General features: G+C 38.3%; 6 protein-coding genes across 11 annotated transcripts in view; 3 read left to right on the top strand and 3 right to left on the bottom strand.

Annotated features, from left to right (window-relative positions):
- Yod1 (Yod1 deubiquitinase) overlaps positions 1 to 1,087 on the top strand; it is a 3,690-nt gene extending 2,603 nt beyond the window's left edge. Inside the window, exon 2 of the mRNA XM_067789170.1 lies at positions 610 to 1,087. Coding sequence (XP_067645271.1) covers positions 610 to 822 — 213 coding nt within the window. The 3' untranslated portion in view covers positions 823 to 1,087. The remainder of the gene's footprint in view (positions 1 to 609) is intronic.
- Positions 1,088 to 1,226: 139 nt separating this feature from the next.
- LOC137254391 (protein Asterix) lies at positions 1,227 to 9,056 on the bottom strand. The gene is made up of 4 exons (XM_067792022.1): positions 8,934 to 9,056; positions 5,719 to 5,842; positions 1,477 to 1,592; positions 1,227 to 1,414 (listed from the first exon to the last, which is right to left on the bottom strand). Exons 1-4 carry the CDS (start codon positions 9,054 to 9,056, stop codon positions 1,319 to 1,321), a joined length of 459 nt encoding a protein of 152 aa, XP_067648123.1. The 3' UTR covers positions 1,227 to 1,318.
- Positions 9,057 to 11,066: 2,010 nt separating this feature from the next.
- Positions 11,067 to 44,669, bottom strand: LOC137252982 (female-specific protein transformer-like). 4 transcript variants are annotated; one of them, XM_067789173.1, is made up of 5 exons: positions 44,523 to 44,633; positions 41,833 to 42,489; positions 41,172 to 41,320; positions 29,090 to 29,761; positions 11,067 to 11,641 (listed from the first exon to the last, which is right to left on the bottom strand). In XM_067789173.1, exons 2-5 carry the CDS (start codon positions 41,840 to 41,842, stop codon positions 11,405 to 11,407), a joined length of 1,068 nt encoding a protein of 355 aa, XP_067645274.1. In that variant the 5' UTR covers positions 41,843 to 42,489; positions 44,523 to 44,633; the 3' UTR covers positions 11,067 to 11,404. The 4 variants fall into 4 exon arrangements, 3 of the variants coding, with proteins under 3 accessions (XP_067645274.1, XP_067645273.1, XP_067645275.1); XR_010953689.1 differs by lacking the exons at positions 11,067 to 11,641; positions 41,833 to 42,489 and adding exons at positions 19,463 to 20,944; positions 20,998 to 21,471 and having other exon boundaries at positions 44,523 to 44,669; XM_067789172.1 differs by lacking the exon at positions 41,833 to 42,489 and having other exon boundaries at positions 44,523 to 44,669.
- Positions 44,670 to 47,246: 2,577 nt separating this feature from the next.
- l(3)73Ah (lethal (3) 73Ah) lies at positions 47,247 to 100,602 on the top strand. Of its 3 annotated transcripts, XR_010953690.1 has the most exons (5): positions 47,247 to 47,801; positions 47,879 to 48,031; positions 50,324 to 50,604; positions 74,999 to 91,880; positions 92,237 to 93,120. XR_010953690.1 is itself a non-coding variant. In XM_067789180.1 (4 exons), the coding sequence occupies exons 1-4, from the start codon at positions 47,696 to 47,698 to the stop codon at positions 100,496 to 100,498; spliced, it is 639 nt and encodes a 212-aa protein (XP_067645281.1). In that variant the 5' UTR covers positions 47,247 to 47,695; the 3' UTR covers positions 100,499 to 100,602. The 3 variants fall into 3 exon arrangements, 2 of the variants coding, with proteins under 2 accessions (XP_067645281.1, XP_067645280.1); XM_067789180.1 differs by lacking the exons at positions 74,999 to 91,880; positions 92,237 to 93,120 and adding an exon at positions 100,400 to 100,602; XM_067789179.1 differs by having other exon boundaries at positions 74,999 to 93,120.
- Positions 100,603 to 130,925: 30,323 nt separating this feature from the next.
- LOC137252984 (pentatricopeptide repeat-containing protein 1, mitochondrial) lies at positions 130,926 to 133,321 on the top strand. Its single transcript, XM_067789177.1, has 4 exons — positions 130,926 to 131,902; positions 131,967 to 132,692; positions 132,754 to 132,928; positions 133,007 to 133,321. The coding sequence occupies exons 1-4, from the start codon at positions 130,989 to 130,991 to the stop codon at positions 133,301 to 133,303; spliced, it is 2,112 nt and encodes a 703-aa protein (XP_067645278.1). The 5' UTR covers positions 130,926 to 130,988; the 3' UTR covers positions 133,304 to 133,321.
- Positions 133,322 to 133,643: 322 nt separating this feature from the next.
- On the bottom strand, positions 133,644 to 134,476 carry Tcs5 (TP53 regulating kinase). The gene has a single exon (XM_067789178.1). The coding sequence runs from the start codon at positions 134,379 to 134,381 to the stop codon at positions 133,698 to 133,700; it is 684 nt and encodes a 227-aa protein (XP_067645279.1). The 5' UTR covers positions 134,382 to 134,476; the 3' UTR covers positions 133,644 to 133,697.
- Positions 134,477 to 144,179: the final 9,703 nt, after the last annotated feature.

The raw sequence follows: 144,179 nt of genomic DNA on the forward strand, positions 1-144,179 counted from the left end.
CCCAGGTACTGCCAGCGAGCGATTTGAGGATTTTGTTACGGCTCTGAATTCTCGGAACAATTGCGGCTGCGTGCTCACCAAAATGTCGATCCTGATCAAACGTCACACCCAAGATTTTAGGGTGTAGGACAGTCGGTAGCGTTTCATGTGGTCATACCAAATCGTTCTCGTGATGGTCGGACTACTACCTTAATGGTGCTTATTACCGGAACGAACAGAATCTGCATCCGGCAAAGAACCATCAACATCGATAACACTCCAGTTCTCCACTAGAATGGTGGTGGAGCCATATGTGTAATACTTCTGTTGTTGTTGTAGCGATAAGGACACTCCCCGAAGGCCTTGCGGAGTGTTATCGAGTTGATGGTCCTTTGCCGGATGCAGATCCGGTACGTTCCGGTACCAAGCCCGACCATCTCAGGGACGATTTGTATTGACCGCATGCGAACTTCTAGGCCATAAGATATTAACAATTTTGAAAAAATGGGCCTGTCTTTTGCCTCTTGTGTCTAATCATAATGAAATGTGAAAGATCACCAGTTTTCAAATGAAATTATGATAGAAAATTTGCTTAAGCCTAATCTCATGAATTTTGTATTAAATTTTCAGGGCGGTGCACCAGCTACTATATTTCCTGTAGAAGAAATGGATGTATACCATCAAGCGGAACAATTGGCAAACGAAGCTAAATCGTCAAGACAATTTACAAATGTCGATAAATTCTCTTTAAGATGCCTACAATGTGATGTTATGTTGGTTGGACAAGTGCAGGCGCAGGAACATGCTAAATCAACTGGGCATGCTAACTTTGGTGAAATTTAATACGTATTTATTTTTAGTTCAATATATTTCTTTGCTTTTTTCGTGTTCGTCTACTACATATTCACTTCCTAAAATATAAACAGAAAGCGGGTAATCAATTAACCTCACGCAATGGTGGTTGAAGGATACTAAAATTTGAGTTGTATATGTAAATCACACACCGTTGAAGCAGACTAATTATTTAGGAAAGTTTCAAATAAGAAAATTATATGTAATTTGTTGAACAGGTTTAAATTTGCGAAATATAAAAAATGATCTACTAATAGCATAGCATAGAAGAGTATGTAGTGTAAAGTGCTTCATATTGCAATTTAAAACGAGAATTTTTTGTGTAGCTTTCAGAAATAGCTTGAAATTAATTAGTATGTAATTTTTTGCAATTGAAAATAAGTAATGCTCACAAGTATGTACGTACAACATGTATTTCTGCTTAATTTAACAAAGAAAAAACGATTATTTCATTGAAGCAAAAACAAATGGGTTATTTTCTTGCTCGTTACGCTGACGGAGCCCATGGAGGCGTCATAGGTGCTGGGTTTTGTAAATATGACATAACCACTGCGCTTACGGATAGCATAAATGAGGAGAGTACCTGTATGATTAAAATATATTTTTTTATTTTCTTATTCAGTAAGATATTTTTAAATATATAACCTGTTTTGCGTCATCACTGACACGAGAGCTAGCAAAGCTGATACAAGAGCAATATAGCGCGAACCATGCACACCATTTCAGCTTCATCATAAGTCCACACATTGAAAAAATCATACCTTGATGAAAAACGTGGTACCACAATTTAATGGAAGATTAGTTCTATAAAATACAGTGAAATACATATGATTTTCTTTCTTTGACGGAAGTCTTGCCAATTCCATCTCAACAAATTCGCAGATTTTATGGTGGTGTTCTATCTTCACTTTTGTTTAACTTTTACATATCGAAACTCCCTTACCAACTTTTCCATTTTTATCACCCCGCGAAATTTGACATTGTCCCCGCCCGAATCTCCAGCGACCTTATTTACAACGTACAAAGCAAATAGACATCCACCTCTATGCCATTACGCTGCCGACTGTCAGTCTAAACTTCGGCGAGCGTGCAGCCGCAACTTGGGGCAAGGATAAAGAAAAGCTCAAAGCCATGTTTAAGGAAATTGGGCGGCTGCTTTTGTTCTACGCGTCCCAAATATGGGCGCCGAGCCTATTAGAAACACACTGAAGGAAGAAATGCAGGTCTGTTGTTGTTATTGTAGCGATAAGGTTTCCTCCGAAGGCTTTGGGGAGTGTTATCGATGTGATGGTCCTTTGCCGGATACAGATCCGGTACGCTGCGGTAACACGGCACCATTAAGGTACTAGCCTGACCATCTCGGGAACGATTTGTATGGCCACATTAAACCTTCAGGCCATCCTTCCCTCCCCACCCTCAAGTTCCATGAGGAGCTTGGGGTTGCCAACGGATAGGTGAGGTTGATAATTGCGTTTGGAGAAGCTATATATTGCGCTGGCAACTTGAAAAGGTTGCGCTACACAACCCCTTGAAACTGGTATTTTAGTCGCTTCTCACTACAGGCATACCTACCGCGGGTATATTCTAATCCCCTGCCCCCTGGGCCTATTAAAACACATCGCTCAGAACTTCCACGGAATTTTTTATGTTTCCAGAACATCATCTACACAGTGAGGCGCGTATACTTCCCATAAGAAGTAAAACGAAATACCGAACAAACAGTGGCTGCTGAATACCCAGAAACCTAAGCTTCCCCACAGAAATCTCATTGAAGAGGCACCGCTTTGAAAGAACTTTAAAACTCATCTCCGTAAGCACATAGAAGAAATCCGGCACTTAAGAATTCAGTCGTATGAGAAAATGAGCATGAAAAGGCCGTCAGAGTTATCCATAAAGAGGCGCCGGACTAACTTACCAGGGATGGTCCGGTGAATCCTATTCTTAAACACAAATACCCGAAACTCGCAGTGGAGAAAAGCAACCTCCCCAGGGAGACAGGCGTACACCGGCTCAACTTCGATCTGGATTCCGTAATTGGTTAAACTCTTACTTATCAAGTATTAACCTCGATAGACATCGATGGAATTGGCGGCCATTATTGTGCAGTCATCGGCGTAGGAAACGATAGTAACTCCTTCTGGTGGCGAAGGTACCTTTGATATGTAGAAGTTAAACAAAAGTGGGGATAGGACACCACCCTGTGGCAACCCTTGTCCCCAGAACACCATCTACATAATGAGGCGAGAATACTCCCCATCAGGGAGAGAAATGAGATGCTAACCAAACAGTTCCTGTTGAATACCCAGAAACCTGGGCATCCCAACAGACATCTGATTGATGAGCCAACACCACCCAGGGGCTTAAGGAGTTGTTGTTGTTGTTGTTGGCTTAAGGAGTAAAATACGGCACCTGAGAACTCCGCCGTATGAAGCCAAAAAACAAGCAGGTCCTCAGCGAACTCCAAAAACAGGCGTCGGACCTTTATGCCAGGAATTGATCGGTGAATCCAGTACTCAAAGAACAGTACCCAAAACTTGCGGAAGAGGAACGCATACTACCCAGGGAAACGCGAGTCACTCTAGCTCAACTTCGATCTGGCTACTGTAACAGGTTAAACTCTTACCTATCCAGAATCAACCCCGACATACAAAATGTATGCCCCGCTTGCAATGTGTCCCCACATGACACCAACCATCTCTTTAATTGTAATGTGGAACCAACGCCTCTAACACCTCTCTCATTATGGTCCACCTCTGTTGAAACTGCAAGATTCCTTGGACTACCGTTAGAGGACATTGATGACAATTTGTGATTGGCCGCACCTATTGGATGGGGCGAAGCATTGCTACAACAACAACAACAAGTTCAAGTGGTTGTTCTTTTTGTAGCGATGACACGCCTAAAGGTTTTCCAGATTTTATTCGCAGGCTTGTGTCAACAAGCTCAGAATTCCTGTCATAGTGCTCCATACATTTATGTTATAATATCGAGTAATACACATAAGGCTTTGCACTCAAAATTGTTGTTGTTGTTGTAGCGATAAGGTTACTCCCCGAAGGCTTTGGGGAGTGTTATCGATGTGATGGTCCTTTGCCGGATACAGATCCGGTACGCTGTAGTAACACAGCACCATTAAGGTACTAGCCTGACTATCTCGGGAACGATTTGTATGGCCACATTAAACCTTCAGGCCATCCCTCCCATGTTCCATGAGGAGCTTGGGGTCGCCAGAGCCTCGGCTGTTAATGAAACAAGATTCGCCACGGATAGGTGAGGTTGGCAATTGGGTTTGGAGAAGCTATATATTGCGCTGGCAACCTGAAAAGGTTGCGCTACACAACTCCTTGAAACAGGTATTTTAGTCGCCTCTCACGACATGCATACCTACCGCGGGTCTTTTCTAACCCCCTGACCCCATGGGCCTGTTAAAACATAGCGCTCAGAACTTCCACGGGATTTTTTATGTTTCCAGAACATCATCTACACAGTGAGGCGCGTATACTTCCCATAAGAAGTGAAGTGAAATGCTGAACAAACAGTTTCTGCTGAATACCCAGAAACCTAAGCTGTGTGGTCGCACTTATTGGAAGCACTGCTACAATATACCACCGCATTTGCCGATCACTAACCCATAGAAAAAAAACGATAAGGGAACATACAATTAATTTATTTGGTCAACCAACCAGAGAGACAGATATAGATCGCTACAACACAAACAGATATATATAGTATATAAGACAGTTTTGTTAATCTAGTCTGTAAGATTATTGTAAATCATACACTGAATAAAGAAATATGAAATATATCATACTGCATATTTATACGAGATATTGTTACATTGGTTCCCAAGATAGTCGGACTAATACCTTAAAACTGCTGGCCTTCGGAACGTACTGGATGTATATCCGACATGTCAAGGTCGATAGCGCTTACCAAACCTTCAGGGAATTAAACGGCTGAATTTAGAAAAAATAAACCGGGCGGTGTTATATTCCTAATTTTGTTCACCCCACTAACAGACATGTTTTTGCTTGAGGAGTCTTCGGGGTATTATTCCTCGATGGAATTGAAGTTCATGTGGTTCTTCTTTTTGTAGCGATGACACGTCCAAAGGTTTTCCAGATTTTATTCACAGGCTTGTTTCAACAAGCTCAGAATTACTGTCATAGTCTCCATACATTTATGTAATAATATGGAGTATTACACATATCGCTTCGTATTTTCGAATAGGTGCCGCACTCACAAATTGTCATATAGATTTCCTCGTAACGGGAGTCGTAGAAAGCAGCAGTTTCAATAGAACTGGACTAGAGACATGTGTGATAGAGTGGTTGTTTTCATATTACAATTAAAAAGAATGTTGGTGTCAGTGGGAATACTCTGCAGACAGGACATACATTGCGTATGTCCGCGGGCGTCCGAGACATTTAACGTCTTTGAAAATTCCAAAGAATTAAATAAAAAACATTTTGAACCAATTTTCCTTAAAAACCGAAAATTAAGCCAAAGAGCGGGTATTTACATTTTGCAGCCAGTGTTTCCCACGCTTTAAAGAAACCTTATTTAGAGACTTAACTTGGTTGTTGTTGTAGCGACAACGACACTCCCCGAATGTTTTTGGGATACTATCGATATATATGATCTTTTACCAGATATATATCCGGTACGTTCGGGTAACAAGGACCATTAAGGTAGTAGACCGCCCATCTCGGGAACAATTTAACATGACCACATTTAACCTCTAGGCGTGTAGGTGAAGTTGACAATTGGGTTGCGGAAGTTATGGACTGGGCATATATCCCACTTTTCTTTGTATATCAATGTGCTTCAAGGATTCTAGTGTTGACTTCCTGCGACAAGTGTTCTTTACAACTAACAATGTCTTACCCAAAATATTCATATAATCCGGCATGAGATCTTCGCTGGAGCCACCAGCCTGGCCTTGGTTCTGGGGAGGTTTATAGCGATTCACCTTTTCCTTACGACGGGGATCGACAAAACTCATTTTTATTTATGAAGGATTTTTGTAAATATGAGACACAAATTTGTATATGACAAGTGATAACAGTGGTGAATTCAGTACCAGACAAGGCGAATTCAATAGAGGTGGTGTTATCCCAACAGCTGATTGCTTCTTCTTGATAATTTTCCATACAAAGCAAGGCGAATTCAGTATAGGTGGTGTTATCCCATCAGCTGATTGCTTCTTCTTGATAATTTTCCATACAAAGCCTTGTACAAGGCGAATCCATACCAGGCGAATTCAACCAATTCGCCGTGCAGAAGAATGTCAACCCAAAAGAAAAATTTCATCGATTTCGATTAACTGACAGGTAAGTCTATTAAGAGGTCGACTGGTAATACGTTACCAAAAAAATCGAGAGAGGTGTCAAAAGACCCTTTTTTACCTCGATAACAATAATCCGGAGTCGGAAAAGAAAAATTTTGTCTCTGTCCGGATGTATTTGCAGTTGAAGTTGGCGACTTTCATGTGGTTGTTGTAATGTTGTTGTGCACTGAAAAAAATTTTGCGACAGAGGGATTTTGTATGCATTTAATTTTGATCCCACCCCATTGGTGCACTGGCCAGGGTAATTTTTTATAAGCGGGGCCGAAGGCCGCCAACGCAGAAAGTGTTCTGCGCAAAAATACTATGGATCCCACCCCCAGTTTCGGTGGTACCCGCGCGTCATATTTCGGTTTTTCGTTAATAACTTTTGAACGAGTTAAAATTTTTATTTTCCGCCTTCGGATTATTGTTGTCCAGGTCAATACGCGTCTTTTGACGCGTATTAGCAGTCGACCCCTCAACTAGACTTTTACCAACTGACATATTATTGTACAAGGCTTTGTATGGAAAATTATCAAGAAGAAGCAATCAGCTGTTGGGATAACACCACCTCTACTGAATTCGCCTTGGCCTTGTACAACAATCAAGGCAAATTCAGAAGAGGTGGTTTTATCCCAACAGCTGATTGCTTCTTCTTGATAATTTTCCATACAAAGCCTTGTACAACAATATGTCAGTTAATCGAAATCAATGAAAATTTTCTTTTGACTTGACATTCTTCTGCACGGCGAATTGGTTTAATTCGCTTTGCCACCACCTGGAATGGATTCGCCTTGGTACGAGATGTTGAATTCACAATGCTTGCCCAGGCAACACTCTCATCCAAGGCGAATCTATACCAGGTGGTGGCAAAGCGAATTCAACCAATTCGTCGTGCAGAAGAATGTCAAGTCAAAAAATGTTCATTGATTTCGATTAACTGACATATTGTTGTACTATGGAAAATTATCAAGAAGAAGCAATCAGCTGTTGGATTAAATCGCTGTTCGATTACTCTAGTTCCGCCATGGATAAATCCCTCGCGCCAGCTGAAGCGAGTGGCAGAACAAAAAATGTGCCAACTAAAACGAAAAACGGGTCAAAAATTTAGTTTGACCCACAACTGTAGAAATGTGTTCAAAAATTATGGGAAAAAGATAAAAAAAAAACGTGTTTTAGTGTAAATATTGTAACGAATTCTGGGGATTCCTGATTATTTTGCAGCTTCTGCTAACGTTCGAATCGCTAAACTGTTGAATAAATAACTCCAATGTTCAGTATTGCAAACTGGTATTTTTTTAGATTACTTTGGGGTACTTCACAATTATAATTCACTTCGCAACCTTTAGCGTGTTTAAATCAAACTGTTTAGTTATTACTCAGCTTGCGCTGCTTTTATACTCTCTGTTGCCTCGTGCGCATATTTCTCCAAAAGTCTAGACGTTTCACTTTCTAGAACTGTTGTATCTCCTGCTTGGTAACAAAGATTTTTGAAGAATAAAGATGTTGCATGTGCGAACTTCAGTGGAAAGCAGCGGAACTTCACAAAATTCTACTGTATAACAGTACCAAATTTCCCTCCAAGAAACATTCCGAATTGTTGTTCCCGTCGTACCTGTGTTTCATCTTACTACTCATTAACCTGGCTCGTTGCTTCACACTCTGTTGTTTGGCCATTGGACTACTTCGAAGGGGTTGAGCTTCACGGATTGGTTTTTCATAATCAGTATCATTCTGACGATTCGCAACAGTATTGTGCCCTCGTTTGAAGCCACCCTTACATTCTTTCCTTCGGTTTAGCACATCTATTTAAGTTTGTCAATGCCAGTGTTTTTCCTGCAGGTACCTTTGGTTCTGATCTGTTTGCCCCATTCGTTTCATCAATCTTTGTCCGATCTACTGCCTTCGACTTTTGTGGTCCTTGCCGAATCTTCTCCGCCAACACCCGCTTACTGCTGAACCCTTCTCAAAGCTGAAGTTAAGTGGTTCTTCCTTGTTCTTATATCGCATAATCCTACTCTGCATATCGATTTGGATGCCATGGTCAACTAAGAAGTCCACTCCCAATCTGACTTCATCAACGATCTCTGCCAGAACGAAATTGTGTAGAACCATGACCTTCCCAATTAAGACTTCACATACCACTTCTCCCTGGTCTTGGTTATACTCGCCAGTTACCGTACGCAATCTTGCTCCAGGTAATGGCCTTTCTCTCCTGTTGACCAAATTAGACCGGATTATGGAACGAGATGCGCCCGTATCTACAGTCAAACACGCTCCTTGCCATCCACATTTCCTCTGACGATAAGACTGCTCGATTTTCTTCCGATTTGTAATACAGATATCACAGGACATTCAATAGCTGGGGACATTCAACATCTGGCTCGCTCTTGCTCATCTCCTCCAGCTTTGTATTTAAGACCACCCATGCTGTTGGAACCACTAGGATCAAGACCGCAATGACATGTAATGTGACCTGGCTTACCGAATTTGAATCATTTGATTACTCTGTCACTCCGCTTTTGCGATCCTTTCAGTGCCTCGAATATTGTGTCCACCCAGTTTGGCCTTTCTACCTCCACACGACGTGCTTTAAAAGCTGGCTTACACAGTATCATACACATGTTTAGCAGGCGAGGCTCTGGCGACCCCAAGTTCCTCATGCCACTAGGGAGTGGGGGAGGGATGGCCTAGAAGGTTTAATGTGGTCATATTAATCGTTCCCGAGATGGTCGGGCTAGTAAATTTATGGTGCTTTGTTATCGGAACGTACCGAAGCTGTATCCGACAAAGGAGCATTTACATCGATAAAACCTTCGGTGAGTGTCTTTGTCGTTAATACAACAACAACAGGATAAATTAAAACAAGGGACATCAGTCTGCTACTCGTTGCCATTATAAATAAATAAATGTAAGGCGCGATAACCTCCGAAGTTATTTTAAGCCGAGCTTCTCTTCCGATTTGCGTCGTGCTCCTATAATTTTTCCTGCGAATTCGCCGGACGGTACCTACTTATTTTATGCCGACTCCGAACGGCATCTGCAAGACAGATGAGTTTTCACTGAGATGCTTTTCATGGCAGAAATACACTCGGAGAGCTTGCCAAACATTGCCGAGGGGTGACCCCGCTTAGAACATTTTTCTTCTAATTGAAAAACCTTATTTCTAAGATTTTGATGTTACTTTTCCCCGGGCGTGAACCCAGGATCGGCGGTGTGGTAGGCGGAGCACGCTGTCATTACACCTCGTTGCCATTAGCTCGATGTTTTCATTGAGGTAATCGCTGTTTTTTTTTTTTGGCGAGATGTGCTCAAATGTCTTAAATACATTTTCGTGGTGTATTTGTGTATATTTTAACGATTGTATTTAATTAATTAGTTTATTCTCTTTCCAAAAATCACAATTGAAAAAGGTGACACCACATGAGTAAATGGGAGGCAATTAAAAAAAACTCCCTTATAGAAAACATTCGACATTGCCACTGGTAGCAAACTGGTAGCTCTCATTTTAATTTATGCTCTTTGCTTATAATGGTTTATCTGCATCCCTCTTCAGCTCTTTAACATAGGTCCTTTTTTGTGTGTCTGTCGACCAAACAAGGACCACATAGAAAATGATCGGTCAGACAATCGTCGAAAAGACCTACGATAGGCCCCACTAGAGCGATTCGATTTTTAATCGATTTAATCGATCTTTTTTTAAGAAATGAAGAATAGATTTTCTTTTTAGAATAGATCGATGTTTTTATCCTTCGAAGTTTTGAGCAACTGTGCCTATTTCATATTTATTGATAAAAACCTGCAGAAAATAGATTTGTTGTATTTTTTTTATAAATTTAGCTTTTTATTTACAGACCAAATAAGATAGTATTTAAATTTTCAAAAAGCTCGACTTTTTTAACCATGAACTATGACTATACGCCATTATGATGGCGGCTATGAGTAAAAGGAGAAATATGAAGAAATTTAACATAACCAACAATTGGCGTTTAGCCGCCTAGAAGATTTTGGCATTGCAGTAGCGCAAGTCACCCTAGCTATCCCAGCTTTAACATAACTGACACCAATTACAGGCACCAAGGGAGATCGAGTCTTCTTGGCGGAGGTCTTCCGCTACGTCTGTTTCCAAATACGAATGCCGATAGGAACACCTGCTGTGCCGTAACATTTTCATGAAATCCCATAACAACACCTATCGGCTGGTTCGACGGATATGACCATAATTCATCGACATAACTTTTCTCTTGAAGAGGGCCATTCCATCGACTCTCGATACCGCAGCTATGATCAGAGATTAATAGAGGGTTATAGCCTAAAGTTGTTTTCCTTGTGATTTCTAAGCTAACATTGCGGAGAATGCAGAACTAACTGAAGAAATGTCTGCGCACAAAATTGGAATATGTGGAAAAAACACAGAAATCATGATATTTAGGTATCGAATACACTATCAATCCCACTCCGATGGGAGGAACAAGTGAATAACCCTGTGGTACTCCTTGGTGTTGCCAAAGAATCTCAGTCAACGAAACGAGAAAGAAACTGGCTACATTTTTTAGCGGCACAACCTTGGTAAACAATTGAGCAGCAATCAACTATTTTCAGCTCGATTTAATCGATTAAATCGTTTTTTTTTTTTGCGGATCGAATCGAAAAAATCGATTATCCAAAAAATTGAATCGAATCCAGCTCTAGGCCTCACGGTCATCCCGATACTCTCTTGCAAACAGACGTGGATTCTTAATCCCTTTCTCCTCCGCATGGACTTTCAACTATAATTTACTGTTTAGTATGATTCCTGCATCAAGAGTAGGATCAAAAGTGATTGAAAACCTTTTGAAAAATGAATTTGCATTTAGTTAATAAACCCGTTTCAAGTCTTATTAAAAATAATTTGAAACTAAATCTATACTTTAAGCGGTTTTTATTTATATATAAGATTACACTGTGCTACACGAAAATTATTTAAGGGTTGTCATACAGAAATATTGTTTTATAATGGCCTACATAATAAGCATAGATATTTTCGTGTTCTTTAGGCCATCATAAAACAGAATTTTCATTTTTAGCATTGTGATATTTTAGAATGTCTATATTTATAATCTTTATATGTACTTAGCATTTATGACTGAAGTTTAATACAATTTCTAAGCCAATTCAATCAGCCTTACTTTAGGATTGATGTCCTACTTAAACTTATCACTGGAGTATAAATACATTTTTTTACCCAATTTTCTTAACCTTACTTCAAGTATTCCTTCCTCGAAAGTTTTGATGCCATAGACGAGTTGGTCCATAGTTGGGACGAAATCTTAAACCACGTCCACCATAATGAATTGACGGGTGAGGTAATCCATATAATGGATATGGAGGCCGAATGGGTGGGACAACAGTTCCTGGTAAAATGGGATAGGCTGCACGAGCACCATGTCTAGGTGGGTGGATCAAATGAGGATTCCATTGCATTGCCGCTGGCCATGTTGGCTGTATAATAGAGTATAAAACAAAAGAAAAATTACTTTTATTAAACAATTTTAACATGACAAACTTAAGTACCTATATATAGTCTAGACATAGATCCATAATACATAGCTACTACGGGATTGATTTGCAGTTAGTTTAGGTTAGAGTAGGGCGAAGGAGTAACTACTTTGGAGAGCGAACATCTTCGAGTTAAAGAGTGCGTGGTTTGTAACGCCTTATAGCATGGCTCCACATCTAGCATTAACTGTTGAGATTTATTAAATTTCATATTTTAACCTACAATATCTCCACTTGGGATTTATTTGAGATTTTATTTTTTCATATTTAAAAAATTAGGGCGATTCCCTTTTATCTTATAATTTTAAACGAGCAATTCTTGTATATTTGTATAGCTGAACGATTTTGGGAACCGCTCAACCGATTTAAATGAAATTTGGCACAGAGATAATGTATCACCTTCTAAAACTTTCTACCTAGGTGTTGCCACTCAGAATGTTTCACAAGGTTGCCACCTATTCGAAATAAAAAAAATGCATGAGATATGCCGATATGGGTATTAAACGAAAGGTATTTCACTCCGCATTACAATAGGAACATTTTTGAGTAGGGTTGCCATTTTGGGTTGCCACCTATTCGAAATTTAAAAAAATTGCATGAGATATGCCGATATGGGTATCAAACGAAAGGTATTTCACTCCGCATTACAATAGGATATTTTTGAGCAGGGTTGCCATTTAGGGTTGGGGTAGTTAGACGAAATAGTACTCCACTTACTCATATTCTATTATAGCTTTAAAAGAGGACATTAAAGTTAAAAATCTGCGTAAAAACATCTTACACATGATTCGACTTAATTTTCTTAATTTCACACACGCTAATAAAATTGAAATGCAATATCAAGGCACCATGGCAAATTCTACCAAAATATATTTGAATGCATATTTTTGGCAAATATGAAATGAATAATTGCAATTTCTCACAGTTACTATTAGAAAGACACCTCACCATAGCAAAAAGATATCTGACCATGGTAATTTGCTACGACATCTAACCATTTAACTACTTACCAACAGATGGCGCTTAGGGAAGTAAGTCGACATTTAATTAAGCTAATTGAACTAATTGAAAACTTTCCAATTACATTACAAGGAATGGAAAAAGTACTTTCGAATTTCCCATTCCATTCGTCAAAGGAATTGCGAAAGTAATTGAAAAATACAAGTTAGTTTGTGTATAGGAACTTACTCCGGTTGATGTGGGTGACTTTTCGGGTTACACTTTTCATTATTTCATCAGATTTTTCTTGTGAGTGGTAACTGAAAGCATTTGGAAACACCAATGAATATAAAATCATTATCCTCTTAAAGTTCAGAGCTAAGTAAGGGCATCTCCTTTCCTTCCTCCGCTATCAAAGGGTGGTGGCTATAGGAAAGCAGTACACTTTTTAATTTTCTTTGATACATTCCGCTGGCACAACGTAAACACCATTAGTTATTTAAAATGCGTTTTCTTTTGTTGTTACATATTTCACAAATGCAATATAGAAAACAGGATTCCGGCACAGATGTAAAATGTATTCCAATAAAAAACAATTTGTGTTGATGAAATTGTAAATTTTTCGCATGAATTTCCTGGCTTTATATGGGAAAATGGTTTGGAAGTATGCTTCTAATATCCCTCACTAAGGTAGGCACCTTGTCGTTTGTGTGAGGGCTTAGCCGTACACCATAGCGCCCGACTATGAGGCGCAGCGGTTTAGGACTGGCATCTACGCCTTTTCGCCTCATAGGACGGCGGCGGAATGTCGGTGACCAAGAACTGCCAACCCCCTAATTCACGGCGTTATTCGGACCGTGTCTGTTGGACAATTTGCAGCCTGGGGATAAATTCGAACGAAGCCTTCCCGATACCGGACCACTCGGGAAGTATTGATGGCATTACCACAGTAAGGGGCGCTGCTGCGGAGGACGGTTCTTTCCCCGTACATAATACTGAACCGCTGAGCCCGCCCTGTCGGGCAGGTGGTCATACGACGAAGATGAACGACTCATTATCTAATTCTAATAAGGACGGTGATATTGGGAGGACTGAGTCACAAGCCAAAAACGACAAAAACGCATCAAGCGTTGAACTCCGTGTTGGAAAAGCATACAACTGAAAACGGAGTAGAGGAGTGGAGAAGGGTACTGGGCAGAGGAAGTAAGAGCCCTGTCGCATTACCGATCAGCACTAAGAATTGTCCAACGCCTGGGAGCAGTGATCGACCAACCAGAAGCAGAGATCGAGCGCTTGCAATGGGCTCATGAGGCGGTAGAAGTAGGTCGAAGGCATTTCAAAAGGTTTGAAGAGGCAACGTTCGGCGGAAGGCGGAAAGTTTGCTTTCAAGAGTCTGAAAGGACCTAGTCCCAGAGCCGCGAGGCAGGGCAGCCACATAGACAAGATAAGTAGGCCTAAAACTGTAGGACAGGTGGTCCCAATAGCGAGATAGCAACTATCTCGAAAGCTACAAGTCAGAGGAAGGACATCAAAAGTGGCGAAGTGCCAACTAGGGAAGTAGGAGATAAGCCAAAGGGAGAAAAAGCTAAGATTCCGGCTTTTCTCGAGAAGATGAATGATGTGGCAAGGTAGTCACTGAATTTGGCGCTGGTTGATGGTAGGAATCCTTTCGGACAGATGACTACTGAAAGGTGGAGATCTGTAGAAAGGGAACTTATTATTTAATGCTTAAGATGATACGGGAACAACCACGTAAGGCCCTGGTGTGAAGATGATAGCGTCCGCGAGCTTGCTGTGGCTGGAGGAAGTGGTTCCAAACCTCCAAAGCCAATGCACGATCGCGAAGTTCGAGGTGGTGGATAAAGAGCAAATCCCCGCGGTACCAAAAGTTAAACGATGGATACCATGCATGATGAAGTCGAAGGATACACTGCCACTTCTGCAGAATCAGAATCCGAATATACCGACACATGATTGGACATTGGGATCTATACATTGATTTCCATTGTGCTGCAATATCACCAGGCTCAGTGCTTTAATTCGAGCTCACCTGATATATGTTTAAAAATTTATTAAAAGATGCTGTAAAGTCCTTATCTAACCCAAAAAAAACACAATGCTAACACAGGCCGAAAGCATCTCAGATCCAGAAACCAGAATCAAAATTTCTCTATCAGCTCTGGTTTTCGAGATATCCTAACCTAAAAGTGTCTAACCCCTAGAAACCACCCCTACCACACCACAAAATTTCAAAATTCGATATCTCAGCGAAAAAATATTTGAGCAAACTCAACGCCATTTGAAAGAAGAAGGCTTCTATTTAAAGATGCTATCCTTTAATTTTGGTGAAAGAAAACATCTGCAAAACTACATAACCTCAATTATGGACAAAACGGTGTTTTTTGCACTTTTAGGATTTGGATTCAGCGCATCATAAACCTTCGAAAATATATAGTCCGGTATCTGGGTCTGAATGTTGGTTAAATTTTGTCGGCCTGTGTAATTTATCCATCGCCTTGGGCGATACAACTCTGGTGACTCGAAGACATGCGTGAGCGGGTTTTGCCGGCAATTTTTAATGCCCGGAATTTTTAATTCTCCGGATGAGGAAAACATAAACACAAACACGACGTGTGACCCGTTACCATCACCCCACAGAGGTTGAAGAAGCCATGAAAAAAGCCAAACCTTCTAAATCAATAGGTCCAAATGGAGTAGTCATGCCAATGCTAAAACTCTTGGCGCTGAGGGAGAATGCTACCTGACGCACGTTTTCAAGCCTGGGAAACCGGCTAACGAAGGTGAGTTATAACGATCGGTATCACTCCGTTCGCGAGTAGCGAAGACATTGGAAATCTTCCTGCTCCACCAGTTTTGTGCGAATCTTCGCCTAGCCACTCATCAGTATGGCTTCTGCAAAATACAAAGCACTACCAGCACTGTCAAAAGCTTTTGACACAGTCAACCACGGTACTATACTCCAAGATATAGAACTTCGAATGCTTTAAACAACGCTATATTTTAATTGTCGTTAAATTGGCTCACCGACTCCAGATCAGATTAATTGCAACTTTTCATTCTTAAAATTTTATATTTTCTCATTACTAAATTATCTTTTCTCATTATCAATTCATATTTCTCATTACCAACTTATTTTTTCTCAATATGAAGTACCGTTTCTCATTATCAACTTATATTTTCTCAATATGAAGTTATATTTCTCATTATAAAATTACATTTTTCATTATGAATTTTTATTTTCTCAATGTAAACTCTATTTCTCATTGTCAATTTATATTTTCTCAATACCAAAGACTCTCTAAATCTAAGATGGTACATTGTAGAGTTCTAAAGCTTTGTGGAAATTGTGGGACGGCTGTACGAGGAATTCACCATACCTTTTGCTATGCTGTCCGCCTCAACATAGCTGACTTTTTAAGGCTGTATAACTCTGTAATTTATTTTACCTTTGGAAAAATTACCTATTTGAAAATAAGCTGGCTGAAAAATATTGGCATAACAGCTTAAGTTAAATCAACAAATGAAAATCTCAGACAAGCGATTTGTAAAAAAAAGATAAGTTGTCAATTTGTTACTTTCTCGATATAGGGTGTGTTCGAGCTGCAGCAGTGTTACTTTTATGACAGCGGATAACGTTCTTCAGCAACATTTGAGCAGATGTGGCAATTTCGCCCGTTCGTTGAACGAAATATTGGCAATCTATTGATCATCTCTAGGAAACTAGCGACATTCCATCAACTAAGCAGCACTTTAGCAATACTACTGTTATTATTTGGCTGCTCAAACACATCCATATTAATTGTGCATTAAATCTAAAATATAAAACTCAAAAATGACTGCTTGTTATGTCCGCAACATTTATTTAGTTCAAAGTCACAGCCAATAATGGCCAAAGCCATAATAATTTACACGGGTCATCAATTCTTTCTCTGATTCAAAAGCTGAACTACCAGCGCTACCGTCATCAGCTCAGTATCATCATTGCCAGTAGCGCCAATAAGACCAAACTCGTGCCTGACACACAAAAGTCGTTTCACTCAATAGCGCAAGTGAAATGTACTACGCACTCACTACTAAGTAGCGTCAAAAATTCACTTGGATTCATTGCGTCAATGAGCTACCATTGAGCTGGCACCGCATTGGCGCTGGCGCCATGCAATTTACATCACTAAAATTGCGCGAATGCCCAGGCTTATGACTTTTTTAATCCAGATGGTGAAAACGAAGCAGGAGCAAAACGTATGGTGTATTCCTGGTGCAGCCGTCCCACTTTGTGGAGAATGAACGACTCGAGATTTAGAACTCTACAATGTACCATCTTATATTTAGAGAGTCTTTGCTAATGTGCAAGTTTTCTGTGAATCATTATTTGCTGAAACTGTGCAAATGTATGTTCTGCACATGCGCGGGCTTTATTAGTGTTAGAGAATTGTAGTAGCGTGTGTAAAATATGTATTAAAGGGGTTCCAATGGGTCACTATCCCCTTTACCCAACTTTTGCATACTAATTGTTATAAAATCTCAGTTTAGTCGATTAAACAATGAAAACGCCAACAAATACAATACAAGGCTCGATGTCTTTATTATTTAAGCATGGGCTGCAGCCATACAAAGTACATTATTTACATAAATAGTACAAAAAAAAAAACTAGGCGAAGAATTCATATTTTTGAAATAAAATTCAAATATACATGTACGAAAATACACATATACATACATCCCAACAAGCATTTCTTTAAACGCTTTAAAAAATAATTTAAAATGAATTTGCTTGAACACACGATATATAAACGTTTTAAAAACTTTACTTATTTTGAGTTTTTTAATGAAATAAATTTTTGATGAAGTAAACAAAATATGAGTACTGGGCTGGCTGCTATTGGTGTTGAAATAATATCAATTTTGTAAATTTTACTTATACTAGCTGAAAATCTTACGACCGGTAACTACATTTGTTTTCAATTTATGCCATTTGTTGCGCCTACGCATATTTTGTAACTGTTAATTCTGTGCATGAGAAATTCGTAGTTGTCAGTTGGCACTATTTGCTTTTTTTGTCGCTTTTTGGTCACTAAGGGCTCATTTACATACGTATATCTGCGCACTCAGCACAAATCGGTAATGCTAATCTGCGGAGTTCTTAAAACAATCAAAAATTTCATCATACTAATGGAAAACAAAAGCTTACTTTTTCATTTGGAGAACGAAATAGCCTAATGTACAATATTGATAGAAGCAAGACGGCTTGTTGAAATATACATATATTTAAGCCCCCTTTTTAAAAACATTTAACGACAGCCTTGAGATTTTGTCTCCTTCTCTCGTATATCTGTACTGTAATATTTGACAGGCTGCACAGTTCAGTAGTAGTGATATAGAAGTATTACATATATGTATCTATTAAAAAAAGCGCATCAAAATCCGTTGCGTATTTTTAAAGGTTTAAGCATTCAAAGGGACAGAAAAAGCGACTTTGATTTATACTATGTAGTGATGTACATCCATACATACCTATAAACCTACGCCCGAAGTTAAATAACGCAGCGAATGCTATATATGTACGTATGTATGTGTCGCATCATGCCTCACTCAAAAGCAATTAGCGCGCACATTTCACAGCGAACAACCACACAAACACATTTTTTGGTAAAAATGTTACTTTTGTTTAAACAATTTGGCTGATATAAGAAAGGAATCAACTATTTTTTTTTATGCAGATCGAAGGTAAATATTTCAAAGTTTTACTGCAAAGTAGAATTTTTGAAATCCATCTATCCGTTTATGAATTATAGCTGTGTAAACAAAAATTTTATGATTTTTTGCTACATTTTGGCAATTTGCCACGCCCCTATAATATATATCTTCAAATTATATTAACTGTACCATCTCACGTAGCTAAGCTTTCAAATGCAAGAAACCGTTTTAAAATCGGAGTATTCTGTGTGAAGTTATGTGCATACATGGCATTTAGCGACTTTATTTTATAAGATTTATATATATATAGATTACATTAGTACTCTACCACAATACTGTTTATTTCAAGTCGAAAAGTATACAAATAAGCAACTGAAGAGCACTTAGTAAATTTGATGTAGCCATCCAGGAATTGGGCAAGGATTTTTTAAGAAGGCTTAAATGGATTCAACTAAATTCAACTCGGCTTTGTGGGTAGACAATTGCTTTGCTGAATGAAAGCAGGCAATTCCAGCTGATTTGTGTTATCGCGCAGTCTTCTTCTTATGATCCTCTGTTGGGGTTGCTGTGGTGTGGAACCAATTCATTAATAATTTCAGTCCATACCAAATGAAGTGCAATACTGTGCATTGTTTATATTTTATTTCTCAATGTTAAACAAATTCCTAACAGCAGTTAAACTTTTCAATTTCTTAAACAAAAATAGAAATGCGCAACAAAATTTCAATTGGCAAAACAGCTGACTTCGAAATTCTTATTCCCCAATTATTATTCTCCCTAGGTGGAAAGAATTGCAGGAAACAAAGTTTCGAGGAAATATTTAGAATTTGGCTGATTCAGTTATTTCAAGTTAACATATATTTTATTGCCATTTCCTGGAATACAGCAACGTCAAAATAAGGCGTTATATTCAATCGAATTATGGAATATGTAAGGTTACATATATTTTATTAGCAATTTTCAGCATATCGAAAAACCAAAATATATGTATAAAGATTTTGACTAGCGTTTTCTTTAATATTGCAAATTCATTTGAAAAAGTTAAAGGCGATAACGATTTAATTACAGCGCCTTTATTTTATAAGATTTATATATATATAGATTACATTAGTACTCTACCACAATACTGTTTATTTCAAGTCGAAAAGTATACAAATAAGCAACTGAAGAGCACTTAGTAAATTTGATGTAGCCATCCAGGAATTGGGCAAGGATTTTTTAAGAAGGCTTAAATGGATTCAACTAAATTCAACTCGGCTTTGTGGGTAGACAATTGCTTTGCTGAATGAAAGCAGGCAATTCCAGCTGATTTGTGTTATCGCGCAGTCTTCTTCTTATGATCCTCTGTTGGGGTTGCTGTGGTGTGGAACCAATTCATTAATAATTTCAGTCCATACCAAATGAAGTGCAATACTGTGCATTGTTTATATTTTATTTCTCAATGTTAAACAAATTCCTAACAGCAGTTAAACTTTTCAATTTCTTAAACAAAAATAGAAATGCGCAACAAAATTTCAATTGGCAAAACAGCTGACTTCGAAATTCTTATTCCCCAATTATTATTCTCCCTAGGTGGAAAGAATTGCAGGAAACAAAGTTTCGAGGAAATATTTAGAATTTGGCTGATTCAGTTATTTCAAGTTAACATATATTTTATTGCCATTTCCTGGAATACAGCAACGTCAAAATAAGGCGTTATATTCAATCGAATTATGGAATATGTAAGGTTACATATATTTTATTAGCAATTTTCAGCATATCGAAAAACCAAAATATATGTATAAAGATTTTGACTAGCGTTTTCTTTAATATTGCAAATTCATTTGAAAAAGTTAAAGGCGATAACGATTTAATTACAGCGCACTCTCGATAACGTGAACGCTCTAAAGCGTGAACACCCCAAAACGTGAACAGGCATTTTTGTGCATTGACTACTCTAAAACGTGAACAAACCCAAAAAGCTCTATAACATGAACAATAAACGTTACAATTATTTGAATGTAGTTTACATTGATCTCAAGTAATTCTGATATTGGGGAATCCCCTAATTATAAAATAGGCATTTTATGATTGCATGTAAGGAGTAAAATATTTCAGTCGCGGTTTTGGTATTGCCATAGATGAATGGATTTGCAACTCTTTGTTTCGAGAGAGCGCTGTCAAAATGCACATTTTTTATAACATTTATCAATGATGCCACTCCAAACAAAAATGAAAAGATCTGAAAATGGGGATTTTTGACATACATTTCGGCGATTATAGTTTCAATCATTTAATAAAATGATAGTCGTAAAATATTTATTTCCTTAAAGTTATTTTACAATAATACGACTAGTTAGAGTTAAATATAAACAAATCTGAGTAAAACTAACGTTTCGATTAAATTAATTAGTCAGATACTATAACTGCATTTAACTCGCAGTGAAAAACATATATTCTTTTGAAATTTCAGTAAATCGGACCTATGATATAATAGTTAACATTATTTAATGGATAGGGCTTATCCTACATGTCTGGCGTTCCAGGTTCTGTGATCAAAATGGACTGGTTGCATCGGGAGTTCATATTTACAAAACCTGTTTTTAGTGATAACTTTTGAATGGGAAATAATATTTACCCTCCGCCTTCGAACTAATAATACTTACACTAAAACAAGTATTTTTATCCTTTTTCCCATAATTTTTGAACGCTATTCTACAGTTGTAGGTCAAACTAAAGTTTACCAAAATTTGTGGCACGTTTTTCGTTTTGGCTGGCACATTTTTTGTTCTGGCACCCGCTTCAGCTGGCGCGAGGGATTTATATGATTGTTGCCAGCAACAACTAGAAGATGAATCCCTCGTGAGAGCGAAAATATGAGAGCGTAAACAAAAGATCCGTATCAATCTAATCTATGGTATTGCAAAGAGTGTTTCGTCTTATGTTTTCTGGTGAAAATGAGTTCTAAAAAACTCGTGTGCTTGACATTAAAACAAAAGGCTGAAATTCTCGGCTTTTTAAAAAAGGCTCATCTGTGACGATTTTAGCAAAGAAATATAATGTTGCTAAATCAACAATTTGTAACATTAAAGCGAAAAAGCAAGTGATTTTAAAATGCGTAAACAACACGTATTGTGGACCTGGAAAAACAGAAGATACAAAAAAAGATTACTGATTTTTTAAATAAACCCATCGTATGACTTAATTTTCAATTAATATGTAACGAAAACAAGAATAAAATGTGAATTTAAATGTGAAAAAATATATTTACTTAAGTCTTTTTGGGCATTCCAAAACGTGAACACTTTTGTTAACGTGAACTGCCTTGGTTTGAATTAGTTCACGTTATCACTGATGACCTGATACGAAACTTTTATTCTCTCTCAATTCGTTTCCAGGAATGGGGCTCGAAATCAGCTGTCTGTTCATTCAATTGTAAACAAAAGTTCATTCGTTGTAAACAAAAGTTCATTCGTTTCCAAGAATGGGGTCTGAAGTCAGATGGCTATAGAGTTGCCTAAAATACGCAAAAAAATTCTCCAAGAAATCCGTTCGGTTTCATTATTTTCAAATAAATCAGCAAGTAAGCTGATAAAAACTTATTAAAATTTATAAAAAAGGTAAAGTTTTGTAGAAATATTTTGTGGTAGATAAGTGAAAAAATATGAAATAATATATTTCAATTGCGTTGCTTTGCTTTGTTGCTCTGGCACCGCCATAAGATAACAATAGGTGGCTAGACCCTTTTTTCACTTTGATGCGACCAAAACGTTTATGTACATACATATGTATATCCACATACAATAAAAAACGCCAAAAATGTATAAGAAAGTACGAAATTATATCACTTGGTGAAGTATCTGCGTTGTCGTCCGCAAAAGGCTATTAATTAAACATGTTGCGTTAACCTATACGTATACCTACAATTTATCTCAGCTGTCAAAAATGGAATGTCGCAACGCTCCTCAAAAACATGGCCTTTATGCATCCATTTAAATCAATATGAAGACTAAGAAGCTGACTTTTATATCATTCGAAAGTTGCTACCAAAACGCTTTTCGTGTGCAGATGAAAGGTGATGTCACAGATAAATTTTCCACGGGTGAAAAAGAGTTATTTTTTCTTCGGATTTGTAATCCTGACAAAAATTCGAGTTTTTTGATATCCCATTTGACAATCTTGAGTAAATTTTCGGTGAAAATCATAAATTAAACCTTTACCATGTAAAATACCCCAAAGTTACTATGAAATGCCCAAATTTGATTTTGAGCATAATGGCATCTATGGCCAATGTTATAAAAAATGCACATTTTCACGCGCTCTCAGAGAGCGAGAAGTTTCATATCAGGTCATCAGTGCACGTTATCGAGCGTGCGCTGGAATTACATGCTCACCATTGCACACAAATCGAGATTCTAGATCGTAGTACTTTTTCTTTGTACATAATAGCCTCAAAATAAATAAACATTTCAAAATGTTAAGAAAAATTAAATGTTTTTACTGCCACCTGATTACTTTTTGTATTTTGGCTTATTTATATTATTTGATATTCCGAAATGAGTCAGGAAAAATGTTCTATATGACTCCGATATGGTGGAAATTATGAGCCGTGTGCCGAGAGTTTTCATATAACGTGGCAAATATTCATTATTTGAAATGAAAATTGTTATTAAAAAATCAATAGAGCATGTTAAAAACTTTAATCTTTATAATTTATTTAATAATTTGGGAAACATTTAAACAACGTGACATTAGGACGGACAAGGCGACAACTGTTTCGATTATACCTTGTAAATATCTTCAAAGCCTTTTCTCCCGGGAGTGGGATTTGAACCCGCACTCTTACGATGGTTGAAGTGATACAAACGCATTCAGCCACGTCATGCCTTAGTTGTTGTAAACTTTATCCGAATTGCCTTCCTTGCATATTTTATTCTTTTTGCACAGTATATACTTTGTATGTAATCATGTGTTAAAGTTATGCTTTTTGTTGGCGGTTTCAATGAAACTGGTATTTTTGCTTTTGTTCTATTTATAGAACTCCAAAGAATTAACCAATGTTGTATATTTGTATGAATTTGAGCTTTATAGGTCTACACCAGAGATCTGCTTTGAGTACTAATAAAATTAGTGCACTTAGTCATGAGCCAAAAAATTGTGTCAAAATGTGAGTGAGTGATTAGCACATAAAATAGAAAATACATACGAGTGCCCCGTAACACATATGTCTCATACATATATGACATTGTTGAATATAAACTGATGTCATAGTCGCTTTAACTCAGTAGCACGTTGATTTCGTGTATAATACCCTGTATACTTCGTTTATCATCGGTTTTACTTTGGCGCTGTATTCAGTTTAGTTTCGTGTACATCGTTGTGTTGCTAGCGTCAGAAGACTGATATGACTTTATTCATTTTATTGCACTGTTAGTATTTCTTATTGCAATGAGTGTTTTCGTATAACACAGTTGACTTTCTTGCTCAATAAGGCAATTGAGCACTGAACTGCTTTGTGGCTTATGAGCGGTTACTCATTTTACGAAGCATGACTATGTAAATGTGTGTTAGTGGATATAAGCGCTTGATATTCTTTGTTTGCATACGCACTAATACTAATTTTTTGGTTAGTCCACTAATAACCTTAAAAGATGAATAACTGCAGCTCACTGGTCTACACACAGTGGGTCAGAGTCAAGAGTCAGTTTTGATGTGTTAGTGAAAGTATTGTAACGAATTTACTTGCAAATCCTCTTATTTGCCCTTTTGCTAAGTTCGTATCACTAAATTGTTGAATAAATAACTCCAATATTGAATAATGGAAAAATGGCCTTTATTAAAGTACTTCACAATAACACTTATACTTTGCAATTAGCTGGCTTAATAACCAAACTGATAGCTTAAATGAAACTGACTTTCAAAATAATACTGCTATTGCTCGCTAGATATCGTCTTAATCGAAACTGATTGACAACTCAAATCAAACTGAATTCCAGCGCCTCTACAATTGCCGCCTTTTATACTCTTTGATTTCAACCTTCGCATCTTCTAGGCGCTTCCAGAATCTACTAGTCCAGTAGCTCTCAAACTTCTCAGCTGTAACTACAATTGCACAATTTTATAGTTTTTCTCATTGCATACTTATAGGAGTATCTCAGATATATGCATGTGTTTGTGCATTGACTCTCCGCTGCTCGTATACGTACATGGTACATATGTGTAGACGCAATTATTGTTTCGCTTATGTAGATACATAATGATTGATCTATGGATGTGAATTCACGTCACTGCTTAGCATCGGCTTAAGAGATGGCAGCACTCCTTAATTTTGCTAATATTCGTAACACTGCCCTCCACCTAAGTCTGATCGTCCCGATCAGACAAATCTCTCGATCTAAACGCTGCTAGCATTGCCAAATGTACCACTCTTCTATTTCGTGATTTCCCAATTGCTTGTATGCGGTAGACGACATCACTCATCGTCTTCACAACTCTGTACGGGCCTTCCCAACTGCACCGATATTTGGATGGAACACCTTTCCGCCGGTGAGGGTTGTATAGCAGTACCAGATCTCCCTCCCGGAAATCTTCCAAATTATTTTCCTTGTCGTACCTGTATTTCATCTTACTACTCATTATCCTGGATCGTTCCCTCGCACTCTGTTGCTTGACCAATGAAGAACTACTTCGCAGAGCTTGATCTTGACGGATTGACTTTGCATCATCAGTATCGTCTTAACGTTTCACAACAGTAGTACGCGCTGGCTTGAAACCACCCTTGCATTCTTTCTGGAAAATTCTTTCAGTCGTTTTAGTGCGTCCATTAGGGTTTGTCAATGCCAGTGTTTTTCTCGCAGGTACTTTTGATTTCGCTTTATTTGGCCCATTCGATCCATCAACCTTTGCTCGATCTACTTTCCTTGACTTTCGTGGTCTCTGTCGAATCTCCTCCACCAGCACTCTTTTACTGCTGAACCCTTTTTCCAAACTGAAGTTAAGTGGCACATCTTGGTTCTCATAATGCATCACCCTTCTCTGCATATCGATCTTGATGTAATGGTCAACCAAGAAATCTACTCCCAATATAACTTCATCAACAATCTCCGCCACAACGAATTTGTGTAAAACCATGACCTTCCCAATTAAGACTGCACAGATCACTTCTCCCCGGACTTGGTTATACTCGCCAGTGACCGTACGCAACCTCGCTCCAGGTAACGGTTTTACTCTCCTGTTGACCAAGTCAGATCGGATCAAGGAATGAGATGCGCCCGTATCTACAGTCAGTACACGCTCCTTGCCATCCACATTGCCTCTGACGGTAAGACTGCTTGATTTCCTTCCAATTTGCGACACAGATATCACAGGACATTCAATAGCCGGGGCAAGTTTTCGTTCTTTACATCCGACACGCTCTTGCTCATTTCCTCCAGCTTTGCGTTTACGGCCACCCCCATTGTTGGAACTATTAGGACCAATATCGCAATGACGTGCAATGTGACCGGACTTCCCGCATTTGAAGCATTTCATAACTTTTTCACTCCGCTTTTGAGATCCTTTCAGCGCCTCCAATATTGCGTCTACCCACTCTGGCCTTTCTACTTCCACACGGCGTGCTTTGAAAACTGGCTCACACAGAAGCGACGCTGTTTCCTGAATCAGAGCTTGTGACACCGTTTCTGCGAATGTGGGTTTTGGGTTTGCATATGTCGCTCGCTTCATTTCTACGTCCCGTATGCCGTTTATAAAACTCTGGATTTTTACCCTCTCGGTGTACTCCACGGGTGCGTCCGCATTTGCCAAATGAGCCAACCTTTCAACATCCGAAGCAAACTCTTGCAATGTCTATTTGCTTTTTGGTAGCGTTTTTGCAACTCAATTTGGAATATCTGTTTTCTATGCTCGCTCCCATAACGTCGTTCTACAGCAGCCATCAATGCTTCATAACTGTTCCGTTCGTACTCTGGAATCGTCTGTAAGATTTCCGCTGCAGGCCCTTTCAATGCCACGAACAGTGCAGCAACTTCATCTTCCGCATTCCAGTTGTTCACTGCTGCGGTTTTTTCAAACTGTAGCTTGAAGACCTGGAAAGGAACAGAACCGTCAAAGGATGGTGTTTTTACCTTTGGATTACTCGCTGAAACTGCTGGGCGATTTAGTTACAACTCCTGTATACGATCTTTCAAAGCATCCATTTCGGCCTCCATTTTATCTTGTCGTTCACTAAAAGCCTCCAGCTGCGATGAGACTTTTGTTTCCTGTGCCTCCAGCTTCGTTGAGATACGCTCTTCCTGGGCTTCGAGTTGTAATATTATGCGTGCCTCTTACTCTTTTAATTGTTCTGCAATTTGTGACGCCATGTGTGTTTTCTGTTCATCCAATTGTGCTTCAATCTTAGCTGTTATACGGTTCTCCTGCGATTCCAGCTGAGATGATATTTGCGACGACATTTCGGATATACGTGTCTCCTGTGCTTCCAATTGTGATGACATATTGGTAGATATTTGTGATGACATTTCGGACATACGTGTCTCCTGTGCTTCCAATTGTGATGACATATTGGTAGATATTTGTGATGACATTTCGGACATTTGTGCCGATATTGCAGCCAATATCATGTTCAGGTCTGTGTTCGCCATTGTCTGCGGTGTTTCATTTTTCTCTTCAATTTTTGTTGTTGTCTCGTCCCCATCAGGATAAAAGACATACTCGTCCACACCAATTCCTTCTGCTTCCATTGCCTCTCGTAGCCGTGCCTGAAGTTCGAGTTTAACGCCGCTTGTATTCAATCCACGGCTCTCCAACTCCTTCTTTAGTTGCTGGATCTTCAATTCACTGAACTTTGCCATATGCTTGTTGTCCTCTGGAATTTATTCAACAATTCCTCTTCTGACACCTATTGTAACGAATTTACTTGCAAATCCTCTTATTTGCCCTTTTGCTAAGTTCGTATCACTAAATTGTTGAATAAATAGCTCCAATATTGAATAATGGAAAAACGGCCTTTATTAAAGTACTTCACAATAACACTTATACTTTGCAATTAGCTGGCTTAATAACCAAACTGATAGCTTAAATGAAACTGACTTTCAAAATAATACTGCTATTGCTCGCTAGATATCGTCTTAATCAAAACTGATTGACAACTCAAATCAAACTGAATTCCAGCGCCTCTACAATTGCCGCCTTTTATACTCTTTGATTTCAACCTTCGCATCTTCTAGGCGCTTCCAGAGTCTACTAGTCCAGTAGCTCTCAAACTTCACAGCTGTAACTACAATTGCACAATTTTATAGTTTTTCTCATTGCATACTTATAGGAGTATCTCAGATATGTGCATGTGTTTGTGCATTGACTCTCCGCTGCTCGTATGCGTACATGGTACATATGTGTTGATGCAATTATTGTTTCGTTTATGTAGATACATAATGATTGATCTATGGATGTGGATTCACGTCACTGCTTAGCATCGGCTTAGAGATGGCAGCACTCCTTAGTTTTGCTAATATTCGTAACAGTATTATAGTATTAGTCACACAGATATTATTCTGGCTGACTCGTAGAAATCAAAAAAATTTGATTTTGACGGCGAGTCAACACATACACAGCTGACTCGCAAGTCAGACTCACCTTGTGTGTGTCATCCTATTACTATTTTTTAGTATTCTTCCATAACTTCTTCCAGAGATATTCGATAAGAAAAATTGTATTTGTATAGGAGGCGCCACGCTTCCTCTAACCGTATCTCTTATATTTCTGGTGGTAATAAAGGTTAGCCTCATATAACACCTAACCGAATTTTAATGATCTAGCGTAAATAAACAACGCTCTGTAATTCTGAATGGGGGTCTGAGCGGGAGAACGAAAAGCATCGTCACATAATTTATCAGTCTAAGTGAAAAGTTGACGACCACGCCAACTTGCAAAAAGTTTTGTTGATGTCTTATTTTAACAAAAAATTCAAATATTTTAGATGTCTTATTTTAACAAAAAATTCAAATATTTTTACGGTATATATAACATTATACTAATATTTCACTAAGGTAATACCAGATATGAGAAATAAAAAACGAAATTTGGAAGAATCATTGTTTTTATAGGCGAAACCGGTTGGAAGCCTCACCCAATTGACCGAAAATTGATATATCTTCATATCGCCTGAAGGTTTTATGTGGCCATATAAATCGTTCCCGAGATGGTCGGGCTAGCACCTTAATGGTGCTGTGTTACCGGAGCGTACCGGATCTGTATCCGGCAAAGGACCATCACATCGATAACACTCCCCAAAGCCTTCGGGGAGAAACCTTATCGATACAACAACAACAACATATCTTCACAAAGTTTGCTACATGAGCTTATCCGAACTCAAAATATAGTAAAAATTGTCGAAATCAGATTATAACTAGGCCCACTTTTTCGGTAGCGAAAACTTCGAAAAATTGGAACTTGGCGAATAGATTAACTTAACGGGGCAAAATAGAATTTATTAAAATTTTATGAAATTGGTGTAGCACCGCCCACATTCAGAAAAAACTTTAAACGTTTTGCAAATCGTACATATAACGCCGTTGGATACAATTTTGAATTTGGCAGAAATGTGGTTATTGATTTTATATATAGATCTGAGCAAAATTGGTTCACGAGCACGCCCTCTTTTTAGAAAGTGTAACTACATTGCCAGGAGGAATATGGTAGTGAAAATACGAAAAAAACTAATTTACATTCACACATGCAATATTTTCAAAAAATCTTACTCACATATGAATAATTGAATAAATCCGTAGGAACCGGCACTGGAATCGTTATAATCTGCGTTTGCGTCAAATTCTCTCGTAAAAAATCGACATTTGAAGCTTGGTCATGCTCGCCATGTCGATACTTACGTCGCTCGCTGTGACAGATCTCTGAAGTACGAGGTCGGGTTATGCGTTCAATTGAAGGAGTGCGTGATCGTGAGCTTGAATGGCAACTGCGACGTCGATATCTACTTCGTTCTTGGTCTTCTGATTTGTGTCGATATTTTGAATCATATCTTCTACTTGAATAGTCATCTTCTGATGTGGAACAATATCGATGCCTGCGATGCCCCTTTGGAGAAGAATGACGTGTACGCGAAATTGATCGACTACGACGTGATCTTGACGACGATGACGACGGTTTGTCAGATACAATGCCGTATTTACGGCGAAGTCGATCTCGTTCTCTTACTTCGTCTATGAAGTATGGAATTTTTTCAGGTGTTCTACGACGACACGTGGTTGATGGTGATAATGACCTACGGGTAAGTATATGTTTCTTATCCAAACTATGACTACCACTGGTAGATCTATACGTTTCATTTCGCCGGGAGGAGCAATTGTCACCACTCATTGAACTTTTTGTGTTAACGCAGCAATTTTTCTGTAAAGGATCCGGGCTGCTACTTGATTTCTATAAATTATATAAAAGTATATATATATGAAAGGCCCGGCAATAAAAATGGATTTAATTAAAGATTGAATAAAAGAAAAACTTAAAAACATGGCTGTAAAACCCAAGGGCAATAAAAGTTTATATGCTTTTATTTTATTCAATCTTAAAATAAATTTGGGCCCGTATCGTGTCTTCCGTGATCGTTTCGTAATTTTGCTTATTTGTGTCGTATTATACGTGAACGAATAAATACTATCGTAATTTGATGTTGTGACATCAGTGAACATACTCAAAAAGTTGTCAAAGTCTTAAAAATTTATTCGATAGTAAGAAAGAAATGATACAAAATATTGTGGACATTTCACTACTTTTAAACCATTTCTTCAGCATTGTAAAACATTACCTATCAGGTAATCTCAATTAAATTAAAGTGAATGCGAGGTAGATTGGAAACAAGGTCTTTCCAACTGAGCAAAAAAGCATCTGGCCATGGACCAGAAGCGATGGTCTATGCACAAATTGGAGACTATGCGTAAATTAGAGACTAGATCCTCCCAACAACATTCGCGGAGTCTCCTTATCTCTAGAAGAAGAAGCGTAAATTGGAAGCTATATTTCTCCAACTGGATATTAATGCAAGGCTTTAATAATAATAATATATTTAATAGATAAATACCCTCCAAAGCCCGCCCAACCGACACGAGGCACAGTGGAAAGAAATTAAAAGTTGACACTAAGGACTTTAAATGTACATTTTCGTATTGTGTGATATTTTTCCATAATTTATTGTTATATAATATTTTTTCGTAAAACCTAATTTAAACAAGTAAGGAAGGCTAAGTTCGGGTGTAACCGAACATTACATACTCAGCTGCCAAATTACAGTTTACAAAACTTTTAAATTACCTTCTTTTAAAAGTGAGAGGTGCCACACCTATTGTCCAAAATTTTACTAATTTTCTATTCTGCGTCATAAGGTCAACCCACCTACCAAGTTTCATCGCTTTGTCCGTCTTTGATAATGAATTATCGCACTTTTCGGTTTTTCAAAATTTTCGATATCGAAAAAGTGGGCGTGGTTGCCACACCCATTTTCAAAAATTTTAGTGTTCAAATTTAATGTTATAATTCAATTTATAAAGTAAAATTCTATTGACAGAAAGCTCTTTTTCGCTAAGATATAGCTTATTATTTTCGTCTACGACCCTTTTAAAAATCTTTTATATAAAAGTGGGTGTGGTCTTTAACCGATCTCGTCCATTTTTTCTAGAAATATTTCTTGCTATAGGGAAAATTTGTGTACCCAATTTTATGAGGATCCGTTAATTTTCCTTCGAGTTATGGCTCCCGAAACATAGTCATAAAAGGGGCGGTCCCACGCCCATTTTTATTTTTTTTATTTTAAGCTTTTCCTATTAATTGTTATAAATCCACTTGGGAAATAAAATACCATTGATGTAAAGCTCTTTTTTGCAAAGATATAGCTCATTTTATTCATCTACGACCCTTTTAAACATCTTAAAAGTGGACGTGGTCCTTAACCGATTTCGTTAATTTTTCTTCAAAGCATTCCTTATAGGAAAGGCAACCTCTCGGCCGAATTGTGTTACGATAGGTTTAACGATTTTTGTTTTATGATTAATAATATTTGTAAAATTGATTTAATCACAAGTGGGCGGTGCCACGCCCATTTTAAAAAATTCTTCAAATTTTTATCAAGAGTCTCGATATTAGTCCACATGCCACAATTTCAACATTCTAGGTGTATTATTTACTAAATAATTAGGTTTTTTGTATTTTTCAAAATAATCTATATATAAAAAGTGGGCGTGGTTATCATCCGATTTCGCTCATTTTCAATACCAATCTATTCTGGGTCCAGATAAGCTCGTGTACCAAATTTGGTGAAGATATCTCAATATTTACTCAAGTTATCGTGTTAACGGACAGACGGACGGACGGACAGGGCTCAATCAAATTTTTTTCGATACTGATGATTTTGATATATGGAAGTCTATATCTATCTCGATACCTTTATACCTGTACAACCAACCGTTATCCAATTAAAGTAAGTATACTCTGTGTGGAAAGCACATACCTTACGAGCATATGTGTACATCTAGGTATTTTTCCAATTTCCAGCAGTTTTGGCTACACTAAAATAATTTTTACTATTTCTCAATAAAAATGTGTATCAAGGTCTAACCCAGAAGCTTTCTTGAAAACTCGACGAATCTTAGAGGTTATGCAGAGTTAATAGTTGGCCATGAAATCAAAGTGACGCTTGGATTTACTTGCTATAAAAAAGGTTACAGAGAGTTGATAGTAGGTCATGAAACAAAAGTTGAGAAAATTATTGAAGTTTTTGGGCATTAAGTTTTTGGAAGTGGAAGCAAAACTAAGCAGTGCGCGTCAAACTAACTTAAATTGCAATAAAGGATCCTAATCTTGCGACATATATTTTTTTGCTATAAACGATATTTTTAACAAATCAAGTAATAGATTGTTGCTCAAATTCAGAGAATCAAATCAATCATTAGTCATTAGCTATCTACGACTCGCTGTTTTCGAAATGGATTGTGATTTAGTGACAAATTCTGATTTATTTCAAAAATTGAAAGAATGTGGCAATACTACCCAGCCAGCATTTTTTGAAAATTTTGATAAAAAAATATTCAAATATCATACCCCAAGATGATTAAAAACGTTCAAATTTAAAAGCATTTTCTGTTCGAAAATTAACGTATCGTCGGGAGAAAAATGTACCATAAATGTGATTATTCTTGAATAATCATTTATGATTCATATTTCGAAACACTTTTTATTCATCTTTTTATCATACTTGATATTACTGGAAGATTGTACTTTACTTCTTTTGGAATAACATTTGATTACTTTTCACAGTCATTTTTTGATCACATTTAAGAACCATTTTCAGTCATATTATATGATGGTTTGGAATCATTTGTGAATAAGATTGTGATTCATTTTTCCATCATATTTAATACATAACTAAATACTATATAAAGATCATATTTCATCAGGGGGTTAAAGCATCTGGAAGCTCGGAAGTAAGCTTTTTGAACCGCAGGTAGTAATTAACTTGACCGTTGTACACACACACGACTAGAACATCCAACATCATTTATCATCATTATCTTAGATCATGGTAACGATGTCACTTTAAAAATCACGATTTTACTATGTCTCATATCATTCTTTAAAAATATAACTCGATGTTTTCGACAATCATAGCTCATGGAGGATGTTGAAGCCGGGTCCAGGCGTGTCGATCAAGCTTAACTTACCAGCGGTTAAACAGCTTACAACTTCCGTACATCGGTTCCATCCAGTATGTCTTCTGGGAAGCCGCATCTAGAGAAATGCTAGAAGACATCATAGGTTAGCAGCAGCACTTATATTACTTTTAGTCTTGAATATGTGTTGTATATTTGTAATTTTTTTGGATTTTATGATTGAAAAATTGTGAGCTAATGAAGAAAAATCAAATTTTCAATGAGAAGTATAGTTTTAACAAGTAAAAAGTTCATCATTTATTCAAGAAAGGTAGTCTGCAAATATTAAGAAAGTTGATTGAAAAATGATTTTAAATTTTTGATCACCGAAGTTAAAGAAATTAAATTCAAAAATGATTCCAAATTGTGATTGAAAAATTGTTCTCAGTTATTGATCATCAAAAGCAAACAAGTTTTATTATTCTCTATGTTCATTTTTATAAAATCTTAAAATTTATTCATCAAAGTTATTCGAAAATTATTTCAAAAAGGGATCAAAAATTATTTTCAGTTTGTGATCATTAAAATTAATCTTATTTTATTATTTATTTTGTTCAACTGTATGAAAACTCAGTATTTATTGGCAAGGAGTAGTCAAATTGTATTGATATGAAGGAAAGTTCAAAAATTTATCATTTAAATGCTGTGTGGGTAAAGACTATATATTTTTATAAAATTTTATTTAATCCATAATTTTGATACATCTTAACGGTAAAAATTTGAACAGTTTTTGCTCAAAATACTGCTTCAATCTGCATAGAAGGTGGAAACAATCAGGATCCAAAGATAAAGTGTTTAAACATACAAACAGTGAATGGTTACAGAAGCAAGTAGCTTGGCCAGATTATATAAAAAAAAGCTACTGATGAATCCAGTTTACCCAGCACATCTACTAAGCTGTTGACTATAAAAAAATCTATAGGAAACTCCACCAATATAGCTCCTCGAAAACCTTTCAAAGAATTGGGTAACAAACAAAAGAAGAAACGAATTGAAGTGCTCTCCAACAGTTATTCAAATGATGAAATATCATATGCAAATGCCGCGCAGTTAAAATCAGCAGGAAATAAGAGTGTCTTCGAAATAACTGAATATTTAATTAAAAATCCTCAAGATGTAGATAAAGTAAAAAATTTACTTTTAAAAACAAGTCTCATTTTCATCGGATATAGCTTTGGGCTTAACTTTATCACTGAAGTTGTCTAAATGGCAACACAACATTTTAAGGAAACGTATGCATGAAAAGGCTGAGGATATACTTCCTTCATATTATAAAATCCAAGGAGAAAAGCAGGAATGTTATGTGCCTAAAAACATTAACAGATGGTTAAAAAACAACAAAAAAAAAAATATAAATTTTTGTTTTTAAATTCTACCCAAAATTAAAGTGATTCGCAATACTAAAATAAAAAAAAAATAAAAAACACGCGAACCTCTTCGAACCATGAAACCGAATACATTGCATAGTATATGTGACCCGGTCTATGAAAAGATGGCTTATGACTCAAAAAAGAAATTCCGAGAAACAGCTGTTAAAGATAAACAATGCATTTCTTCAGTTTCTTAGTAGTAGCAGTAGTTTTTTTTAGTCATAAGCCACCTTTTCATAGACCGGGTCACATGTAACCCTAACTGTATAAATAAATTAATCAATTTTTGAGGAAATGTGAGGAAAATGAGTTAACGGTAGAATGTGATTTTTCCCATACATAAAATTTTTTCATTTGCTATACCTTTTTTGTTTAAGATTTTATGAAAAAATACTCATATATAAAAACGTCATGTAATGAGACTTAAACTCGATCCCCGTCAAAGTTTTTGTGTTATTAACTAATATTTTTTTCATTTCCCCAAGTCCATTGAAAGCCAAATCCGGCCACTGTGCCAGGGGCGCATCCGCATGACGCACGGATTTTTTTGTTGCCGAGTTGTTGATAGGCGGAGGTTTGTTAAGCGTCGAGATTTAAAACTGCTCAGCTACAGAATAAAAATCATCAGCTAAGTATTATACACAACATTTGGAAATAATACATATATCTACTACTTATATTGTTAAATAAAATAACATTTTACATAAAGATTTATTTTTTTTTAATTTTTTTATTTCGTTACGAGTTGAGATAGGATGAGACAGTTTTCTTTACAGTAAAAAGTTAATGGCGGCCTCCGTGGTGTGATGGTAACGTGCTCCGCCTATCACACCGTATGCCCTGGGTTCAACTCCCGGGCAAAGCAACATCAAAATTTTAGAAATAAGATTTTTCAATTAGAAGAAAATTTTTCTAAGCGGGGTCGCCCCTCGGCAGTGTCTGGCAAGCGCTCCGATTGTATTTCTGCCATGAAAAGCTCTCAGTGAAAACTCATCTGCCTTGCAGATGCCGTTCGGAGTCGGCATAAAACATGTAGGTCCCGTCCGGCCAATTTGTAGGGAAAAATCAAGAGGAGCACGACGCAAATTGGAAGAGAAGCTCGGCCTTAGATCTCTTCGGAGGTTATCGCGCCTTACATTTATTTATTTATAAAAAGTTAATGCGTTATATCAAATGAGTTCGAATGAGAATTAAAATCATGACACAAACACTGAAAAGGTTCATTTAATTCGAAATTAGTTCTGCACTGCCTCAAAAGAAGAGGTTTGTAATGTTTTAACGCTCGTGATGGGACATTGAAGTTTACTTCATTCGAAAGAAAGAGGCTAGCAATCAGTACATTCAGTAGTTTAGCCATGAATAATACGCCTAGCATTTCTGAACGACTTGCGAGAGTTGGAAGATGATAAGCTTTAAGCGGCTAGTATAAGGTCGAAGATTTTACGCGGAGTCCCAATGAAAATGCCTTAAAGAAAAAAGTAAAAATTGCTTCTGTATTGACTGTAGTCTATCTGCATGAACTTGATATCGCGGATCACAGACTATTGATCCGTATTCTAGTATCGGTCTAACTAATGAGGTAGTTACATAAGAGTCACTAAATTCTTTAGACCGTCGTTTCACGAATGATAGCACACCTCTAGCCTTATTGACAGTAGCCATAAAATTAAGGTTGAAACTAAGTTTAGCATCCATCATGACTCTCAAGTTAACAAAATAATTTACTGATACAAGACAAAAATTAATAATTATGTAAGCCAAGAATGGAATTATGGTGACCACACTGAAAGAAAAAGACTGGTTAAATCAACCGAAATACGGGTCAATTCAACCGAAATTTCTGTCAATTTTTATCCATCGCAACAAGATGTTGAATCAACTGCGCACAAATCGTTAATGCGTAATTGACCGTTTTAGTAGTCAAATGAACAAAAAAAAGTTGTTGCGACAGCTTTGTATGAAAGTAACTATGTTGCCATATAAATAAATGTAAGGCGCAATAACCTCCGAAGAGATTTGCGTCGTCCTCCTTTTTAATTTTTCTTACAAATTGGTGGGACGCGACCTACTTGTTTAATGCCGACTCCGAACGGCATCTGTAAGGCATATGAGTTTTCACTGAGAGCATTTCATGGCAGAAATACACTCGGAGTACTTGCCGAACACTGCCGAGGGGCGACTCCGCTTAGACATTTTTTCTTCTAATTGAAAAAGCTTGTTTTTAAATTTTGATGTTGCTTTTCCCGGAGTGTGAACCCAGGGTCTTCGGTGTGGATTCAACTCAATACAAAATAATAAACTCTTTGATGTGAATGGTTTATTATCATAAGGAAATTATTTGGTGTTTTTCAACAGTTTATAATACGCTACGTGAATTAAACAAAAACTTAAAAATTACACAGTCAAAATAATAGCACTTCAGTTCAATCTCAACAAAAATTAGTGGTCTTTCTTAAAATAAATCAAAAAAATTCACTTTGATATCTGGTATATAAACTAATTATATGGTTTCAATACTTTGTCGCGTGCCCTTTGTTTGCTATTACCGCGGCACAACGCCTTCACATGGAATCTACTAAATGCTGGCATCTTTCAACTTTGGTGGAACTCCAAATTTTCTGCACAGCCTCTCAGAGCCCTTCAATGCTTGTTGGTTTTATTGTAGATACACACTTCTTTATGTCCGTCCACAGATTTTCGATAGGGTTCAAATCTGGGGACTGTGCAGTCCACTCCATTACATTGATAGAGTTATCGTTGAACCATTTTTTTGCCATTTTGCTGGTGTGTTTGGGGTCATTGTCTTGCTGGAAAACCCACACTAGTGGCATTTCGTAGGAAGCATACGGCAGCATAATTTCATCAAGGATTTTTACATAAACCGATGAATCCATAATGGTTTTGATCCAATATATGGGACCCACACCTTGATACGAGAAGCAACCCCAGACCATAACACTACGAGCTCCATGTTTGATAGTTTTTGCTGTAAATTGTGGCTTGTATTCGCTGTTAGGTGCTTTAGCAAAAGATATCCGTTTAGCAGCATGATTAGAGGAAAGGAGCGGCACTTTTCGAGGACTACATGCAATGAGGCTGTTATCTCGAAGTCTACGGCGAATAGTTTCCACGCTCGCCGGCACATCCAATGTTTTTTTGAGCTTGTTGTTGTTGTTGTTGTAGCGATAAGGTTGCTCCCCGAAGGCTTTGGGGAGTGTTATCGATGTGATGGTCCTTTGCCGGATACAGATTCGGTACGCTCCGGTACCATAGCACCATTAAGGTGCTAGCCCGACCATCTCGGGAACGATTTATGAGTCCAAATTAAACCTTCAGGCCATTCCCTCCCTCCCCACCCCCAAATTCCATGAGCTTTGGGTCGCCAGAGCCTCGTCTGTTAGTGAAACAGGATTCGCCGCGGATAGGTGAGGTTGACAATTGGGTTTGGAGAAGCTATATATTGCGCTGGCAACCTAAAGGGTTGCGCTACACAGCCCTTGAATCTGGTATTTTAGTCGCCTCTTACGACAGGCACACCTACCGCGGCTAAATTCTGATCCCCTGACCCGCTGGGGTTTTTTTTTTGAGCTCTGTAGCTGTCATAAAGGGATTTGCTTTAGTCGTCCGTATTAACCCTTTTACTATTAAGGCTGACAAAACTCGCTTTCTACCACGGGATTCAACTTTTTGCTCATATCTTAGGTCATTTATTATCATTTTATTGGAACAGCCTTAGCAATTCCCTTATTTGGGAATACGATTTACCTTCGGACACAAATTTTTTTATTAGTTCACGTTTTCAGGGGAACAATGCTTTCCGCGACCCATAACTGTAAAATTTTTATAAAATTATTACACGATTTTATAAAAAGTACATAAAAGATTTTTTATTACCTTCCGTTTTCACTTTTTTCACAAAACGAAATGATAAGTGTTGACAAAAGATCTTTTACAACTGATTAACAGTTACAAAATTTGACAAAAAATGCGCACACCCTGAAAAAGCATACAAAATGTAACTGTAATGTACACTCAAAAAAATAATATAGTAAATAGGTGAAATTTTTACATCTTTCGATTCAGAATATTGCAACTGGTGCTATTATATTGACCGGAACTGTACATATGAATATATAAATGAAAATAGTAGTCAAAAATCTTCTCAATTCTTTCAGTTGCAGCTCAGCTCATTCTCAATCTCTTCTCTCGCATATAGTTGCCACACTTGATTATTTCGAAAGAATCAAATCGCAGGAAGGTATTTCACCACTGGAGTAACTTTACATGTAATTCGGCAAGTTTAATTTTCGTAACACTTTCAAGTTGAAACGATTCCAAAACAACTCAAACTTTTATTTTGTCGGAAACATCCACATTAAAAAGGATGTTTTTTATTATCTTATTAGATTCGTTCGCGTGAGTGAAAATTCATAAAAACTTGAACAAAATGTTACTAACTTTGGAAAAATACTGTTCGTGCAAGCAAAACTTTTGCAACAAGAGGGCGCAATTTTGCATTTCGCTTGGACGAGATAAATAGTGTCCCGGTATCTCATAATTTTTTGCACAGTAAATTCAAAAAAGGGTTTTTCGTTTTGTATTGATAACTGAAAAACTAGTTTTTTATTGTTTTCCTATTTTGTGTGTTTTTTCGATTTGATGGTTTTCTTATTTTGGTGTTTTTTTTTAACAAGTGGCACCATCGTCAAAGTGCAAAGTAGAGAGCGCAGTGAGCGTAAAATTAAATTATTAAATTTGCTCATGTATTGACAGTTGATCGCCGTTGAAATTACCTGTAAGATCAGTTGTGTTAACAGAAAAATCAGTTAGATTGATTAGGAATCTGTCAGTTTTACAAAATTTTAAGAGCGACAATTTCTCTTCTGTTGAAATGACTAAACTAATTTGTTCGGTCGAATTAACCATAATTCGATCAATTTCACCGAATCTCCGTTAAGTCAAGAACAACAGAACCGATTTTTTGATTTTACTAGCACCATTTCTTTCAGTGCATGAAAAAAGAACATTGACTAAAGTGGGTATTGGAAAGTCGGTATTTTTAACCATACAGTGCAGCAATTCGGATTCGGATCTACTTCGATTGTCACTAATAGAAGGGGAATGGGGCGCGTATTGGAGTCTAGGTCAATCATACTGTACATGAGTTATGTATCTCTTTAAAACTGAATGAATGATTTTAATTACATATTTGCTAAAAGTTCGTATTGTGATTTCTGAGCAAGCAAAAAAAAAATTTTAGTCGTAACGTATATAAATATTGTAAATTTTTTAGTCTTTATATATATATTGTACAAAATAAATAAATAGGATAAGTGCTTTTCTTGATATTGGAAAATTGTCGTTTCAAATACTTTGCCCGGATTTCGTATTCCGTGAACTGAACTCTTGTCTCTTAAAAGTGCCTTTTTAGCAAGCAAATCGTAAATGTCACAAATTTCTATTCGATCGCAAAGAGACGTTCGAATGCGCTTGAAATTTGCTTCTTTTTGAATAAAACAAGGTTTTATGGATAGTTGCGATAGCTTAAGCTTTTTTTTAGTTTAATTTAAAACAAAAAGGTCTTCACCTGTAAAAAAAAGTCATTGCACTTGACTCAATGGTCGAAATAAACTCTCTCATGTTAACGTTTTTTGAGATTGGCAGAAATTTTTTTAATTTTATATGCTTTTTTTCGGCGGCCGCCGTGGTGTGATGGTAACATGCTCCGCCTACCATACCAAAGAACCTGGGTTCAAGCCCCGGGCAAAGCAATATCAAAGTTTTAGAAAAAAAATGTTTCAATTAGAGAAAAAATTTTCTAACGGGGTCGCCCCTAGGCAGTGTTTGGTAAGCTCTCAGTGAAAACTCATCTGTCTTGCAGATGCCGTTCGGAGTTGGCATAAAAACAAGTACAGCTTGCAAAACTTTTAAATTACCTTCTTTTATAAGCGGGAGGTGCCACATCCATTGTACAAAATTTTACCAATTTTCTATTCTGTGTCATAAGGTCAACCCACATACCAAGTTTCATCGCTTTATCCGTCTTTGGTAATGAATTATCGCACTTTTTCGGTTTTTCGAAATTTTCGATATCGTAAAAGTGGGCGTGGTTATAGTCCGATTTCGTTAATTTTAAATAGCGATCTGAGATGAGTGCCCAGGAACTTACATACCAAATTCCATTAAGATACCTAAAAAATTTACTCCAGTTATCGTATTCAAGGACAGGCGGACGGACGGACATGGCTAAATGAATTTCTCGTTTCGCCCATTTTGGTTCATAGAAATCTATATCTATCTCGATTAATCTATGCCGTTACGGCGTACCGTAATGCGAACAAAATTAATATACTCTGTGAGCTCTGCTGATCTGAGTATAATTAAAAGGAACACGACGCACATTGGAAGAGAAGCTCGACCCAAAATCTCTTCGGAGGTTATCGCGCCTTACATTTATTTAATTTAAATTTTTTCTTAGAATAAATGATTTTGTGTTTTACAAATATAGAAGGTGACATTTAATTGTCAAATTATCTATTACAATCCCGCATAACTCTATCACAAACTGTTAGAAGTTGAGATACGATATGCGTACAATTAGTCACGTAATTTATTTTCATACGAATGTCGTTACGATCACGGAAAATTTTATAAATTTTGTTTATTAAATTTTTACTATACGTTTATAAAAATGTTTATGCATGACTTGGTTTCAAAACAAAACTGTATTTGAATATATGTGCAAACGTTAGTAGTACATACTTTTAAGATGGCGTGTTCTTTATTCTTTGAACTTCTTTTACGTTCGCTTTCATGCTGGTTTTCCGTATCCCTATTAGAACCATTATTAATCACGCTTTTGGAGTTCACAGCAACGTCATCGGCCGGCAAAGATGAATTTCTGCTTTCTCCTGTGGACAGTACGCTTATTGTATTTTTGTATTAGTCTCATATGTATTTAGATGTCATATAAATTTGGACACTCATTAAAGTTATGATAGGAGCTACTCATGCAATGTACTTAAACTTTATTACTGTATAAATTGTTGCTGTTAACTTGCTCTTGTATTTGAAACTGGTAGAAGCGTATTTACTCAGAATTTGTTTTTAATTTTTAATATCTTACATATAAACTAATTTTCGCCGAAGAACTGCTTTCTGAATTAACGATAAAGTCACACTCTTTAGAAAGCAGAAATGAGACAAAAGCCTGTCTAGTACGCCGATAATAATGTTCAAGTTCATTATCATTTAAAACAATTACGGAAGGCTAAGTTCGGGTGCAATCGAACATTACATACTCGGCTGCCAAATTACAGCTTGCAAGCCTTTTAAATTACCTTCTTTTAAAAGTGGGCGGTGACACGCCCATTGACCAAAATTTTACTAATTTTCTATTCTGTCATAATGTCAACCCACCTACCAAGTTTCATAGCTTTATCCGTCTTTGGTAATGAATTATCGCACTTTTTCGGTTTTTCGAAATTTTGGATATCGCAAAAGTGGACGTTGTTATAGTTCGTTCATTTTAAATAGCGATCTGAGATAAGTGCCCAGGAACTTACATACCAAATTTAATTAAGATACCTCAATATTTACTCAAGTTATCGTGTTCACGGACAGAGGGACGGACGGACATGGCTAAATGAATTTCTTTTTTCGCACAGATTATTTTGATATATAGAAATCTATATCTATCTCGATTAGTCTATGCCGTTACGGGGTACCATTATGCGAACAAAATTAATATACTCTGTGAGCTCTGCTCAGCTGAGTATAAAAATTAAGAGACCGAAGCGGTTTTATAAACTAACAACTACTTTTTAATATTGCAAGTTCAGTTATTGTTGTTTGTAGTCCGAATATTTCTTAGTGTGATTTTGGTTGATTGTAGATATCCATAGGCTTTAATATTCCAGGTATTGCGAGTTCAGTTATTGTTTGTTGTTGTCCGAATATTTTGGTTGATTGTAGATATACGTAGGCTTCACCATTCCAAGTATTGCGAGTTTAGTGTTTGCTAATTTTAGTCTGAATATTTCCTTTAATTGTATGTTGATTGTAGATTCTTTTTACACTACTATAAAGATGCTTTAAGTGTATGGTAAATATTTTTGAATTGATATAGAGAAAAATCTTTAGGTACATGCACTTCAAAACTAATATAAAATTTATCATTAATTAAAATCGTAGAAGAGAGAGGTTTGGTTGGTTGAACTGGCCGGTCCATGAGGACCTCACATAGACAGAATGAGTCCATAGTGTACCAGAAGATTGTTTTAACAACCGAACTGAAAAATCCTATCAAAAACCAGGACCTATGTTATAAAATAACTCCGTCCTCTTGGCAAATACTATAAGCTTCCTAGGACTTAAGCCAATTGGTTTGGTAGGTTGAACTGGCCGGTCCATGAGGACCTCACATAGACTGAATGAGTCCATAGTGTTGCCAGAAGTTTGTTTTAACAACCAAACTGAAAAATTCTATCAAAAACCAGGACCTATGTTATAAAATAACTCCTTCCTCTTGGCAAATACTATAAGCTTCCTAGGACTTAAGCCAATTGCTGCTTCTAGATCTGACAGTTGTATCACTCCTAATAGCTGGAGTCTTAGCCTGGCAAGCGCAGGGCACGAGCGCAGTACGTACTCGATCGTTGCCTCCTCCAACCCGCTTTTCCTGCATCTGCTATCACTGACCAAGCCTAATTTAAAGGCATGTGTCGCTAGAAGGCAGTGTCCAGTCAGAATACCCGTCATGAGTCGTAAAGTCCTCTCTTTTTAATGATAGAAGCAAAGTTTTTAGTCTAACGTTCTAAGACCAACACATAATTTCGACACTTTACAGCCCCGAGCTTGAACCCAAGCCTTTCCCGCTTAGTCGATTGTGTGCACCTCTCGTCTTCGCTTCATCTCGCCAAGTCTAATTGGGGCGTCTACGGAGCAAGCTTCCAGGGATGCGCCCTTTTTAGCTAGTTATCCGCTTTTTCATTCCCATCTATTTCCATATGGCCTGGGACAAAATATAGATGTATGCTTCTCCCTGTCCCGATTCTCTTCAGAAACTGCTTACACTCTAACACGCATTTAGATGCTGTGCTTTGCGAGATTATTCCCTTAATTGCTGCTTGACTGTCAAGATAAAAGTTAACACGGTTGCTGCTTAAGCTATTCTCTTTCTTCGTTATAGTACTATGACCGTATGTTCGGCGCTCAAGCTGCCCCGAAGCACCGAGCATGGTTGCAGTTGTTCACGCTATGTTTTTTGCTACCAGGTCCACAGGTGGAATGTGCAGCCGTCGTGGTTGTTTTTAGGGCTCCCGTAATGCTGAGCATTGATAGTCTGCTTACCCCCTCTAATTTTTTGAGGTATGTTGTTTTCCACCCAACAAGAACTCCATAGTATAGAATAGGCCTTATAATTGCTGTAAAACTCAATGAGAAAGAGAGGGTGATAGGCCCAACAACGTACACCCCAGCATTTTATTACATGCATAAGGCACCGTTGAGGGTGAAGCAGCCTCTCCTCCACGTTGAGCTTCCATGACAGCTTAATGTCTAGGATAATTCCTAGATATTGCGTATGCCGGGCGTCTGAGACAATTTAGGTCTTTGAAAATTCCAATGAATTAAATAAAAAACATTTTGAGTCAGTTTTCCTGTTCCTTAAAAAACCAAAAATTCAGCTAAAGAACGGGTATTTACTTTTTGCAGCCTTTGTTTCCGACGCTTTAAAGAAACCTTATTTAGCTACTTAATTGGTTGTTGTTGTACCGATACCGACACTCTTCGAAGGTTTTTGGGATGCTATCAATATATATGGTCTTTTACCACATATATATCCGGTACGTTCCGGTAACAATCACCATTAATGTAGTAGACCGACCATCTCGGGGAAGATTTAACATGACCACATTTAACCTCTAGGTCATCTGCCCCACCCCTTAGTCCAATCAGCATGGGCGTAGGTGAGGTTGAAAATTGGGTTGCAGAAGTTATGGATTGCGCTTATCAGCCCCTTGAATCCCACTTTATTTTATATATCAATGTGCTTCAAGGATTCTAGCGTTGCCTTCCTGCGACAAGTGTTCTTTAAAACTATAAATGTCTTACCCAAAATATTCTTATAATCCGGCATGAGATCTTCGTTGGAACCACCAGCCTGGCCTTGGTTCTGGGGAGGTTTATAGCGGATCACCTTTTCCTTACGACGGGAATCGACAAAACTCATATTTATTTATGAAGGATTGTTGTAAATATGAGACACAATTTGTATATGACAAGTGATAACCAAGGTGATTTCAGTACCAGATGTTTTTATCGCAACAGCTGATTGTTTCTTGGTTATTTTCATTGTGAATTCATGCAAGTGAAAAATCTTTCTATTCCTCCATTGCCATACCTACCTGTCAAATAATCCCTGAAAGGGAAATCGGCTGTCGCGAATGGCAAGAAAATGGAAGAAAGGTTTGATTGTTGCTCGCTGTTAAGAAATTAAAGTGCCATGATTTTCACATTTGTGTTTCAAACCAACTTTTTTTCAAATGTATCCACAGAAATTGGGACTACAAATTAATATTAATTTTTAAAATGTTAATAGATAAAATATGAGCAGCCAGTGAAGCAAACATTTTAAAATATGTAAATAACGCAATATACCAGTCGTCTTAAAAATTAAATTAAATAATTAAAAAAAAATGTTAAGTCAAACGGTTTTATTGAAAACAATACTTACATGAAGTAATAATAATACTAAATGCTAGAAAATAATTCGGTAGGTCCTACGTACTAGTCGTCACACTCCTCATCAATCTAGGGCATTGATCAGACAATTAAATAAAAGCGTTGAACGCGTAAAATTTCTATTGATAGTCATAAGTAAGACCAACTGAACCTTAATCAGGTTATGCTACGCCTCACATTTTTAGAAATTTCACGCGCCCAACGCTTTTATTTAATTGTCTGATCAACGCCCTAGATTGATGAGGAGTGTGATGACTAGTATTTAGGACCTACCTAATTATTTTCTAGCTTTTAGTATTATTATTACTTCATTTAAGTATTGTTTTCAATAAAACCGTTTCACTTAACACATTTTTTAATTATTTTATTTTCAAGTTTTTAGTCTTTATTTAATTGCCTATTATTTCTCATTCCATTTAGTTCATTTAGTGACTCATTATTACAAGGACTCTTTCCTGACAATTTGTTACAACCTAAGTCCTCAATACATAATCCTTCCAAAGACTTTACTCGACTCTGCGCACGTATGCTTGTCCCTCCTCCAACTCCAAAATATTTTGATGTCACTTCTACCGGACTGTATGTAATATTTGTTCCAAATATGAGTCAAATCGGACATCATAGGTCGCTTTCTATTGACGTATGTATTATGTGTTCCAAATATGGACCAAATCGGACCACAAATACGATTTTTTTGAATATCTCGATGTTTGTGCGACCTAGCGGCGATTTTTTCACAGACCGTTTTCTATTCATGTATGTAGTATGTGTTTCAAATATGAGCCAAATTGGACCACAAATACGATTTTTTGAATACTTCGATCCTTGCGCCAGCTAGCGGCGATTTTTTTCATATGCCGCTTTCTATTCATGTATGTATTATGTATTCCAAATATGAGCCAAATCGAACCACAAATACGATTTTTTTGAATATCTCGATGTTTGCGCGACCTAGCGGCGATTTTTTCACAGGCCGTTTTCTATTCATGTATGTATTATGTGTTCCAAATATGAGACAAATTGCACCACAAATACGATTTTTTTAATACCTCGATCCTTGCGCCAGCTAGCGGCGATTTTTTCATATGTCGCTTTCAATTCATGTATGTATTATATATTCCAAATATGAGCCAAATCGAACCACAAATACGATTTTTTTGAATATCTCGATCTTTGCGCTATCCAGCGGCGATTTCTTATAGGTCGCTTTCTATTCTTGTATGTATTATGTGTTCCAAATATGTGCCAAATCGAAACACAAATACGATTTTTGTGTATATCTCGATCCTTTCGCTTTCTATTCTTGCATGTATTATGTGTTCCAAATATGAGCCACCACAAATACGATTTTTGTGAATATCTCGATCCTTGCGCCACCCAGCGGCGAATTTTTTCTTATTATTGCATTGTAGTCGGGTTCTGACCTATGTTCCAAGTTTCATGCTTGTATCTTATCGGCAAGATACTGAACTTTCAATTACAAAATTCGTGCCCGCAGTCCAACCCCTCCCCCCCCCCCCCCGTCAAGTGATGCTAAATAAAACCGTTTAAAAAGAACACTATTGAGCATATGATTTGAGTAATTGAACAGGGATTTAACAGGTGATCCAGGCTGTTTACTATTGTGAACGTTTTTTTAAAACATTCGCAACTTGTTCTGAGTTGACAATCATGAGAGGGTTGCATACAAGCATTGTGAATTCATACAAGGGGCGAGTGTTTAAAAAAAAAACGTTCATAATAGTAAACAGCACTTATCACCAAAGGTAACAGGGGACCGGCGGAGGTAAGCTGTCTAATACATTTCCAATATCATTTGGCACTTCAAATTCCAGCGTAGTAGGATTTTTTCAGTAGTACTTCGACTTACAACAACAAGATAAAGAAAACTTTGATTTATGTTTTTAAGGATTTCATCATGCTCTCACCTCAAGGTGACGCCTTGTATTGCATTGATGCGGTTAATGGAGTGATGGATGTGGTGAAAGGTGATATGAATAGCGCAATTTTAGTAGATCTGGCAGCGATTTCGTTTTATTGGCAACACTCAAACTAAACCATCAAAATTGACAATCAGTGCTGCCAATGCTTAAACGTTTCTTCAATACAGCAATAAAAAAATAAAAACCCGTCTTCGTGTCAATTTTTAAGTTTTCGACTAATTATTTATTTCTTTATTTTTAAAAATAACATAATCAGTGTTTATTTATTTAAAAGTATTCGTTACTCTTAACATTTGTATCATAATATTTATGGTAACCAAAATGCAAGCGAATTGATGTAATATCTAATCCAATTCTTGTATAATCATCGGGCATACTGAAGTGGGTTGCAGCTGTGGAACTGATTAAGAAGACCAATGCTTGATATATGTAATTAAAATATTAGGGACATGCATATATGTAAATTTTATATCTACTCCAAATGTTGAGATAGAATATATGAAGCTCATTTCATTGTACAAGATTAGGGCAAAAGTACAATGTTTACAAGGCTCCCTGCAGTGTGTATACATACTGGAAAAAGGAATAAACTAATAAACCATGGAACGTCGTGTTAAACTCAAGACTATAAATCCGCACATTACGTGCAAAATATGCGGGGGTTACTTCATTGACGCCACAACTGTGACGGAGTGTCTGCATACATGTAAGTATTGCAATAAATACATGCGTAACCTATATACAATTGTCAATTACCATAATTTTAATATAAATAAATTTTAGTCTGTAAAAGCTGCTTGGTAAAACATTTGGAAGAAAAGAAGACCTGTCCCACATGTGACAATGTCATTCATCAGTCGCATCCGCTACAGTATATTAGCTTTGATCGAACTATGCAGGACATCGTTTATAAGCTAGTACCCAATTTACAGGAAGGTACGTAATATATCCATAATAAAAGCATTTTAAGAATATTTTACACAATTTTTTTAATTAACTAGGTAATTACTTAGTTGAAAATTCATGGTAGTTTTTCTGTAGACTTAATTTTTCCACTATACCAAAGGTCTCAGGCTAAGTTTACATTAAAATACTTAAAAAATAATTTTGCAAACTGTGGACAACATCCGCTGTGATTTGGAAAGTCCTCCAACATCACCTTCCTAGAAATATGCAAAAAGCATAAAGCCATCAAGAAAACTTCACAAATGTATACACTTCGCATGGAATACAGCAATATTTTTGAATGTTTGAGTAGGAGTATTTTCCCTGCTTTGTTCAAATTAGCTAAAGCCTTTCTTTTTGTAAATAACCTAACCACACCAAAGGCAACCATTTCGACTTAACTTCTTGGAGACATGTTACCATATAAATATCCCCACTGGAAACAACTCTACGTAGAAGGTTTGTTAACTGGGGGTCGTCAGCGAGTAATCGCTCAAAGGCATGCCTGTCGTAAGAGGCCTTTAAAATCCACAGGACCGATGGTTGGGGGACCAAAAAAACCGTACCCGTTGCAGTGTTTGTTGTAGCAGAAACTGCTAGTACCAGTTGGCAGTACCTGGGGAAAAGATAAAGAAACGCTCATGACCACATACAAAGCAATTAGCCAGCCGATTACGTGCTACGCGTCACCCATATGGTCGCCAAGCCTAAAAACTACCCACTGGAAGAAACTACAGGCCTGCCAAAATACTGCTCTCAGAATCGCCACGGGCTGTCTTCTTATGTCCCCAGAACACCATCTGCATAATGAGGCGAGAATACTCCCCATCAGGGAGAGAAATGAGATGCTGACCAAACAGTTTCTGTTGAATACCCAGAAACCTGGGCATCCCAACAGACATCTGATTGACGAACCAGCACCGCCTAGGGGCCTAAGGAGTCATCTCCGTAAGCATTTTGAGGAAATACGGCACCTGAGAACCCAGCCGTATGAAGCGAAAAAACACAAGCAGGTCCTTGGTGAACTCCATAGACAGGCGTCGGACCTTTATGTCGGGAATTGCCCGGTGAATCCAGTACTTGAAGAAAAATATCCAGAACTCGCGGAAGAGGAACGCATACTCCCCAGGGAAACGCGTGTCACTCTTGCTCAACTTCGTTCTGGATACTGTAACAGGTTAAACTCTTACCTATCCAGAATCAACCCTGACATACAAAATGTATGCCCCGCTTGCAATGTGTCCCCACATGACACCAACCATCTCTTCAATTGTAATGTGGAACCAACGCCTCTAACACCCCTTTCCTTATGGTCCACCCCTGTTGAAACGGCAAGTTTCCTTGGACTCCCGTTAGAGCATATTGATGACAATTTGTGATCGGTCGCGGCTATTAGGTAGGGCGAGCATTGCTACAACAACAACAACACAACACTTCTTCGAGTTTACAGACTATGTGAGTGTTGTTGAAGGTCTGTGTCTGTATATCCGGAGTAATATTCTGTGTTATGTGTTTTGAAAGTCATGCTAGTTGCGTCGGATATAACTGTTGTTGTTGTGCTTCGCCTCATCCAATAGGTGCGACCGATCGCAAATTGTCATCAATGTCCTCTAAGGGGAGTCCAAGGAAACTTGCAGTTTCAACAGGGGCGGACCATGGTGAGAGGGGTGTAATGGTAATCAATTAGCAATTGCTTTTTTTCGGAAAACAAAATACACTTGGATTGTATAAGTTCTCTGCTATCACTTAAATCTTTGTGTAAATTATAAATAAAAAATGATGCCTGAGATGTTTTTACCTTGTAGCTTATGACCAATTGCCTGGTAGCAGCAATGTTTTTTTGTATTTTGTTCTTCTACCTTCAACAAATAGTTCGAGGACTTTGATAAGGATATGTACTTTGAAGGAAGATTGCTAACCAAATGGGTGGCTAACAGTTTCTTTCTCCTGCTCCCGGACGATATCGAATCCAGCTCCTTACCAAGTGATTGCACCTAATGCTTAGTAGAGCGTCCTTTATTATATTTGCTAATGAAACAATCTTATATACATACTGCTGATACTGAAAGAAGTTTCAAGGTGTATTGATTAACCTCATCGAAATCGTTCCATAGGTAGAGTGTCTAAACAAATTTGCATAAATTTTGGAGTTCAGTTTAATCGGTTGTAAACTTTTGAAGTTTATCATTGGAACATATTTGAACTGCTACGAATTTTCAAATATAAAATCATTTTACAAATTTTTACTTCCAACTACCTAATTATTTTTATTTTATATTTCAGATGAAATGCGACGAGAACGTGATTTTTACAAAAGTCGAAATATCCCCTGCCCTAAAGATATGCCACAGAATCACGAAGATGATGAAAAAATGTTAGAGGCACATGCGGAATCCGATTTCCATCGTCTCGACGAGCAGGTGAATGTGAGCCTAGAATGTATGAGCAATAACTTTAAAAATCTACAGCGCCGCTTTATTCGCTGTAGCTCTCAAGCTACCATCACACATTTAAAGAAATTGGTTGCGAAAAAAATTCTGAATGGTATTGACAAATACAGAGAGGTATGTATTTTAACTTCACACGAAAATGAAACTACTTTATGGTTTAAAAAAACTCCGTTTAAATGCAAGTCTCCTTTACCAACTGCTTATTATCAAAGTTTTAAACAGAGAACAGTAAGTTGATTCAAAACTATCATATTGCACTAAAGAGTATCATGTTACAACAGCCAGTAGTATTGTTGTGACTTTTCAAATAAAAGGTAGAATTTTCACCATAGAACTCGTATGAAAGGAATAAAATGTGAAATTGTTCTATCACTTGCACTAGAAAATTACGATTTGGTAACTTAAAAATCAAAAATTAGTACTTTTTATGTTTATTTGGGAAACTATATATATATTCCGAAAATAATTTTTATCTTGATCCAAATATATTAAAAGTCCAAAATTAATAGTTTTGCAAGGAATCTTATTATAAAAGGAATAACAGTTTTCGCCCCTTCTTTTATACACAAGGCCATGTTTGTAATGGCAAAAAGGAATCGAGATAGGTATAGAGTAAACAAGTAAGGAAGGTTAAGTTCGGGTGTAACCGAACATTACATACTCAGTTGAGAGCTATGGTGACAACATAAGGGAAAATAACCATGTAGGAAAATGAACCGAGGGAAACCCTGGAATGTGTTTGTATGACATGTGTATCAAATGAAAGGCATTAAAGAGTATTTTATGAGGGAGTGGGCCATAGTTCTATAGGTGGACGCCATTTAGGGATATAGCCATAAAGGTGGATCAGGGTTGACTCTAGAATGCGTTTGTACGATATGGGTATCAAATGAAAGGTATTAATGAGTATTTTAAAAGGGCGTGGACCTAAGTACTATAGATGGACGCCTTTTCGAGATATCGCCGTAAAGATGGACCAGGGGTGACTCTAGAATGCGTTTGTACGATATGGGTATCAAATGAAAGGTGTTAATGAGCATTTTAAAAGGGAGTAATCCTTAGTTCCATAGGTGGACGCCGTTTCGAGATATCGCCATAAAGGTGGACCAGCGGTGACCCTAGAATTTGTTTGCACAATATGGGCATCAAACAAAATGTGTTAATGAGTATTTTAAAAGGGAGTGGGGCTTAGTTCCATAGGTGGACGCCGTTTCGAGATATCGCCATAAAGGTGGACCAGGGGTGACCCTAGAATTTGTTTGCACAATATGGGCATCAAACAAAATGTGTTAATGAGTATTTTAAAAGGGAGTGGGGCTTAGTTCCATAGGTGGACGCCGTTTCGAGATATCGCCATAAAGGTGGACCAGGGGTGACCCTAGAATTTGTTTGCACAATATGGGCATCAAACAAAATGTGTTAATGAGTATTTTAAAAGGGAGTGGGGCTTAGTTCCATAGGTGGACGCCGTTTCGAGATATCGCCATAAAGGTGGACCAGGGGTGACCCTAGAATTTGTTTGCACAATATGGGCATCAAACAAAATGTGTTAATGAGTATTTTAAAAGGGCGTGGGGCTTAGTTCTATAGGTGGACCCCTTTTCTAGATATCGCCATAAAGGTGGGCCAGGGGTGACTCTAGAATTCGTTTGTGCAATATGGGTATCAAACGAAAGGAGTTAATGAGTATTTTAAGAGGGAGTGTGCCTTAGTTCTATAGGTGGACGCATTTTCGAGGTATCGCAATAAAGGTGGACCAGGGGTGACTCTAGACTTTGTTTGTACGATATGGGTATCAAATGAAAGGTGTTAATGAGTATTTTTAAAAGGAAGTGGGCCTTCGTTCTATAGGTGTTCGCCTTTTCGAAATATCGCCATAAAGGTGGACCAGGGGTGACTCTAGAATGAGTTTGTACGATATGGGTATCAAATTAAAGGTATTAATGTGAGTTTTAAAAGGGAGTGGTGGTAGTTGTATATGTGAAGGCGTTTTCCAGATATCGACCAAAATGTGGACCAGGGTGAACCAGAACATCATCTGTTGGATACCGCTAATTTATTGATATATGTAATACCTGCCAAGATTTTAAGGGTTTTTTATTTCGCCCTGCAGAACTTTTTCATTTTCTTCTACTTAATATGGTAGGTGTCACAACCATTTTATAAAGTTTTTTCTAAAGTTATATTTCGCGTCAATAAAACAATCCAATTACCTTACCATATTTCATCCCTATTTTCGTATTTGGTATAGAATTATGGCATTTTTTTTCATTATTCGTAATTTTCGATATGGAAAAAGTGGGCGTGGTCATAGTCGGATTTCGTTCATTTTTCATACCAAGATAAAGTGAGTTCAGATAAGTACGTGAACTGAGTTTAGTAAAGATATATCGATTTTTGCTCAAGTTATCGTGTTAACGGCCATGCGGAAGGACAGACGGACGACTGTGTATAAAAACTGGGCGTGGCATCAACCGATTTCGCCCATTTTCACAGAAAACAACTAACGCCATAAAATCTATGCCCCTACCAAATTTCAAAATGATTGGTTAATTTTTGTTCAACTTATGGCGTTAAAAGTATCCTAGACAAATTAAATGAAAAAGGGCGGAGCCACGCCCATTTTTAAATTGTCTTTTATTTTTGTATTTTGTTGCACCATATCATTACTGGAGTTGAATCTTGACATAATTTACTTATATACTGTAAAGATATTAAATTTTTTGTTAAAATTTTACTTTTAAAAAATTTTTTTTTAAAAGTGGGCGTGGTCCTTCTCCGATTTTGCTAATTTTTAATTAGAGTACATATAGTAATAAGAGTAACGTTCCTGCCAAATTTCATCATGATATCTTCAACGACTGCCAAATTACAGCTTGCAAAAGTTTTAAATTACCTTCTTTTAAAAGTGGGCGGTGCCACGCCCATTGTCCAAAATTTTACTAATTTTCTATTTTGCGTCATAAGTTCAACTCATCTACCAAGTTTCGTCGCTTTATCGGTATTTTGTAATGAATTATCGCACTTTTTCGGTTTTTCGAAATTTTCGATATCAAAAAAGTGGGCGTGGTTATAGTCCGATATCGTTCATTTTAAATAGCGATCTGAGATGAGTGCTCAGGAACCTACATACCAAATTTGATCAAGATACCTCAAAATTTACTCAAGTTATCGTGTTAACGGACGGACGGACGGACATGGATCAATCAAATTTTTTTTCGATCCTGATTATTTTGATATATGGAAGTCTATATCTATCTCGATTCCTTTATATATGTACAACCAACCGTTATCCAATCAAACTTAATATACTCTGTGAGCTCTGCTCAACTGAGTATAAAAATTTACAGGATCGCAACATACTTTATTAGGCCTTATTCGTCCGTTCGTAAACACGATAAACTGAGAAAAATTTTAGATATCTTTACGAAATTTGGTACACTGGCTTATGTGGACCCAGGAAAGAGTTGTATTGAACATCGTTAGAGGAAATTGATGACATATTGTGAGTGGTTACACCTATTGGATTGTGCCCTTACTATAGCGCCCGAATACGGGTTTGAGCGGTTTAGGGCCTGCATCTACGCTGTTTCTCTACATAGGACGGCGGCGGGATGTCGGTGACCAAGAACTGCCAACATCCTAATACAGGGTGTTATGCGGACCGGGCCTATTGGATGATTTGCAGCCAGTCTGTATATAAAAGGAGCCTTCCCGATACCGGTCCGTGTCAGGAAGTAATGATGGCCTTACCACAGCAAGGAGCGCTGTTGTGGCGCGGTTTTTATCCCCATTTTTTGACATTAGAACGCTAAGCCCGTTTGTCAGGCAGGTATTTACGACCAAGATGATTCAAGGGGTTGTGTAGCGCAATATATAGCTTCTCCAACCCAATTGTCAACCTCACCTTCGAGTGGCGAATCCCGTTTCACTAACAGACGACGATCTGGCGACCACAAGCTCTTCATTGAACTTGGGGGTGGGGAGGCAGGGATGGCCTGAAGGTTTAATTTGGCCATATAAATTGTTCCCAAGATGAAATAAAAAACTTCTAAATAAAGTAAAGATAAGAAGGAAAAGGCATCCTTTCATTGCCATTTCAATATACAGCTTCTCCAACCCAATTCTCAACCTCACCTACCCGCAGCGAATCCTGTTTCTTTAACAGCCGTGGCTCTGGCGACCCCAAGTTCCTCATGGATCTAGGGTGGAAGGGCGGTAGGACCTAGAAGGTTGCAAGTGGTCATACCAAATGGTTTCCGTTACCTTAATGATGCTTGTTAACAGAACGTACGGGATCTGCATCCGGAAAAGGACCATCAATACCGATAACACTCCCCTAGGCCTTCGAGGATTATCCTTATCGCTACAACAACAACATGACTCGGACGCGGATAGCGATGATATTATGCAGTCAGTGCGCTAAGTAAATGAGCGGTCTACCAGCCCGGACAAAGTACTAACGTTAGAAGGGGAACGTTAGGGAGTATAAGAAAACCCCCTCACAAGACCGGGAGGCATTATGAATTATGCAGCGCTTGGGTTCAGTGGATATCCCAACCAACGACTAGAGCGATCGCTTGGAATGGGCCATAGAGACAGTGAAAGCATGTCGAACACAGTTCCCTGACAAAAACTTTGTTTGCGCCAATCCTCAATTTTGCAACCTCATCGAAGAGGAATAACCTCAGGAATAACAACAACAACAGGAATAACCTCGAGAGGCAAGAGGCAGTGATCGGCTGAACCTTAGAAGCCTGGTTTTAAGAAGCAGAAGGGTGAGGGCAAAGTTCGGTCCCTGTCCCAGAAACAGGAGGCGAACTAGCCGGAATGACGGGAACTCTATCTCAGGATATGCAAAGCGGATAAAAGAGAGGCACTGTGTTTAAGCGACTTAAACTATGACTTTTTTTTCTTTCGTTTGTTTCATTAGCCATTGAGTGTGCTTGTAATTCTCAACTTGTTAGTGAAATATTCTAAAGATATAGTTTTCGTTTTTAATTTAAAATTGAGGTCCTTCGACCAGAAGATGGGGTGCCAATACCTCAGAGCCCAGTGCTCGCCTCCATATCACATTTTTTAAGGGTTCTTCAAATAGAAGATAAGGTGGCTCATTAGAGCGAAACCTCAGAGCCCCCAGTGCTCGCCCCCAATGAATAAATACAGGAGGTTCTTCGAGCAGAAGATGGGGTGCCAATACCTCAGAGCCCAGTGCTCGCCTCCATATCACATTTTTTAAGGGTTCTTCAAATAGAAGATGAGGTGGCTCATTAGAGCGAAACCTCAGAGCCCCCAGTGCTCGCCCCCAATGAATAAATACAGGAGGTTCTTCGAGTAGAAGATGGGGTGCCAATACCTCAGAGCCCAGTGCTCGCCTCCATATCACATTTTTTAAGGGTTCTTCAAATAGAAGATGAGGTGGCTCATTAGAGCGAAACCTCAGAGCCCCCAGTGCTCGCCCCCAATGAATAAATACATGGTGTAACAGGTACATAGTGACCTCTCTCTAAATAAATTTAAAAATAACAAACAAATACATTAAAATAAAGATATCATAAATAAGGTGTACCGATGCTTTGCATCATCCCGTATTTTAAATACACCATAAACAAAGTAAAATAACATACAGTCCATTAAAATAGTAATTTATAAAATAAAAAAAAGGACAATAAATTTAAAAAAATGCTTGCAGTGGGCTTTGAACCCGCAACCCCAAGCGTGTGAGTCGGGTACGTCATCCACTGTGCCACGACTCATACGCATACAATCGCATCAAATTACTCCCTTATAACTCATACTAAACTGCTCGCCCTCAACTGCCCCACGCTTAGCTATGTTCCTTCGAGCCGGATGACCGGCTCCTATGGAATTACAACTAGACGACTAAGCCGTCTAGGGGGAAGCATGTTTAAGCGACTTAAACTATGACTTTTTTTCTTTCGTTTGTTTCATTAGCCATTGAGTGTGCTTGTAATTCTCAACTTGTTAGTGAAATATTCTAAAGATATAGTTTTAGTTTTTAATTTAAAATTGAGGTTCTTCGAGCAGAAGATGGGGTGCCAATACCTCAGAGCCCAGTGCTCGCCTCCATATCACATTTTTTAAGGGTTATTCAAATAGAAGATGAGGTGGCTCATTAGAGCGAAACCTCAGAGCCCCCAGTGCTCGCCCCCAATGAATAAATACAGGAGGTTCTTCGAGCAGAAGACGGGGTGCCAATACCTCAGAGCCCAGTGCTCGCCTCCATATCACATTTTTTAAGGGTTCTTCAAATAGAAGATGAGGTGGCTCATTAGAGCGAAACCTCAGAGCCCCCAGTGCTCGCCCCCAATGAATAAATACAGGAGGTTCTTCGAGTAGAAGATGGGGTGCCAATACCTCTGAGCCAGTGCTCGCATCCATATCACATTTTTTAAGGGTACTTCAAATAGAAGATGAGGTGGCTCATTAGAGCGAAACCTCAGAGCCCCCAGTGCTCGCCCCCCAATGAATAAATAGAAAGGGGTTTTTCAAAACAAAACAAGGTGGCTCATCCCGCAGCCAATACCTTGGAGCCCCCAGTGCTCGCCCCCAATGAATAAATACAAGGTGTAACAGGTACATAGTGACCTCTCTCTAAATAAATTTAAAAATAAACAAATACATTAAAATAAAGATATCATAAATAAGGTGTACCGATGCTTTGCATCATCCCGTATTTTAAATACACCATAAACAAAGTAAAATAACATACAGTCCATTAAAATAGTAATTTATAAAATAAAAAAAAGGATAATAAATTTAAAAAAATGCTTGCAGTGGGCTTTGAACCCGCAACCCCAAACGTGTGAGTCGGGTACGTCATCCACTGTGCCACGACTCATACGCATACAATCACATCAAATTACTCCGTTATAACTCATACTAAACTGCTCGCCCTCAACTGCCCCACGCTTAGCTATGTTCCTTCGAGCCGGATGACCGGCTCCTATGGAATTACAACTAGACGACTAAGCCGTCTAGGGGGGGAGCATGTTTAAGCGACTTAAACTATGACTTTTTTTCTTTCGTTTGTTTCATTAGCCATTGAGTGTGCTTGTAATTCTCAACTTGTTAGTGAAATATTCTAAAGATATAGTTTTAGTTTTTAATTTAAAATTGAGGTTCTTCGAGCAGAAGATGGGGTGCCAATACCTCAGAGCCCAGTACTCGCCTCCATATCACATTTTTTAAGGGTTATTCAAATAGAAGATGAGGTGGCTCATTAGAGCGAAACCTCAGAGCCCCCAGTGCTCGCCCCCAATGAATAAATACAGGAGGTTCTTCGAGCAGAAGATGGGGTGCCAATACCTCAGAGCCCAGTGCTCGCCTCATATCACATTTTTTAAGGGTTCTTCAAATAGAAGATGAGGTGGCTCATTAGAGCGAAACCTCAGAGCCCCCAGTGCTCGCCCCCAATGAATAAATACAGGAGGTTCTTCGAGTAGAAGATGGGGTGCCAATACCTCAGAGCCAGTGCTCGCCTCCATATCACATTTTTTAAGGGTACTTCAAATAGAAGATGAGGTGGCTCATTAGAGCGAAACCTCAGAGCCCCCAGTGCTCGCCCCCAATGGATAAATACAAAGGGGTTTTTCAAAGCAAAGCAAGGTGGCTCATCCCGCAGCCAATACCTTGGAGCCCCCAGTGCTCGCCCCCAATGAATAAATACAAGGTGTAACAGGTACATAGTGACCTCTCTCTAAATAAATTTAAAAATAAACAAATACATTAAAATAAAGATATCATAAATAAGGTGTACCGATGCTTTGCATCATCCCGTATTTTAAATACACCATAAACAAAGTAAAATAACATACAGTCCATTAAAATAGTAATTTATAAAATAAAAAAAGGACAATAAATTAAAAAAAATGCTTGCAGTGGGCTTTGGACCCGCAACCCCAAACGTGTGAGTCGGGTACGTCATCCACTGTGCCACGACTCATACGCATACAAGCACATCAAATTACTCCCTTATAACTCATACTAAACTGCTCGCCCTCAACTGCCCCACGCTTATCTACACTGCAAAGCCATGAAGAGGAAATGAGAAATAAAGACGTAAATGCTAATAAGCTAATAGAGGTATCGACCAGACTCCAGCTTACTCGGAGATACTAGAGAGAGCTAACCCTGAGACTCCGGTTTTCACCGAAAGGAAGATGAAGGAAATTGCGAAGCAGTCTCTGACTGTGGCGCTACTAGATTGCAGAAACCCCAAGGGGCAGATGTCAACCGAAAGGTGGAGACCCGTAGAAAAGGTACAGACCAAAATGACCACCATAGAACGGTACTCGTTGCGCTAGACCTATCAAAAGCTTTTGATACGGTCAACCATGGCACGCTACTGCAAGACCTGGAAGGATCTACCCTTCCCCCATCTCTTAAAATGTGGACCGCAAATTACATATCTGGGTGGTCGGCAGGCACAGGGCGCAGGAAGCAGTTATATGCGCCTTAAAAAGTGGAGTCCTGAGGACGATAACATCAAACGTTAAAAGCTGGGGAGGTGGAAAAGGAAAGGTGGAATAGGAACTCGGGTGGCAGAGGTGTACAAACAGATCAATGGTGATGAGAATCTTGAAAATGACCACAATATGTTAAAAGGACCTCGACGACCTGGAATTTGTAGGATAAGACAAACGTATAGGCGTAGACGCAGAGGTGTTGGAAGTGGGCTAACAGCTCAATGATGCAGCGAGTCTAACAAAGACCCTTCGAGCAGGGGATGGAGAAACGGACATCCAGGCCCTGGAAACAGCCGAAAAAATGCATTGCGTGAGTGCAGTGGCGGAGAATTCGGAGATACAAAACGCTCAATGGCGCTGCGAGTCTTACAGATAAATCTCCCTCACAGTAAAGTGACTCCTGAGGAGGATTCATTTGATGTGGCGCTGATACAGGAGCCATGGCGCTCGCTGGTTCAGCGTTTATTACGCACAGACGGAAAGCAGGTTTAGAGTTGCAGTCGTGGTTAGACGTAGCGGTGGCCGCAATAGAGGAGGAAAAAGAACCGTTCCTTATCCTGGTGGACCAAGAAGGGTGCAGAGGACAGCTTTTCATAGGCGTGGAAGCGAATGCGCATCAGTGCGTATGGGGTGTGGTCGATATTGATAGAGGTGAGTCACTTTTTTGTTATACACTACATAGTAGTCTACAGGTGGCCAACAGGGTTAGCGTTTCTACATGTTGGGCAAATGTCAAACAATGTGCTTGATATCACAATGAGCTCTGGGCATGATATAACGGGGTATGAATGCAAGATCCTTGACAGGCCACCCTTCTTAGACCATACATATATCAGCTTCAGCATCTCACTAAAGGTAGAGAAACCCTGGGGCCACGGACTGAGGCAGCCCAAGGAGGTTACCACTATAGAGAAGTTGGAGGAATGTAATGTAGAAGTTTTAGTGGAAATTATATTAAAACACGTCTTACTAAGTTGAATAATTTGCCAAGAAGAAAAATTTATTTAAGAAGAATAGACAAAGTGCACATAAAAGAAAAAGGGTTGCCAAGTGTGTAAATTGTATCTCTCACTCACAAAGTTATATTACAACACCCTCACTAGAGATTCAATTAATTTTTCTTTTCAATTAACAATTTCAAAATTCATTAATAAAGTTAACAATTCGATATTACATTAAGCATATGTATGTAAGTGATTCAAATAGTAATGTATGATAAATTAAGTTTTGCCTAAACCATATTGTTTAGTAAATTTAGATAATTTTGAAGAGTTTATTGGCTTAGTCATTATGTCAGCAATCATTTCATTTGTACTTATATAATTTAGTTTAATTATTCCATCAGCGAGCTTTTCACAAATAAAATAATTCTTGACGCCAATGTGTTTGGTGCGAGCATGATAGTTGTTGTTTGTAGCTAATTTAATTGCTCCTTGATTGTCGTAGTAAAGTTGCATTGAAGTTGCTGCAGTCTCAAAAAGTTCGTTTTCAAAGCGTTTCAGCCAAAGTGCTTCTTGTATTGCAGCTACCATTGACATAAACTCTGCATCTGTCGATGACAATGCCACAGTGGGTTGCTTACGTGTGGCCCACGAAATTGCACCACTTTGCAAGACAAACACGTAACCGGTGGTGGAACGGCGTTCATCTTGGTCGCCTGCCCAATCCGTATCACAAAATCCCACCATTTGATCATTATACATCTTCTTGTATGTTAATTTAAAATCTAAATTACCTTTCAAATAGCGAAGAACTCTTTTCACGGCGGTCCAATGAGCTTTGCCGTAATTTGAATTAAAACGACTTAATGCACTCACGGCGTAACTAATATCCGGGCGACTAATTTGTGTAGCATATATTAGGCAGCCTATGGCTTCTTGATATGGAATCGAAGACATTTCTTGTCGCTCTTCATTTGACTTTGGACTCATATCCTTTGATAAATGCTGATTTGGGTCCATCGGCGAGCCCACAGGAGTACATTCACTCATGTTAAATCGCTGTAACACATCCAGTATATACTGTTTCTGATCTATGGAGACCGATCCATCATTGTTGCGCGTGACATTCATGCCAAGTACCGATGTGGCGGGTCCCAACTCCTTCATTTTGAATTGGGTAGATAAATCATCTTTAAGTTTCTTAATTATTACAATATTGCTTCCAAAAATCAAAATATCATCAACGTATACAGCCAGTATCAGGATATTTTGTGCTGAGTTCTTGAAATAAATGCATTGATCAAAGTTTGACCTTTTAAACCCAAGTTTACTTATCAAGACCGAATTCAGCTTCATGTTCCACATCCGACTGGACTGCTTTAGTCCATATAGGGATTTGCGAAGTCGACATACCCTAGTAGTTTGATCTTGAAAGCATTGTGGTTGGCGCATGTAGATTTCCTCATCTAATTCGCCCTGTAGGAAAGCTGATACTGCATCCATCTGATGCACAATCAGGTCACATTTAACGGCGGTAGCCAAAAGAAAGCGGATCGAAGAATATCGCGCGACTGGAGAGTACGTCTCATCGTAGTCGATGCCTTAAACTTGCGAGTGGCCTTTCACGACTAGACGTGCCTTGTATCGGTTAACTACACCATCCGAATTCTTTTTGATTTTAAAAACCCACTTAAACTCCATAGGCTTTCTTCCAGGTGGAAGATCTGTTAGCTCCCAAATACCGTTTTGTATCAAAGCATTATATTCGCTTACCATATCATCTTTCCATTCTTTACTATCTGCGCCATTCAGCGCCTCCCGAACGGTCAATGGCTCGTTACCGCAACCTGCTGTTGCTAATAGCACTAGTTGCGTTCCTGCATCGTTCGCCACCTTGCTTTCAACATCAGATATTTGAATAGTGGATATCTCACCTGGTGATTGATGTTGAGGATTCGCCACCTCACTGCTATCGTCATCACCCTCACTGAATCCGAGAAAATCAGATTGATCACCAGATATATTATACTCAGGATAGTTCAATACTTCTTGTCGCGAAATGTCTTCACTTGCATTTCGCCCCTCTGATTTGTTCTGGGATTCGTATCCCTTAAGGCGAGATAAGCCCTCACTTAATCCAATAGATTCATCTTCATCAGAATAGTCCGTGTCTTCGTCATCATCGATGATTTCGATCCGTTCAGCATTTTTATTTCGTGTTACTGGTTTCTGTGCATATCGATCATCGGTATAACTATTTACATTTGATGTTGGATCTTCAAAAAATATAACGTTACGACTTACCACAGTCTTCTTTGTATATCTGTTATACAATTTGTAAGCTTTTGCTGTGTCACAGTAGCCCAACAAAATGCAATTTTGTGACTTTGAATCTAGCTTGCGCCGCTTTTCTTTTGGTATATGTACCATGGCCTTACATCCACAGACCCTAACACACGACAAGTTCTGTTTTTGTTTTGTCCAAATTTCTTCTGGAGTGGTACATTTCATATCTCTACAGGGAATTCGATTGATTAAATACGCTGCAGTGGCTGCTGTCTCTGACCAAAATTGTTCATTTAAATTCGCATCGAATAACATACAGCGTACTTTTTCTATTAACGTTCTATTTATACGCTCGGCGACACCGTTTTGCTCAGGCGTATAAGGCGACGTACGCAGATATATAATTCCATGCTTTTTGATAAATGTTTCAAACCTCCCATTACAGAATTATCTGCCATTGTCAGATCGCAATATTTATAGTCGCGTTTTGTTGATTTTCAACTAATTTCTTGAAATTTGTAAATATATCGAAAACCTCATCTTTACTTTTCATTGGATAAACAAATACGTTGCGACTGAAGTCATCAACGAATGTCAGCATATATCTCGAACCCCCGAGTGATTTTGTTGACATGGGCCCACATACATCTGTATGTATAATTTGTAAAACTTCAGTGGCACGGTTACCCTTCTCTTTAAATGAAGCACGAGTTTGCTTACCTTGCGCACATACCGTGCACGAATCCAATTTTTCCTTTTGTAACTCAAAACCTTCGGTCGACTCTTTTATACGATTCAAATTTGATTCACACGCATGTCCCATGCGTCTGTGCCACAAGTTGCGAGTCGCCGCAACTGTCAATGCCGTTGCACGTTGTTCCGTAGTACAGCTTAGTCGATATAAACCGTCGACTAGCGGAGCAGTAGCCAATAATTTTCCATTTTGGTCGAAAATACGACAGTTTACACTATTAAAAACCAATGTTTTACCTTGCTTGGCCATTCGACTTATAGACATCAAATTTGCGCATATATCTGGAATGCATAAAACGTCTTTAACAATAACTTTATTCGCGCTAGACCAGCCGTCAGCTGAAATTGGCATACTAATATCACCAGCGCATTCCACTTTCAAGCGCCCATTGTTACCCACAATTACTTAGTTTGAATTCGCTACATTGCGCTTACTTAAATTAGCTGAATGCATAGTCATATGCGACGAAGCTCCCGAATCAATAAGCCATTCATTCTTTGTTGTTTTTGCAATTAAAGATGTTTGTGCCAATAATACATTTTTAGTTTCCTTCTTAGATTTTAGCGGACATTTGTTTGCATAATGCCCCTTTTGGTTGCATTCAAAGCAAACAACATGTTTAACCTTTGATTTTTTCTGAACATTTTTGTGCTTCTTTGAAACTAAAGCCAATGCTTCACCACCAGCAGGATCGTGTCTAATTTCTTGAAGTAAATTCGTACGCACCAGATCAGTTGTTAACGCTCTACCGCTGTTTGCAATTGCCATTACCATTGGCCGAAATTCATCAGGCAAACCGCTTAGCATAATTTGCGCCACAATGTCATCAGGAATCTTTGTGCCGGATTTGTCTAGCTTTTGATGTGTGCTGGTCATCTTCTTAACGTAATCTTCCATGGACGAACAATCTGTTCATTCCAGCCGCATTAAATATTTAAGTAAATCCATTCGACGCAACACTCCGTTGTCTTCAAATGCGCTCTCAAGCGCTTTCCAAGCAGCATTTGCATTTGCACAATTTTGTATATACGGATAATTAGACGGCTCTACTAGCAGCCCTAACGCTGATATGGCATGTAAATTTTTTGTTGCATCTTCTTCTGAACCTTCGACGCAAGGCCAGTACCCCTTCAATACAAGATATGATTTTGCAGCGAATTTCCAGGAATCGTAATTTACTCGGCCTTTTAACTTTTCGATTTTGTCCAGTCCCATTATTATTTGTTTCAACACGTGATTCTAACCCCAAAAATCACACCACTTGCTCGCCGCAATTAATATGTTCACAAATTTCGTATGTTGGACAAAAAGTTATTTTCGCAATCAGAAGGTGGCAAATTTGCTTATTCAATTATCTTCAAGGATAAAACGTGGGTGCCCATAACCTGTAGAAGTTTTAGTGGAAATTATATTAAAACACGTCTTACTAAGTTGAATAATTTGCCAAGAAGAAAAATTTATTTAAGAAGAATAGACAAAGTGCACATAAAAGAAAAAGGGTTGCCAAGTGTGTAAATTGTATCTCTCACTCACAAAGTTATATTACAACAAACTTCTTATCAAAAACGCTGACAATTGCGTACAACAGACATTGGCTTCTGAGAAGATTCAAGTCAAAGGAAGGCCACCTTGGTGGAGTAAGAAATTGAGTCTTATTAGATGGCAGGGGAAAGAGATTTTCAAGTTGGTAAAAGTTGCGGAAAGCGAGGAGTGCTTCGACGAATATCGAGATCTGTTGGGAATCTATAAACGTGAAAAAACAGGTCGAAGAGGGGTTCATGGAAAAATGTCTGTGTGAACATAGAATTCTCCAGCGAAACGGTGAGACTGAGGAGAGTCTTATCCAAAGGAGATGCGGAGGGACTGATAAAAAAGGATGACGGGAAATTGTCACAAAGTAATGACGAGTCCCTTGAGGCACTACTCAACACACACTCCCATCAGGAGCTCATCTGGGAGAGTTATACTACAACGTCTTACTCCTAATACGGAGCGAGAGGTGCCAGGATTGGTGATATATACCAAAATTGTTTGCCATGACAAATTCACGGGTTCAGATGGGATTTTCCATGCTATTAGATGATTATGGTCGATTTATATAGAAATATTCATATTTATAAAAAATAGTGATATATACTTTCTTCACAATAGTTCAAATCTTCCTCCAATGGCGATAGAAACGTAGAATAAAACGTAGAATAGAAATGTTTTAGTTTCTTAAATTTCTTGTTATAATGTATTTTGAAAGTAAAATACGATTTATATAAAGATATACATACATAAAGATATATAGACCTTGACTTACATCGTTGGATGTACCAGGTCAACTAATTTAATATTTGATTTAGTGACAAAAGAAGAAAATAAACACAAAAAAGGTAAACAAATAAGGAACCGTAATTACAAACAAATTTTTACTAACAACAATGTAGTATAAACAGTTAAGATGTGAGCAACACCCTTAGCATAAGTATGTATGTATTATTCGCAAAGATAATGCTTTTTACAATGGTCTATAATCCTTTATTTAAACAAGTAATGGTGTCTAAATTCGGGTGTAACCAAACATTATATACTGAGCGTGAGCTTCAATTGTACATTTCATTTCAGATAAATTACTTTTCTACATAACACGTGGCACCGCCCGTTAAAAAGAAAAATGTTTCCCCATTTCCTCTTACAGTAAAAGTTGATAAGTGAAATATCGATTCAAAACTATTTTCTGCTAAGTTATAGCTTATTTTATTCGTCCACGACCCTTTTAAAAATCTTTTATATTAAAGGGGGCGTGGTCTTTAACCGATCTCGTCCAATTTTTCTAGAAATATTTCCTGCTATAAGGAAAATATGTGTACCCAATTTTGTAACGATATGTTAATTTTTCTTCGAGTTATAGCTCCCGGAACATGGAAATATTTTAAAACACGAAGTTTTTCCTATTTATTGTTATAAATCCATTTGGGAAATTAAATACCATTGATATAATAAAGCTCTTTTTTGCAAAGATATACCTTATTTTATTCGTCCACGACTCTTTTAAAAATCTTTTATATAAAATTAGGCTCGGTCCTTAACCGATTTCGTAAATTTTTTTTCGAAGCATTTCTTATAGTAAACGCAACCTCTCTGCCGAATTTCGTTATGATAGGTTTAACGATTTTTGAGTTATGATTAATAATATTTGTAAAATTGATTTTATCACAAGTGGACGGTGCCGCGCCCATTTTAAAAATTGTTTTCAAATTTTTATCAAGAGTCTCAATATCAGTTCACATGTCAAATTTCAACATTCTAGGTGCATTATTTACTAAATAATCAGGTTTTTCGTGTTTTCCAAAATATTATATATATATAAAGTGGACGTGGTTATCATCCGATTTCGCTCATTTTCAATACCAATCCATTATGGGTTCAGATAAGCTCGTGTACCAAATTTGGTGAAGATATCTCAATATTTACTCAAGTTATCATGTTAACGGACATGCGGACGGACGGACATAGCTCAATCAAATTTTTTTTCGATACTGATGATTTTGATATATGGAAGTCTATATCTGTGTCGATTCCTTTATACCTGTACAACCAAACGTTATCCAATCAATATAATATACTCTGTGTGCAAAGCACGATTTTAAAGCCGCCTTCGACAGCACGAAAAGAAGCTGCCTATATGCCGCTATGTCTGAATTTGGTTTCCCCGCAAAACTTATACGGCTGTGCAAAATGACGTTGAGCAACACCATCAGCTCAGTCAGAATTGAGAAGGACCTCTCCGAGCCGTTCGAAGCTATACGAGGTTTCAGAATGATAAAACAATCTTTGCCAGTTTTCTCGAGACTACTTATAATATTAATATTTAATTTTGGTGTGGATCTCCCTGTCACTTACTGTAAGTGTATTGTTTCATGTTTTGTCAAATACAGTAGACTCCCTGGAGAAGGTAGGAACAGTAGTGGGACGCATTGGAGGAAAAGAAAACTCTTGTTTCTGACAGAATAAAAAAATCAATTAGCCTCCTCAAAAATGCTTGAAATACTTGCCAGTTTATAAATTGAATTTTAGATAGAAAAAAATGTATCTTGAAAATTTCCCTAAGGAAAGTCCCCTTTAATGAACACTCCAATTTTAAAAGGGCAACATTGTGTATTGCGAACGATAGCTTAGACGCAGGAATCCTCTCTTAGATATTTCGTCTAACAATCATATTCTCTATTATTATTCTACGTTTTGTCGAATACTTACTTACTTAATTGGTGCTTAAGCGTTTAAACGGTTATGGCCGTCCAATAAGGCGTGCCAATCGCTTCTTCTCTCTGCCAACCGGCGCCAATTGGTCACACCAAGGGAGTTTAATCCTTTTCCACCTGGTACTTCCAGCGGAGCGGGGGCCTCCCTTTACCTCTGTTCCCATACGCGTGTTCCGATATAAAAACTTTCTTGGCCTATCTAGCGCAGCCGCTGCGTTCTAATTCGCTGGACTATGTTGATGTCTGTGTAGAGCTCGTACAGCCCATCGTTGGTAAATCTTCTTCGGTACTCACCATCGCCAACGCGTAGAGGTCCATAAATCTTTCGAAGAACTTCTCTATCGAACGCTTCCAGAGCCGCTCCATCTGATGTTGTCATGGTCCATGCTTCTGCACCATATTATAGCAGGACCGGTACGATAAGTGACTTGTAGAGTATGATAGTGTTGATGCTGGTTCCCAAATAAACGCAGTCTTTTACTATTTCGAAATTATGGCTACCAAAAGTAGGGTGGTTGCCAAGGCGCATATGCGCTGACTCTTTGCTCGATGACAGCAAGTACTTCGTTTTGTCAGAGAATTTAAACACAATGAGAAGGCGTTTTTGCTAGATTCCAACTTTTTTGCATGTGAACACGTCTTGCACTTCACCACACACAATCCAATTTCAATGTTAACCAGTTAACAGCAGAAAATTCTCTGTCAACAGTTTCAGCTGGTGTATAAATTCTCTGGATTTTCTCTTAATATGATTTCTTTGTGGGAATATAGGTATTTAGTAGGATTAATTAAATTTAAATTTTATTACTTGTAGCAATATATTTGCTTGTTTTATGATTTAATATGAATTTTAACTTAATTGATATAATAATAGCAATATATTTGCTTGTTTTTATGTTGATGCAAATTGCAGAAATTTTGCTTATTTCTTTACAAACAAAAACCTATTCATATACCCAAAATATGCCCTTTCATGAAATGTATGTAAATTAATCATACATTTATGAATTATCCCATCCCTTTTTGTTAATAAATTAAAATGTTAGGAAAATTTATGCAAATTGAAATATGCATGCAAATAGTGTTTTGCCGACGGCATTTGCACACTTGGAATTTCTGTGCACACGAAATCCATTGCATATTTATAAAACGTTAATTTGCATAAAATGTTTGCATATTAACCATGAAGTATGAATTATTAATAAATTGAAAAATTTAAATAAATAAAATATTTGATAACAATTGAATAAATAAAAAAATATTTAGTTATTATTTGGACTATGGGTGGGAGGGGAGGTACCTATAAAGAAATTTCCTAAAGCATTTTATATGTGTTATTCAGTACAATGATGTAAGTACCTATGTACTTGGTTATTTTCAAAGGTAGGTTTGATAAGCCAAGTCAAACTTAAATACATTTGACCTGCCTCAAATCAACCCTTAAATATGTAAATAAGACCAACAATACACAAAAGACATGTGCCTGTTGATCAGATGTTGAGCATTGTATCATTGAATATATATGTATGAAAATACAAACCAAAACAAAAAAGTACAAATGTACATACATATATACATATTCAATAATACTCCAATTAAAGGCAGACATGTACAAAAAGCTTGGTCGCTTTGATGCTGTGGCAGTGTCTTAAGTTATTATTAAAACAACTTGTCGCTTTCCGCGTTATGAAGCGACCAAATCAATTATGGCAATCCGCGTATACGGCCATGGATATGTAAATATCAATGCTCGTAGCAATTAGCCGACGAAATACAATAGGCACGAGCCAAATTATGTGTCGGTGGTTAAAAGTGTTGCCGTTTATACCTTTAATAACTCACAGCTAAAAGGGGAATTTATTATAAAATTAAAATAAACGAATTTATTGCTCTTTTGCGAAATAATGTTATATTTCTTCGCAAAATTATTTTAATTTATTTCGCCGCTCCCATATATTAATTTTTATTTATGAAAATAATGTAAAATTCTTACTTTGTACTGACATGTGATAAACAAGTCAGCATATACAGTATGACGTCACAGTGCGAATTCGGGCCAGAAACGGGTAAAACACCACTCTTATCTAGCAACTGCAACACAGTTGCTGCAAATTTGGCTGCGTGACTGCGCGAACAATTTTTCGGCAGAATATGATAGGGGGTTTCAAATAGCAAATAAAAATGTCCATAAGCTGTGACAACTCGGCAATTCAGGATATGAGAAAATTATTTGCAATAATTTATATGAATAATGGATGGAAATTTTTAGATTATATTGCTAATATGTTAGTGGACATTTACTAGGCAATATCTTTGCATGTTTATTTGCATTTTTTACTACCATATTAGTACTTTCATACAGGCTTATAAATAGTTTGGTATTATTTCAAAGGAAAAGTGCGGGGTTATGAAAGTAGTTATGCTCGTCATAATGAATACCCCCAATATGCATCGAAGTTGGAATTTATAAAATCGCAAAAATTTGTCTTTTGACGATTTTATCAAATGCCATGTTGCCATCAATTTGGACAACTTAAGAAGAAGAATTTATGAATGAAAAATCAAGAGGAAGCTAGTTTTCAGGATTTTGTGATTTACATACAAAACATGAGCATACATATGTAAATAGGTATGTGTGCTTGTGCGTATGGTTGCATGGTTGAAGTGAATTTTGTTTTCTTTGTCAATATGCGAATATAAAAATATTTCTTAGCTTACATATGAACATAGATTTGTACATATGCTTGTGCGTAAGAATAATTTTTGTTGGAAGTTGTTGATTGAAACAGTTTGTCTTTTATTTGAACATGTGAATGTACAAACATTTGTTAGCTTATGCATGGATATATTGGTATCAATGAAGTGGGTGGGAAATGGGGGTGTAGGCTGATCTTTAGTTTAGGAATATATGTGTGTACATATATACCAATCTAGGTTTGTTTATACCCACTCACCATTTAGGTGATTAAATTTTCAATTTCCCCACATATCAATATAATTGATTACTCTTTCTGACAAAATAATGAGTTACCATACAATTGAACAAAAGCAATAATCAAATATGAATACTTTAGATGATCAAACACTGAATATATTTTTTCAACCACATTTTGGAATCATATTTGATTCAAATGTGTTTACTTTAGGAGATCAAAAATTTATAATAATTTTTATTCAGCTTTCTGAATCTTTTTTGACTATATTTGTTGACTGAATAATGTATTTCATACTTGTCAAAATATTTCTTTACATCGGAGCTGCTTAACCCCTATACACTTGTAGCACTTTTGTTTTTGTTTTGCCCTGAATCATAGGCACAGATTCAAATTCACACTTTGAATATAAAAAAAAACAAGTAAGGACAGGACTGTCTTCGGCTGTGCCGAAGACTTCAACCTTCCAACCATCATAATTTATCTACAAAAAATCAGAGAATTAAATTTGCAATATACTTGCTCTGATCAGAGAATTTTTTGGTAACAGACGAACAGAGAAAATCGTTAAGAGAATTTTCTGTTACGTCTTGCACCCTGTTAAGTTAACATGAATTTGGGGAATAGGGGTGAAGTGCAAGACGTGTCACATGCAAATGGATCGTAAGCAGTGGAAGCCAAAAAAACGCCTTCTCATTGTGTTTAAATTCTCTGGTTTTGTCCTCATTCACCATCAAACCCATCGTTACCGCTTCTTTTTCCAGTTTGAAGTAAGCAGACCTAACGGCGCGGGTGCTTAGGCCGATGATATCAATGTCATCAGCATATGCCAGTTATTACACGCTGAATAGCGGTTAAGTTCTGCAGCTTGTATAATTTTCTCCAGCATCAAAATAAAGAAATCGCACGATAGGGGATCACCCTGTCTGAACCTCGTTTAGACTCGGAGAGGTCCCTCCCAAATCTGACTGAGCTGATGGTGTTGCTCAACGTCATTTTGCAAAGCCGTATTAGTTTTGCGTGGAAACCAAATTCAGACATAGCGGTATATATGTAGAATCAGAGAATTTAAACACAATGAGAAGGCGTTTTTTTGGCTTCCACTGCTTACGATCCATTTGCATGTGACACGTCTTGCACTTCACCACTATTCCCCAAATTCATGTTAACTTAACAGGGTGCAAGACGTAACAGAAAATTCTCTTAACGATTTTCTCTGTTCGTCTGTTACCAAAAAATTCTCTGATCAGAGCAAGTATATTGCAAATTTAATTCTCTGATTTTTTGTAGATAAATTATGATGGTTGGAAGGTTGAAGTCTTCGGCACAGCCGAAGACAGTCCTGTCCTTACTTGTTTTTTTTTTATATTCAAAGTGTGAATTTGAATCTGTGCCTATGATTCAGGGCAAAACAAAAACAAAAGTGCTACAAGTGTATAGGGGTTAAGCAGCTCCGATGTAAAGAAATATTTTGACAAGTATGAAATACATTATTCAGTCAACAAATATAGTCAAAAAAGATTCAGAAAGCTGAATAAAAATTATTATAAATTTTTGATCTCCTAAAGTAAACACATTTGAATCAAATATGATTCCAAAATGTGGTTGAAAAAATATATTCAGTGTTTGATCATCTAAAGTATTCATATTTGATTATTGCTTTTGTTCAATTGTATGGTAACTCATTATTTTGTCAGAAAGAGTAATCAATTATATTGATATGTGGGGAAATTGAAAATTTAATCACCGAAATGGTGAGTGGGTATAAACAAACCTAGATTGGTATATATGTACACACATATATTCCTAAACTAAAGATCAGCCTACACCCCCATTTCCCACCCACTTCATTGATACCAATATATCCATGCATAAGCTAACAAATGTTTGTACATTCACATGTTCAAATAAAAGACAAACTGTTTCAATCAACAACTTCCAACAAAAATTATTCTTACGCACAAGCATATGTACAAATCTATGTTCATATGTAAGCTAAGAAATATTTTTATATTCGCATATTGACAAAGAAAACAAAATTCACTTCAACCATGCAACCATACGCACACGCACACATACCTATTTACATATGTATGCTCATGTTTTGTATGTAAATCACAAAATCCTGAAAACTAGCTTCCTCTTGATTTTTCATTCATATATTCTTCTTCTTAAGTTGTCCAAATTGATGGCAACATGGCATTTGATAAAATCGTCAAAAGACAAATTTTTGCGATTTTATAAATTCCAACTTCGATGCATATTGGGGGTATTCATTATGACGAGCATAACTACTTTCATAACCCCGCACTTTTCCTTTGAAATAATACCAAACTATTTATAAGCCTGTATGAAAGTACTAATATGGTAGTAAAAAATGCAAATAAACATGCAAAGATATTGCCTAGTAAATGTCCACTAACATATTAGCAATATAATCTAAAAATTTCCATCCATTATTCATATAAATTATTGCAAATAATTTTCTCATATCCTGAATTGCCGAGTTGTCACAGCTTATGGACATTTTTATTTGCTATTTGAAACCCCCTATCATATTCTGCCGAAAAATTGTTCGCGAAGTCACGCAGCCAAATTTGCAGCAACTGTGTTACAGTTGCTACATAAGAGTGGTGTTTTACCCGTTTCTGGCCCGAATTCGCACTGTGACGTCATACTGTATATGCTGACTTGTTTATCACATGTCAGTACAAAGTAAGAATTTTACATTATTTTCATAGATAAAAATTAATATATGGGAGCGGCGAAATAAATTAAAATAATTTTGCGAAGAAATATAACATTATTTCGCAAAAGAGCAATAAATTCGTTTATTTTAATTTTATAATAAATTCCCCTTTTAGCTGAAAGTTATTAAAGGTATAAACGGCAACACTTTTAACCACCGACGACACATAATTTGGCTCGTGCCTATTGTATTTCGTCGGCTAATTGCTACGAGCATTGATATTTACATATCCATGGCCGTATACGCGGATTGCCATAATTGATTTGGTCGCTTCATAACGCGGAAAGCGACAAGTTGTTTTAATAATAACTTAAGACACTGCCACAGCATCAAAGCGATCAAGCTTTTTATACATGTCTGCCTTTAATTGGAGTATTATTGAATATGTATATATGTATGTACATTTGTACTTTTTTGTTTTGGTTTGTATTTTCATACATATATATTCAATGATACAATGCTCAACATCTGATCAACAGGCACATGTCTTTTGTGTATTGTTGGTCTTATTTACATATTTAAGGGTTGATTTGAGGCAGGTCAAATGTATTTAAGTTTGACTTGGCTTATCAAACCTACCTTTGAAAATAACCAAGTACATAGGTACTTACATCATTGTACTGAATAACACATATAAAATGCTTTAGGAAATTTCTTTATAGGTACCTCCCCTCCCACCCATAGTCCAAATAATAACTAAATATTTTTTTATTTATTCAATTGTTATCAAATATTTTATTTATTTAAATTTTTCAATTTATTAATAATTCATACTTCATGGTTAATATGCAAACATTTTATGCAAACTAACGTTTTATAAATATGCAATGGATTTCGTGTGAACAGAAATTCCAAGTGTGCAAATGCCGTCGGCAAAACACTATTTGCATGCATATTTCAATTTGCATAAATTTTCCTAACATTTTAATTTATTAACAAAAAGGGATACACCAGCTGAAACTGTTGACAGAGAATTTTCTGCTGTTAACTGGTTAACATTGAAATTGGATTGTGTGTGGTGAAGTGCAAGACGTGTTCACATGCAAAAAAGTTGGAATCTAGCAAAAACGCCTTCTCATTGTGTTTAAATTCTCTGTTTTTACTTACCAATATTTGATTTCCTTAAAAATAGATTTTAAAAACATATCATACACTAACAGCAAAATGAACTGGAATGAGAAATTTGAAATGGGTAATTCCAGCCTCTAGTATAAGGGATTGTTATGACAATTAGTGAAATCGAGAACTTATTTAGGTCGAGTATCTTCATGCACCGAATTATTAATTTCAAACATTTTTTTAGTTATACAATATGAAAGTCTCACAATTTTAGTTACATTCCAAAAACTTGTAAATTTCACGAATGATAACTATCAGTTAGTTTAATTAAATGTCAACTTACTTCCCCAAGCGCCATCTGTTGGTAAGTATTTAAATGGTTAGATGTCCTTTTCAAATTGAACATATGCCTCTAGTGTTCAACGGTAGCAAATTACCATGGTGAGATATCTTTTTGCTATGGTGAGAAATCTTTCTCGATAGTAGTCTGTGAGAAATTACAATTATTCATTTCATATATGCCAAAAATATGCATTTAAATATATTTTGTTAGAATTTGCCACGGTGCCTTGATATTGCATTTCAATTTTATTAGCGTATGTGAAATTAAGAAAATTAAGTCGAATCAGGTGTAAGATTTTTTTACGAAGATTTTTAACATTAATGTTCTCCTTTAAAGCTTTAATATAATATGAGTAAGTAGAGTACTATTTCGTCTAACTACCCCCCCCCCCCCCCCCCCCTCCCCTAAATGGCAACCCTACTCAAAAATGTCCCTATTGTAATGCAGAGTGAAATACATTTCAGTTGATACCCATATCGGCATATGTCATGCAATTTTTTTTTATTTCGAATAGTGGCAACACCTAAGTAGAAAGTCTGAGAAGGTGATACATTATCTCTGTGCCAAATTTCATTTGAATAGGTTGAGCCGTTCACGAGATCGTTCGGTTATACAAACATACAAATATACAAGAATTGCTCGTTTAAAGTTATAAGATAAGATATTCACATTCCGAATTTATACTTTATATTAAAAAAAAATTTCAGATCGACATACTGTGCAATGAGGAATTGTTGGGCAAAGACCATACACTCAAATTTGTGTATGTGACACGTTGGCGGCTCAGAGATCCACCACTGCGCTTACAATTTCGCCCTCGAGTTGACCTCGTATGAATACGTGAAAGCAAAATATAAACGAGATAGTCAAACGAAAAATGTTGTAAAATAAAATCAAAATTGAATACCAACGCAGAAGATTAACCCCCCTAATTCATAAAAAAACAAAATAGATTTATAAAGCTCTTATAATAGGAAATTTGTATGAAAATATCATTTTAAAAAGCTTTATAGAATTTAGGGGGTTGATTTCTAAAATTAAGAAAAAAATCTAAGCATAATAAAAATAGATGAAAACCTAGTTTTTTATAATGTTTAAAAGCCAAGAAAGTATAAAACGAATGTCTGCTTTAAATTAGTAAAAACGATATAAAGTATTTGTAACTTCTGAAGCAAAAAGTCTTAATAGCTAAAATCGAGTTGGGGAATTTTTAAGGAGTGTATTTTAAATGCTCTCGTAAAAATTCCAAAATTTTATATTAGGCTTTCATTTCACCGCGTTACACACATTCTGTCTTATGAACCAAATATACTTTTCGGAAAGGGGAGAAAAAATAAAAATACACGTGTATCGGCGATTTATGTATAAAGTATAAAGCTCGTAGTGTCCGTTTGTCCGCCTGTGTGAAAGACTTTGTATCGATGTTTAACCCCTTTTCCGTGATCCAATCGAGCTGAATTTTTGCAGGCAGACTCGTGGAAATGTCTGTATCACCTCAAATTTAAAAAAAAAATTGATTTTTATCAATTCTCAGATTTTCCTGAATTTTCTTTTTTCACTTTTTTCGGCATAACTTGAAGGGACTCCAAATTTTTAAACTGCTAAAGCGTCCGAAAAAAAAAATTATTTTTCTACCCATCCTACTCCATATATTTGTAGTTTATCAATAGTCACTTTCTAACACAAAACTGTTTATGGCGGACAGACGAACACTACGAGCTTTATACTTTATAATAATAATAATAATACCCAACGGATTAATACCCTCCAAAGCCCGCCCGACCGGCGCGAGGGCGCATCCGCATGACGCACGGATTTGTTTTTGCCGAGTTGTTGATAGGCGGAGGTTTGTTAAGCGTCGAGATCTAAAACTGCTCAGCTACAGAATAAAAATCATCAGCTGAGTATTATACATAACAGTTAGAAATTATATAATAGTTAGAAATTATACATATACATACTACATTGTTAAATAAGTGAACATTTTCAGTTTATTTGATTATTATTATTATTATTATTTTTTTGTTAAGAGTTAAGATAGGATAAGACAGTTTTCCTTATGGTAAAAAGTGAATCCGTTATATCAAATGAATAAGAATGAGTGTTAAAATCATGACACAAACACCGAAAAGGTTCATTAAATTCGAAATTAGTTCTACACTGCCTCAAAAGAAGAGGTTTGTAATGTAATGTGATGGAACGTTAAAGTTTACTTTGTTCAAAAAAATTGGGCTAGAAATCAATCCATTCAGGAGTTTAGCCATAAATATAACGCCTAGCATTTCTACGACTTGCAAGAGTGGAAGATTGATAAGCTTCAATCGTCTAGTATAAGGTGGAAGATTATACGCAAATTCCTTAAATAGAAAAGTAGAAATTGCTTTTGTATTTATTCAAGTCTATCTGCATGAACTCGGTATTGTGGATTCTGGAATATTGATCCGTATTCTAGTATCGGTCTAACTAAAGTGATGAAAAGAGCTTTAGTTACATAAGGGTCACTAAATTCTTTGGACCACCGTTTCACGAATGAAAGAACACCTCTAGCCTTATTGACAGTAGCATTAATATGAAGGCTGAAATTAAGTTTAGCATCTATCGTGACTCCCAAGTCCACAAAATAGTTTACTGATAGAAGACAAAAATTATTTATTACGAAAGAGGCTGCAGGCAAAGATCTTGGAGAGAGGCACATGAATTTGCATTTACTGAGGTTCAGCGGCATTGAATTAACGTTGCACCAAGTAACTAGGCAGTTTAAATCAGCTTGAAGCAAGGGACGTTCTTCGATAGACGCATAAGACCTAAAAAGTTTTACATCATCAGCATACATTAAGATTTTGCAATATTTTATAGTGGTACAGATATCATTAATAAATATCAAGAACAGAATTGGACCAAGGTGACTGCTTTGTGGGACGCCAGAGGGAACATCGATGACATTTGAAAAAGTATTTTTAAAAATAACTTTTTGCGTTCGACCGCAGAGATGCGACGAGATTCACTGGGTGAGACCAGGTTGGAAGCCAAGCCGATCCAGCTTGTAGATAAGTAAGGAGAGGGATACTTTGTCAAATGATTTACTGAAATCAGTATATATAACATCGGTGTGATGATTATATAAAAAATAAAGATATATGTACATAAAAAAATATTCTGACGTGTACATTAAAATAGCCGATACACGTGTATTTTTATTTTTTCTCTGCTTTCCGAAAAAGTATATTTGGTTGATAGGACAGAACTAAAACTCGTTTGTGTAACGGACCGTTTTTACACTGAGTCCTTAAAGTTGAGATTGAAATTATAATTCAAGTTTCAACGAAAAGTTATTTGTCTTATGAGAATAAGACAAATTGATGCTAATAAATCAGCTTTTGCCTAACTCGACATTAGCTGTTATTTCTCATTGCTACTCATAATTTACAACTAAAGGTTATTAAAAAATTGTATGTATGTAGTATGAGAAGAAAAAAATGTATTTAAAGAAAAACATTTTAAAAAGTATTGGTTGGATAGACCAGCTAGAAAAGTTTTATATAATTTACACTTCGTACGTATGTATTTATGTTACATGTAGTGTAGTCTAATTTTAAATAATCAAAAACTATATTTGTAAAATATTTTTTGTCCGTTTGCCTATACTTAAGCTGTTTTTTTTTGAAGTGGTAGTATTCACTATTTTTTGAACATTTTTTATGAAAAATGTTTTCAGTGAACTTATGCTACTATCAAAAACACATCTCCCATTGTCCGTTTTGCAAAAAAATTTTAGAAATGGCAATTAAAAATGTGTTGTATGTATAACAAAGGAGTGCAGCATTTATCTATATATACCATGCCGCCACCTAATGTGGAAATATCTTCAATGACCAACAATGTCTTTGTTTTTCATTTGATGCCAAAAATCAGCAGTTTCATTTTTTGAAGTCGTAGTCAGCCCTCAACCTTAGATTTAGCTACGCTTAAACTACATCGCTTAAAATTTCTAAAACAATATCATATCGCTCATTTACTTCAATAGTGTCATAATTCAAAAAACACAATTATCCAGGAGAGCCATTCAAAGATTTCAACTGCCATATGTTGCGCATATAAAGGCATATTTTCATTTTCATAGCACGTGGTAAATTTTTAACTGATTACAAAGAGTTTTTTATACAACATAGATCATGATATTGGGTACGTTTATATGTTATTAACTCAAAAGTCATGTTTTTTGAGTTATGACACTATTGAAGTAAATGAGCGATATGCGCAGAAAAGCTTGCAAAATTCCGTACCCTTAAGGTCACAAGAAATAACAGCGTAACTCCTAACTTTTTCTTAGGATTTAGGCGGTTATTGCTTAAAACCACATGGTACTAAATATTGCATGCTAAGTTGATACATAAATTCTGGCGGAAGTAATTAAGTAACCAAATTTTTCATTTTATTCCAGGAAATCATTCTTATTTTACTATTTTCGCTATAATTCAAATCACTTATTAAAAATTGTTGATATTGACAATGATGTTGAAGAATTAAACACTACACCTTTTCCAAGAGTATTTCAGAAAAACCCAAATGTATTTCAGAAAAGCACAAATGTAGTTCAGAATATAACAAACGAGCCATACCCGTTCGCATCTTGCGCAACCAATCTAAAAATCTCTTATTAAATATCAACAGAAAGCAACTGTTCTATCAATCGATTAAGCTTGCACTGCCATCTGGCGTATGAGAGCAACTGCCGGTAATGCAGTGTAAATATTCACAATAGTGCCATAGTACAAATAGATTTCTTTGTGTGCTCACAATCGTTTATTTTTAGCAAATTATTTAAATAAAATGTAGCTAAACAAAAGCACTACGACCAAAATTGCCCAAAGCTCGCTAATATTGAAATATGAAATAGTAAAATGAACCATTCAGGGTGAGTGTACAAATAGCAATCAAATCTTTATTCAAGAAACATTTTTTTTTTTTATACAAAATCTTACAAACTACTACTACATATTTACACTAATACTTACAAACTAGATGTACATAAATTCGTAATAATCAATAGCTTAGTCAACATAAACCTATATATGTATGTGGTTCTACAGTCAATATGACTAATGGGCACATATGTCGGTTGGTGTGACTAATCGACATATGTCTCGGTCGCGATGATGGGTTGGCAAATGTAAACAAACTCATGCTGAGTTCAAGTGATTATCTTACTTAATTCGCGCTTAACCGTCTGAACGGTTACGGCCGTCCAACAAGGCGCGCCAGTCGCTCCTTCGCTCAGTCAACCGGTGCCAATTGGTCACACCAAGGGAGTTTAAATCGTTTTCCACCTGGTCCTTCCAACGGAGTGGGGACCATCCTCTAACTCTGCTTCCATAGGCGGGTTCCGATAGAAACACTTTCTTGGCCGGAACATCATCTTTCATTCGCATAACATGACCTACCCAGCGCAGCCGCTCCGTTTTAATTCGCTGGACTATGGGATGTCTGCGTATAGCTCGTACAGCTCATCATTAAATCTTCTTCGTACTCGCCATCGCCAACGCGTAGAGGTCCATAAATGTTTCGAAGAACTTTTCTCTCGAACACTCCCAAAGCCGCTTCATCTGCTTCTGCCCCATATAGCAGGACGGGTACGATAAGTGACTTGTAGAGTATGATTTTCGTTCGCCGAGAAAGGACTTTACTTTTCAATTGCCTACCTATTCCAAAGTAGCTTTTATTGGCAAGATTGATTCTTCGCTGGAGTTCAGTGTTGATGTTGTTGCTATTACTGATGCTGGTTCCCAAATAAACGAAGTCTTTTACTATTTCCAAATTATGGCTGCCAACAGTAGCGTGGTTGCCAAGGCGCGTATGTGCTGACTCTTTGCTCGATGACAGCAGGACTTCGTTTTGTCCTCATTCACCTTCAAACCCATCTTTACCGCTTCTTTTTCCAGTTTGGAGTAAGCAGAACTAACAGCGCGGGTGTTTAGGCCGATATCAATGTCATCAGCATATGCCAGTAATTGCACGCTTTTATAGAAAGGCGGCTTTAAAATCGACGAAGAGGTGATGTGTGTCGATTCTCTTTTCACGGGTTTTTTCTAAGATTTAGCGCATTGTGAAAATCTGGTCGATGGTAGATTTACCAGGTCTGAAGCCACACTGATAAGGTACAGTCAGCCGGTTGACGGTGGGCTTCAATCTTTCGCACAAACACTTGAAAGGACCTTATATGAGATATTAAGAAGGCTGATTCCATGACTATCTATAAGTGCGTATATTTTGTGTCGTTGAATGCATTCGAACTGAGGTGAATTCCACGTAACACTTCAATAGCCCGAATCTCCATCTTTACAATCAAAACTTTATTTATAGATTTGGATTCCAAATAATAGCGAAAAATGGACCCGTAGATAAAAACAGCTATTAGAAATAATATATATGATAGGCAACGAGTAATGCATTTTTACACCCCAACGGGCAAATCGCGCAACGCCAATGCACCTGCGAGATAAATAGAAGCGTGCTGAATAGCACGGGCTCAATCAGCCGCAGTTACTGCGTCTTTTGCTTCCTGTATAATTTTTTCCATGGTCCAGCCCTGGCTGGAACACACATGTGATTTTTCACATTTCACATTATTTTAGACCAAATATTTTTAATGGGGTTCAGCATCGGCGAGTATGGCCCCAAGCGCAATAAGGTAGGTGACCCTTCACCACTAACAACCAGCTCAAGTCCAAATTTACACGCTGTACATGCAAATCTCTTTATTAAGTTCCGTTTGCACTTTAGGTGCTATACTTTTCAGCGTTATGGTAAGGTCCTGTTCCACCCATAGTAATTTTATATCAATCTTGACAACAACAAATGCGTCCAATTTTTTCATTTCCTCCTCCTCGTCCATGGGATTCCGCTCTTCCTCGTCGCACTCAAGGTAATCGATCTTATACTTCACTCCTAAGGACAATGCTAATGTGCAGCAATCCTCGCCCTTGTTGGCTGGCTCAACAATACGGGCACGATCAACTTCATTATAAGCTCAATATCTTGTTCTTCAATAGCGTTTTCTATACTGAAGGCTAGATAAAATAGATAGATTTTGTGAGGTACACTTTTTTTCTGAAATACATTTACGGTTTTCTGAATTTCATTGCGTTTTTTTTTCGAAATACATTTGCGCTTTTCTCAATTTTATTTGTGGTTATCTGAGCTTCAACAGTGTTTTCTGAAATATTTCTGTGTTTTTCAAGTTTTTTTTTCTACAGGAAATTAGCAAGACCAGCATTAAAATTAATTAATTCTTCATATTACAAAAAATAAATTTGTTTGTCATAAAGAGAGGTCTTGCTACTTTCAAAGATAATGTGCTGTATGGTTTCTGCCACCTGGCAGATTTGGCAGTGGTCAATGATGTTTGCTTTAAATTGTATTTGTTTTCTAAAACCTATGGATACTCCTTCGTACCCATCGGCCCTAATAATATTCTGTTTTTTTTTTTTTTAATAAATTAAATCCAATTAAATTGTGATGACATGTTTGTATGTCATGGGAAAATATCTTTTGAAGACAAAATATATCGATTTTATTTTTTTATTAAAAAATTCTACATAACTTTTGTTCGATTGCTGATTTTAAACCTTATATTGTAGTATTTTTATTGTATCCATGTTCATTATTTTGATTTTGTTTGATTGTTAGCCTCTCGCTAACTTGATTTTGACATAAGTTTCCTATGAGCTGCATTATTGCGTCATTGTCGTCGATTTTAAATTTTTCCATTAGTAAAGCTAGCAGTCTCTATTTCTCCTACTTTCGTCCAGTTCTACTTTTGATAGCAGGGTTCTTCCACTTCATTTTCTTTCCTAATATAACTTTTCTCTGGCTTAGCTCTTTGCTCGTTTCTTACTAATTCACTATATCTATTTCTTACAACACGTTTGTTAATGACTTTGTCATTGTTAATGCGTTCTACACTTGTTTTATTCAACCTCGGAAAATTTTCATCCATTTCTTCTAAAAAACTGAATCTGTTGTCGTTATTAATGGCATTGTGATAAGTTTCAAAGGCATCAACTTTTGAAATTTTCTTCACCGTCATTATTTCTAATACTTGTTTTTCCTTTTCCCATTTGGGGCAGTTGTTTATATTTAGAGCACAATGCTCACCACTGCCGCACAGAACGCAGCGATTTGGTTCTTTACAATTATTTTTTTCACAGCCTTCGTTCTTTCCGCAAATAATACATATGGAATTAGCTCTACACCCTATTCGTGTGTGTCCTAGCCCATAGTGTACCTATACAAGTGTGTTCACTAAGCGATAAACGTCAAAACTACAAACAGCCTCGCTCACCTGATGGAAATCTCAGGTCTAGAGTCGCATTTTTGGTCTCAACGACAACATTTTTGTCTACCAATCGGCTCGACTTTTTCAATTTTTCAATCATTCGGCGCATTCGGTAATGGTATCCATTTTGAATTTGCTGTCATTCTGAATCCAGCGAGTGCCTGTCAGAATGCTTGACAGATAAGTCAACACACTTGTACTTGTACACTATGTCCTAGCCGACCACAATTATAGCATTGCCTAATTCTGGGAATGTAATGTGTCACTTTGAATTTGACGAAGTAAATATCTATAGACTCAGGTAGCGCATGCCCTTCAAGTCCAATCTTTACCGTGTAGGTTGGAACGAATTTGTCTTTATCTTCAGGATCCCTTTTAGTTATCCTAGTGACAAAAGTAACTTTTATATCCGTATTTATATTATTTAAAATTTCATCGTCAGTGAATTCTAAGGAAAGACTCCTTACCACTCCTACCATTTCCACAAACGTTTTCGGTATGAAGGGTCTGAGTTCTAGTTCTTTCAACTTTTCATTGTGTACACATGCATTTGCATCCATGTGATTTAAAAAATTAATTTTGAATAATGTTTTTCCGATTAGTTTTATGTTTTTAATTCCTGTTACATTTAGCTTCTTGATTTTCTCCCATAAAAAAAGCCCATTACTAATTTTTCCATTTTTGAATAACCTGCTTTTGGAAGAGTCTACCAATACACTGAATTCTTCACGGTGTCTTTCCGTGTATTCCTCACTTTTTCTTTCCTCATTCTTATCTTTACCTGTCTACATATTATTATGCACACTCTCTGTCGCTGTTATACTTCCATTTCCCTGTCTTTCGCTATGTTTTATATAGTCTTGTTCTTTCTTTCCAACATTTTTGGTTTCTTCTCTACCTTTACCCTGAACACTTATATTGTTTGTCTCCTCTATTTATTTACTTATGTCCATACCTTCACCAGTCACCACGTTTTCAGTCATTTTGTTTTCGTTTTGTCTGTGTTCTGCTACCATTTTGGTCCACGCGTTTCTTTGAATTAGCATTCCTTGTAACGGAATTTCAATGCCGTTACCTTTTCCGTTTTTAGTTTTTTAGATTTTAACTCTCTACCTAATTCAAACTTTCTTTTTTCCTCAATTTCTAACTGTTTTCGTTCTTTTTTTGTATTTCGTCTGTAGCTAGTCTGTCGATTTAGATTCCTATACTCCAAAAAACTCGTGTCCAAGTCATCGTGCACGTCCGTCTCCATGTCATCCGCACCAGCGTCATCCCTGACCACTGACTCACACCACGGCGTCGGCCATTTTATATTTTTCCCCCAGTAATACAAAGCCCTGAGACACTTGCCAAAATTTACTTTGATCAATAAATGCTGAAAATGCTTTTGAAATCCACACAGTACAGTTTGAGAGTACAAAATCGAATGCGCCATTTCATATTCAGAAAGTTACAATTAATATTCCGAATTTCCACTTCATATTCAGAAAATTACCATTGATGTTCAGAAATATACAATATATATTCAGAACTTACATTTCATATTCAGCTAATATGAAGTTGCAATTGATATTCAGAATTTCCATTTCTTACTCAGAAACTTACAATTGATGTATTTTGGAACGAATGTTCTCGAAAATCGACACTGATAATGTCACAACGTCGAAACCGGTTTGTCTCGAAATCAAATTTGACAAGGGATGACGAAAAATCGTTCCAATATACATCATTTTCCACCCTGTCGGAAAATCAACAAAACAAAATAAGAAACTTAAAATTAATAATCAGAAAATTATAGTTTAATTTCAGGAACTTTCCATTGATATTTTAAAAGTTGCTATTCATGTTGAGAACTTCAATTTCATATTCTGAAATATTTTAAAATATCTTTTTATATCTTACATCCAATGGACTGTTAGACATTGAGTACTTAGAAATGGATGCAGGTATTTAACAATCTTGAAGGACATTACGGAAACGGTGTGGTTTAAGTAAAGGAGTGTTTCTTATTTCGCAGGGAGTGTGAGAGTACACTCAGAGAAAAATGCTGGTCTCAAATCCAGCACCACTGGACTCAATTAAAGCTTTTCATGTTCTTACTTTTTTGTTCTTGAAAAACGAACGACCGGTTCTTAAAACAACAACGTTGTGCTTGAACTGACACCATTTTCTTGAAAAGAGAACGGCTGGTCTTAAAATATGAACAAATGTTCTATTAATGAGAACGACGTTCTTAAATTAAGAACAATGTTCCTAAATTTAATTCAAGAAAAAAGAAACTGTACAATTCGTGTGCACTACAATGTTAAATACAACAGCGAGTGTAGGTTTACCGTGAGTACCTGTCTCCGAAGACCTAACCTCACGTATGCACCAAGTACACGGGTCAAAGCAGGTCTGACCAGCCCCCAAGGCTCGCTTACCTTGGTACCAATCGATAATGTGAGTGGACACATCATCACCTTGGTGAGGTTGGAGGCCTATCTAACACCTCTTCCATTCTATGGGTCATGGCACCCGGTTGCAATGCAACTCCACATTCGAGCTGACCAACTCTTACCGCATTCGGATATCAACCACAGCCACCACGATGCTCCCAAAGGGGCCAACCGCAAACGAACAGAAACGGAGCAAGCTCCGCGGGCTATCTATTCCCCGTGGTACCACTTTAAAGTCTTGGTATGACTTTCGCAGCCGAAGCCACTTCCGGTTGAGTATCCACCTACTCCGGACCGGCCGCCTAGGGTTGAGGTGGGGTTAAACCCCCACATCCACGAACACACTAACAAATTAACCACCACGTCTCCTCCGTCTAAACACCTCCTCCGTCTAAACTCCTTCTCAGCCTGAAGGAAACAGCGAGCTGTATAACCACCAGGTCGAGAGGGGGTGCACCAAGAAGCACCTGCATCGCATCCGTAGATACGGTACGGCACAAGGGCAATCATGGGAGCATCATGCACCTCTGTATGCTCAGCACGCGCCTCTGACCATGAGCAGTCATGACCGTTCGGTACCATATGGCGGCACCAAAAGTAGCACATGCTACGAATACGAACGGCACGGCGACTCAGGCCCCAGTCACTCCGAATGATACGTCGTAACTGCCCCGAAACATTCTGCATCTTGTCCCTGACAGCATCCAAGTGTGGCAGGAAGTTCAAGCGCTCACCCATTGTCAGCCCCAGGTATTTGACTTTCGTCGCATATCTGATGCTGACCCCGCCGATGCGGACAACCGGTGAGCGATTCTGTGACAATCTGCCTTGAGCAGCATCATCACAGTTTTGTCCACCGAAATATCTACGCCAACATGGGCGCCCAGCCAGCCATTATTTGACATAGGGACTCGCTGGTACGCTCAATGCTGGCGCGAGAATTCCCCTCCACTAATAAGAGGAGGTCATCCGCATAGGCGCAGAGTTTGCAAAGATGCTCGAGTTGCCTTAACAAGGAGTCCATCATCATGTTCCATATATATGGACCACAGATGGATCCCTGCGGACAACCTCGAGCCACCTCCCTTTCCACACTTCCACAGGCACCCACGATAGTAGCTCGTCTGTCCGAGAAATAGCTCTGCCACAAAGCGCCGAGCTCCACTAACCGTTCGATAACCCTATCCCAGCGCAGGTAGTCAAACGCCACCCTGAAGTCAATCAATATTCCTAAGACATATTTATTGGAGCTTCTCTCAACACAGTCCTGGACATGCATCCAGGCGTCTTCAATGCTGCGTCCTTTCCTGAACCCAAACTGTCTATCCGACTGATTACCCCCAACTAGCTCCTGAAGACGCACTTGGCACTTTGCCAAGCACTGGGAGAAGGCTGATACCTCGGTATGACCGAGGATCAGACCTTATTTTGTCGGGCGACTTCAAGAGAACAACAACCCTAGCAGCTTTCCACTCACGTGGGAAGTAACCCTCCCATATGCATTTATCATAAACGGTTTCCAAGTATTCCGGAATAAACTTCCATAAACACTTGCACATTTCTCCGTTTATCCCATCCAAACCCGGAGACCGTTTAGACCTAACCAGGCCAAATGCATATTCCAGCTTTTCAACTTCTAGTGGAGGTACAGGTACATCCTGCGCAAGTGGAGGTACCTGGACCTCCGCCCTAGGAAAGAACCCTTCGATAAGCAGCTCTGAACATTCCCTCCATGTTGATATTGTTCGTTCGCCTACACGGAGGGAATTAACTTCGGTCTGGCGGCGACCCCTACAGATCTTGTAGACCTGTCCCCAGGGGTCGTTCGAATTTTCTGACACGAAGTTGCGCCATTCTTCTTCTTTCACCTCTACAATCATTCTTTTGTATTCACGCGTTTCCACACTTAGTTGACTTCTGAGCCGGGACAAACCATCGGAATCAATATGCCGGGCGCGTTGAAACTGACGTCTCAGGCGCCTGACAGATCTCCTCTTCTGGGTTAGCTCACGCGTCCACCACCTGACACGATGAAATCGCTGCTTCTTCCACCTTTCAAACATGCTGTCATTGACCCGCCAGATACAAGCATTCAAGAGGGCAATCTGCTGATCTACTGGAAGCTCTGCAAATACATCGAGGGGTGTAGCAGTCACCTCCTGCTCGACGTATAACCCGTACAGAGTCCAATTTGCCCCGGCAGTACGCCACCCCATTACGGAAGGCGTACCAAGCATATCCGGGGTGGTACGGGGAGCAACCACAATCTCAATGAGATTATGGTCGCTTATCCCCTCCCCCCCTTACTCTCCATCCGCAACTGAATGCTCTCGCTGCTAGCCCATTCATGAGAGTAACATCAATGTCACTCTTACCCATGGGCCCATCGAACGTGTACCACTCACTCGGTTCGTTCACACCGTGAATGCAAGAAGTGAGTACCCACTCGCCCAAAGCCGCCCCCAGTCCATGACTAGCATATCCAGGAGAAGTCCTGGCTATTTTGCTATGCCATATAGGGAATACGGCATTGGCATCCATACCAATGTTAACTGGCGTGCTACTCACAAGTAGTAGCACCGTATCGAGGTATTGGATATATGGTTCCATGGATTCACCAAACTTACAATATATGCTTGCAAAGATGGCTCTACCAAAAGAGCCCCCAATGCTCACACATACTCCCCAATCAGACGCATTCAACACCAAGCATTGCCCCGAAGGTCACAAAAGGACCTAAAGCCTCCAGGAAGCCCTCTCACCACACCATTGGTAGTGTAGGGTTCCTGGAGCAGGGCAATACTGCAACTCTCATCAGCCATACGCGCCCCCAATTCACACACAACGGAGTACGCTCCCTGACAGTTGAGTTGAAGAACTAAACCCATTAATGTCTGGCGAGCGCACGGGCAACAACGGCAGCATATGTCGGGCATTCCGCCGACATCATAACATGTGCGGCGGGTCTGCCCCTAAATGCGCAATTTCGGCAATGCACCCCATTGGGGCACTTTGCCTCAATATGCCCTTCCTGCCCGCACCTCCTTCAACCCACAGTCCCTCACCTGGTGATCAAAGCTCAGGCAACGGAAGCAGCTATAGGTTAGGTTCTCCGGCCGAACCGGGAAAGCGAACCACTTGACGTAACAGCGGCCCGCATCCAAGAGGACGAACATTAACTTGTCCGGTCCCTGCAGGATGACACTGACCGTTGCTCCATCTCCGTCCGACTTCCAGGGTCGACTGATCAGCCTAACCTCAGACTTCTGGCAATCAGGGTCGATCTTCGTGAGGTTCAGACGATAAACCTCCTCCATGAATTCATGAGGGGAGATTTGGGCATAAAGCCCCCGAATGACCACCCTGGTGCCTTGCTTCTTATTCTCGCACACCTAGCCCCACCTCAGAAAACTTATTCGCGAGAACTTTGTCCCGCTCCTTCTTGGAGGGTAGCCGAATGACTACCCCACCAGATCGCACAGGTTTCACTTGGTGCACTCGTACACCAAGTGTCGGCCCAACCTCCTTGTTTCTCCTTCTTTCGAGGATACTCCGGGTTTGCCGCCCTTGACGACCGCCGAGGTGTGAAGCGGCTTTGGGACAGCAGGCGCAGGTACGATGGCAACCGGGACTGTCGTGCTCGGAGGCGGCATCGCCAAACGATCTGCGGTGGCAGATCCACCGCTGCGTGGGGATGCACCCCCCAGCATGACATCCCCTCAATTTGTCCGCGGAGTCGGGCATTCTCGGCTATAGCCGTCATTAGGAGTGCCTCATACTCTGAGGAAACCTCCATCAGCCTCTCAGCAGACTTGAGGTCTGCACCGCTGTCTCCAAAGACCACCCTGCTAAAGCTAGCGGTGATCCTCTTTAGGGCGACAACCCAGGAGCCATCCACTCCAGAGGTAGCCCTAGAAGCACAATCGCTCCCGCCAGCTGCAGGGGATCCCCCACTCGCAGTCTTACCTCCAGCGGACTGACCGCCGGAAGGCTCGGTGCCAGCGGGGGGACCACAGCTGTCAACAGCGCCAGCGCCCTTCTCCCCCGATTTCTCCACAGTTTCTCTCTCCCCCCCCCCCCCCCCCCCCCCTAAAGACTTAACCGGCTCGTTTGCGTCCTTGCCCGCAGTTATACTGCCGTCAATTGCATCCTCACCGTCAGCAGCAGTCTCTGGCACGCCATCGGCTGCTTTACCGTCGGTAGAGGAGCCAGCGGCGACAGTGGGCACCACGGACTCAGCAGCGAAACCGGTACCCTCCCCAACATCAAATTTGTCCCAAATATAGGGACCTACCCCGGATAGCCCGGATTCCGGCAGACTGCGTATATCCGCGTCGTCGTCGGATTTCGGGAGAATACTCTCCTCATCCTCCGACTTCGCTGACTTACTCGGCCCGCCCTTACCCTCCTGCTCTGCAATTTTCGAGGTGGTCGCCTTCCCCGACGCCACCGGTATCCCCGACTTACCCGCTTTTTTCTCTGCTTTGCGACCGGTTTGCACAGCGGTAGCCTTCCCGGTGTTCACCTTTAAGAACTGCCGCGCACTTACCCCTTTATCCTCTCCCGAGGTCGACCCATCAGCGGCCGTCGAAGAACGACCTCCGACGGAACGTGGCCCCGGGCGCTTCTTTGCACCGCCCACCATTTCCACAAAGCGCCTGTCGCCAGAGACAAACTTGGTTACACTTTTACGTCACGACTGTGGAAGTATAAACCAGTGGAAAACCGGCGCCCACCGGGCAAATGCAGGCTGCACTGAGTTAGAGAGCTATAACCACTCAGAACCAGTGGTCAGCAGCAGTAGCAGCCAAACCCGTCAGCTATAGCAATAGCGCGGTGACGTAGCTCATACGCTGTTTGTCAGCAAAGTGCTGACGTGGTCACTACCACCGCCCCGATGGATGGAACACTGTTCCCCGTATCGGGGACGAGTCGACCGGCACGAAAACTACGCCGAGCTGAACGAGCAGACTATAAACACTACAGCTGATACTGCCACTAATTCAAGTATGGGTTTATGCCCCCTCACGCAGGCAGTCCACAATTGCTCACTGAGCAAGTAGTCCAACACTGTTCCCAAGCGGAACAGTGTGTAGTCACACACAAGTTTTCAACTGGGTACTCACTCACAGCCGATTGAATGTGCGCTCACACAAGTTTACCTCCACGTGCAAGCACTTTGAGGTTAGGGCGAAAATTGGTAGCAACCAAAATCACGCGCACAAAATTAGGGCTCCGCCGGAGATTGACCTTCGACTGACCGCTAAATTGGGGCTCCAAATGTCTAACACTTTGCACTAAATTACACAAACAAAGGTTTTTTCCGCCCCTTTGTTTATGCTTCTAAAACACACTTAAGGCACTCCACGAATTTATTTAAACGACTGTCCGCGACTTCAATGCACAACCGTTCGCAACAAAATCCACACTCAGAGTGTTAAATACAACATTTGGCACAAGCTACAAAGCAGTTGTAGTGGCCTAGCGGCTATGATGTTGCGGTTGCGATCGTGTGGCGCGAGTTCGATCACCGCCAAACTGAAGTTTTTCAAAACAAGTTTTTTATGTCCTATTTTTTTTTTTTTTAACTTATTTTACGTACAGTTCCATTCACATATGCACAGGAAATTCTCAAACTTTTTATGAATGTTTTAAGTATATACTAAGATGGCATCAATAAAAAGAAGAATTTCTCAATAAGAGAAATACGTGAAAAAATGCATATTATGCGTTTTTTTAATCTTTTGGATGTTAGTAATAGTTTTTTTGCTATTCATATTTTTTATTAATGATAAAAAAATATTATTAATAAAAAAAATGGGTATTAGTTGAAAAAATTACCTTCCCACTCCCCCAAAAGATGAAGCACAAACCGTTCTTGAATTGAGACAGAAAAATGTTAAATCGACCACAAATCGTTCTCGAAGCGTGAGAACGAAAAATCTTAAATGAAGCCCAAGTAGTGCTTGAAATGAGCACAGAAGGTTCACACATTAATACCAAAGTGGTCATAAAATATGAACGGTGTGCTTGCAAAAACTGTTCTTAAAACGAGCCCATCGGTCACGAGTTAAGAAAAAACGTACTTAACAGACTTTTGTCAACGAATTTTCTTAATTTACACCAAGGGGTCAGATCCCCCTTTTTCATAAAACAGCTCAATAAGAAGGTAGAGCCAATTTTATACCCACACCAAATATTTTTTTTATATCTATAAAACTGACTGTGACATCGCAAAATGTAAAGCTTTGTGCTAGTTTTTTGCTTTGTTCTTAAAAAAAATCTAGTTACTCACACTTCCATACAGTGTGCCTCCCCTTATAAGCCATGTAAACTTCTCCCGATTTCGCTGAAATTTTATATTTGACATTTTACATAGGAAGTGGGACATACAAAAATATTATTACCGTATCACTGTTGCTTCTATGTTTTATGCAAAAAGCTAACCATCTATCCCCAATTTATTTCCCCATTTTTGACGAAAATTTCGAAAAATGGATTTTATCCATAATATATATACTATATATTAAGAAAATGTTTCAAATACTACAACAACAAAAATGCTATATCACCTCAAATGTTTAAAACGCGAAAATCTCGAAACGTTACTCGTTACTTTTAAAGAAGATTCCTTCTTACCGCAACTCCTCAATTGCAACTTGAAACATCAGTTGAAATTTTCTGAATATGAAATGCAATTTTTTTATTAAATGGATGTTCTGAGTAGAGCTGACGATTTCTCGAACTTGTTCGATAAGAGATTTCTCGCGAGTCTCGCCTTCTCGCGAGATTCTCGAATCTCGAATTACTCGTAAGGTTCGCGAGCTTCTCGGCATTCCATTAAATCGATTCATTGGCTGTTTTATATAGATCTTACGATTTCTTCTCGAGCACAAGCGAAAATGTCCACAAAACCACAAGTAAATGTATAGAATACTGCCAATGCAGCAAGTCGAGAATTACGAGTATTTCGAGATTTGAGAAGCCGGGTTCTCTATGTCTCGTTAAAAAAAAAAAAAATATTGTGAATAAAATTATATGTATAATAAATATGTTTTGAGTTAAGTGTCATTGGAAAGCAATATGATCAACAAAAAAGTCACAAGTAAAAAAAACCAAGTGTATAAATACTGTCCATACAGTGATTAAGTTTAGGTCGAGAAGCTCGCGAGATTTACGAGTAGTTCGAGATACGAGAATCTCGCGAAAAGTCGAGTTCTCGATTTCTCCGGTCTCGAAAATCTCGCTTGTGCTCGAGAAGAAATCGTAAGCTCTAGTTCTGAGTATAAGTTCTAACTTTCTGAATATCAATTGTACAATATCAGCTGAAATTTTCGGAATATAAAATGCAATTCTTTGAATATTAAGTAAATGGAAGTTCTGAGTATGAGTTGAATATGAATTGCAAATTTTTGAATATCACAATGAAAGGATTAACATATGTTCGAACGTACTTTTAGTCCTAAAAAGAGCAATTCATTTATAATTCCATTTAGCTTATATGGCTGAGTTTTTTCTTTCGTATCGTAGTCGATCCGTATTCGAAAAATATTGCAAAAAAACTAAATACCGTAAACTTAAAAAAAAAATTTTATTTTTTTATAAATTTCTGTCATCAAGGGTATATTTTTAAATGGTGAGTTTTTAGTTATCATATTTCTTCAAACAAATTTTTACGTGATTTGAAACAAGTTTCGCACGAAGACATTGTTGGGACACTGTATACAGTATGTATCTTCCTACTTTTCAAACAATGTTCTCATTTTTTAGCTCTTAATTATAATAAGTTATGTATACAAAAAAATCTGATCTTATATATTATAATTTTAATAAATTTCCCTTTTACATCAAAACTCGAAACTACACAGATTGTCAAAAGTTTTATTATATTTTATTGTTTTAATTTTTTATACTTATTGTAGTTTTTACAATATTATTGCATTCTATATTTTTATTTTATTAAGAAACTAGAAAAATCATTAAAAAAAAACCGCAATTGTTCTATCAGCTATACATACATATAATTGTAAATAAAAAAATTTTTAACTATACAAAATTTGTCTTTTAAATAATTAAATTTGTTTAGGTGCCCCTTCGTCGAGTTTTATTCAAAAACTTTTCGATAAACTCGTTTTTTACTTCCTTGTATTAGTTTCGTTTAATGTTTTTCCGCAAATTTCAGTACAAAATTGGGGAATCCTGCAATGCATTTTTGAGTAGCTTCTTTCTATTTCGTAACTAGTTTTGAATTTTAAATTCTACTGTAACAAGTGTGGACTTTTAAGTTAAATGCGATTACATATTGGACATCCACGTCGATGGCATTGCGCTACCGACTGTCTCATACCACTCAAAAATATTGGGTGACGTTCGATCATAATCTACATTTTGGCTAGAATGCAACCGCGATTGTACCTAAAATCCAGAACCGCAATAAAATCCTCAAATATCTCGCCGGCAGCACTTATAGTAGAGACCATCGTGTTGGCTCAATTAAATACAAAAAACCAATATACATACAGTTACTCACTCACAAAAGTAAGTACACACTTGGTTTATGCTGAAAAAACTCAAAGGCAGTGGCTCACAGCTTAATTGATAATTTTCATCTAAAATATCGCAAATTCTCTAACAGAAACCACATTCAAAAAAATGTCAAAGGTTATTCAAAGGTAAGGAGAATTAATCAAAATTTCAAAAATTACCATCAAAATTTTCAAATTTTGTTTCAGAATTTCTAGAAAATTCTTGAGTATGCAGTTTTGTAGCCCAATAAATTTTAGTATAATAATGTGCAAGTTAGAAATAGCTCAAAATTGTTCCTGAATTTTCAAAATTTTTTTCGGCGAGGGTGTTGAGCAATTTCCCACATACAAAATGCATTTTTGTCCATGCTGACTGGATTTTTACTCGATTAGGCATTCAATACAGCAATAATGAGATAATTAGGAATTTGTGTTTTGTGTGGAAGATTGAGTTCAATTAGGGCTTTAATGTAGAAAACTTTACTAATTATTTCATTAAGCCTCTGTGTGAAATTGGCATTACAAAGCAATTAGCCGGCCGATTGCATGCTACGCGTCCCCGATATTCTCGCCAAGGCTAAGGGTTGGTTATTCACTGGCAAAAAATACAGGCCTGCCACACTGCTCTCAGAACCGCTGCGGGCTTGTCTTCTTATGTCGCCAGAACACCACCTACACAATGAGGCGAGAGTACTCCTCATTAGGGAGATAAATAAAATGGTGAACAAACAGTTTCCGTTGAATACCCAGAAAACTGGACATCTAAACAGAAATCTGATTGAAGGGGGAAACGCGCATCACTATAGCTCAACTACGATCTGGGTACTGTACAGGTTAAACTCTTACTTATCCAAAATTCAACCCCGACTTACATAATGTATCTATGTTCTGCTTTCAATGTGTCCCCTTGTTGAAAGTGCAAGTTTCCTTGGACTCCTGTTATAGGATATTGAGGACAATTTGTGATCGGTTGCGCTTATTGGCTGAAAACGAACATTATATTGTGGCGAATGTTGGCATCACTAGCCTGTGAGTAAATAATCACCCAACAACAAAAACATGAAACAGCCACTCTTATATACATGTCCACGTTAAAGCTAGCAACACTTATGTCGAAGGCGACAAAGAGATATCTCACACACACACACATGTAGTCATCAGCCGAAGTAGTTACACATACACACGCATAAACTACAAATATATACGTATATAGCTCGTAACCAAGCATGAGCTACAAGAGTTCTAGAAAGTGAAACGCCTAGACCTTTGGAGAAATATGCAGACGATGCAACGGAGAGTATAAAAACAGCGCAAGCTGAGTAATAACTAGGCAGGTTTGATTTAAGCACGGTATTGGTTGCGAAGTATAATTGTGAAGTACTACTCCCAAATGGATCTAAATAAAGACTAGTTTGCAATACTGAATATTGGAGTGATTTATTCAACAGTTTAGCGATTCGCATGTTAGCAGAAGGTTTCAAATAAGCAAAATTTCCCTAAAATCGTTACAACATACTTAGCTGTGAACTTATATTGAACAGGTCATTTACTTTCAGATCCTTTACGTTGCGCGGAGTTGTTTGCGATGGTTAAATTTTTTTTCGAAAACGCTGGAAATTGATTTGTAAAAAGGGGCAGACACGACACATTTAAAGCGTGGCTTGGTACAAAAATATTTTATTTATATCGTACTAAAGGACCACGCCTTAACCGATTTCGTAAATTTTACTAAAATACAGAATATTAGTAACGTACATATTTTGCCAAATTGCGCTAAAAAGTTGAGTTGCGAATCGAGTCGAATCCCGTTCTCAAAGTCCAATACCCGAAACTCGCAGTTGAGGAATTCCCAGGGAGATATGTGTGTCACTCCCGATTAGGGAGACTGCAATAGGTTAAACTCTCACTCATACAGAATCATGCCCTCCTTTTAATGACACCAACCATCTTTTCAATTGCAATGTGGAACCAACTCCTCTAACACCCATATCACTGTCAAATCCTTTAAAACAGCAAGCTTCCTAGGAACCCCATGTAATATTTGGGGATAATGAGAATAACGTAATTTAGGTTGCAGTGCCCATTTAGCGGCACCAGATAGAATTGACTGCCAATGAAGCGGCAGCCGATTGAATTGAGTTCTTTATTCAAAAGTTGTTTTCTTTTATACAAAATTTCTATGAGCTACAATTCTTACTTACACTAATACTTACAAACTAAGTGTAACACACATATACATTCAATGCAGTTCCCTGGGAACTGCATTCTAAGCATAAATAAAATTGGCTGTGGAATCTGCAACGCAAGCATAAATGAATCATGTTAATAATTTGTTTACAGGTAAAGGCTTGTCGCGAGCAAGCTCCAAACAGTGGCATACCAAGGTTCAGGTTACCACGGTGCACGGTGTACAAAATATATGTTTGTACAAATGAATGAATGTATCAATTGAATCTCAGGCCGTACCAAATGAGCCAAAATATATGTATGTACAAATGTATTAATATGTATGTAAGAGTCAATGTATTTTAAGACATTCCAAAACGGGTCGAAATATACAAATGAATGAATAACTTAATGAGTGAATGCTACACCATCCGCCTTTGAAAGAGTAGACATATAATTTTGTACACAAATTATCTATGGCTACTTCAAGTTAGGCTATTGATTTTGAATCCGTTTGTGCTGACTTGTGTTTTTTTTTTTTTTTTTTTTTGTGTGTGCCAGTATTTTATTTAGCTTGATTTCCAAAGAATAGTTTACATTTGTTTTTCTCTTTTGTTTTGTTTTATTATTGTATTTTTCTTTTGCATACAATACAAATTTCTTTGTGTTTATAAAATTAAAGTGCTCTTATTCTATGAGTTTAAGTCTATTTTTATGTATTACAATTTTTTTATTTTGATTTATGTTTTCTATGTTTCTATTTTCTACATTCTTTTTATCGACCTGTTCTTCTCTATATGGAATTATAGTAACATTATTATTTTTATCGATGTTTTCTACCTTATGGGGAATTAATGTAAAATTATTGTTTTCATCGATATTTACTACTCTAAAGGATCCTTTATACCTACTATCTAACTTATGACCTCTCTGAAAGTCGAGGTTTTCCTAGATGAATCAGGTCAAACTTATATAAAAAAAATAATGAAGATTAATGATTTAGTTTTCCTTACTTTCTACTCCACAGGACCCTATGTATATCCTATCGAATAAATATAGGAGATTAATTTTCCTTACTTTGACTATTTCTATTAAACAGAGCTTTTTTTTTTATTTGAGCCTAACTAAGATTAAGAATTAAAATAGAATGTCCGTAACTAATTGATTGGGAATTAATACTTCATAATAAATTATAATAAATTGACACTACTCTTAAAAGCGAGCGAGAGCTTCCGAGTATATTATAAAAAAATTGAGTAACTGTATTTGTTGAAAGGGTAAGGTAATTGTGTAATAGAAGTGGTTAAACCAATGGTTAAAAGAAGGTACAGTGGATGCATATATTTTTCGTATTTTTTCTTATACCATTTTTCATATTTTCCAGTAATATTTTTATTTGATCTTATGTATCATGCGGTTTTCTGGGTGGCTTTTCCAGTTTGGATCGTCATGATATTTATGAAGAATTTCTTTAATTTCTGTCGACATTTGTCATATGCATAACTTCTGCGGTTAATGCAAATATTAGATCTTTGAGAGGTTGGGTACCTATTTTATATTTTATTTAAATTTGCCTACTCGAGTATTACTATTCATTAACAATCAATTTGTCCCTAAGGGCGACTGTGTTTTTATTTTACAAGTCCTATATTGCCGGCATTTTTCAGCCTGGTCAAGTATACAGCCCTATTCTGCATTTCAACTTGGATTGGAATTTTTTCGATTTGGCAATTTTGGTATTCTGTGTTCCAATCTCTTTCGATCCAACTTTGAATCGTTCGATTTTTTGTATTTTTTCGATCGTAGTTCCGTTTTTCTAAGTTGCAAATTAGCCTCTGTGTGAAATTGGCATTACAAAGCAATTAGCCGGCCGATTGCATGCTACGCGTCCCCGATATTCTCGCCAAGGCTAAGGGTTATTCACTGGCAAAAAATACAGGCCTGCCACACTGCTCTCAGAACCGCTGCGGGCTTGTCTTCTTATGTCGCCAGAACACCACCTACACAATGAGGCGAGAGTACTCCTCATTAGGGAGATAAATAAAATGGTGAACAAACAGTTTCCGTTGAATACCCAGAAAACTGGACATCTCAACAGAAATCTGATTGAAGGGGGAAACGCGCATAGCTCAACTACGATCTGGGTACTGTACAGGTTAAACTCTTACTTATCCAAAATTCAACCCCGACTTACATAATGTATTGTCACGGATATTAGCATCACTAAATTATCCCATCACTAAGGCGATGCTAAGGCCATGCCAAGCAGTATTTACGTTAATAATCAAATCCAGTATACACATATATAAGGCAGCCCAGAGAGATGTCACACACAGATGCATTTACTTATACGCCTATATGCGCGCGAGAGACTGTAAACTACAAACATTCACATCAATAATTCAATCATTATGTATCTACATAAACGAATAAATAATTGCGTCTACACATATGTACGTATACGAGCAGCGGAGCGGCAATGCACAAACGCATGCATATATCTTATCTGAGTTGTCACAAGAGAGAGCAATAATTTGTGCACGTAGTTGTGGCTGGCGATTTTGTAGCCGAAAAAACTAGTAAGTTCTGGAAATCGAAGAGCCTAGAAGTATGCAGCGTAAACTATAAAAGCGGGGCAAGCGAGTAAGAAGTAATTCAGTTTGAGTTGAGCTATCAATCAGTTTGATTAAGCACGCGATCTGGCGGCCAATAGTAGAGTTTCATTTGAGTTATCAATCAGTTTGGTTATTAAGCCAGCGAGTAGCAAAGTATAAGTGTTATTGTGAAGTACTTAATAAAGGCCATTTTTCCATCATTCAATATTGGAGTTATTTATTCAACAGTTTAAGTGATTCGAACTTAGCAGAGGATTGCAAATAAGAGGATTTGCAGCAAATTCGTTACAGTATCTATGTTCTGCTTTCAATGTGTCCCCTTGTTGAAAGTGCAAGTTTCCTTGGACTCCTGTTATAGGATATTGAGGACAATTTGTGATCGGTTGCGCCTATTGGCTGTAAACGAACATTATATTGTGGCGAATGTTGGCATCACTAGCCTCTTAGTAAATAATCACCCAACAACAAAATCATGAAGCAACCATTCTTATATACATGTCCACGTTAAAGCTAGCAACACTTATGTCGAAGGCGACGAAGAGATATCTCACACACACACACATGTAGTCATCAGCCGATGTAGTTACACATACACACGCATAAACTACAAATATACACGTATATAGCTCGTAACCAAGCATGAGCTACAAGAGTCCTAGAAAGTGAAACGCCTGGACCTTTGGAGAAATATGCAGACGATGCAACGGAGAGTATAAAAACAGCGCAAGCTGAGTAATAACTAGGCAGATTTGATTTAAGCACGCTATTGGTTGTGAAGTATAATTGTGAAGTACTACTCCCAAATTGATCTAAATAAAGACTAGTTTGCAATACTGAATATTGGAGTGATTTATTCAACAGTTTAGCGATTCGCATGTTAGCAGAAGGTTTCAAATAAGCAAAATTTCCCTAAAATCGTTACAACATACTTAGCTGTGAACTTATATTGAACAGGTCATTTACTTTCAGATCCTTTACGTTGCGCCGAAGTTGTTTGCGATGGTTAAATTTTTTTTCGAAAACGCTGGAAATTGATTTGTAAAAAGGGGCAGACACGACACATTTAAAGCGTGGCTTGATACAAAAATATTTTATTTATATCGTATTAAACGACCACGCCTTAACCGATTTCGTAAATTTTACTAAAATACAGAATATTAGTAACGTACATATTTTGCCAAATTGCGCTAAAAAGTCGAGTTGCGACTCCAGAATCCCGTTCTCAAAGTCCAGTACCCGAAACTCGCAGTTGAGGAATTCCCAGGGAGATATGTGTGTCACTCCCGATTAGGGAGACTGCAATAGGTTAAACTCTCACTCATACAGAATCATGCCCTCCTTTTAATGACACCAACCATCTTTTCAATTGCAATGTGGAACCAACTCCTCTAACACCCATATCACTGTCAAATCCTTTAAAACAGCAAGCTTCCTAGGAACCCTGTTTTAGTACATCGATAACAATTTGAGAGTGATCGCACCTATTTCATGGGGCAAAGCACTCTTACAAAAATAAGAAGCGATGGGGGATGACTGCTAAGGAAATAAGTTAGTAAGTTCTATGAAGATATGCGACGCCTTAGAACACGGTCGTTTGATATGTAAAAGCTTGAGGGTGCCCTAAGCCGACTCCACATGGAGTAGTAAAATATTTTTCCGTATAACGCCCGGCGAACCCCAGCTCTGAGTCCAATACTTAATTCCTGCAGAAGAAAACCCCATGTAATATTTGGGGATAATGAGAATAACGTAATTTTGATTGCAGTGCCCATTTAGCGGCACCAGATAGAATTGACTGCCAATGAAGCGGCAGCCGATTGAATTGAGTTCTTTATTCAAAAGTTGTTTTCTTTTATACAAAATTTCTATGAGCTACAATTCTTACTTACACTAATACTTACAAACTAAGTGTTAACACACATATACATTCAATGCAGTTCCCTGGGAACTGCATTCTAAGCATAAATAAAATTGGCTGTGGAATCTGCAACGCAAGCATAAATGAATCATGTTAATAATTTATTTACAGGTAAAGACTTGTCGCGAGCAAGCTCCAAACAGTGGAATACCAAGGTTCAGGTTACCACGGTGCACGGTGTACAAAATATATGTTTGTACAAATGAATGAATATGTCAATTGAATCTCAGGCCGTACCAAAGCGAGCCAAAATATATGTATGTACAAATGTATTAATATGTATGTAAGAGTCAATGTATTTTAAGACATTCCAAAACGGGTCGAAATATACAAATAAATGAATAACTTAATGAGTGAATGCTACACCATCCGCCTTTGAAAGAGTAGACATATAATTTTGTACACGAATTATCTATGGCTACTTCAAGTTAGGCTATTGATTTTGAATCCGTTTGTGCTTACTTGTGTTTTTTTTTTTTTGTTTGTGCCAGTATTTTATTTAGCTTGATTTCCAAAGAATAGTTTACATTTGTTTTTCTCTTTTGTTTTGTTTTATTCACCCCTATTCTGCATTTCGATTACGTTCCCGTTCTACGCTCCGCTTCAATCGAAGTTTGGTATTCTGCATTACGACGGAATTGTAAAGAGAAGAGGAAGAGCAAATGATTTTTCGAAATCAGCTGTTGGTACGGAATGTGTGAACATTGGAACAAAATAAATTAAAGAAAATTTGTAAAAAATACTGAAAAACGTTTATATTTTATTATCCACGCCATTTTGTACAAAAAAAAAAAGCAATAGAATATATTGCCGCAGTGTTATATTTTTTTGAGTGAAGTGCTTTCATAATTGTAAGTGTGTTTTTGTCGTTCTTTTGGCCAATTCCCTGCCGTGGCCACCAAGTTTTGTTAAAATGGATTCCTGCACGAATATAGTTGACATTTTCTGAATTTTAAGGATGCTAATTTCATTGCACTGCCCTAAAATACTTTATGAAGATTTATTTATTCTTTCCGCAAGGATTGTTTACGTTTTCGCTTCACCTTCCTCTACTCCGGCAGCTTGCTTTGGCATATATCTGGACCCAACGAACAGACACAAATTATAGCTGTCTATTATAATGGAATCAATAGCCGCGGCATTATTTATGGAGTTGGAAAGCAACGCATACGAAAATTGCCAGGCGAGAATGGAAAGGCAAATATTGCGAGATTTGTGTAATCCATTTGAGATGAGTGACGAATTGTAAGAAATTGAACTTAAAAGTGGTATAGTTTAATGACTTATTTTTTTATTTAGGTTCATAAAAAACTTTCGACTTAACAAGGATGCTTTCAAGTATGTGTTAGATACTTTTGCGGCGCAAATACGTCCAAGGACTTCGACATCGACATGTTGTTTTTGACCTGGAAACATATAAAAAACAATCATCATCAAGCTTTCTACGTTTCTTAACAAGTTTTACTTACATTTTTGTTAAAATTCTGTTATAAATTAATAAAAAAAAATAAAAAGAAAATATTTTTCCGCCAACTAATTTGCAACTTAGAAAAACGGAACTACGATCGAAATGCAGAATACAAAAAATCGAACGATTCGAAGTTGGATCGAAAGAGATTGGAACACAGAATACCAAAATTGCCAAATCTAAAAAATTCCAATCCAAGTCGAAATGCAGAATAAGGCTGATTATTGTATTTTTCTTTTGCATACAATAAACATTTTCTTTGTGTTTATAAAATTAAAGTGCTCTTATTCTATGAGTTTAAGTCTATTTTTATGTATTACAATTTTTTTATTTTGATTTATGTTTTCTATGTTTCTATTTTCTACATTCTTTTTATCGACCTGTTCTTCTCTATATGGAATTATAGTAACATTATTATTTTTATCGATGTTTTCTACCTTATGGGGAATTAATGTAAAATTATTGTTTTCATCGATATTTACTACTCTAAAGGATCCTTTATACCTACTATCTAACTTATGACCTCTCTGAAAGTCGAGGTTTTCCTAGATGAATCAGGTCAAACTTATATAAAAAAAATAATGAAGATTAATGATTTAGTTTTCCTTACTTTCTACTCCACAGGACCCTATATATATCCTATCGAATAAATATAGGAGATTTAGTTTTCCTTACTTTTACTATTTCTATTAAACAGAGCTTTTTTTTATTTGAGCCTAACTAAGATTAAGAATTAAAATAGAATGTCCGTAACTAATTGATTGGGAATTAATACTTCATAATAAATTATAATAAATTGACACTACTCTTAAAAGCGAGCGAGAGCTTCCGAGTATATTATATAAAAATTGAGTAACTGTATTTGTTGCAAGGGTAAGGTAATTGTGTAATAGAAGTGGTTAAACGAATGGTTAAAAGAAGGTACAGTGGATGCATATATTTTTCGTATTTTTTCTTATACCATTTTTCATATTTTCCAGTAATATTTTTATTTGATCTTATGTATCATGCGGATTTCTGGGTGGCTTTTCCAGTTTGGATCGTCATGATATTTATGAAGAATTTCTTTAATTTCTGTCGACATTTGTCATATGCATAACTTCTGCGGTTAATGCAAATACTAGATCTTTGAGAGGTTGGGTACCTATTTTATATTTTATTCAAATTTGCCTACTCGAGTATTACTATTCATTAACAATCAATTTGTCCCTAAGGTCGACTGTGTTTTTATTTTACAAGTCCTATATTGCCGGCATTTTTCAGCCTGGTCAAGTATTCAGCCCTATTCTGCATTTCGACTTGGATTGGAATTTTTTCGATTTGGCAATTTTGGTATTCTGTGTTCCAATCTCTTTCGATCCAACTTCGAATCGTTCGATTTTTTGTATTCTTTCGATCGTAGTTCCGTTTTTCTAAGTTGCAAATTAGTTGGCGGAAAAATATTTTCTTTTTATTTTTTTATTAATTTATAACAGAATTTTAACAAAAATGTAAGTAAAACTTGTTAAGAAACGTAGAAGGCTTGATGATGATTGTTTTTTATATGTTTCCAGGTCAAAAACAACATGTCGATGTCGAAGTCCTTGGACGTATTTGCCCCGCAAAAGTATCTAGCACATACTTGAAAGCATCCTTGTTAAGTCGAAAGTTTTTTTTGAACCTAAATAAAAAAATAAGTCATTAAACTTTACCACTTTTAAGTTCAATTTCTTACAATTCGTCAATCATCTCAAATGGATCACACAAATTTCGCAATATTTGCCTTTCCATTCTCGTCTGGCAATTTTCGTATGCGTTGCTTTCCAACTCCAAAAATAATGCCGCGGCTATTGATTCCATTATAATAGACAGCTATAATTTGTGTCTGTTCGTTGAGTCCAATTATATGCCAAAGCAAGCTGCCGGCGTAGAGGAAGGTGAAGCGAAAACGTAAACAATCCTTGCGGATAGAATAAATAAACCTTTATAAAGTATTTTAGGCCAGTGCAATGAAATTAGCATCCTTAAAATTCAAAAATATCAACTATATTCGTGCAGGAATCCGTTTTAACAAAACTTGGTGGCCACGGCAGGGAATTGGCCAAAAGAACGACAAAAACGCACTTACAATTATGAAAGCACTTCACTCAAAAAATATAACACTGCGGCAATATATTCTATAGCTTTTTTTTGTACAAAATGGCGTGGATAATAAAATATAAACGTTTTTCAGTGTTTTTTTACAAATTTTTATTAACTTATTTTGTTCCAATGTTCACACATTCCGTACCAACAGCTGATTTCGAAAAATCATTTGCTCTTCCTCTTCTCTTTACGATTCCGTCGTAATGCAGAATACCAAACTTCGATTAAAGCGGAGCGTAGAACGGGAACGTAATCGAAATGCAGAATAGGGGTGATTGTCTTAAGTCAATCTTTTCCTCGACAATTTGGTTGCTTGTATTATGCTACAAATTTTCTTTCCTTTGGGATGAAAACGAGCGCGACATGTCTAATTGCAAATTTATAAATTTATTTATTAAGCGCTTTATTTATAATAAGGTTTTCTGTTTGTGACTTTCTTCATTTCTACTGTTATTACTGGTGTAAAAAAATTTTTTTTTCTTCTTGTGGTATCTTGGTGTGTTGCATGCTTCCACTGACATTTAGCTATGTACTCTTTGAAGCATTAATTGTGATATAAATATCAAATTCGTTATTTTTATAATGGGTATGTGATTAGAAGAATATTAAGTACATGCATTTTTATCTAAATTACCACCATTTGTGAATATCGATATTGGCATTGCTTCATGATTATCTTTGGTTTGTGTAAAGATATCATGGGCATCCAACAGAGAATTATGCAAATTCTTGCTTTGCTATCGGACTTAGGCAGTGCTTGTAAAGCTGTCTGAAAAAACTTTATGTTAAATGAAGCATTTTGGGATTTACTGTTTGTAAATGTTTGCTGCTCTTCCTCAAATTTGGATTGAGTTGCAAATAATGAAGTAGTAAAGGTAGTTTTAGATGCGGTTCTGAACGCTTTTCAATAGGTGGCTCATATTTGATTATTCTGGTCTCTGATTTTTCAGTTTTTTCATTCCCTTGGGTTTAGACCTTGTCTAGACTATCTGCTCGGGTCCTGTATTTTTTCTTTAAAAATTTATTATGAGTTGAGTATAATCTTAGGAATAGGTTGAGGCAAGCGCAGACTGTTAAAATTATCAACAAGATTTTGATAAAGTCTAATGCCTCACTATGGTCAACTACCTGAATGGAATTAATTACATTCGCATTAGGCTCTTCTAATTTTGATTCTTTGCCTCCCATTTCAAAATAATAATTGTAAACATTTTTCTACGACTTTTTCTAATTAGTTTTCTATGCCATTTTGGGCTTAAAAAAATGTTTCTATTTTGGAAACACATCCGTAAACATTTCCAAAAAATTATTTTTATTTACATTTAGGGAGTTTTATGAATTAAAAAAAATCTTTTTTTTTCATATTAATCTATTACAACGCAAGAATACTGCGTCAAATTCTTTTTGATTATTGATTTCGTTCATTGAAAAAGTTAGAGCGAGAAGAAAAAAAATTCTTACTTTTATTATCTTTTATTTATCTTAAAATCTACTTTTTGCCCGTAAACTGGCAGCCGTTAGGTTGCCAAATGCTTTTAAAATAAACTACTTAAATAATTAGATACATAATCTGCTATCTCCTTTTATCTTCTTGATGTGTGTCTGCAGCCCAAGATCTATTCCACTTCTCTATGCCTTACGCTTCAATTCCATGTGTTCATATACATATTTGCTTATCACGAATAATAGTCGGTTGAAAATTTATTTTAAATTATGTTTGTTGGGATCATCACCTCGCAGCTTAACATGCATCCAATACACGAATAATAGTCTCGCAGCTTAACATGCATCCACCCTCACTAGGGTAGGCACCTTGTCGTTGGTGTGAGGGCTTAGCCGAACTTCATAGCGCCCGACTATGAGGCGGAGCTGTTTAGGACTGACATCTACGCCGTTTCGCCTCATAGGAGGGCGGCGGGATGCCGGTGACCAAGAACTGCCAACCCCCTAATCCAGGGTGTTATGCGGACCGTGCCTATTGGACGATTTGCAGCCAGGGGATAAATTCGGCTCTATTCGAACGGAGCCTTCCCGATACCGGGCCACCTCGGGAAGTATTAATGGCCTTACTACAGTAAGGGGCGCTGCTGTGGCGGACGGTTCTTTCCCCGTATATAATACTGGACCGCTGAGCCCGCCTTGTCGGGCAGGTGGTCGTACGACCAAGATGAACGACTCATTACCTGATTGTAATAAGGACGATGTAAAGAGGAGAACTGAGTCGCAATCCAAGGACGACAAATACGAATTAAGCGATGCGTCTGACTCGGGGAGCGAGATTAGTGCTGATTCAATGAACTCCGTGTTGGAGAATCACACAAATGAAAACTGAGTAGAAGAGTGGAGAAGGGTACGGAGCAGAGGAAGTAAAAGAGCTCTTTCGCAGTACCGTGCAGCACTAAGAATTGTACAACGCTTGGGAGCAGTGGTCGACCCAACAGAAGTGGAGATCGAGTGCTTGGAATGGGCCCATGAAGCGGTAGAAGTAGGTCGAAGGCAGTTCAAAAGGTTTGCTGCGAGAAACCCTCGGTTCTGCAACTGGTACGAGGAGGAAGAAGCGTCGAATGGCAGAATGAAGAGGCAACGTTCGGCGGAAGGCGACAAGCCTGCTTTCAAGAGGCAGAAAGGACCCAGTCCTAGAGCCGCGAGGCAGGGCAGTCGCATAGACAAGACAACTACCTCGAAAGCTGCAAGTCAGAGGGAAGTTCCAATTACGGAATTAGGAGATAAGCCAAAGGGAGATAACGCTAAGACTTCGGCTTTCTCGGAGGCGCTAAAGGGAGTTAACGCTAAGACTCCGGCTTTCTCGGAGGTGCCAAAGGGAGATAACACTAAGACTCCTGCTTTTCCCGAGAAGATGAGTGATGTGGCAAAGCAGTCACTGACTGTGGCGCTGGTTGATCGTAGCAGTCCTTTCAGACAAATGACTACTGAAAGGTGGAGATCTGTGGAAAGGGAGCTTATTAGTTTAATGCTTAAGATGATGCGGGAACAACCAAGTAAGCCCCTTCCAACCTTTGATTCGGGGGGATGGTATAATGGTGTGAAGATGATAGCGTGCGAAAACATCGCGAGCTTGCGGTGGCTGGAGCAAGTGGTTCCAAACCTCCAAAGGCAAGGCACGAACGCGCGGTTTGAGGTGGTGGATAAAGCGCAAATCCCCACGATACCAAAAGTTAAGGTGTGGATACCATGCGTGATGAAGACGGAGGATACACTGCGACTTCTGCAGAATCAGAATCCGAACATACCGACACAGGATTGGAAGGTACTTACTGTATCTCGGCCTACCGAGGATGGTCAGTTCTACATCTTCCAAATAAACAAGCAGGCGGAGGATATTTTGTACACGCAGCTTGGCAAAATGTCCTTTGGCACTGGCAAAATCTACATGCGACTCATGAAAAGAAGTCCCGAGGATGAAAACCCTAACACGGTACAGGTGGGCGAAGTCGAAAAGGACCTCAAAAGCCTGAGGGAAAAAAGACAGGTGGATGTCCCCGACATCACCACGAACGTGCTAGAACAGGACCAACCGCTAAATGGTGCTGTGACTCGCACAGAGGAACACCCGGCACAATAGTTACGAGAGGCTGAAGGGGGGCCTCGAATACTCTAAACCAAAAGGCAAGGGGAGGACGACGACGTCAAGACGAAGATGGGGACAAACAGTCCAATGGTGCTGCGAGTCCTACAGATAAACCTCCAACACAGTAAAGTGGCGTCGAGCGAACTCCTCCTAACCCTTGAGGAGGGTTCGTTTGACGTGGCGCTGATCCAGGAGCCGTGGCTCTCATCGGGAGGAAAGGTTTCTGGACTTAGCGCGCGCGGGTTTGGCGTTTACTACGCGCAAACCGAAGGACGGGTGCGAGCTGTAGTAATGGTAAGGAAACAGCTGCATTCATTTTTGCTGCCTAATTACACCACTGCGGATCTCGTAGCGGTGGCCGTTGAGCAAAAGAATAAGCAGGCATTTATCCTGGCGTCCTGTTATATGGCCCATGCTGCGGAAGTTCCACCGATGGAGTGCAAAAGGCTAGTACAGGAGGAAGAGCGCAAAGGGCGGTTGGTCATAGGCGCAGATGCAAATGCGCACAACAATGCGTGGGGAGGAGCAGATACGAACGAGAGAGGCGAATCTCTGTTTTGTTACATCCTGCAAACCAATTTGCAGATAGCCAACAGGGAAAATGTCCCTACATACATTGGTCCAACATCCAGCAATGTTCTGGATATTACATTGAGCTCCGAGCGTGATATATCAAGGTATGATTGGATGGTTCTTGATAGACCATCCTTCTCCGACCATGCGTATATAAGCTTCACCATCCCCCTAAAGAGGGTAGAGAAGGGAGGAACCTTTAGAAACCCTAGGTCAACGAACTGGACTAAATTCCAGAAACATGTAGAAAAAAAAACTGGGACAACCCAAAGAGGTTGCTAATATAGAGGAACTGGAGGAGTCGAATGAATTCCTAACAAGGACGCTTATGACTGCGTATAACAAAGCTTGCCCTCTAAGAAGATTCAGAGGAAAAGCAAAGCCGCCATGGTGGAGCAATGAGCTGAGTATTCTAAGAAAACAGGTAAAAGAAATGTTTAAGCTCGCAAAGACCGCGGAAATCGAAGCGTGTCGGGACGAGTACAGGGATCTACTGAGGATCTACAAGCGTGAAATTGCCAGGGCGAAGAGAAACTCATGGAAAAGTTTCTGTACGGACATAGATTGCTCCAGCGAAACAGCACGGTTGAAAAAATTCCTATCAAAGGGAAACATAGTCCAGGGACTAATAGAGAAAGAGAACGGGGAATGGTCACGTAATAGTGAGGAATCCCTTGAGGTGCTTTTCGATACACATTTCCCATCGGGAGACGGTTTAGAAGAGCCAGCAAACATCACTCACACTTCGATCACGGAGCTAGTAGTGCCGGGCATGGTGACCGATACCAAGATCGAGTGGGCAGTGAAGACGTTTTCTAAGTTTAAATCGCCGGGCCCAGATGGTATATTCCCGGCCATGCTAGAAGTCTCAAGTAGGGCGGTCGTGGAATGGCTTAAAATAATATTCGTGTACCGCACGCTTGGAGAACTGCTCGTGTAGCTTTTCTACCAAAGGCGGGGAAGATCGGTCACGTGTATCCCAAAGACTATAGACCCATTAGCTTAACATCATTTCTGCTCAAAACCTTTGAGAGGCTGATAGATGAGTACATAAAGTCCAACGTGGATGAAAAGCTGCTCTCCACACCAAAGGCAAGTCGGTAGACACCGCATTGCATAGGGTGGTAATAAGCATGGAGAAATCCCTGGAATATAAGGAGTATGCTCTAGGAGTCTTCAATAATGTTGCAAAATGGGCGATTATGGATGGTCTTAATTTAGTATATATCCCCCACAACCGATTGTTCAGATAAGAAACTTCGTAATTGCTGCCCTATTTTAAGAGCTAGAGGCTTCAAATTTCAACGAATGCTTACGCATATAGCATATATTGTTGTCTGAAAAAATCTTAAAGATCGGTGGTATATATAGTATATATATGGTGGTATATATAGTATATATATGGGGTATTCCATCCCATTTCGACCAATTTTGAACCCGACCCTTTTAGAATTGGCTGAAAGTTTTTCTTCCTTTTCTAGCTTACGAAAGACGTTTTTCAGAAGTTTTTCAAATTTTTTCATCCAACTCAAAAAAAACACCGTTTTTGTTTTCAAAATGCTATAACTTTTTCAAAAATTGGCCGTTTGGAATTTTTTTTATTTGTTTTTAAATGTACTTTTCGGGAAAAATTCAAAAAAATGTTTAAAGTTTTTTTGTTTGATTTTTCAGTTTTTCGAGATATTTCGAATTTCGCCCTTTTTTTCTCATAAAAAACTTCAATCAATTCTGCAATCATCCCCACTACACCCGGAGTGGGCCGAGAATTTTTTTTTTCTTTTTATTTAATTGAAAAAAAAACTTTAAAATTTTTTTGTATTTTTTTCGAAAAGTACATTTAAAAACATAGTTAAAAAAAAAATGATCCCAAACGGTCAATTTTTGAAAAAGTTACAGCATTTTGAAAACAAAAACGGTGTTTTTTTTAAAATTCATAACTTTTTTGAGTTGGATGAAAAAATTTGAAAAACTTCTGAAAAACGTCTTTCATAAGCTAGAAAAAGAAGAAAAACTTTCAGCCAATTCCAAAAGGGGTCCGGTTCAAAATTGGTCGAAATGGGATGGAATACCCCATATATTTTCGCAATTTTAGCCCCATTTTAACAGCTAGAAGCTTCAAATTTCACCTAATGCTTACGTGTATAGCATATATTGATGTCTGAAAAAATCATTGAGATCGGTGGTATACATAGTATATATCTCATACAACCGATTGTTCAGATAAGAAACTTTTCGTAATTACTGCCCTATTTTAAGAGCTAGAAGCTTCAAATTTCACCAAATGCTTACGTATATAGCATATATTGTTGTCTGAAAAAATCATAGAGATCGGTGGTATATATATTATATACTTCATATAAACTGTCATTTTTGCCCCTTTTTACGGCTAGAAGCTTCAAAATTCATCAAATAGTTACGTTTACGTCATATATTTTTGAAATACGTGATTCGTAGTCATAGTTTTTACATGCAGACGACAAAAAACGTGAAGCTTTGCATCCTCACACAAAGTACATACCTACCTGTTTTTTATTTTATATTTATCTTAAAAATCGTTTAGGTATGTAGATCTGTTCACTATATATTTCTTATCTTATACATCCGATTATTTGGAGATTACGAACGGGATAAGATTATTGTTCAGCCCCATTCATGAAAGGTATGAAGTCCCGTCTTACTTGTTTTGATTTGGGATTAATGGCAGCGGTCTATGACCATGTACAACATCGAAATGGTCTTTCCAAATTATCGTTTCATTTCATGTTCCTCCGTTATTCACATGTTCCACCGTTAATTGTATTTAAACTCCGTTATTTCTCGTATTTTATATTCAATTCAAAGTTTTTTGTTCAGTTAAGTTTTTAAATGGCAGTATGTCAGGCACAAATTCATAAGTTTTTATGTGTTCAAATATATTTGCCATAACTCACTTACTTAATTGGCGCTTAGCTGTTTAAACGGTTATGGCCGTCCAACAAGGCGCGCCAGTCGCTTCTTTTCTCTGCACACCGGCGCCAATTGGTCACACCAAGGGATTTTTAATCGTTTTCCAGCGGAGTGGGGGCCGCCCTCTACCTCTGGTTCCATAGGCGAGTTCCGATAGAAACACTTGGCCGGAGCGGTCATCTTTCATTCGCATAACATGGCCTAGCCAGCGCACCCGCTGCGTTTTAATTTGGTGGACTATGTTGATGTCTGCGTAAAGCTCGTACAACTCATCACTAAATCTTCTTCGGTACACGCCATCGCCAACGCGTAGAGGTTCACAAATCTTTCGAAGAACTTTTCTCTCGAACACTCCCAGAGCCGCTTCTTCTAATGTTGTCATGGTCCACGATTCTGCACCATATAGCAGGACAAGTACGATAAGTGACTTGTAGAGTATGATTTGCGTTTGCCGAAAGAGGAATTTTCTATTCAAATGCCTAGTCCAAAGTAACATTTATTGACACTTTGGTTTTTTAATGGCACCACGTCAGACAGAAAATCAGAAATATGTATTTCAAAACCATTTGTTACTTCATGTTGGGAGGATAAAAGCTATCCTTAGGACAGGCGCAAGGATGCTCTGCCCATCCCAACCTCCAAAGTTCACAAAGAGAGGAGCGTCAAGCCATCTCTCAAGCCAGTTTTTTTTTCCAGCTCAACCAAACAAAGCCTAAACATATTTTGGGTTGAGCTGTGCCCCAAGATCAAACTGGCCGTCGGCTTTTACATGTCGTTCGGAGTCGGCAAAAATAGCACGATTCACGTTGTGAGAAACAACAACAGAAAAGCTCGGCCTAAATTTCTACGGAGGCGTAGGACATTGTACTTGTTTTTTAAAAAGTGAAGCAGAGTTTAGATATTGTTAACTTATGACTGCAGTGTTCTATTTGATACATCAACTTCCGGCGCAGTACGATTTTGACATTAGTCCATTGAATTTACAAGAACAAAGTGCATGGAACTTTTATTTATGTTTGTAGGTATTTCACTATTGTGAACATATGCCATGCTGCCACCTTGTATGGTTCCGCCATGCTAGTGAGTGAATCATTTCCACGTTTATGCCTTAGGTCCGGTTCGGCCCAGTGAGAGTTTAAACTCCACTTAAAGTTGAATGGAGTTTAACCCTGCCACTAGCCACAACAGAAAGGCCCGAATGCTAGTAGGAGCTAAAGGGCCAACTAATGGTGACTTATCCATAACCAGATAAAACAGCTGATCGAACCAACCATATGGAAATCAATGTAATCGATTAAAGCTGGAGTCATTGGTGCCGTATGTCGTATCGCTGTATCCGTATCCCTAACGTAATCAGCTGTTTATCGTTACGACGGTAAACCAAAATCGAATTGGTTGGCTACGATACGGTTACGACCTTAGCGGCACCAATAATCGATTGCATTGATTCTCATAAGGTTGGTCGAATCAGCTGTTATAAGGTTACCGATACGGTTACCGATAAAGCACCAATGTCTCCAGCTTAATGGTGCCATACCATAACGCTAAAGCCATAACCATACCATAGCCAACCAATTGCTGTGCAGCGACATCTATTTTTGAAAAAGTAGGTTTATTAAAGGCAGCGTTGCCAAACTAAAAAGAATTAATTAACAAATTATCTGGCTCACAAATTGAACCAGGTAGGTAGGTTGAACTGGCCGGTCCATGAGGACCTCACATAGACTGATTGAGTCCGTAGTGTTAACGACCAAACTGAAAAACCCTATCAAAAACCAGGACCTATGTTATAAAATAACTCCGTCCTCTTGGCAAATACTAGAAGCTTCCTAGGACTTAAGCCACTTGCTGCTTCTAGATCTAACAGCTGTATCACTCCTAATAGCTGGAGTCTTAGCCTGGCAAGTGCAGGGCACGAGCACAGAACGTGCTCGATCGTTTCCTCCTCCAACCCGCACTTCCTACACCTGCTATCACTGACCAAGCCTAATTTAAATGCATGTGACGCCAGAAGGCAGTGTCCAGTCAGAATACCCGTCATGAGTCTACAGTCCTCTCTTTTTAATGATAGAAGCAACTGTGTTAGTCTAAGGTTGTAAGACCTACACATAATCTTCGACACTTTACAGCCCCGCGCTTGAACCCACGCCTTTTCTGCTTGGTCGATCATGTGCACCTCTCGCCTTCGCTTAATCTCGCCCAATCTAATTGGGACGTCTACGGAGCAAGCTTCAAGGAATGCGCCCTTTTTAGCTAATTCGTCCGCTTTTTCATTCCCATCTATTCCCATATGCCCTGGGACCCAATATAGATGTATGCTTCTCCCTGTCCCGATTCTCTCCAGAGACTGCTTACACTCTAACACGCATTTAGATGCTGTGCTATGCGAGATTATTGCCTTAATTGCTGCTTGACTGTCAATATAAAAGTTAACACGGTTGCAGCTTAAGCTATTCTCTTCCAGGGTTTCTACTGCTTTGGTTACGGCTAATATTTCCGCTTGGAAAACGCTACAGTAATCCGGCAGCCTGTAGGATCTGCTTAATTCCGGATCAGCGCAGTATACCGCAGACCCTACTTCCACTATTTTGGAACCATCGGTGTACACATGTATCGCCTCGTCCGCCATTTGCGCACCCTTGCGCCAACCGTCCACCCCTATTGTGGCCTTAAGATCTCCCTCAAAGTGCAGGTAGGGAATCATGTAGTCTGTTCGTCTTGTGACTGAGGACGCTATACTACTATGGCCATATGGTCGGCGCTCAAGCTGCCCCGAAGCATCGAGCCTGGTTGCGGTCGTTAACGCTTTGTTCTTTGCTACCAGGTCTACAGGTGGAATGTGCAGAATGGCATACAGTGCAGCTGTCGGGGTTGTTTTCAGGGCTCCCGTAATGCAAAGCATCGATAGTCTGCATACCCCCTCTAATTTTTTGAGGTATGTTGTTTTTTGTGTGGCTTTCCACCAAACAAGAACTCCATAGTATAGAATAGGGCTTACAATCGCTGTAAAAACCCAATGAGAAAGAGAGGGCGATAGGCCCCACGTACACCCCAGCATTCTTTTACATGCATAGAGTGCCGTTGAGGCCTTCTTGACCCTCTCCTCCACGTTGAGCTTCCATGACAGCTTACTGTCTAGGATGATTCCTAGATATTTTGTGCAAGGTTTCTCCTGTAAGGTCACCGCTCCTAACTTAGGCCTGGTCCAATTTGGGACCTTGTACCTCTTTGTAAACAAGACCATATCCGTCTTCTCCGCATTGACTTTCAGCCCGACATTAGATGCCCAGGTATGAATATCCCGAAGCGCCCGATCCATCAAAGAACTAATCGTTGGAAGGCATTTTCCACTTATGACAATTGCAACGTCATCTGCGTAAGCCGTAAGTTTTACGGGTCCCTCATCGAATTGCCTGAGCAGTTGGTTGATGACCAGTGTCCACAGCAGAGGTGATAGCACCCCTCCCTGCGGCGTGCCCCTGTCCACTGATTTCGTGGCCTCGTACAATCCCCATTGTGATGTAATCTTTCTGCAATTTAACATGCAGCCGATACATCTGATTAAGGCAGGATGTACTTTAATGTAATTAAGACCATCCATAATCGCCCATTTTGCAACATTATTGAAAGCCCCGGCAATGTCCAAGAAGACTCCTAGAGCATACTCCTTATATTCCAGGGATTTCTCTATGCTTATTACCACCCTATGCAATGCGGTGTCTACCGACTTGCCTTTGGTGTACGCATGCTGTGTTGTGGAGAGCAGCTTTTCATCCACGTTGGACTTTATGTACACATCTATCAGCCTCTCAAAGGTTTTGAGCAGAAATGATGTTAAGCTAATGGGTCTATAGTCTTTGGGATACACGTGACCGATCTTCCCCGCCTTTGGTAGAAAAGCTACACGAGCAGTTCTCCAAGAGTGCGGTACATGATTCAGTCTTATGCACCCATCGAATATTATTTTAAGCCATTCCACGACCGCCCTACTTGAGACTTGTAGCATGGCCGGGAATATACCATCTGGGCCCGGCGATTTAAACTTAGAAAACGTCTTCACTGCCCACTCGATCTTGGTATCGGTCACCAAGCCCGGCACCACTAGCTCCGTGATCGAAGTGTGAGTGATGTCTGCTGGTTCTTCTAAACCGTCTCCCGATGGGAAATGTGTATCGAGAAGCACCTCAAGGGATTCCTCACTATCACGTGACCATTCCACGTTCTCTTTCTTTATTAGTCCCTGGACTATGTTTCCCTTTGCTAGGACTTTTTTCAACCGTGCTGTTTCACTGGAGCACTCTATGTCCGTACAGAAACTTTTCCATGAGTTTCTCTTCGCCCTGGTAATTTCACGCTTGTAGATCCTCAGTAGATCCCTGCACTCGTCCCGACACGCTTCGCTTTCCGCGGTCTTTGCGAGTTTAAACATTTCTTTTACCTGTCTTCTTAGAAGACTCAGCTCATTGCTCCACCATGGCGGCTTTGCTTTTCCTCTGAATCTTCTTAGAGGGCAAGCTTTGTTATACGCAGTCATAAGCGTCCTTGTTAGGAATTCATTCGACTCCTCCAGTTCCTCTACATTAGCAACCTCTTTGGGTTGTCCCAGTTTCGTTTCTACATGTTTCTGGAATTTAGTCCAATTCGTTGCCCTAGGGTTTCTAAAGGTTCCTCCCTTCTCTACCCTCTTTAGTGGGATGCTGAAGCTTATATACGCATGGTCGGAGAAGGATGGAACAGACTTCTATCTAGATTTATCTGGCTCAAATCGTTGTTGTTGCATTTACATGCAAAATTGTTTATCTGGCTCGGGATTTTTTTTTTTGAGATAGTGTATTTTTTAATAAAATTCTAACGCAAGGCATTCTACAAACAAATTCTGAAAGAAGACCAAACCAACATAACTTTATCAGTTCACGAAATATTAAAAAATTCGCTCAGCACCAAGTGTCAATGCAAATAAATTAGATACGTTAGTATCTTATTCAATGGAGGTCAGAAACTTAGTTTCATCAATGCGAGCTGCCGGCCTCATGACACATTTAAACAATCCAATCCTTCTGCAAGAATTAATTGGTAAATTGCCAGCTAGGTTTAGCTTGGACTGGGCACTTCATTGCAAATACGTTACCGGAGCAAACTTGTCAGACTTTAGTGACTGGTTGTTCGAGTTAGCCCAGGCAGCAAGTTCTATCATGATGAAACCAGCAATCTCTAGTCAACAAGAAGTACGTCGTACTTACCGGGTGGGATTTCACGAAGAACAGGAAAAGATATATACTAAGAATACCGAGGAACGTAAATGTGCAGCATGTGACGAAAATCATTTTATAGCACAATGTGAGAATTTTCAAGGGATAAGCTATGACGACAAGTGGAACATAATTCATTGCATGGAATTGTGTCGCTCTTGCCTTAAAAAACATAATCCGAAATTTTGTAAGGAGCGCAACGAATGCAGTATAAACGGCTGCACCGCAAAACACCACCCTAGTCTACACAAGCCGGTGGCAGTAAACAAAAAAGCTGGTGCGGGAGCAAGTCTGCTTGCCACGCAGATGCATACTACATCAAAGGTGCTGTACAGGATTGTACCAGTCACGATTCACGGCCAGCATTCTGACATTGAGGTGTACGCATTATTCTATGATGGGTCAGGACCAACCATAATCGAACACGACCTAATAAAAATGTTGCAATTGAAAGGCGAGGTGCGTCCTTTACACCTTCGTTGGACTGATGGGTCCACTCGAGTTGAGAATGATTCGGAACTGGTAAATCTGCAGATATCAGCGAAAGGAAATAACAAGAGATTCACGATGAACGACGTTCGTACAGTAAAAAAACTTGATCTGCCTGCAGAAACGTTTGTCTTGTCAGAATTATCAAACAAGTACAAACATTTAAAGGGATTGCCCGTTAGGTCTTATCAAAGTGCCGTACCACAACTAATTATCGGTGTAAATAACAAGCACTTGGCCATGCCATTGAAGTTTAGGGAAGGAAAGATTCACGAACCAGCTGCTACAAAAACGCGTCTGGGCTGGACAGTGTATGGCACCGTGGAGGGTAATGAGCGTAATATAAACAATGATTTTCAACTACATGTGTGCGAGTGTGACAATAACATGGCACTTGATAGACTAGTAAAAGAAAATATGAAACTCGAAAACCTAGAGCAAGCTGCAATATCAAGTTTACGTACTGTCCCGAGCCAGCTAGATATTTTGGAAAAGAACGTTACTCGAACAGGATATCACTTTACAACCCGCCTCTTATGGCGCTCTGACGATATATCACTACCAAGCAATTTTGAATTTGCAATGCGCAGACTTGTGTGTTTTGAGAAAAAGTTGGGAAAAGATAGCGATTTAAGAGGCCGAGTAAATGAGTTAATAGGTAGCATGGAAAATAAACAGTACATATGGAAGCTCAGTGAGGGTGAGATCAAGCAAGAATTTCAACGTAAGTGGTACCTACCCATATTTTCAGTTAGCAATCCAAACAAGCCCAATAAAACACGAGTGGTATGGGATGCAGCAGCTAAATATCAAGGAAGGTCCCTCAATAACTGCCTTGAGAAGGCCCCGGATCTGCTGAGACCACTTATACACGTACTTTTCAACTTTCGCATAGGAAAAATCGGTATTTGCGGCGATATATGTGAGATGTTTCACAGAATAAGAGTACACGAAGAAGACCAGCACTCTAAGCGATTTCTTTGGCGCGATTGCGATTCGGCTCGAAAACCAGATATATATGTTCTAGAAGTAATGTCATTTGGTGCAACTTGTTCCCCGTCTATCGCGCAATATGTTCGTAACAAAAATGCAATGGATTATGCCAACGAGTTCCCACGAGCTGCTAAGTCAATAACAGAACGTCACTATGTAGATGACATGCTGGATAGCGTTGATACCGTTGAGGAGGCTACCAAGCTAATAAGTGATGTAACTGAAGTGCACAAGCGAGGGAATTTCCATATTAGAGGATGGCTTACTAATTCGGGTGAGGTTGCCAACGAGCCGGTAAGGGATGGTTCACAACGTGAAGACTTTTGTACCGCTGGGAAAATTGTTGACCAAGTTATAGAACCGGATAAGGTACTCGGGTTATGGTGGAAAACCAGCGCTGACGTGTTTACATTTAGCACAAGGTTTACTAAAGCAAGTAAAGACATTCTAAACGGACACAGGCTGCCAACCAAGAGAGAAGTTTTACGGTTGCTAATGTCAATATACGATCCACTAGGATTCTTGTCCTTCTACACTATACAACTAAAAATACTACTACAAGAGATCTGGCGCAGTGGGATTGATTGGGATGCACACATTACTACAGAACATGTTAGTGCGTGGAAGCAATGGTTATCTGTTTTCGAATTCGTCAAACAAGTACACGTTCCTAGGTGCTATTCAGGTACGTTGCCAAGCAAGATGTGTCAGATAGAGTTGCATGTGTTTGCGGATGCTAGCGAGGCGGCATCTGCGGCGGTGGCGTACTTCAAAATTACAAACGGCAATCAAGTTCAAGTTTCACTCATTGCTTCCAGAACTAAGGTAGCACCTTTGCGACCCATTTCGATCCCTCGTATGGAGTTACTGGCAGCGGTACTAAGTTCCCGTCTTGCTGCGGAAATCACTAGAGGCCATGACCTCCAAATTCAAAAAACATATTTTTGTACTGATTCTAGAACAGTTCTTACATGGCTAAGGTCAGACCCACGGAAGTATAAGCAGTTTGTTATGTTTAGAGTTGCTGAAATTCAGGAAAACACAAGGGTTAGTGAATGGAAGTATATTCCATCTAAACTGAATATAGCAGACGATGCCACGAAGTGTAAGAACACCACAGACTTTAGCCCTACCAGTAAATGGTTTTGTGGACCAGATTTTCTACACGCACCTCAGATGGAGCTGTCCGACTATGCATCAGATAGTAGCGACGGTAATTGCCAGGACGAAGTTAACTTGCTACAACCAGAATATGTTGGCGTCCACATAGTGAGACAGCCATTGATTAATCTCGCCCGATTTTCCAAGTGGGAACGTCTTGAAAGATGTATGGCATACGTTAAGCGTTTTGTAGAGCGCTGCAAAGACAAGATACGAAGAACCAGAAGCTCTATAATGGTATCCCTTACCTTAACCTCCGAAGAACTACGCTGGAGTCAATGCTTCCTTTATTGGCTCGCTCAGGCCGATTCATTCCATGAGGAGTTTAAGTCACTTAAGAGTGACATCAAGTGTATTTTACCAAAAGATAGTGCTTTGCGAAAGCTGTCACCCTTTATTGACGAAGAGGACCTCATACGACAATGCAGTCGCCTACAGAAGGCGCCAATTAAGGATGCGGCAAAAAATCCAATAATACTGCCTAAAAACCATAAAGTTACGCAACTCGTTATTGAATGGTATCACCGCAAGTATAAACACGTCCTTCACGAGACTGTAGTGAACGAAATATTTCAACGATTTCATATACCCGGCTTGCGACGAGCATTACGTACAGTGCGTCAAAATTGTCAGTATTGTAAACTGCACTCCACTAAACCAGTTTCACCACGAATGGGAGTGTTACCAGAAGCACGCCTATCGCCGTACACACGACCGTTTTCATTCGTGGGAATAGATTTCTTCGGACCATTTCTAGCCACCGTCGGGAGGCGTACAGAAAAGCGATATGGAGTGATATTTACTTGTATGACATGCAGAGCTATACACGTAGAGATGGCGTATTCCTTATCCATGAATTCATGTGTGACGACTATCAGAAACTTCATGAGTCGACGGGGAATGCCAATACAGGTGTTCACTGACAACGGACCAAACTTGGTGGCGGCGGAAAAGGAGCTACGGGAAGCGTATCAAAAATTGAACGTACAAGATCTACAAGCTCAATTTACGAGCGCTGAGATGAAATGGACCTTTATTCACCCTGCAAGCCCTCATATGGGCGGCGTCTGGGAACGAATGATACTAACATTCAAGAACGTCTTGTACCGCGTTGTGACACCTGAAACTAAGCTTAACGACGAAAAGTTAAATAACTTATTTGTAGAGATTGAGAACATTGTAAATAGCCGCCCCCTCACATACCTGTCATTAGAGACCGCAGAACAAGAAGCACTAACTCTGTTATGGAAACGCATTTACATTGGAATCAGTAAGGAAGGCGGTCGGCATGATGTGTTGGTGCACAGTGGCTAGTCATTGTCGGCTGGGGCGGGTCCTTGCCAACCTTACTGTTCCTGCGCCATAAGCAGAAAAATGTTCCTATCATGCCTTTCAAACTCAGCAGCTGTCAAATTCAAAAAAAACCGACAGAAGCGCAGAGACCGACTCAAAACGCTTATAAATTCAAATTAAAACAACATCCGGCCGAACCGAATGTCACGGACAGACCGTTGACATTCAAAATTTAAAAATTCAAATAAAAATTAACCGCAAAAAGAAATTGACGCAAAAAAAAATTACCGAACCGGAGATGACCGGTTACTAACTGTTAAAATCAAACTCGGAAAAAAAAGAGGCTGAAAAATAAAAATACAAATAAAAGGGCCGAATATACATAGGGGGCGCCGCGGGTGGTGTTGCGACGCCCGGTGCTTATATCCCACCCTCAAATAACCATGGCCACCGACGCACCTAAAATTTCGGTGGCCCCTTACCTGTATACCCTACGTGCCTTCTAAGTAAAAAAGAACGCCAGCATTCCCATTACTACAATGTTTTTATTGACAATTCATTCCTGTGAAACTTAGACTATATTTATATTTAATACATACTAGATAAATCTCTGAGGTTAAGACCAACGAACTTTTCCCCCTTTTTTATTTCGCTAATTTTAACAACCAGTTTAATTAGCGGTATATTGAAAGCTTTTAAAAATAACAGAAAAAAAAATGTTTTCGAAAGAAATTCCAAAATTTTGCTTCTAATTCTCCGTAACGTTATTGGGCTTTATTTATCCGTGTAAAACGGTATAGACAGAAATCTATTGAAAATTCCAAAATGTTCAAGGTTCTAAAGCAGTTCTCAAGTTTTCAATTTTTTTTCTTTTCGAAATCGTTGTGGACATTTTCTTTTACATAGCTTACCTTATGTAATAACTTAGAATTTATATAGGTAAATAGAAGAAATTAAATAACTTTTAAAATTTGTTAACAATTTTTGCGGGTACTTCCACGTTCACTACAGTAGGTTCTTTTTGATGAAATGCAGAACTAAAATTATCTCTCTCTATCTATTCTTCAACTTGCAGATGCATACAATAAACTTAAAAATTGTATCATTAAACCCATTCGGAAATTTTAGGATCCGTACGGAATCCTCTTTAATATATTTCACACGTCTTGGAATGTTTCGAAATTCAAAGTTACTAGGCGTTGAAAAAATTTGATATATTTTCTTCCCCGGTTTTATTTCCGTGTTAATTATTTTAGTTTATCTCATCTTATTTTATTTTATCTTAAGTTAGTTTGTTTCATTTTATTTTATTTTATCTTAATTTAGTTTATTTCATTTGAGGTTATTTTATCTTAATTTAGTTTATTTCATTGTATTTTATTTTATCCTAATTTAGTTTACTTCGGGTCAGTTGAAGGAAAACTAGAAGTCAAAAAAAAGTATTCATGGAAGTTTATTGGCAACTTCCCTGTTCGATGAACCATATGTGACTCATAATAGCGTAGTGGAATGAGTTCATAAGTCACATGTGACTCATTTCTTTATACAACTTTGATGACGCTGTCTGGGTACGAGCGTGTCGTTATAGATATTTGTGAGTTCTAAGTGAGCGTATATCCAAATGAACCGGACTTTAGGAAGTGGAAAAAAATTTGGAAAAAAAGTGTTCCTCCTGTTTTTTTTCTAATACCCTTTTCTCATTTTTTCAATTATTGATTATGCTTCCAACTTCACTCAAACAAAAGGGCGTACTTATACACGCTTTTGACCTTTATGTATCAATTTACTGCTATTTGATTCGTAACTTAAGTTATGTTTTTTTTTTTTTTCTTCTATATGTTCACCTGGGACTCATTGAACGTGGTAACAAAATTGGTTTTGCTACGTTCCTGAGTCACATTTGAATCACCCCGAATTGAATAGCCAAAATAAGATAAATATATGCCAAATCATTTATAAAATAGTATTCTATAATATGTATTCCAATTATTCAATTAAGCAATACAAAAATTAATGGGCGTACGGCCTTCTTAAAGCGCTTGTCTAAAGCAGCGCATTCCTAATGCTATTGAAATGCATTCAATTTATCTTTAAATGGCTATGCTTATGGGTATATGAAAATGTAAATGTATGTGTGTTAATTACTCCAATCTAGTTAGTATAATACTTTCTATAATTTTAAATACTAAATCTTATAAGTGGTTTCCAAAGTATCCTACTGTCGAACTCGGTTTTGGTAGATTATAATGGTCCGTAGTACGGAACGAACTCACCCATTGTTTTAACGTTGTGGTTATTGTATGTGGCATTCCGCAGGCTTATAGCTGGCGGCCTGGCTGTTGTTGTTGTTGGCGTTGTATCATATGCTACTGCGTATGGAGTTTGTGGTGGTTTTGGTGTACCTTCATACATACACGAATGCGCTTTAGGGTATTTCCCAATTTGTTCGCTTAATCCCTAATTGACCAATTCTGGACTCGGCAATTGTCCGTCCTCAATTTGTGACATCGAGTGGTATCGTGGAGACAATAAGAAAGGAAAATCACCATGCAGTCAGCACAGACCACGTCACGATAATATGTGGCCGTTGTAGGTTGCCATACGAAAAAGTGAAATTGCGGCTAGTAGTAAAGCAGTCAGAATGGCAAATGTAAGTGAATTACCCACTTTGGAATGCAGGTAAGATTTTGTGTACGGTGAACAAATGTTGGTTATTAGTGGGGGATTAGTTACACTGCCTTTGAGAAGTCTTTTGATTCTACGGTGCTTTTAACTCGGTTCAGTTGTAACTGCGGAGCTGATTGTCGCTGCATTTCTTCCAGACGCGTCTGGAATTGCGATTTTGATGATCTCAAATGTGACTTGCAGAAAATTAATGCAGTTTTAGGTTCGAACAGTAGTATAAGATCCTTTTCATGTGCACAATGCGTATCGGCTTTAAAATTCAATTGGAAGTACGCTTGCCCTTAATTGGAAAATTTAAGAGCACAACTCCCCCACAGTTAACCAACTCAGCTCAATTTTTTTTTTTTCCGGCAACTCGTCTAGGCAAATGTTGGTAATTCCATAAATTTTGTTCCTTTTTGTTTTGGCAGTGATAAAAATTAATTTCTGGACACTTAGCTCCTTTCCAACCTCTTTTTTTCCTTCTTTTTTTTTTTCCGGCGCAAGAAAAACGTGCTGGTTTTTTTTTTTACCTCTCGTGATGGCCGCTCTGTCTGTTCCCTTCTTTTTTGATATCTTTTTATCGCAACATTCGCCACATCGCTAGGTGTGTTCCCGTGAACACGCTCCCAAGGGGATCGCAGCCATATACCGTAGCAGCAGACCGTAACAAACCTGCTTCGCTTAGAAGGCCCGACGATGGAGCGAACAGGAAACCGGATCCGCTGTGGGAAGCCACTGCCAGGGGCCTCCAATGCCAATCAACGTGGGGCACGACTCACCCCTGAGATAAGAGTCTCAAAGCCCTACTACGAAGCTAGCCGGGCAACAGGTCCATCAAAAAAAAATTAAGTCAAATTTGGGAATTAATTCTGTTTCCTAGTTTAAAAGGGCTTTGCGGCAATTAGACATTTGTTATGGAGAACTCGTCAAAACTCCGAAAGATGATTCCTAGTGGTTATCGCTCCCACCGGAATGCAAAAAAAAAAGGTGTAGACATTTTGATCTGGAGAACTCGTCCAAACTCCGAAAGGCTAGTGGTTATCGCCCCCACAGAAGGCCAAAACAAAAAAAAAGTGTAGACATTTTGATATGGAGAACTCGTCCAAACCCCGAAAGGCTAGTGGTTATCGCCCCCACAGAAGGCCAAAAAAAAATATTTGGGTAGTCAATGGGAACACTGACATCCCATTCCCCGAAGGCACTCGGGCTCCTAAAAAAAAATGAAAAAAAAACACAAACTCATTCATTCTTGTCCCTAGTGCTCCCAACCGCAACGCATAAGGGGGTCTTAAGGACCTGCCTCTGGGACTGGTTGGGGCCACTAGGGTCAATGTCCTACACACACAGGTTAGTCCCAACACACCCAGCCGCAACGCAGAGGCGGTCTCTGGGGACGCGCTAGTGGGACTGGCTGGGGGTGCTGAGGCCTCCCGTCCATTCACCCTGGACACCCCTCCTGCCTCCGCCGCTATGGGTGGAGCGGCTTCAAGGGCCACTCCCCAGACTGGTGGGACAGGGAAGGGTGTCACTTTGAATCCCAGCTCAACCCGTCACAATCCAGGTGGTATTCTATGGTACCACCTGAGACGTGGGATGAGCTGGGGTCCTCATAATACACACACCCACTCTCACACCGGACAACACAAATTCGGCAGATAAAAGAAAAAAATTTAACATTACAAAAAAAAATGAAACCCAATTAGCGGACATATATATACCAAAGCCGACTAACGGACAAAACATCCGGAAACATAAAAACCCAATTACAAAAAAAATAAAGTGCGTGCAGCACTGCCTCATCGGGTGAATACAAAACCCCGATAACTGACGTTAAGTCACGTGGATCCCTCAGCTACCGGAGACGATGATCACTCCGGACACCCTGATCCGTCGAACCATCTCACCGCAACGCAGGTGGCTGCTCCTGCGGCTGCTCACCCCGGACTGGTGGGATGGTCAACTTCACAAGTTGACCAGGAGTGACCCTCGCACCCGGCGCCTCAGGAACCACGTTGGGCGCCATCTGTTATGGCGCCCTCAGCAACTGTCAACGATGATTACTCCGGGCAACCTGATCCATCTAACCATCCCACCGCAACGCAGGTGGCTGCTCCTGCGGCTGCTCACCTCGGACTGGTGGGATGGTCACCTTCACAAGTTGACCCGGAATGACCAGCGGGGCAGCGCCTCGGGCACCAAATCCCGTTGGGCGCCATCTGTTATGGAAACGCATTTACATTGGAATCAGTAAGGAAGGCGGTCGGCATGATGTGTTGGTGCACAGTGGCTAGTCATTGTCGGCTGGGGCGGGTCCTTGCCAACCTTACTGTTCCTGCGCCATAAGCAGAAAAATGTTCCTATCATGCCTTTCAAACTCAGCAGCTGTCAAATTCAAAAAAAACCGACAGAAGCGCAGAGACCGACTCAAAACGCTTATAAATTCAAATTAAAACAACATCCGGCCGAACCGAATGTCACGGACAGACCGTTGACATTCAAAATTTAAAAATTCAAATAAAAATTAACCGCAAAAAGAAATTGACGCAAAAAAAAATTACCGAACCGGAGATGACCGGTTACTAACTGTTAAAATCAAACTCGGAAAAAAAAGAGGCTGAAAAATAAAAATACAAATAAAAGGGCCGAATATACATAGGGGGCGCCGCGGGTGGTGTTGCGACGCCCGGTGCTTATATCCCACCCTCAAATAACCATGGCCACCGACGCACCTAAAATTTCGGTGGCCCCTTACCTGTATACCCTACGTGCCTTCTAAGTAAAAAAGAACGCCAGCATTCCCATTACTACAATGTTTTTATTGACAATTCATTCCTGTGAAACTTAGACTATATTTATATTTAATACATACTAGATAAATCTCTGAGGTTAAGACCAACGAACTTTTCCCCCTTTTTTATTTCGCTAATTTTAACAACCAGTTTAATTAGCGGTATATTGAAAGCTTTTAAAAATAACAGAAAAAAAAATGTTTTCGAAAGAAATTCCAAAATTTTGCTTCTAATTCTCCGTAACGTTATTGGGCTTTATTTATCCGTGTAAAACGGTATAGACAGAAATCTATTGAAAATTCCAAAATGTTCAAGGTTCTAAAGCAGTTCTCAAGTTTTCAATTTTTTTTCTTTTCGAAATCGTTGTGGACATTTTCTTTTACATAGCTTACCTTATGTAATAACTTAGAATTTATATAGGTAAATAGAAGAAATTAAATAACTTTTAAAATTTGTTAACAATTTTTGCGGGTACTTCCACGTTCACTACAGTAGGTTCTTTTTGATGAAATGCAGAACTAAAATTATCTCTCTCTATCTATTCTTCAACTTGCAGATGCATACAATAAACTTAAAAATTGTATCATTAAACCCATTCGGAAATTTTAGGATCCGTACGGAATCCTTTTTAATATATTTCACACGTCTTGGAATGTTTCGAAATTCAAAGTTACTAGGCGTTGAAAAAATTTGATATATTTTCTTCCCCGGTTTTATTTCCGTGTTAATTATTTTAGTTTATCTCATCTTATTTTATTTTATCTTAAGTTAGTTTGTTTCATTTTATTTTATTTTATCTTAATTTAGTTTATTTCATTTGAGGTTATTTTATCTTAATTTAGTTTATTTCATTGTATTTTATTTTATCCTAATTTAGTTTACTTCGGGTCAGTTGAAGGAAAACTAGAAGTCAAAAAAAAGTATTCATGGAAGTTTATTGGCAACTTCCCTGTTCGATGAACCATATGTGACTCATAATAGCGTAGTGGAATGAGTTCATAAGTCACATGTGACTCATTTCTTTATACAACTTTGATGACGCTGTCTGGGTACGAGCGTGTCGTTATAGATATTTGTGAGTTCTAAGTGAGCGTATATCCAAATGAACCGGACTTTAGGAAGTGGAAAAAAATTTGGAAAAAAAGTGTTCCTCCTGTTTTTTTTCTAATACCCTTTTCTCATTTTTTCAATTATTGATTATGCTTCCAACTTCACTCAAACAAAAGGGCGTACTTATACACGCTTTTGACCTTTATGTATCAATTTACTGCTATTTGATTCGTAACTTAAGTTATGTTTTTTTTTTTTTTCTTCTATATGTTCACCTGGGACTCATTGAACGTGGTAACAAAATTGGTTTTGCTACGTTCCTGAGTCACATTTGAATCACCCCGAATTGAATAGCCAAAATAAGATAAATATATGCCAAATCATTTATAAAATAGTATTCTATAATATGTATTCCAATTATTCAATTAAGCAATACAAAAATTAATGGGCGTACGGCCTTCTTAAAGCGCTTGTCTAAAGCAGCGCATTCCTAATGCTATTGAAATGCATTCAATTTATCTTTAAATGGCTATGCTTATGGGTATATGAAAATGTAAATGTATGTGTGTTAATTACTCCAATCTAGTTAGTATAATACTTTCTATAATTTTAAATACTAAATCTTATAAGTGGTTTCCAAAGTATCCTACTCTCGAACTCGGTTTTGGCAGATTATAATGGTCCGTAGTACGGAACGAACTCACCCATTGTTTTAACGTTGTGGTTATTGTATGTGGCATTCCGCAGGCTTATAGCTGGCGGCCTGGCTGTTGTTGTTGTTGGCGTTGTATCATATGCTACTGCGTATGGAGTTTGTGGTGGTTTTGGTGTACCTTCATACATACACGAATGCGCTTTAGGGTATTTCCCAATTTGTTCGCTTAATCCCTAATTGACCAATTCTGGACTCGGCAATTGTCCGTCCTCAATTTGTGACATCGAGTGGTATCGTGGAGACAATAAGAAAGGAAAATCACCATGCAGTCAGCACAGACCACGTCACGATAATATGTGGCCGTTGTAGGTTGCCATACGAAAAAGTGAAATTGCGGCTAGTAGTAAAGCAGTCAGAATGGCAAATGTAAGTGAATTACCCACTTTGGAATGCAGGTAAGATTTTGTGTACGGTGAACAAATGTTGGTTATTAGTGGGGGATTAGTTACACTGCCTTTGAGAAGTCTTTTGATTCTACGGTGCTTTTAACTCGGTTCAGTTGTAACTGCGGAGCTGATTGTCGCTGCATTTCTTCCAGACGCGTCTGGAATTGCGATTTTGATGATCTCAAATGTGACTTGCAGAAAATTAATGCAGTTTTAGGTTCGAACAGTAGTATAACATCCTTTTCATGTGCACAATGCGTATCGGCTTTAAAATTCAATTGGAAGTACGCTTGCCCTTAATTGGAAAATTTAAGAGCACAACTCCCCCACAGTTAACCAACTCAGCTCAATTTTTTTTTTTTCCGGCAACTCGTCTAGGCAAATGTTGGTAATTCCATAAATTTTGTTCTTTTTTGTTTTGGCAGTGATAAAAATTAATTTCTGGACACTTAGATCCTTTCCAACCTCTTTTTTTCCTTCTTTTTTTTTTCCGGCGCAAGAAAAACGTGCTGGTTTTTTTTTTTACCTCTCGTGATGGCCGCTCTGTCTGTTCCCTTCTTTTTTGATATCTTTTTATCGCAACATTCGCCACATCGCTAGGTGTGTTCCCGTGAACACGCTCCCAAGGGGATCGCAGCCATATACCGTAGCAGCAGACCGTAACAACTCCTAACCATTTCTTGTTGGGAAGTTCATCCGGACATAAGCCACCAGGGCAATTTTCCTTCGAAGATCAATATGTCAGACAGTCTTGGCGGCATTCTCAATATTTAGCCGATAAGTTTTGGAAGAGGTGGGTAATGGAGATGTTGCCTACTCTGACCAGAAGAACCAAATGGTTCGAGGAGGTGAAACCAATCAAGAAAGGCGACGTAGTAATAATTACCGATCCAAACCTACCACGCTATTCATGGCCTAAGGGCATCGTTGAACAAACGTTCGAAGGAAAGGACGGTCAGGTCCGCAGTGTCATAGTACGTACATCGGCTGGCTAGTATCATCGTCCAGCAGCGAAAATAGCCGTACTTGATGTAAAAGGTGATATCAGCGGTGGCGTTGCATCGGGCTAGGGTATTATCTCCCTAGGGTCGCAATACCGGGGGAGAATGTTGCAACACCACCTTACATTTAAAACAAGAAGGGTGGCAACACAAAAATGAGAAGAAGAACCATTTTGTAATAAAAACGTATATCAACGCCAGAACGACTGAATAACACAAATATTTCTCTTTTTTCTAATATTATTCATTTTAACGGAAAACTAAAGTAAGAAAACGTTGTATTATACTATGGAAATATTGTAACTATTTTACTTTATTAAACAGTTTTTTAAAGCTTCTGTGAGCACAAATTTGCGTCTTATTTGTGGTGTAACAGTTGCTATTAAAAGTTGGTGGACCAACAAAACCTCTAGTAATTTAATCATGGGCGGAACCAAAGTTTTTTGAAAAATCTTTTTTGAGAAATCGGACAGCGATTTAACAGGAGATGCAGGCTGATTACTCTTATACTATTATGAACGTTTTTTTTCAAACATTCGCCCCTTGTATGAATCATGGCGGAACGATACAAGGTGGCAGCATGGTGACATACCTACAACCCTACAAGACAGGTACCCGTTACCTAATCGATTACTTAATCGTCACCAATAACTTGGTCACCAATTATCGTCTTAATGACTTTTACATTGCTGTCGTGAAAAAGGTAACGCATGCGCTCTCTCAAAATAGTGTACGTGTGACTCGCTTTCTCGCTCTTACCTATTGTTTTCGACATTCCTTCTCGCTCGATATTATTTACATTTTTCAGTTACTTCATAAGGTATGTTTTCGTTATCGCTAACCAAAACATATGCAAAAACAACAACACGGGTAATTGGCCTATCGGTTACCCGTACCGGTTACCTTCTGACAAATCGCTTTTTGCATGAATGAAACGCGTCCTTTATGTTCAGATAATATTTAATTATAAATAATTCATATATACAATATTTTTTTACAATTTAAATTATTCCCTTATTACTCTAGTGAACTTTACATATGTGTATATTGATATGTACAAGCTAATTTAGTATATTAACGTCTATTTATAGCTGTGCCCTTTCTGAAACTTTGGAAGCTCAGTGATGATGCCCAATTTTGCCTGCGCTGGTGGTGTTGTTCAACATCAGTTTGCAGAGCCATATGAGTTTTGTAGGGATAATACCGGAAGCCCCAATTCGTGCTATCAAAGTCGATTTACAGGTGATATTGAGCCTTTGGTCTTGACCCTTTCCCATAGTATGCGTTAGCGCCTTATATGTGGTACTAAAAAGGCGGGGGATAGTTGGGTAATAGTCTAGTTGAGGGGTCGACTGCTAATACGCTACCAAAAATATCGAGAGAGGTGTCAAAAGACGCGTATTATTCTCGAGAACAATAATCCGATGGCGGAAAAGAAAAAGTTTATCCATGTCCGGAGATATTTGCAGTTGAAGTTGGCGATTTGTATGTGGTTGTTGTTGTGTTTGTACCCACAAAAAAATTTGTGCATCACCGTGGCGGTAGCCACGGTTATACCACACACCCGGACTTGGCATGGCGTAGCCCAGGGTTATTCTTTATAAGCGCGGCCGAAGGCCGCCAACTCAGAAAGGTGTTCTGCGCAAAAATACTATGGATCCCACCCCCGGGTTCGGAGGTACCCGTGGGTCTTTTTTCGGTTTTTCGTTAATATCTTTTGAACGAGTTAATATTTTTATTTTCCGCCTTCGGATTATTAATACTGATGTCAAGACGCGTCCTTTGACACCTCTCTCGATATTTTTGGTAGAGTATTAGCAGTCGACCCCTCAACTAGACTATTACCGATAGTTGTCGCAGTTTTCTTATAATTTGAGCAAATTTATGTTCTTCCTTCAGCCACAGCTGGAATATTGCTATGCGCACATCGTCAAAATCAAATTACCTAGAATGAGAAAGTAACTAATATCAGTAAGGATAGATTAAAGTTTTTAATATATTTAACCCGAAAAGTGTTCTATAAATGGGGCTCCACAATTAGCTCTTTTCTGAGAGACCAAAGGCACAAGGGACTCAAGGAGATTTCAGATAACTAGAATGATTCTATGTAAATCGGGCTTTACGAAGCTCAAATTAATCGATATGATGTTCCGATAAGTTACTCCCATTCTTTTGGGATATGTAAATAGGAAAACAAATTATTTGCTATGGCTATTCGGCTTTTCCAAGGAAGAACAATGTGTCAATTATGGACCAGGAACAATCAGATGACACTGAAACTTGGTTTAAAATTATATTCATCGATTTTCGAGAGTATGGGAAATTATTCAAGTGATCGCATAACCAACGTGATTTACAACAACAACGCTAGATGCTTACACGTGAAAGTTTACGACAAGGATATTGATTTACAGGCACGGCATAACAAAGGACATCTAAATCCTTTCGTTTCCAGTAAGATGACAGAAATTGAGTCCAATCGATATACAATAAAGCAAGAATCAGATCACCAGAACAATGATCCTGATACTTTTGGAACGAGTACATTAGCTGAGGACACCAACGATCCAGGAGATGTAGAGGAAGAGGAATTTACGCAGAATCCACAAAGGAAATCCCAGAGAATAATTGATTATGCTCGTCTCATAAAGTCGCATCTTCATCAAAAACGACTTAAGGATGCTCTTGCTGTGCTAGAGGAACAAATGCTGAAAAAGGATCGAGTTAAACCAGATGTATATATTTATAATTTGTTAATAAGTGGTTGTGCCAAATATGGTTATACGCGCAAGGCATTTAATCTATTCACTAAAATGCGCCAAAGGGGCTTTCAAGTGAAAGGCGGAACTTACTCATCTCTTTTTAATGCATGTGCAAATGCGCCCTCAGCGCCATATGGCCTGGAACAGGCTAATAGATTACGTGAAATAATGCTAGAGAAAGGTTATGAGCCAAATGTAAAAAATTACAATGCTATGATCAAAGCTTATGGTCGTTGTGGTGATGTTAAAACAGCCTATTTGTTGGCTGATGAACTAATTGAGAAACGATTGCCTTTGACTACTGAGACCTTCAATTTCCTATTGCAGGCATGTGCAAGTGACTTTGAATTTGGATTTCGGTAAGATATATACATATATAACTTCGAATATAGAATTTAAATTATTGGTTTTGTTTTACGACAGACATTGCCTACTTACTTGGCACAAAATGGTACAGCATGGCTTGAAACCTGATTATTACACCTTCAATACTGTATTACGTTGTGTTAGAGATTGTGGTTTTGGGGATTTAAACACAATGGAAAAATTACTACAGCAAATATTTATCGAAAGAAAAGAGTTACCAAGCAATCCTGAAGAGCAACCTATACTAATAAGTGAAAAACAAAAGGACAACAACAACAACAACCTTTCAAATATACAACCAGAACCACAAGCTTTAAAAATCAAAAACGAGTCATTGGCGTTAGAACTGCCGAATTTGTTAGCACGGCATCCTCATCTGGGTAGTTTGGTTTCATTGGCTGAAGTAAAATTGCCACATGAACGGTTCCTGCTAATTGGTGGGCTAACAAGTTTTTTGCAACTTATGAAAGAAAGTAAAGTAACGCCCAGTATTGAAACTTTCACAACTCTATTGGAAGTTATACCACCGACTTATGCAGCCGAAAAACAGTTGTTATCATTTGTGCGAAAGATCGGACTTAAAGCTGATATTGATTTTTTCAATATTCTCATAAAAAAACGGTCAATGCGTTTCGATTACGAAGGTGCTAAAGAAATAATATCAATGATACATACTGCCAGGTTACAACCTGATATCGTTACGTATGGTGTACTAGCTTTAGGATGCCAAACTCAAAATGAAGCGAGAGAGTTATTACAAGAAATGCAAGAAAAAGGGATACGGTGCGATTTTGTTTATAATAAGTCTAAAAATTATTTTCAATCCTTTTCTTTTTTTATACAGCATGAATACTCAAATTTTGGGTGCAATGTTGCGGCAAGGTGCCGCTAACCGAAATTTTCCATATATTATTGAAATTATGCAAATAAGCCTAGATGAAAATATCAAGCCGAACGAAATGTTTCTTACACATCTTCATAAGTTTTATGATAACTGTGCGCGTTCAATCGATGCACGGGTTAGTTTGGAAATGCAAAACGATTAATATACACTGAGTTAATCTACATCTACGTTAATTTTTCTTTTTATTCTACAGCATCCTTCAACAAAAACAAAATCTTTCAAGAATGGTCATGCAAAGTTCTGTGATAAATTACGTACTTACTATGAGGAACAAGGGCTATCTGGCTTAAAATTAGAGGACGCTATTAAGAAAATACGTCAGCATCCAGATAAACAATTTAAGGAGGAAGATATTGATGGCATCGAGCCAGTAAAGAATGAAGCTTTATCCAAAAAGCAAAAAATTCGAAAATATATTAAAAAGATTAAAATTGAAAATTTACGAAATGATATACAAGAGGATAGAGAACAACAAATAAAATTAGAGTGATTGCAAGACTAAAATAAATGTGTTCAAAATGTCCACTATGTACATGAAATATTCGTGTTCTACATGACCCAAAGGCTGTTATTTCGGGAAAACCATCACCTTTCACATAAACTGGGTGCTGTTGCTAGAAGGTTATGGGGATTGTTACCGACGTTGATGGTTCTTTACCGGATATAGATCCGGTACGTACCTGTAGTAGGCGCCATGTACCGACTGGTGCCGTTGTGCAATACAGATCGTAGCTAATGCTACCAAGAGAGGAGAAGCGAATTTTTTGGCGCGTTTATAAATGTGGCTTTACAATGAACCATTTAACCATGCTATAGTTTTAACAGATTAATTTATATGCTTTTGAAAGAGTGCATGGATTTTTTAAAATTTTATTGTAAAAAACTTATCCTATCATATTTCGCTTTCGACCACGCGCTCGAACTTCTTCAAATTTTGATACAACAGCGTTCTCGTTTTTGCCACATTCTTGACGGTATGCTGTAAGAATTTTCCCAAATAAGTATGGTTGTTCACTATGTGTACTAAGAAGCGCTCGTTCCAGGACGTACAAATCGACAGCTTTGTCTTCCACACCTTGATTATAATGACTTAGTCCAAAATCAATTAGTGCGATTTCGTATTGTTTAAGAATATCATCGCCTTTAGGATTAATAAGAATATTGGAAGTAGTTAAATCTCCATGTATTATATTATTCCTGTGCAATTTTCCAATTATAGAACCTATCCGTGTACAGAACTCATTAAGAACTTCATCACTACTATCTTTATATTCTTGAACCACACGTTGGATATAATCCTTAGCAGTGATGGCATTTTCAAAATATTCCATGTAAATTTTGCGCGTATTTAGATCAGCATGTAGGATACGCGGTGCTAATATTCCAGCGTTTTTACATCGTGTTGCTGCTTTTGTTTCAGCTTTAATCCGATTCCGTGTAATTTGCGTGTCCAAGTCCATATGCCGGTAATTTTTTACAAAGCGTTCTTTTACTAAACACTTTACTCCGTTGTACTCAGATACGTAAAGCCGACCTTCTGCACCTTGTTTAAAAACAGCCAAATCCATAGTAAAAATTTTTTTAAATTTGTTTCTTTTCAAATGTCATAATATAAGCAGCTGTTTTTGTCAATATTTTTCATTGTAAACTTTACCAAGTAGCGCAACTAACAGCTGATCGCTCAAAATTTGCACACACACACAAACATCACTAATGGCCATATTACGGAAATCTTAGGGAAATTGAAGTTAAATTTTTAAACAGACATAAAATGTTATAATTTTGGAATATGTAGCATCTAGGACACCTTAATTGCAGTAATTGAAAGAAAATGTTTGCTTATACTCAAGTATTTAATTATTTTTTCTAAATTTATCTTTAATATTGATGCAATGATTGATCCAATGCAACTCTGGTCTTCCTACTGTTCTTCATTCCACTCCATTCGAGTGCCTATTTTCACGGCTTGCGAGTGCCTTCCACTCTATTCGCAACATAACCTCGAATTAAGCTGCCAAACTATATAGTAAACAATGATTTTTTTATAATTTCGAACATGGTTCAACTACATAATTGAACCATGATTTCGAGTTTTCATCTAGAGATGAAACCCAAAATTTCAATTTATAGACAAAAGTATCGGCATCTCTAAAATTTGTTGCGGCTAGAGCGCAAATATCACAAACCACAATTGAAGATTGCGCATTCACGAGTTCAAAATTGCTTCGTTCTGCGCATCTTCGTCACACTTGACTGCTTCAGCAAATGAAAGAGAGAAAAAAACAAGAGCTAAAGGAAAATGACGTAAAAATTGTCCATTTCTACCCCAGGTTGAGTGCGAATCCGGATGGATGCATATAATTTGGCTCCACTAGATTTGGTTTTAAAAGTGGCAAAAAGCCACTGATTGGATGTAGAAATAATCACGGAACGAGATAGAGACTCAAAGGGTTAGTTAGTTAGTTATTTTATTTATTACAGTCTTTAGACTTAGATTAAATCTATGAGATCACATTTATACATTATACAGTCTTTGGATTATGCATAATTAATTTTGAGTTATAAAATGTATTTCTTTTTTTTTACCTAATAGGTACTCCTTTACAATATTCGTAAATTAGCCTCTTGAACTCTTTCATATTTTTACAATCTTTTAAGTCCCTAGGAAGTCCATTGTATTCTCTTAATCCCTCAAAATATATACTCTTTTTATCAAATTCGGATTTTACAATTGGCAAGTGGAAATTATTTTTGTTTCTTGTGTTATAGTTATGGACATCGTTGTTGTATTTTACACGATCATTTAGATAATTTGGTAGGTTTCCTAATTTCATGTTGTGTATGAATTTCAAAGTATAATATAACACAAGCTGTTTTACATTAAGCCAGTTCAAGCTGTTTAGTAGCTCTTGTATGCGAGTATCAAAACGCTTCTTTAAAATAAATCGCATCACCGTATTTTGTTTTTTCTGCAACGCATTTATACTTTAATCAGCTATTGTAAATAGAATCGTTGGGCAATATATAAAATGAGGTTCAACGATAGACTTATAAACCATTGTTTTATTGTATCGACTTATGTGCTTGCACGTCCGTATCATAAAACCTATCTTCTTTGAAACTTTCCCCTCTACATATTTAAGATGCTCATCAAACTTTAATCTTTCATCTATTATAACTCCTAAGTATTTTATTTGGTTTATTCTTTCTAATGGGATATTTGCTATTGTAACGAATTTTCTGCAAATCCTCTTATTTGCAATCCTCTGCTAAGTTCGAATCATTAAACTGTTGAATAAATAACTCCAATATTGAATGATGGAAAAATGGCCTTTATTAAGTACTTCACAATAACACTCAAACTGTGCAACGAATAGCTTAATAACCAAACTGATATCTTAAAGGAACTGACTTTCAAAATAATAGTGCTATTGCTCGCTAGATATCGTCTTACTCGTAACTGCTTGACAATTCAAATCAAACTGAATTCCTTCTTACTCGCTGGCGCCGCTTTTATAGTTTACGCTGCATACTTCTAGGCTCTTCGATTTCCAGAAGTTACTAGTTGTTTCGGCTACAAAATCGCCAGCCACAACTACGTGCACAAATTATTGCTCTCTCTTGTGACAACTCAGATAAGGTATATGCATGTGTTTGTAGTTTACAGTCTCCCGCACACACATAAGCGTATAAGTAAATTCATCGGTGTGTGACATCTCATCTCTCGCTGCCTTGTATGTAAATGTTGCTCGTCGGAATGTGTACATATGTGTAGACGCAATTATTGATTCGTTTATGTAGATACATAATGATTGAATTATTGATGTGCATTCACGTCACTGCTTAGATCGGCTTAGAGCTGGCAGCACTCCTTAGTTTTGCTAATATTCGTAACACTGCCCTCCACCTAAGTCTGATCGTCCCGATCAGACAAATCTCTCGATCTAAACGCTGCTAATCTCTCCAAATGAACCACTTTCATTTTGGTTCGTGGTTTGGTAGTGGTTTGTATGCGGTACACTACATCGTTGATCCGTTTTACAACTTTGTATGGGCCTTCCCAGTTACACTGCAATTTCGGGGACAACCCTTTTTTTCGTTGTGGGTTGTATAGCAGCACCAAATCTCCTTCCTGAAACCCTTCCGAATTAATTGCTTTATCGTACCTCGCTTTCATCTTGTCACTCATAATCTTTGCTCGTTGCCTTACCAGATCGTGTATCTCTCTCAGCTCTTCTTCTAAGACATCAGTGGATTTCTTGACATTCCTCTCCGCATCGGCATCTATCCCATACTTCAAATCAGCTGGCAGTCGAAGGTCATTGCCAAAAATTACCTTTGCGGGAGTTTGGCCCGTTGTGTCATGTACTGCCGATCGGTAGGCCATCAAGAATACTGATATGTGTGTATCCCAGTCCTTATGGAACTTGTCGACTACTTTCCTTAAATGCTCCTCCAATGTTCTATTGAAACGTTCCACCATACCATCGGACTGAGGATGCAATGCAGTTGTCCGTGTTTTTCGGATGCCCAACTTCTTGCACAGTTCTTGGAACACAGCTGATTCAAAATTCCTGCCTTGGTCAGAATGTAACTCCATTGGTACACCATACCTTGCAACCCATTCGTTTTTAACCACTTCTGCTACTGTTTCTGCTTCTTGGTTTGGGATTGGGTATACCTCTGGCCATTTACTGAAATAATCCATAACCACCAGTACGTATTTGTTTCCGCGGTTGCTAGTAGGAAATGGACCTGCGACATCCATGGCGATCCTTTCAAATGGTGCACCTGAAATATACTGCTTCATCTGGCCACGACTTCGGGTTTTGGGCCCTTTCGCTCTGTTGCATACCTCGCAATTGGCAATCCACTCGGTGACCGACTGACGGCAACCAACCCAATAGAATCTCTGCTTAATTTTCTCGAGTGTCTTCGTGATTCCAAGATGGCCTCCACTTGGACCATTGTGCAACTCGCTGAGCACGTCAGGAATCCTCTTTCTGGGAACAACTATAAGTTTCTTCTTGCACTGACCATCCTCACTCTCCCATACTCGATGCAAGCAACCGGATATCAATTCCAAACTGTTCCACTGTGCCCAATATGACTTCGCAATGGGACTCTCTGCTGACATATCCTCTCTGCTTGGTCTTTCGTTTCGTTCGAGCCCTTGCATAACATGTGACAGACCTGTATCTTCTAGCTGACACTTTCTTAGTTGTTCCTTGTCCCATTCATCCGTACACGTTATAGTCATTAGCCGGACATCTATAATGTCTTCTTTAGCCTCGGCCTTTGAACAGTGCTTGCATTCCAAACTACATGGCCTTCGTGACATTGCATCGGCATTTCCATGGGTACTACCTTTTCGATGCTCAATGGAAAAGTCATAGCTTTGAAGTCGCTCGATCCACCGTGCCAATTGTCCTTCCGGATTACGGAACTGCAGAAGCCATTTCAATGCTGCGTGATCTGTCCTGACATGGAATCGCTGGCCGTAGAGGTATTTGTGAAAATGTTTAATGCACTCTACCAATGCCAACAGCTCTCTCCGCGTAACACAGTAGTTCCTCTCTGGTTTTCCAATCGAACGGCTGTAATATGCAACTACCTTCTCCTGTCCATCGACCAGTTGTGATAAAACGCCTCCTATAGCATATCCACTTGCATCTGTATCTAGAATAAATGTTGCTCCTGGAATCGGATATGCTAACATTGGGGCAGTGCACAAACGCTCCTTCAATGTTTGGAAAGCCACTTCTTGCTCCTTCTTCCATTCAAAAGCTTTGTTTTTTCTTGTAAGCTCATGGAGGCTATGGGCTACGCTGGAAAAATTTGGTACAAATCGGCGGTAATATGTGCACAGCCCAAGAAAACTTCTCAATTCATGTAGATTCTGTGGTCTTGGCCAATCCTGTACAGCCTCTATTTTTTCGTTCGCAGTGCAGATGCCCTCTGTCGTTACCTTGTGACCCAAATAATTGACTTCCTTTTTAAACAGCGCACACTTTTTGGGACTTAACTTCAGACCAGCGCCAGCTATTCTCTGGAAAACTTCCTCCAAGTTCTTAAGATGTTCATCAAAGTTCTTGCCCAATACGATGATGTCGTCCAGGTACACCAAGCATGTTTTCCAATGTAGTCCTTTCAGTACCTGGTCCATGAGTCTCTCAAAAGTAGCTGGTGCATTACAAAGTCCAAAAGGCATCACTGTAAATTGCCAAAGACCATCACCGACACTGAAGGCTGTTTTCTCTTTATCTTCCTCCTTCACCTCCACTTGCCAGTAGCCGCTTTTCAAGTCCAGCGTGGAAAACCATTTCGTACCAGATAGCGAGTCCAGAGTGTCGTCAATTCTTGGCAATGGGTAGCTATCCTTTTTCGTTACGTCATTCAACTTCCGGTAGTCCACGCAAAACCTCATTTTTCCATCCTTTTTTTTTACAAGTACTACCGGTGAGCTCCATGGACTAGCTGATGGTTCGATGACGCCGCTGTCGTTCATTTCTTGAATGATTTGACTCACAACTTCCCGCTTCGCCAGTGGAACACTACGTGGAGCTTGACGGATCGGTCTCGCATCTCCAGTGTCAATTTGATGTTTCACAACGTTGGTGCGGCCTGGTTTAGAATCATCCTGGTCAAATATGTTCGCGTACTTTAGGAGCAGTTGTTTTGCCTTACTCTGATATGCTTCCTCTAGTCCCTGCATCCATGCCGTGATGTCATTTGAAAGATCAGTATTACTAGCTGAAACGTGTTCCTGGAGCTGTTCACAGTTAATAACCACTTCAGCCTCTTGGCATCTTCCCAAAATAGCTCCATTAGTCAGTTTGAGTGGTGACTTGAACTCATTGAGTACTCTTACCGGAATACGTCCATCTTGTTTTGTCATAGCCAGGGTTTTTCCTACAAGTATGTTTAGTGCTGATTTGTTTGCTGCTTCGACAACCCACAATTTGTTTGTCCCACAATCTCCATCAACCTTTGCCCAGATGACTGCTTCGGATTTTGGTGGTATTTGCTGACTCTCTTCCACCAGCACTCGTTTACTGCTGTAGCCTCTCTCGTAGCCGAAATTAAGTGGTACATCCATGTTTTTATATCGCATCGTCTTGCTTTGCATGTCGATCTTGATGCCCTGGTCGATTAAGAAGTCCACTCCAATTATGATTTCATCAACAATTTCTGCCACTATAAAACTGTGTACTACCATGACGTTCCCAATTGCGACTTCACATTCTACTTCTCCAATTACCTGGGTGTCCTCTCCCGTGGCTGTACGTAATCTTGCTCCAAGCAATGGTCTTATCTTTTTGTTGACTAAATCCGCTCGAATGATGGAATGAGATGCACCCGTATCTACAGTCAATAACCGTTCCTTTCCGTCCACATGTCCTCCAACAGTAAGGTTGCTCGATCTTCTTCCAATCTGCGAGATAGAGATTATGGGGCATTCAATTGCGGGAGCCAGCTGTCGCCCCTTGCGGCTGACTCGATTTAGTTTAACGATTGAGTGGTCTTGGATATTTGCTCATCACCTTCTGCTCTACGTTTACGACCACCCACATTGTTGGAGCTATTGGGACCGCTGCTGCAATGTCGTGCAATATGACCTGGGTTGCCGCACTTGAAACATTTAATAACTCCGGCATTTTTCTGTTGTGATCCCTTCAGTGCTTCCAAAATAGTGTCTACCCAATCTGGTCTTTCCACTTCTACACGATGAGCTTTGTATGCTGGTTTACTCAATAGTGAGGCCGTTTCCTGAGTCAATGCATGTGATACCGTTTCAGAAAATGTCAGATTTGGGTTTGCGTATGTAGCTCGCTTCGTTTCCACGTCCCGTATGCCATTTATGAAACTCTGGATTTTTACCCTTTCAGTGTATTCCACGGGTGCGTCCGCATTTGCAAGATGAGCCAATCTTTCAATATCTGAAGCAAACTCCTGCAATGTTTCATTTGCTTTTTGGTACCGGTTTTGCAACTCAATTTGGAATATCTGTTTCCTATGCTCGCTTCCGTAACGTCTCTCTAAAGCGCTCATCAATGTTTCGTAGTGGTTCCGCTCGTACTCTGGGATGGTCTGTAAGATTTCCGCGGCAGGCCCTTTCAGTGCCACGAACAGAGCTGCAACTTTATCTTCAGCATTCCATTGGTTCACTGCTGCGGTCTTCTCAAACTGTAGCTTAAAGACCTGAAAAGGAACAGAACCGTCAAAGGATGGTGTCTTTACCTTTGGATTACTCGCTGAAACAGCTGAGCGGTTTAGTTGTAACTGCTCCATACGACCTTTTAACGCTTCTATTTCGGCATCAATTTTGTCCTCGAGTTGTAAAATTTTTGCATCCTGCTCTTCCAGTTTCACAAAGAGCTGCGCTGATACCTGTTCCGAAATTTGTGCCGACATTTCAGATATACGTGCCTCTTGCGCTTCCAGTTGAGATGCCAAATATGTCTTCTGTTCTTCCATCTTGGATGTTATACGTGTCTCCTGCGATTTTAGTTGTGATGCCATATATGTCTTCTGTTCTTCCATCTTGGATGTTATACGGTTCTCCTGCGATTCCATATATGTCTGCTGTTCTGCCAGTTGAGATGACACTGTCGATGTTTGAGCAGATATTGCAGCTAAAATCATGTTCAAGTCTGTACTGGTAACCGTCTGCGATGTTTCGTTCTTCTCTTCAATTTTTGTTGTCTCCTCGCCATCAAGATGAAAGACATGCTCTTCCACATCAATTCCTTCTGCTTCCATTGCTTCTCGTAGCCGTGCCTGAAGTTCGAGTTTAACGCCGCTTGTATTCAATCCACGGCTCTCCAACTCCTTCTTCAGTTGCGGGATCTTCAATTCACTTAACTTTGCCATGTCCTTGTTGTCCTCTAGAATTTATTCAACAATTCCTCTTCTGACACCAATTGTAACGAATTTTCTGCAAATCCTCTTATTTGCAATCCTCTGCTAAGTTCGAATCACTAAACTGTTGAATAAATAACTCCAATATTGAATGATGGAAAAATGGCCTTTATTAAGTACTTCACAATAACACTCAAACTGTGCAACGAATAGCTTAATAACCAAACTGATATCTTAAAGGAACTGACTTTCAAAATAATAGTGCTATTGCTCGCTAGATATCGTCTTACTCGTAACTGCTTGACAATTCAAATCAAACTGAATTCCTTCTTACTCGCTGGCGCCGCTTTTATAGTTTACGCTGCATACTTCTAGGCTCTTCGATTTCCAGAAGTTACTAGTTGTTTCGGCTACAAAATCGCCAGCCACAACTACGTGCACAAATTATTGCTCTCTCTTGTGACAACTCAGATAAGGTATATGCATGTGTTTGTAGTTTACAGTCTCCCGCACACACATAAGCGTATAAGTAAATTCATCGGTGTGTGACATCTCATCTCTCGCTGCCTTGTATGTAAATGTTGCTCGTCGGAATGTGTACATATGTGTAGACGCAATTATTGATTCGTTTATGTAGATACATAATGATTGAATTATTGATGTGCATTCACGTCACTGCTTAGATCGGCTTAGAGCTGGCAGCACTCCTTAGTTTTGCTAATATTCGTAACACTATTTTTAGAGTTACATTGTCAACTCCTGAGTGTATTTTACTCATGACCATCCATTTTGTTTTCTCAATATTAATTTTGAGCTTGTTTTGACATAGCCATTTATATACAGAGTCTATATCCGCTTGTGTTTTTGATATGGCCTCAGTTACGGATGGACAGCTTATCGTCAACAATGCATCATCTGCAAATAGTCTTATTTTACAGTGACTCAAACAAGTTTTAATATCATTTATGTATATTATGAACAGAATCGCGGCTAGTACAGATCCCTGTGGTAAACCTATTTCAACTTCTATTTCAGGAGATGTCACGTTCCTAATTAGAGTTCTCTGTTTTCTTCCTTTAAGGTAGCTTCTGAACCACTTTAAAGCTGTATTTCGGACGCCGATGTTATATAATTTCCTGAACATTATATCTCTATCAATAGTTTCAAAAGCTCTTTTAAGGTCAAGAAAAACTGTGACTGTTACTAGTTTGCAAGACATTCCTTCTTTGCACTCTGCTATCGCCATTTTCAGTGCGGTTTCACAGGAGTGTTTTGATCTAAACCCTGATTGCTCGCTAATAATAATTTCATATTTATTTACATATTCTAGCAGCCGTTCTTTTACAATTTTCTCTATTATTTTTTCATCGCTAGGTAACGTATTTATTGGCCATATTTCTTCTGGTTTTACTGTTCCTTCAACTTTCAACTGGTATAATTGTCGACGTTTTCCAGCATGCTGGAAAAACACCACTATTAAAGCTTTCATTAACTATGCTAGTATAATAGTATCCTAAGTATACCACACTATCTTTAATGACACCTTCTGTTAATAGTTTTCTTCCACCATATTTATTTTGTAAAGTCGCCGCTGTCCGCAAGAACTGATCAAAACTTACATTTTTAAGTTCAAATAAATTTCTATTTATGTCTACCTCAGCTTCAACTGGCATAATGGTTTCAATACTACTACGTATTATTCTTATACTTTCAATAAAAAACTGATTTAATTGTCTTGCAATTTCATAATCTTCCTCAACATAAGTGTTGTTTATAAAAACTCGTTTTATTTGAGAATTCTCGTTGTTCATATTTACAGCATCTTTTAGACATTTCCACATCAGCCTTTGGTTGTTACTGTTGATTGGGAAAAAAATATAAAATATAATACAAATTCAAGTGAAAAAACCAAAATTTTATAATTTAAATTGAAACTGTAAGAAAAAAAAGACTTAAAGCAAACAAATTTGAATGCATACATATGCAAATGAAGGGAAGGCAAGTTAAAATATAAATAAAGTAAAAACAAAAAAAGCAAAAATGAGTGTATGTGCGAAATGCAATAGCATTATAAGAGGAGAGCGGTATACGATGTGAGGGAGTGTGCAATAAAGTGTATCACTTGAGCCTAACCTGCGCGGGTGTTGACAAATACAGCTCTAAAATTATTGGAGAAAAAAACATGGTACGCTTTATGTGTGATGAGTGTGTAACATATATACAAAATGTTGATTTGGTGCTGCAAGATATGCAAATGAGTGTTAAAAAAAATAACTCAATACTGAAGGAGTATAAACATGAATTTGAAGATGTGATGAAGAAAAGCCAAGATGAATTGAAAACCTTATTGGAAGCTGTAGAAAGTCGGTATACACAACGCATCGCAACAATGGAAAGATCGCAAAAGTTATTTGAAAAGAAAATTGGCGAGGTAAAAAACTTATACGATATGATTGAAGAAGTGAAAAATAAAACTGAGATAATTGGTCAAGACAGTGAGAAGG

This window comes from Eurosta solidaginis, chromosome 5 (genome assembly GCF_040869045.1).
Source record: "Eurosta solidaginis isolate ZX-2024a chromosome 5, ASM4086904v1, whole genome shotgun sequence".
NCBI classification, from domain to species: domain Eukaryota; kingdom Metazoa; phylum Arthropoda; class Insecta; order Diptera; family Tephritidae; genus Eurosta; species Eurosta solidaginis.

Excerpts from the sequence above, each read along its gene's own strand:
- LOC137254391 (XM_067792022.1), bottom strand. The coding sequence starts at position 9,056 with ATGGCAACGAGTAGCAGACTGATGTCCCTTGTTTTAATTTATCCTGTT. Across the intron at positions 5,843-8,933 it reads CTTTGTCGGATACAGCTTCG|ATAAAAATGAGTTTTGTCGA; the intron begins GTACGTTCCGAT and ends AATCCTTCATAA. Across the intron at positions 1,415-1,476 it reads TCAGTGATGACGCAAAACAG|GTACTCTCCTCATTTATGCT; the intron begins GTTATATATTTA and ends TTAATCATACAG.
- LOC137252982 (XM_067789172.1), bottom strand. The coding sequence starts at position 44,640 with ATGAGTTTTGTCGATTCCCGTCGTAAGGAAAAGGTGATCCGCTATAAA. Across the intron at positions 41,321-44,522 it reads GGATTATAAGAATATTTTGG|GAGAAAGCAGAAATTCATCT; the intron begins GTAAGACATTTA and ends TACTGTCCACAG. Across the intron at positions 11,642-29,089 it reads ATTTATTCAATTATTCATAT|CCAACATGGCCAGCGGCAAT; the intron begins GTGAGTAAGATT and ends TCTATTATACAG.
- LOC137252984 (XM_067789177.1), top strand. The coding sequence starts at position 130,989 with ATGGCTATTCGGCTTTTCCAAGGAAGAACAATGTGTCAATTATGGACC. Across the intron at positions 132,693-132,753 it reads ATGCAAGAAAAAGGGATACG|CATGAATACTCAAATTTTGG; the intron begins GTGCGATTTTGT and ends TTTTTTATACAG. Across the intron at positions 132,929-133,006 it reads CGCGTTCAATCGATGCACGG|CATCCTTCAACAAAAACAAA; the intron begins GTTAGTTTGGAA and ends TTTATTCTACAG.
- Tcs5 (XM_067789178.1), bottom strand. The coding sequence starts at position 134,381 with ATGGATTTGGCTGTTTTTAAACAAGGTGCAGAAGGTCGGCTTTACGTA.